Genomic DNA, 144,179 nt, shown 5'->3' on the forward strand with positions numbered 1-144,179 from the left:
TACTTTGGTCTCAGATTATTGTTTAATAAATAGCCAAAGTGAATCAAAGTTTTTAGACTATGTGATATGTGTGAAATGAAGAGGATTCGAAGAGTTATGACAGTTACAAAGAAAGTGAAGATGTTTTTTTTTCTGTTTGCATCATTGCATTTTATTTACTATTTAAGAATAGTTTTCCTTTCTTTAATTGATGGCCTTTTGCTTCTTAAAAGTAAAGATTCAACATGGAGACATTTAGACAACCATTCTGAAGTACAGAGTCAGTATTTTTTGTATAACACATTGAGTCAAGCTCCAAAGGTTGACCTCACCAACAGTTTAAAATATTATTATTTTATTTAACATTTATATTGTGGTAGTGCCTAGAAACCAGTCAGGTGTGGGGCTCATTGTGCTAGATACTGTACAAGCACAGAGAAAAATTAGTCAGTATTTTAAAATAATAATTATAACCTAGTCATTTTGTTCTACAATGCAAGCTTGTGCATAAGCTTTGAAATCAGACCTTAAAATGAAATATTTTTTGTCTCTGTACATTGTATACTTTCAAGCTTTGTTATAAACTTTGCTAACAGCTGGCACCCACAAGGCATTTTGTTCAATAGGCAATCTGTACTTCCAAGATTAGATCCTAACCGGTGTATATCATCTTAGCTCCACTGGGTGAAATCCAATGAACACACTGTCACAATTCATATTGACTTCAACAGAGGCAGAATTTCCCCTATTGACCTTAATGAAGCTACACTTATATACAGCAGCCAAGGATCTGGCCTATAGTGGTTCCCCAGTTCTGTATATTGCTATTATGCTCTTCTATAGGGTATATTTCACAGACTAAGGGAACCTTTTATTGTGTTCTAGTCCTGGTTCTGATATTGACACTGCTGTCTGGAGCATGTCATTTAATTTCTCTGCCTCAGTTTCCATTCCTATAAAATGGAAATAGTTTTTACCTATCTCACAGGCAAGTTGAGATAATTATTTAGTCAATAATGGTGAACTGCTTTGAAAATGAAATTGCTATTTAAGTGCTAAGCATTATTACTTCAATATTTAGACAGCTCATAAGAATAGTTTACATTGTACTAGGGGCATCATTTAAATGGTGGCAATTTTCTTGTACACTGATATTGCTAGATGCCTTATATATATCATAAAAATAGATCTGATAGCACAGAAAACTTGACTCTTACAGGTGATAAATATCCAGTCTTTAATAGTGACCATGGGTAAAATGATTTTAACATATTAGTTGAATATTTATTAAAAATGTTGTGAAATTTGGCAACCAAATTATTCCTGAACATACTCATTAAATTAAAAGCATAGTTTTATGACCCTGATGTGGCAAAGCACTTAAACATGTGAATTGTCCCATTAAACTCAGTATGTCTACTTGGAGGATTAAAGTTAAGCATGTGCTTAAATGCCTTGCTGGTTGGGGTCCAAATTTGGGAGACTGTTTTTTAATTAATTGAATAATATTTTTTTAATTATAAAATTAATCAGATAAATTCTTCAGGAAATATAATTCAAAAGTACCTAAGTGACTGGGAGTTATGCTCCTAAACACTTATGCTCTTTTGATAATCCCACACTGAATGCTCATTACGCAATGATTAGCTGAGGTATTTTAATATTTGGAGAATTATATATGACACAGGATGAAATGCACAAATAACTACTGCACATGTTTTTTTTTTTAAGCAATTCAATTCTGCTTTTATTTTCTGTTTTGACGTTACATTGGCTCATTGGCAATTAAACTGTAAAGAGCTAATAGTTTTTATCTTTTGTAGTAGTTTTTAGTTGTGATTATATACTGTATCTTTTAGAATTTGGTATTTACCATATATAGACAATTTATAGGGAGAATTAAGTGCTAGTAATTCCTAAATATATTTTAGTGTTATTCTGACTGATTATTCTGATTTTATTGGATACAATATCTACTTCTCATAAAAGAGTTTTATAATTTAGATTTCACACTTCATATCATTTCCTTAAACAAACTTTAAGCATTCCATCAGAACTTTGGGTTGCCAATATTTAATACAGGGTTTTTTGGAAACTACATGCTTCCAAATAATTTTTCAGAAGTACTGCAAAAAATGGTGCCTTTTATATATGTTGCAGTATAATTTTCCATTTATAGCATAGTGCTGATTTTGATCATTTTAATTCTTTTTCTTCCCAGATCAATTTTTTAACTCTTTATAGACTATAACAGATATTTTCCATAATGTATAAATGTCAGTTTTACATAATGTAGCAATCTTTTCTAATACATTCAGAAACCAACTCAAACAATATTTTTGGTTTGTTTTGGAAATATTTCATCATGCAAATATGCTGTATCCATTTTTTTGCATGTTTATTTGCTGTGATTATCATATACCGTGTGTTTTATACTTGAATCTGTTTCATTACCACAGCGCCCAATCTAGCAACCCTCACTCATGGTGAAATTCATCCCTTTGCTGAGGGCCAGCATAAGGCAAATGCAACATTTAAGACTAGTCCTTAAAGTAGAGTTCAAATGGGATTTAAGTAGTGTATGCTAGCCCTCTGCACAGGAGTAGGGTGACCAGATGTCCTGATTTTATAGGGACAGTCCCAATTTTGGGGGCTTTTTCTTATATAGGCACCTATTTCCTCCCACCCCTGTCCCGATTTTTTACGCTTGCTATCTGGTCACCCTACACAGGAGTGAATTTCACCCACATGTAGTCCTTACTCACACATGTAGTTCCATCCAAGTCAGTGGGCCAAATTCTGCTCCTTTTGCGCAAATTATCTCAGTACTTTTACTGAAATTCTCAAATCAAAAAATGACTTCAACAAACTGCTTATGTAAAAGCAAGTGGGTTTTGACTCATTGACTTCAACAGGACCAAGCAAGGATTACTCATGCACTTAAGGATTTAGAAGACTGGGCACATACTTTGGGAAAGTTCAGTACACGGAACAGTACATAGACTGGGACTTAGGAGTGCAATGGAATTTAAACATATTCTTTTGTGAAATAACCATGTGGAACAAGTTACACTATTAAGCCAGCGAGACGTATTACAAATACTAGCAACTATGTATAGTTTGGCTGGCATTCATCAGAAAGGCAATTGTTATTTTTATTTTTTATAACAAACTTGAATTTAGTTTCATCTCTTTTTTCCGTTGTTGTCATGTTATTTAAATCAAGAGACTTTCTGCTTGAGAGTGTTGAACTCATTAAACCAAACAATTCAAATGCTAAACACCTGCTGCAAGTGAAGCTTTTGTACACAGAGACTAGAAAAACAATAGTACAGACACACAGGCATGCATCTGAATGCAAGTGATTCTTGATTGCTAAAAGGTGCACTGTGTTTTCTCTCCATATTTGAGAAATGACCTATCATTAAGCTGTTTGATTTTGAAGTGGCTTTAAACAAGTGGAGACACTTGTATTCATTTTATGCTTTCAAAAATCACATTTTTTTCTACTCTAATAATTAGTGTAAACACCTCAAATGATTACTTTGTGGGCAATGGTTTTCTTGTTGTGAAAACTGTATTGAACTCTTGCTGTTTTTTATACAATCAAATTCTATATCTTCCTTTGTTTAAAGTTTCTGTAAGGATTTATTAAAGGCATATTCAGTTGTTGTGCTGTGAAATGTTGTATCTACGGTCCTGATTCTGGTCTCAGACTATTTTCCCCCCATAGGATAATCGCCATTGACTTTAATGGAATCAGTCCTGATTTATGCTGGAGTAAAGGACTTCAGAACCAGACCCTAGATATTTGCAACACCATAATTTCTGATTTGAATAAGATGTTTTCAGTGCATTGTAACACAGCATTTGTCTACGGTTTTTATTGTTACTTCTTGTATCCCAGTTTCTTTATTTTTAAAATTGGTTTTAAATAAAGTTCTTAGAAATAGACTTTGGATTTGTATGTCTCAGACAGTTTTTTAGCTGTGCAAACAATTTAATGACAATCGCCTTACATTTATTCAGTTCCTTTCATTCAAATCATGAGTATTTGTCAACATTTACATTATAGTAAAGCAAAAAGCCCCAGGCAGGATCAGGGCCCTGCTGTGGTAGTCGTTATACAAACACATATGAAGATTCCCCCTGAAGCCCAAAAGCCCACTCCAGCCCCTCACTCCATAGGGCATTGCATGCACTATAGCACAGTTGAAAACTCTTTTACTTTTCTTGGAATCTCCTACTGCTTCATTTAGAAATGACATCTGATCTCTGTTTAAATTCATCCACCTTGCTCTGACCATGTTCAGCCCTTCTTCAAGTCTCTCCACTGGCTTCCTCACATCCTCTGCTTCAAATTCTAGCTCCCCGTCCTTGACTTCAAAGTCAACTGCAAAAATTAACTCTCACCTACCTCTTAGTTCTTGTCTCTTTTCACTGCCTCCATTAACATTTGACACAAAATGGTGGGTGGAAAAATTGAGGCCATGTTAAAAAACAGCCCAACGAGTCTCCTGTGATTTTGGATTAGCTTAATTCCTTGGCTGGGTTTCACTTTCCACATATACTTATAGCATCAGAATCATGGGGGAACCAGAGGATAAAGAGCGCTTGTAAGGAGGTAGAACCCCTTTCATCTCCAGGGCACTGGTTCAAATCACCAGTTGATGTTTGGTGGCCTGATTAAATTTGACCTGATTTGCAAAGGTTTTGAGCACCAGCAGCTCCCAACAACTCTGGTGCTTATTACCATTGAAATCAGGCCAAATTGTTCTTAGTACTGTCTACATCATACAAATATCAACATCTTAAAACTATACCATTCAGAAAGCAGTAATTGGCCCCTGTGGCAGTCTCAGGAGATGGACCAAGAAATGAAGATGCTTGGAGTTTGAACTACCTTCTCAACCTAAAAGGTAGTCATTGTGATGGTGTAACATGCTAGCTTTGTGTTTATGAGTACACCACAAAGAGACTAAGGTACCTACTACTGCTATGAGGTAAAGAAGTTTATTGGCTCATGTGGTATAGAGTCCTGTGTGTCGGCCTACCGCCCCCACCCTACAGATATAGGTGAGTGTCAGAGATGGAGGTTTATAAAGTAATTGGGGCCTATATTTATCAAAAAGTGACTAGTGAGTTTGGGAGTCTCAATTTTTGAGGCCCAAACTGAGATGCCTTAATGGCAATGGGGCCTGATTTTCAGAGGGCTGGTGCTTAGCAATTTCTCAGAAGTCATAGAATCATAGAATATCAGGGTTGGAAGGGACCTCAGGAGGTCATCTAGTCCAACCCCCTGCTCAAAGCAGGACCAATCCCCAATTAAATCATCCCAGCCAGGTCAGTTCCCTTTAAAAAATAATAGACTCATAGAAATGTAGGGCTGGAAGGAACTTTGAGAGGCCATCTAGTCCATCCCCCTGTAAACCTAGGCCATCCTTGAGAGGTGTTTGTCCAACCTGTTCTTAAAAGCCTCCAATGACTGGGATTCCGCAACCTCCCTTAGAAGCCTATTCTGGAGTTTAAATATCATTATAGTTGGAAAGTTTTTCCTAATATCTAACCTAAATCTCCCTTCCTGCAGATTAAGCCCATTACTTCTTATCCTACCTTCAATAGACACAGAGAACAATCAATCATCATCTTCTTTATAACAGTCCTTAACATATTTAAAGGCAGTTATCAGGTCCCCGCTCAGTCTTCTTTTCTCAAGACTAAGCATGCCCAGTGTTTTTAATCTTTCCCCATAGATCAAGTTTTCTAACCCTTTTATCATTTTTGTTGCTCCCCTCTGGCCCCTCTCCAATTTGTCGACATCTTTCTTAAATTGTGGTGTTTAGATGTTGCTTGTAATTATTAGAATTGGGAGCACTGGCTGTTGGGAGTCTGAAAGGACAGGAAACAGGAAGGAGGCGGGAGGAGTTGAAGAGGCTGAGGGAGAGCTACTGAGGTTGCAACAGCAACTTGGTAAAGAGGTTTCCACTTTAAAAAATAAAGTCCTGTTGAAGTTTGTTAGTACCTTGCCTGGCTACTACAACATAAATGTCTCAAGTGAGGTACCCAAAAGTGGAGGTACCCATAATCACTAGTTATTTTTTTAAATTATGCCTGATTGTTTTGTCTGTAATACATGGATTCTTTACAGAAGATTTAAGGCACCTTGGCAGAAAGATGTGCCTTGGAAGCCTGCACTACCACTGTTTGTGCTGTACCTGTTCTACAGATAGAGGACATGTCAGACTCCAGGTCCCTTTCATAAGCACTAAAATCCATGAATGAGTCTTTTGAGAGCCAATAGCAAAATCATGTCTCAAAATGATATTGCCCATACTTGTTACAAAACACAGAGGTCAGATAGATGCAGATGTGAAAGAGGTTTACTTACCTATACATTAATATCTGCTGTATTTTATCTTCTTAACCAACCCTATATGAAGAAGGAATATTTTCTATTGATTATCCATCTTTTGGAATGAATCAGTACTTTTTCTCAGCACACATCTGCTTTCCAGTGGCATTGGAGACACCACAAAATCAATTATGTTCTCTAATCTTGAATGCTATGTTAAGCATCTTCACAAACATGACTAATGACCACTGATCTCTTATTTCAGTCCATCTGGGATATTATATTTTATACTGCTTATGACTTCCTTTTCCTGCAGTATTTGTATTTTCTGATTTGTGATTTGATACCTGTGAAGCTGCCTCTCACATCAAAGCTGGACTCATGGTTTCACTTACCAATTTTCTTCTCTATTTGAAATAAATGCATATTTTAAAAAGGCACCACACAAATATACAATTTATTAGTACAATGGACTGCGTCACTGGCTGAACAAGAGACAAGGCCAGCTTCTGTGCTATTTTTCTCAGAATGCACATCCCGGGAGTGGAGGGGCACAGGGCGGTGAGTAAACAAAAGGTGGCTGTAAGCCATTTTTTGTGCCTGGCAGATTCTAGTCTTCCATATTATACAGTGCTCTGGAAACTGATGTAGACTCCAGTGTAAATTTCAGCAATCCTAGGGGCTATTTTAAGATATTGCAGCCTCTTCATGTCTGTCAGTGGGCTGCTATGTAGTTCAGAATAGCCTGAGCACAGAGAACTTTGGCCATGACCCCTCCTACCATTAATCATTCCTCTGATGTGATCTCATGCTGCAGGATGTGGTGGTGGCAGTGTGGCAAAAGTCATCTATGCCACCACGGTGTGGGAGTTATTCCCTGGAGATTGTTTCTGGCCGTTTATGTCTCCAGAACAGTGTGGCCTTAGCAGAGTAGAGTCTAACCTACAGAATATGGATGTTGGCAGCCAAATTTCTACCAATTTTCAGGGATATTTTTCATGTTCTTTGGAACAACATATTGAGCTTAATTCTGCTCTCATTTATGCTGGCATGAAAAAGGAGTAATATCATTGAAGCCAATGGAGTTACACTAGTGTAAAATTAGTATGAGAGGAGAATCGGGTTGACTCACTTCTGAGTTATGACCCTTTCTGCACTGCAGCCCCTAACGCACTTAGAAGCTGGAAACTGACGTTTGTTTATTGTAGATCTTTGTTTTCCTCTGTTGCTTATGTGCATACTGAATGTTATTGTTGGGTTGGACATGAGTGTCCCTGGTGACTATAGGGTTGCTCAGGAATGTTTGACTACATATACTGGTTTGTAAGGGTTGAACGTGGCCAGAGCTGCACAGGTTGCTCAAGAGTGCTGGTCTGCTCATGTTGTTTTTCCTTTTTATCCAAGGGCCAGACATGTGAATTGGACTATGAACACACAGCTCTAGTATTGTAGGCTCACAAGTGTTGATCTGATGATACTGATATTTTTTTAAAGTGAACTGGAACAGTAACGAAAATAAAATAAAATAAATTTAAGACTTATAGGGACTTTACAAACAGGTAATATAAGACACCACAAAAAGTTAATAAAATATTGGGCCAGTCAACCTTGACAGTGACTTTTGCAATCTGAATTCAATCTGCCCATTTTGCTTTGAGCACACAACGGTATTAGTTTCCACCCCTCACAATGGCCTGTTGGCAAAATGAACTGCTATGAATTACAATCTATATTTCAATACTTTCACACACTGCAGAGTCATCCTGGGGGTGAGGGCTGGGGGTGGGGGGCAGGGTAAAGAAATAGCAGGGTAGTAGTGGACCCAAAGGAAATCATAAAAGTCCTGTTCAATGTGAGGAACTTCTTTTGAAGTCAATGGGAATTCTGGGCATGGAGCAGCTGCAGAATCAGGCTCTTTATCAGACTTCAGATAGGCATCTCAGATATATATACAATAGCAATTATAGTCATTGTTTGCAAATGAAGACAGAGCTATTTCCAACCTGAGAGTCATAGTACTTAGCTACCCACATAATAGGTGGAAACAAACGTAAAGGCCATTTTTATTATAAACTTTATTAGTTCATTATACATTTTAAAATACAAACACAAATGGCAGGCTGAACAAATTGATCTTTTTTAAATGGGGAGGGCTTGTCCATGAGCCCCACCTTGAAAAATGAAAACAAAACAAATATTTAGGCACCTAAATAAGTGGCCTGATTTTCTGGTGAGCTGAGCTTCCACAATTCCAGCTGGTACTCATCTGTGGCTGCCCAGCACCTTTCAAAATCAAAATTAGGTCCAAAATTAGGTGCCCCAAAACAGAGGCTTCCCAAATTAGAGATCCCTTTTGAAAACTGGCCCTTGATGCCTTCATATTTTTGATACAATGGGCCTGAACTAACACTGCATTACTCCAATTTAATGAATTAAAATCAGACGACTTAAACTGATGTTAGATTAGTGTAAAACTGGAGCAATGCAGTCATGAATTAGACCTTATATTTCTAGTTCTACTGATTGAATAGATTGATTTGCAAAAGGAATATTGGTAACACTGTGCTTCCTTTTGGACCAGAGTCTAGATCATTTTTTACACAGGGTAGTGCCTTACTCTTCAAATGTTTTCTTTAAAGTCAATGGGGATATTTATGAAGTAATGTACTATTCTATTTGAGGAAGGCTATCTGAATATGATCCTATGTGTTTGTATAGTGCCCAACACAATGGGGCACTAATCATGATTAGGAAAACTGGATGCTACCACAATACACATAATAAACATCGATTTGTGAGCTACAGTAAACTGAAATAATCTAATAATTAAAATTAATAAAATAAAACACCATTAGGAGCTCTAATATTAAATTCTGTTGCCACCATCATTAACTATCTTTGGTTTGTGATTTCTTCATTTAATCCTAGCTGAACCTTAATCATTAGCTCAAATCTACTCAAATAACCTCCGAAGAAAAGATTTTTTCACTGGAGTTGCTATCTTCATGGATGTTTTTCTGCGCAATGGTTTCATAGGTTGTTTTTTCACAGGCAGAACCTTCTTTGGGGTTTGCAGCCCTCTAGCAAGATCAACATGCTCATTGCAGAAGTACTTGATATTTGCCTCTGAAAGACGTATGAGCATGCCCTCAGATAGGTCCATACACTGAGCATGGACCCAATGGCCATCTCCATTGGAACAGTAGATCATAGCTGGCTTGTTGAGTTCAGTCGAATAGAAAGGGACCCAAGTGTTGATGTCAATGTCACAGTTGGCAGAGCAGGTGATCCAGTAGCCTGTTTCTGATTCATCTTCTTCATCATCTTCATTATAGGTGTCAATATCATCATCATCAAAACTATTGGCTTCGGCACTAAAACAGAACTCCTCTGAATCTTCAAATGGAGTGGAGTCCCCTGGGTCTTCTGTAGATGTCTGACTGCAAGTTTGTGCAGCCTCCTCCTCCTCATCTCTTGCTCCTCCACATCTCAAAATGTAAAAGTAGTTTGCATCTGAAATTAGCTGCTTGTTGTCTCCCGGTATACCAAGCAATATGGCCCCATTACCCATATCACTACCAAACCATATCTTGCAGTGTTTAATATCTGGTGTCCACTCTGGGGTCTCCCTTTCCACAATCTCTATGTTGTTATCTTCTAAAGTGATTGTATTACAAAACATCCTCTTCTGGTTGTCACACTGGTAGCCCCCAACCATGACAAACTCTTTATCGCCAGTCTGAGTCACAAGAGCACTGGAGACAGAGATCCCCCCAGGCAAGATGGTGCAGCTCACAGATGGGCTGCCTAGTGGCAGGTCAATTTTTAGTCTGTATAAGTTGGGGGGTCTGATGTTATTTTCAAGAGAATGACCCCCTAGGATGTAGATGGTATCATTTCTGGCAATGGAGACATGGAAAGAAAGTCCATCCTGAAGCTCTGGAAGGATGTATGAGGTACAGCATCCAAACTCAAAATCAACCAAAAACACATGGGGCATACAGTCTACTACACTATTCCATTTTTCTGTGGTTCTTTGTCCAAGAGGGATATATGACCTTCCCCCAAATATAACACTCATGCTTTTACCTCGGCTATGAACTGTATTAATGGTATGACCATATCTGGCTTCAGGAACATCCCCAACTAACTCTTTCTCAGTGCATTTAAAGGTGATTTTCTTGCTAGGCTTGCATACTATACCCATAACATAAATCTTATCAGATAGTTCATTGTTTGGCGTTTTCCCACCATGGATGACATACTGGCATTTCTCAGACTCTGTTCTGCCCCTGACAGCGCAGACAGCAGGGTAACGGAGAGGGGGAAGATAGCAGGAATCCTTAGAGAAAAATGCAGGCTTCAATTTGAGCTCATTTTTTTTTAAGTCAAGGAGAAAAACTCCAGTGGGGCAAGATCTCTTTGGCCAGCCTTTCTGTCCAAAAAAGAAAACTTGCCCATCAAAATTCAGCAGAGAAAAGCCTGGCTGAATCAAGGATGAATTATTAATGGCTGATATCATTTGCAGGGACATTATGTCTGGTGATTGCATCATGGTACCGTCAATATCTGAAAAAAAAAAAAGATATAGAAAACCACATCAGGCACACTTTAAACAATGTCAAGGTGATCAGCTCGGTACCTGACTGATTGTAATCTTGGACAAACCATGTCAATTCTGTACCTCAGGATCCCCACCTATAAAATGGAGTAATGATATTTACTCAGCTTTGTAAAATGCTTTGAGATCTACAAATGAAAAGCGCAATATAAGAGCTATTAAAATCTAAATAAGGAATTATGCCAGAACTGGGTGAATATTGTAAAAAATTAACCCCTCTGAATATTTGACTGCATTTGTGACCCTTTTCTGTGAACTTACTAGGTAACAAGTATAACAGAGGGAATGGGGAGAGAATGTTCACTGAAAGGGTGAATATTGCAGAATGTTCGTGAAAGGCAAATTCTGAATTAGTAATCATGACTATCTGAACCAGAAACAGTTCTCAGAGTCATGCCCAGTCGGAGAACAGAAACATACCATGTGACTTACGTGTTCAATTAAAAGTTTGCATTTTGAATATCAACCCTACTTATAGGTGAGCTATAGACCAAGAATTAGTCACAGAAATTATTTGGCGCAATATTTTGAAAAACAAATTAAGCTGAGTAAATCACAATCTACAGAAATCTCCCCTCTCCACCTGAATCATCTGCAAATCAATTTGTTATGAATTTATTTGCTAGACTCTAACTAGGGTTGCCACCTGTCCAGATTGTCCCAGGATCATCCTTTTTTTAACATAGCAGCCCTTGGAAATCTGAAAGAGTGCTCAGTACATACTCCCAACTGTCCAGTTTTGTGGGCTCAGGATCATCCCAGGTGTCCTGTTTTTTTTGTACCTAGTGCTAACTACCACGTCATGGTTCACTGCATCAGCTTCTCCAGGATGTAGTTTCAAATTATTCTATAATTCAACAAGACTGAGCATAAACAAAATATTTCCTTAAAATGTATTCACAGGCTGAATTTGGTGCTTGGATAATAACTCTGGATTGGACTCTATAACTTTTGCATATGTTAAGTAACATTTACTCCATTGATTGGCACTACTCACTTGAGCAAATACCACTTGTGTGGGTAAAGGTGGGAGAACCAGGCCCGCCCTGGGCTGTTAGTTTGATCTTTAAATGGACACCATCTCTACTAAGTAACTAATCTCAGCCTGTTGGTTGGTTGGTTGCTGAGGTCAGGTTTTGTTGTATTTAATTACTGCTGATACTTCAAATGTTAATAAAGAATATTTCCCCTATTTGTTCACATTCCCAACCCCAATAGACCTATAGCAGAACCATTCTGTACCTACGCTGGCTACCAGCCGGGATTGCTTTTGAAGAGACACTTGGAGTCACAGCCCTTCTGGGAACTGTAGTTCTTTCTCTCTCGTTAGCTTCAATCTCCCAATAGGAACTGCCCGGCGGAGGGAACTACATTTCCCAGCAGCTGCGTGAGCCGGAGGACGGTGCCGCTTTGCCGTGGCCTCCGCAGAGTGGGTTTCAGGTAGGGGGTTGTCAGAGCCGGGGTGTGAAGGGTTCAGCTGCAGGCTCGTGAGGTGAGAGCAGAGGTCTGGTGAAAGCCGTGAGATGGGAGAGGAGGGAGGCTGCAGACCGATCTGGGCTCGGGAGACGCGCTAGGGCATGGGGGTGGCTAGACGGGGCGGGGGGGATCCCTCCCGGTGTTTGTCAACATCATGTCAGGGGCAGGGGCGGCTGCTCGACCGCCTCCCAGCTTCAGATCGCAGCGTGCATTGTCCCGGAGGCAGGGCAGTCCTGTCTGCTTTGGGCTCTGTTTCTGGCTCGGATGCTGACCTGGGACTGGGGGCAAGTGGCTGGGCTGCCTTTGTGCCTTAGTTTCCCCAGGGTAGCGTTCGCGAAGACATCACACTGCAGGCTGCACCCCTGGACAGGCGGAGGGTGTATCTCCTCTCCATTTCTCTCCCTGAAACTCCTAGTACACTCCGGGTGCCACAGAGACTGGTTTATTTTCCTTGCCCTATTTTGCACAGTGCACGTGGCAGAGCACAAAGGGGGCAGAGCACAAAGATCCTCCATATAGTTTGGTTCAGCAGTTCTCAACCAGTGTCCCGGGCCCCCTGGGGGGCCACGAGCAGGTTGAGGGGGTCTGCCAGCCAGGGCTGGTGTGAGATTCACTGGGGCCCAGGGCAGAAAGCCAAAGTCCTGCCACCTGCGGCTTAAGCCAAAGCCTGAGCAGCTTAGCTTCACGGGGCCCCAGGCAACTGCCCTGCTTGTTACCCCCCTAACGCTGACGCTGGTTTTTATATGCAGAAAAATAGTTGTTGTAGCTGTGGAGTTTTTATAGCATGTGGGGCGAGGGGGGGGGGGGGGGCTCAGAAAGAAAAAGTTTGGGAAGCCCTGGTCTGGGTTACAAAAACTTAAACACCAGTATGCTGATGGGAAAATCCAGTTTTGTAGGTTTTTCCTTTTTCACCCTAGTCATATTGTTTAGAACAGGGATCAGCAACCTTTGGCATGCTGTGTGTCAGGGAAATCCGCTGGCGGGCTGGGATGGTTTGTCTACCTGCAGCATCCACAGGTTTGGCCGATCGCAGCTCCAGGCCAATGGGGGCCGCAGGAAGCGGCACGGGTCCAGGGATGTGCTGGTCACCGCTTCCCGCAGCCCCCATTGGTTTGGAACAGCGAACTGCGGCCAGTGGAAACTGCGATCAGCCGAACCTGCAGATGCTGCAGGTAAACAAACTGTTCCGGCCCAACAGCAGATTTCCCTGATGGGCCGCTTGCCAAAGGTTGCCAATTTATTGTGAATTCTCAAATTTCTCAATGTTCAAATGGATTTTCACTGAAAAATATTACAGTACATCAGGTCTTTTGTGTGTATGGAGAACAGAGTCATTTTTGGACTGCCTGGACTTAAATGTTTCCTTACTCGCAGACTCCAGATTATTGAATAGGGGGCTGTGAATTGTAATCCGCAAGCAAGCATTTTATTTACTCTGCCACAGGTATCTTTCTGATGCCTGGATGGGCCAATATCATGTTTACGCCAAACTCAGTCCATATTCTAAATCAGGGATCGGCAGCCCCAGGCCAATGAGGGCCGCAGGAAACGGCACTGGTCAAGGGATGTGCAGCCCCCATTGGTCTGGAACAGCGAACCGCTGCCAGTGGCAGCTGCGATTGGCCGAACCTGTGGATGCTGCAGGTAAAACTGTCCCGGCCCACCAGCAGATTTCCCTGATGGGCCGCTTGCCAAAGGTTGCCGATCCCTGGTTTAGAATATGGACTGAGCTTGGCGTAAACATGATAGTGGCTCATCCAGGCATCAGAAAGATACTTGTTGCAGAGTAAATAAAATGCTTGCTTGTGGATTACAATTCACAACCCCCTATTAAATAATCTGGAGTCTGCGAGTGAGGAAACATTTAAGTCCAGGCAGTCCAAAAATGACTCTATTCTCCATACACACAAAAGACCTGATGTACTGTAATATTTTTCAGTGAAAATCCATTTGAACATTGAGAAATTTGAGAAATCACAATAAAAATACGGTAAAATTTATTTAAATGTGTGGGCCAAATTCATGTTAGACTTAATGTCACCATGTGGGTGTTATGAAGGTCCTAGAGGAGGAGGTCATAGTAGTTCAGGGAGGAATTTGACCCACAGTATCAAACTGCCTGTGTTCAGTAGCTAATCACCTTCTGTTTGGTTTGAAAATCCCAAGTTGTTTTTTGTTGGTTTTCATATTGTGCTCAATTTCTTTGTTGTTAGTATTTGTTATTTGCTTTTGTCATTCACTACCTGCTTCTTTGAGACAGGTTCTAATGGAATGTTTTGCATTTGCTTTCTTTATTCTAAATCCTCACTTTAAAATAATGTGTAAATTTACAAAGCATGTTGGAAAATAACACTGAAGGGTCCATTCTTCCATTCACCTCTGGGGATCAGAGAAATTAGAGATGGAAAAGATTGACTAATTTATTTGCAGCATCCTTTTGTCATAACAGGATTGTGCCATTCAATCATCGAATCATACAAATGTAGGGCTAAAAGGGACCTCTAGAAATCATCAAGGCCTGACCCCTGAGCTGAAGCAGGATTAAGTATATGTAGACCATCCCTGACAGGTGTTCATGTAACCTGTTCATAAAAACTGCCAGTGATGGGAATTCCACAAACTCCCTTGGAAGACGATTCCAGAGCTTAGCTACCCTTGTAGATAGAAAGTTTTTCTTAATATCTAACCTAAATCTCCCTTGCTGCAGATTAAGCCCATTACTTCTTATCCTACTTCAGTGGACATGGAGAACACAGGTTGATTGATTGAGGTGATGGCAGGCACAAACCTTGATAGAAACAGCTTGTTGGTTACAAGTTTTTTTGTTAAATAAACCCACTTAATTTTCCTTTCCCCTTGTCATCTCCCAACAGCAATTACTAGCTTGAATTCCAGAGATCTCACATCCCTCATGTCCAACATTAGACACCTGCATTCTGCATAAGTGAGCGGTTCAATGAGTAAAGGAGAGAAAGGTTTCGTATAAGAAGAGAGGGTGGTGGTTCAGGAGTGTTCCATGGATATGTTCCACGGGTAGGGGGCAAGATGGAAGATGATTGTGGGGGGAAATGGACAAATGAGCATTTGTCCTGGCACCATTGGTGGAGCAGAAGATGGGTGTAAGTAAAGCTACGATTTTTTCATGGAGGTCACAGAAGTCATGGAATCCGTTACTTCCAGCGACCTCCGTGAATTCAGCCTTGTCAGCCAGAAGCTGCAGAGTCCCCATGCCCCTGTGGCCGCGGGTGCCGGGGCTCCACGGAGTTCCCAGCTGCTACAGGCAGCAGGGTCACAGCTCCTGGCTGCAGCGGGCAATGGGGAGACCCTGCAGCTCCATGTGGCTATGGGTACTGAGGGCCCCGCAGAGTTCCCAGCTGCCATGGGCAGCGGGGCCGCAGCCCCTAGCTGCCGTGGATGTGGGGCCACAGCTCCTGGACTCTGTGTGCAGCGAGGGACCCTGGAGCTCCCAGCCAACACAGGCAGTGGGCCACAGCTCCTAGCCGCAGTGGGGCCGCCGCAGCTTCTGGCCGCCGCAGGGTGTGGGGGTTCCCCAGCTCTGAGCCGTCATGGTGCTCAGGGTCCTTCAGAGCTCCCAGCCTCCACAGGTGGCGTGGGTACCCTGGAGCTCCGAGGTGGGAAACTCTGGAGCTCCGAGCCCCCATAGGCGGTATGGGCACCCAGAGCTTGGAGCAGCCCCCACAGCTGCCCAACCCTTGCAGGTGGTGTGGGACCCCACAGCTGGGCTCCCTATTTTGTCAGGGTTATTTTTAGTAAAAGTCAGGGACAAGTCATGGGCTTCTGTGAATTTTTCTTTATTGCCCGTGACCTGTCTGTGACTTTTACGAAAAATATCCGTGACAAAATCTTATCTGCCCTTGTCTCTTATAGTTAAGGCTAAGTGGGGTGGGGGCAGAGTTATGTAGGCAGTGTTGCCAAATCTTGTGATTTTACTGTGATTGTTATGCTATCTAGTATTTTTATTAAACCCCAGCTTCAGGTCACGTGGTTTGATGAGAATCTCAGTTTTCATTTTAAAAGAAAAAGTAAGTTTGTAGCCCTCATAGTCGGAAGAAAATCGTGAGGGCGTGATCTGTGTGCACGCTAAAGGCTCAAAAGCCAGAAGAAAAATAAAAAGAACCTTGAATATATTACTTTTTAAAATCTTATGATTTTTTCGGGCTTGAGTCATGATTTTGGAATGCTTGGGACTGGCAATACTGTGTAAAGTGTAGAAAGTGGTAATAAGAAGCTTGAATTTGATGTGGTTGAGAAGGGAGAATACGTGGAGGGATTCAAACAGGAGTCTGTCTACATGAGGATAAAGAATAAAGGTGCTTTTTAAAACTGAGTTGGCTGAAATGATTTGAAACATCCTGTCGTGCCTAGTGGATACAGATCTGCATCTTTAAAATCATGTTGTGGGGGTTGTATTAGAACCTAGGGTGAGCCTGTGTTACCAACATGTCCAGCAAAAATGTCTTTGTTTTTTCAGAAATATCCACTGAAAAGCTTGGGATGTATAGTTTTCAGATAACTGTTTTTTTTCCTTAACTGTCTCCTCTTTGATTATAAATGCTGTTTGATTGGTCACCTAAGTCACATGATAATGTTTCTGCTCTCCAATTGGATGACTGAAGCAATTTAAACAGGAGAATAATGAATAATAAGCATTGCTATTTAGTATAAATTTTCAAATATATAATTATTTGGGCTAAAATTCAAAAAAAGTTTAGTACTCATAGCTGTTTTCACCAATACCTGGTAGCTGTCTGGATACTAAGTTGCAAATAATGAATGATATGACCCCATGAATCTAGTGAACCAAGTCAGCTTCTAGTCACAAACAGATTTGCAAAGCACTTTATATGCTGTTTGAACAGCTTTGATTAGCATGTTAGCCTGCTGACTCTCTAGAGTCTTAATTGGTAAATGCTCCCTCTGCTGTTTTCTCGAATTCTCCCCTCACTCTGCAATCACTGGCATCTTGGCAGGAACACAGGTGCTTAGTGCAGGGATTAAAAACTACTTCACAAGATTACATCTATTTTCCTCTCTGATGGTTTTGCCATTGCAGCATTTTGTTCAAAAAGATGAACCTAGGGCCTTCTGAAGGACCTCGGTCTAACCCCACAGCACACACCCAAGACTTGTAGGCTGAGAAGCAAATGTAACTCCTCAATTCTTTAGGATCAGATTCCTATCTGGACCCCCCAGACAGCTCTAGTCTAAACCAACCAACTACTGAGGCATGTAGATAACATTTCTCAAAGCTTTCTCTAACTTTGGCACCCAGAGTTTGTTTGGGTAAAACAATAAACGTATTAGACCTACCTGGCTGATGGAGGGTTTTTGCTTCCTCCTGAAACCTTTTGTTTGTAACGGGGATTCGAAAGCTCAGCACTTGTGGAATCTTCTGTGACTGCACAAAGAGGGGCTGTGGCATGGACAAGCAGGCAGGCAGAAGGTATGTATGCTTAGCTTGCAGATGTGCTCCTTAGTACTCCTCTAATGTGGCTAACTGTCTGTGACCGTTTTTTTTTTCTTCAGATGGTGCAAAAAGAAATCCATCTTGCACCTTTAGAAGTTTAACCTGTTCATGCCTAGCCAGCTCAGAGTGACAGTAGACATCTGTTATTTAGATTGTAAATTCATTGGGGGCAAATGCTGTTTTTTATTTGATATTTGTACAGTGACCAATCCAACGGGGTCTGATTTTTGTTGCAGCTTTTGGATACTACTATGTTATAAAGTCACTGCTAAATTCAAAGACAACGTTTGGAATTCTAATATCTACAAACTTAAACAATCCTCAACACTTTGATTGGAATAATTTTTTTCCCCTTGGAATTCTCAGGCTATAAATAGATTATGACATTGAAACTGAGTAAAAGAAGTAGTAAGTGCGCGCAACCCAGTAAGTGAAGGCTTAAACTCTGTTTCAAAGCCCTCTGAAGTCAATAGAAACTTTTCCATTGACTTCAAAGGACTCTGAATCAGGCTCTACAAGAATATTAGTACTCTGCACACTTCTGTGGCACTTTTAATCAGAGTTCCTTAGAATCCTTTTCACACAAACCGTAATTAAGCCTCCTTACTCCCCTGAGAATAGATCCCTTTTACAGATGGAGCAACTGGGGCTCTGAGAGGGTAAGTGACTTGCCTATATGATCACTCAGCAACTCAGTGTTCGCAGGAACAGTGTTCACAGCTGCCTCACCAGCTCCCTTCTGTGGTTGGCAAGGGATCATTTCAGCTACCACTGAAATACAGCAGCCTCTGAAGGTGGGACACGGCAGCTGTTTTACATCACAGAGCAACTCCACACAACAGTTAAGAACAATCTGGTATCCAATTAGGGTGACCAGATGTCCTGATTTTATAGAGACAGTCCCGATATTCAGGGCTTTGTCTTATATAGGTGCCTATTACTCCCCTCCCACTGTCCCGATTTTTCACACTTGCTGTCTGGTCACCCTATGTCCAATTGAAAGTGCAGTGGGAATTTAAATGGAAAGAGACTGAATTGGAATTTGGCCAGGACATCAGGGTGAATACACTTTTGTAAAAAGTGCCAGGAACCTTTAATGACTATAATGCAGACATAAGGGTGGCTTTATGTCTCACCTGATATATGGCACCTCCAGCAGCACAGTGTCCTGTAACATCCATGTTGATACATTGCTTCAGTGCTGACACTCGGAGGCCATCACATTAGTAAAGATGGACTTGAACCACAATGTTGAGATCCAGAATCGAACTTCCCCAAAATTCTGGGCTGTTCAGATCAGGTTCATTTCTATTCCAGTAGCACCTAGATGAGATTTGTCAGTTTTCCATCCAAGTATTGACCCAGCCTGACCCTCTTTAGTTTGTCTGATCAGAGGAAAAGTTGGTCTGACTGCAGAAGTGGTGCACAGATGTCAAAAGAAAATGTCAATTTTTTTCTAGTGCCTCGCCTCATATTTTAGATTCATTTTACTCTCCTTGTGTCAGTTAGTGTGTCTTGTCCTTAGAAAATGCTTGTCTTTCTGACATGATTAATTTGGCTCAGAGGAAAGGGAGGTTAAACTTTGCCTGCAACAGAATGCTAATTAGAAGAACTGCCTTACTGGATGAGAACAATGGTCTTTTTAGTCCAGTTGCCTTTCTCCACCAGTGATCAGCTCCTTCAGAGGAAGGGGGATGAAATCCTGCAATAGGTAGTTTTAGAGTCACCTGTCCACAAGGGAAATCAGAAGAATCCTGTACACATTTATGTGTGCTCAGTACACTCAGATTCCTAACATGAAAATGTTGGATTCTCCTCCTGAATTTGTTTGGCAGTTAAAGGCATAGCACCATACAAAAACTGTATCCATTTAATAGACCCATTCCTTTAAAAATAGTATTTTAATAAAATGAATTTAGATAGCAGGTCTTTCCCTGGTTACTTGATATCCTGGACATATTGTTTCAATTGGTTTATTTCTTCTACGGGAATTCCTTTGAAATATGTCTCTTACATTTAATACATGATCCTTCATTCCAAATGATTCCAAATTGCTTTACAAATTTCAAAAAACATCTGCCAATGACATGCAGTCACCTGTGAGGTGGAACTCATCAGTTGGCTAACCGTGCACTGCAGTAATATACAGCAGTTTGCTATGGAGAGTGAAGAATGTCTCTTATTCAATTGTCAGAGGGCTGTAGAGCTGACACTGGCTCTGGTGAAAAGTAACATGGTGTCCTGAATGACCTCAGAATAGTGCCCTTTAACACTATACCTTACTGGGCATCAGAGCTCTCCCTTGGGTATGGCAAATTGGGGTGACCACTCCGAGCCCCGGGCTTTGGGGGGCCCGGCGGGCCGCCAGTGCAACTGGCCATCGCCGGGCATGGTCGGTCCTGGAAGTGACGGATTCATCACTTTTGCTCCAGGCCCTGTACCTGCCTAGGGATGGCCCTGCTAGGCATTCAGCACTGACATGGGTTATGTCTAGACTGCCTACAGCAGCGAGTCTCAGAGACAGACTCGTGCTCCTGGCACCGGCGCTATGGCACTAAAAATAGCAGTGTAGACTTTCGGGCTCAGGCTCTGAAGCCCAGGGAGGGGGGTTGACCAAGCTCCAGGCCAAGATTCAGTGTCTGCACAGCTATTTTTAGCTCTGTAGTGGGAGCCCCATCAACTCACGTCTATTGACCCGAGCTCTGAACTCGCTGCTGTACTGTTGCTCACTGTATAGATGTACCCAATCTGAAAGAGTGCCCAACTGCATTCCCAACATTACCTTTTGAAGCAAATGAGGTTTCTTTGGAGGCCTCCCATACCAGAGCTGATGAAACCCACCAGTGCTTAGTCTCTGAGATCTGAAAAGGTCACACCTCATGGGACTGTGACTGCTGGTTTTAGAAAAAACAAGTTTGCTGCACAAGAAATTTACCCTTGTAGCCAGCCCAATTCTTTTCTTTCCCTAAATAATCTTTTAAGTAGGCAGCACTGTTAAAGCCATTTGGAATGCACAACAACTAATTAGGCACTGAACTCAGGCAAATATTTCCACAATCAAATGAGAGCAATATGGTTGCTTGCAGTTAAAGATCTTAGATAGCAGGGCATCTGCAAAGATGAGATTTAGGGCCAAGTATTATTAAAGCACAAGCAAATCCCAGTCAAGTAAATGGGTGCTGTACACATGTGCATCTAAAGACCTGCTCCTGCTCCCACTAAAGTCAGTGAGAAGCTTCCAGTGACTTCAGTGGGATCAGGCCCCTAGCTCTTGAAAATAGTTTGAACTGAAACAAGAAACATCCAAGAATCATTTGAAAGTTTTTCTCCTTCATAACTGAAACATCCATGCTTTGAGTTCGTTCATATAGTTCAGTTGATCTGCACCTGCTCATAACCAGAGGCTTGCTTAGGGTCTTCTTTAAAGTTCATTCCAGGAGCTGCTGTCTAGTTGCAGGTGGCTGGGGGTGGGGGGAGGAGGTAGGTAGGGCAGGATTGTAACACAAGGAGGGGCGGGAGTTTTTCTGTACAACTGTAGTGTTGCAATCCAACCAATATGTGAAACTGCTATAGAGGAATGTAGTTTTTAAAAAGTTGTTGCTCCTGTCTTGAGAAAGTTAGGGATCCCTAAGCATGACCCCTCTTATATCTCTTTTATTCTCTGTTCTCTTGAGGTACCATGCTGTAGTGACTATTATGATATATGGAATCAATTTAAGCTCTTCTTCAACAGGAAGAAAAAAGCTACAACTACAGACAAACAGGCTTCCATTCAGCTTGAGTTCCAGCTTTGTCTCTGTTGTTTACCAGGGACCACACCCTGTTTGGAACTATACAGCACATAGGACCATCTAGTGGCTGAATGATTTACTGTGAGTAAACATATTACAGCGACTGCCATTCTGGCCAAGGTGGATGGACCACAGCTTTCCGAGGAGTTTGTCACTGAGGTTCTTGAGCTGTCCAGTAGGCAGGGATAGGACTGTGAAATGCAGGGTACTTATGACCCATCTGTCAATTGCACCATGTTATGAAGCACACTTGCTTAATTTAGACTAACATTTACTTCTTCCCTACAGAGACCTGATGCTAACTCATTGTTTATTTCAATAATAATAATATTGTAGCAAATCCATAGCCACCTAAGACTTCATGGTGACCTCCATGCTGATCACCATTGTGACAGTGCGGACAGAACTCAGACACTCTTGCTTCAGAAGCATAGGCTAAATGAGAAATGTCTGTATGTGTTAACAGTATAGGGTCCATGAGGCACACTTCAGCTGTCCTGATTCTATGCAACAGAGGACAGTGGTACATTATCCTCATTAAGGAGGTCATAGCAATATCTATATCCAACTATCTATCTAATAATCTATGGGATTTCTATGGTATTCATGTCAAAGGGGTAAATTGTGACATTACAGTCTGCCCTGTGTAAGGGACAGCATATCGTTGCACAGCCACTAGAGGAGCCTGGGAGGGACAGTGTTACTCAGGGAGGTACGATCTCCCTTCTGGTCATACTGCTGCTCTGGGGAGGGAGTAAACGGCATTAGGTCTATACCTGCTACAGAGTATGTTTCCCAATTTGCCAGCGTAGCTATGTAGCCAAGGCTTCATCTATACCCCACCATGTCCCGCCCAACTGCATGAGGAATGGAGGTAACAGACTTTCCTGGCCTGATTCCCCTCCTACGCTGCTGCATGCCTTGCTTTCCTTTAGCCCCTATGGTGCCACCCTAGCCAGGCCACAATTCAGCCCAAAGGAAGTTCCTTGCATGGAAGTTTTGCTGGTGCAAGAGCAAAGTTAGTAAGTTTTACTGATGAAAGGTGCTATAGAAATGTATGTGGCTTATCACTGTCATCTAGGCTGGAAGAGAACAGATTTTGGTTTTATAATCTGGGTATCTCCAGGAGCTTTGGAAAACAATGATTGAGTCCGATACAGGTAGTGGAGTGACTGTGTAGGGGAATGGATCAGGCACTATACAGTGAAAACAGAGCATCAGACATTAAACTAATACAGTTGTGGAGCCTGAGACATTCAGATTTAGATGATAAACTCTTCAGGACAGTGACTCTGTCTTCCTGTATCTCACCATGCATCTAAATAGTGCTCTATAAATAACTATACTAATTAATTACTTGTTTTGATTGAGAATGATTGTTGATAGATCCAAATTCCCAGCATTGGAATGTGACTTTTCCTGTTGTATGAAAATCAAAGAGACTATACCACATAATGCAGTGGTGGAATATTTATTTCTGAACGGTAGAATTATGTAGGATTTTTCTATGTGTGGTTGGGCACTGCTGCTTTTTCAGTTTACAAATTTGTAAGTTCATTTTGCTTTCACTGGTTTAAAAAATATAATGGCTTTAAAAATCATAATGAAGTACTCAAAAATGCTGTATAAAACAAGAAATCCATGTTTCATAGCTACTACATTTTTCATTGTTTAGTAGAATTAATAACTGTGTAATTGAAATCATGCTAATACTCAGCCAACTTGCTTCTGGGATTCACTGCAGACATTTCTGGTCTGGTTTATACAGCTGAGAGGAAGACTACATTTTGGGAAATAAAATTGATTCTGCACAATCTGCTGATGATCAGCAAGTCTTAATGAATGATAGCTTGAAGTGACCTCATTACTGTAACTTGGATGGATGAGCAGGAAAGGAATGCAAATTTTTCTAAAAGAAAAAAATTGGTTTCTGCTTCATCATTTTCAGAAATTCTTATTCTGTTACTATTCATAAGAATGTAAAAACAACCATACTGGGTCAGATCAATGGCCCACCTAGCCCAGTATCCTGTCTTCTGACAGTAGCCAGTGTAGATACTTCAAAGGGAATGAACAGAACAGGGCAATTATCAAGTGACCCATCCCCTGTCATCCAGTCCCAGCTTCTGGCAGTTGGAAGTTTAGGGACACCAGAGCATGGGGTTGCATCCTTGATCACCTTGGCTAATAGCCATTGAGGGACCTATTCTCCATGAAATTACCTAATTATTTTTTGAACCCAGTTATACTTTCCCTACAGAGCTTCTAACAAGTGGAAAGAATTCAGGAGTCGTTGACATCTGCTTCCCCCAAGGAGCAACTTCATAACTCCTTTGATGTATTGGAGGGACCGCCTCTGCGGAGAAAAAGGATGATATCAGTCACCATGGTCCATTCAGGCCTTGTTCTCATTATTAAGACTGTCAGCAACAGCAACATTCCACTAGGAATTGGACTAATTCTCCAACATATTTTACATAGGCAGCCAAACAGCTGTCATGCAACAGTGCCTTTTGGCTGATACCAACCTGAGCTAGATTTGAACTGGTGACCTAGCAGTCAAAGTTCCCCCAAGCCAAGGGCTCATCAGGCTGGTGTGATTCAGGCACATTCATGTCATAGCTAACAATACACAAGGGAGTGATGTAGCCAGCATCATGTCCAACTGCCCTAGCCCAATAGATCAGGTATCTGTTTTACAGCTGGGTGAACTGGTGGTGGCCTTTCACTGTGAGATTGAGCAAGACTCACTCATGTCTCTCAGGACTGTCATTGAGCATCTTACCGCTCAGCCATCCTCCTTTGGAAGGCTCTGTATGCCCCTATTCTTCCTTCAGTGTGATTCTCTCCTCTGCAACACAAAAAATTGACTTCAATCCCTGCCAACTTTCTGGTTCTGTGTTGTCTCTTTTCCTCTAGATTGGGTGGAGGTACCACAGCGTAACAAATCCTTAAAAAGTTGCATCCCGAGAAATATGGCACATCAAATGTAGAAATCCTGAAGGATTCTCAAGCATCAGGAGATCCAGAATGTTAAGCTAAGGGAAACTCAGTTGCTTTGTTGATATGAGTTCAGCTCGGTGCCTCTTGTATATTGTGAATTGTATGAATGCACTAGCCTTTCGCTTTTGGAGAGAAGGGTTCAGATATGGGTTAGCTCAAAAATGAAAATGAGAGTTTGCTGGTCAGCCTGGTTTCCCTTGTTTGCACCACAAAACTTCTGCACAGGGCTGACACAGTCTGAAACAACTGATGGTCTTTATTTAAGAGAGACACGGGACTGGTGTAGAAGGGATGCAGCAGGAAGCCACAATGGAGTAAAAATATGCCAGTATGAGAATGTAGGTAGATAGTGTTGGGACAGTTTTCCTAACACATTTCCAGTCATGTACAACTTGTCAATTTCAAGAATGGTAATAGTCCAAGTCTCAACCCTTATTATCCAGACCCATGCAACGTAGAACCCCAAACTTCTCCAGAGTGACTAGAATTAGAATGAACAGATCATTTGGGTGTAGAATCCACATGCAAAGCTATCTGTATATTTCATGATCTGGAAAACTGGAGGTTTTTTATGATTGATAGAACCTTATGCTTCTATAAAGAATCCACCTGATTCTTCCTAGTCACCAACTCCTAATGTTACTAGGCCTGCAGTAGACCCCTGGAAATTTAGGGAAAGTTTGTATCCAGATTGAAACACTACATCTTGGGCCTAATCTTTAGTTCAGGGATCAGCAACCTTTGGCCCACGGCCCACCAGGGTAAGCTCCCTGGTGGGCCGGGCCAGTTTGTTTACCTGCCGTGTCTGCACGTTCGGCTGATCGCAGCTCCCACTGGCCGCGGTTTGCTGCTCCAGGCCGAAAGGGGCTTTGGGAAGTGGCGGCCAGCACATCCCTTGGCCCGCGCTGCTTCCCGCAGCCCCCATTGGGGATTGGGAAGTCACTGATGAACACAGCTGGTGTCTTAGTTTGGTAAAGAGTTACAGTGACTGGGCAACAAAATGGCAGATGAAATTTAATAATGATAAATGCAAAGTAATGCAAATTGGAAAGCGTAATCCCAACTATACATATAAAATGATGGGGTCTAAATTAGCTGTTACCACTCAAGAAAGAGATCTTGGAGTCAATGTGGATAGTTCTCTGAAAATATCCACTCAGTGTGCAGCAGTAGTCAAAAAAGCGAACAGAATGCTGGGAATAATTAAGAAAGGGATAGCTAATAGGACAGAAAATATCATGTTGCCTCTATATAAATCCATGGTACACTCACATCCTGAATACTGTGTGCAGATGTGGTCCTCCCATCTCAAAAAGGATATATTGGAATTGGAAAAGGTTCAGAAAAGGGCAACAAAAATGATGAGGGGTATGGAATGGCTTCCGTATGAGGAGAGATTAATAAGACTGGGACTTTTCAGCTCGGAAAGAGACGGCTATGGGGTGATATGATTGAGGTCTATAAAATCATGACTGGTGTAGATAAGGAAGTGTTGTTTACTACTTCTCATAACACAAGAACAAGCGGTCACCAAATGAAATGAATAGGCAGCAGGTTTAAAACAAATAAAAGGAAGTATTTCTTCACACAACGCACAGTAATCCTGTGGAACTCTTTGTCAGAGGATGTTGTGAAGGCCAAGACCATAACAGGGTTCAAAAAAGAACTAGATAAAGTCATGGAGGATAGGTTCATCAATGGCTATTAGTCAGGATGGGCAGGAATGGTGTCCCTAGCCTCTGTTTGCCAGAAGCTGGGAATGAGCGACAGGGGATGGATCACTTGATGATTACCTGTTCTGTTCATTCCCTCTGGGGCACCGGGCACTGTCCACTGTCAGAAGACGGAATACTGACCTAGATGGACCTTTGGTCTGACCCAGTAGGGCCATTCTTATGCTCTTACCTTATGTTCAAAAGTTGGGAACCACTGGTCTAAGATACTAGCATATAATAGAGCAAAGGGTCATTAGGAGAAATTGGCTGTATTCCCAGCTTTACCACTCGCTCACTGGCAAATCACTTTAACTCACTGTTTGTAAAAGGGGGATAATATTTCTTGGCACCTACCACCCAGGAGGGTTGTGAGTTGAATTCATTCATGTTTGAAAAGCACGTAGAGATCCTTAGCTAGAAGGTGCTGCAGAAGGGCAAAGCATTGTCATTCGTATTTAGATCTTAGATTAACAAATGAGGTTCTTTCATAAGTTCTTACAAGTTTTAGCCTTTTGCACAGTGATATTTACTTAGAGTAGTGACTCTAATAACTGAAGAGTGATGAAAAAAATAAAAAAAAAGCATTGCTTCCCCTTGAAAACCACTAGAATTTGCATAAACCACGTTGTCCGTCTGGTAAATGATTGTCTGCTCTGTCAGTGCCTAGAGTGGTTAATATTAGCTTGTTTTTAGTGAAACTTAAAGTTCTGTGTTTTGGGCTCTATGTGTTTCGGTTTATTTTAAACTTCAGAACAATCACCTCCTGTGACAATCAACAGCACGACAGAGTTAGATTTCACGGTTATTTTGATGCTGTGGTTTGGATGTTCTGGGTTTGCTTTAACTGCAAATCCAACATAAAGGGATAAATAAACGTAGCCCCATTGAGATGAACGGTAGTATTGCCATTGACGTCAGTGGAGCAGGTTTTCACCTCTAAAGTTATTTCTTAACGCCCCTGAAAATTAACAACCGCATTTCCAAAAGGCAAGAAGGCATGGGCAGCGTGAAAAAAATTGTGCATAATTGCACGCTTAATATGCATACACATCTATAAAAATTGTGTATACAAACTGGGTAGTTACACATGCACAGCTAGGCTCCCACATGGCCACTTGAGTGTGGGTCTGCCGTAAAATGTAGAAATTACTGTATGCATGTGTGCACGCTAGCCTGGATTCCCTCCTTTAGGTAATCGGGTCCCATATGTACTGAATTTCCATAATAATAATACATAGCACTGTACAACATTAACTTCAATGTAGTTGAAATGCAACTGTCTCAGGGGCTGTCACTTTCCCTATGCTCTATTGAAAGAGTCAAGATCAGTTGGAATGCTGCAGCTGTCTAGCCAGAGTGTTAAATTCCTGGAGACGGGCAGAGCATTGTCCATGGAGGTCCCTTGGCATTTATTCTTTGCCTTCCACAATGTGTCCCTTCTGCTGATTGGGGCCTTTGTGTTCTACCTCAATACAAATAAATAATAATGTAATATCACATTCTTCCAAAGCTTGGTTTAGTGGCTTTGAGAATATAGTACAAGATGCACCTATGAAATGAGCTGGTGGATTCAGTCCAAGTTCCCTGTGTACACATGTCCCTATCATTAAAATCCAGCACCACAACTAGTGCTAAGTGGCACCCTCTCAGCAAAGAAGGTAAGGGTTGGACAGGCAGTATGACTGAACTACTTAGACATAGTCCCTCCTGAACAGGATGGAAGCACTTTGGTAGGACGTTCTGGGAGATACAAGCACTGTTGCGCTTCCCATGTAGTACCTGTTCTATGGATAGACACTTTCTTTCTCCCAGGATTCAGATAGGCCACTACTTGTCATCTAAATGTGCCTGAAATAACTATGGCTCTAATCCTACAAAAGCCTTTCCCTGTGCCTCCCAGGAACCCCAGTGAAGGAATCACGGCCTACAGAAGGAGAGAAAAAGCTGATTCTCTGAATTCCAGTGCTTACCTGCTCTATGCTAACTAGAGAAACTCCCTCTGAAGTTAAAAGACCCTCTGATTTGTTTTCTGCCTGCAGAATAAAAAAGGCTTTGTTATTATATATAGTTCTCCCTTTTTTCATTGCAGAAGAATCCGCTTAGAACAGGTATGCCTGTTTGACTGTCATGGTTGTGGATGATGGAAAAGCAACCGTCAAACAACAGTATCCTCCAGCGGTTTATTAATAGCCAGGAGCAGACATATGAAGAATTTCTCAGCATGTTCACTTATCTTTGGAAAGGTATGTCAGCTTCTAGAGTTTCCCATAACAAATTATATTGAGAAAGGAAGAGAGAGTGTAAGCATAAAGAGAAGCAGTGTTATCTAGTGGATAGGGTGCTCTACTGGGTTCTTGCCTGGGTTTTGCCACTGGTTCTGCCACTGACCTACGGTGTGACCTTGGGCAAGTCACTTCAACTCTCTGTGCCTTAGTTTTGTTAGTGCCACCTTTTGTTTGCCGTATCTATTTAGATTATAACCTCTTGGGGGCAGGGACTGTCTCTCTCTCTGTATGTACAGTGCCTAGCACGATGAGGTCTCAGTCTCGGTTGTGTTTTTAAGATACAGTGCCGGTGGAATTCACAACCATACTGCTACCCACAACTTTACGTCACTTGCTTTATAGGCTGTTGGTTTTGACATAATGCTAGATGTGTATTGTAAAAAGTTCTGAATCTTTGTTGGGCATGCAGTTCCGTGAGTTTAGGAAGGTAGAAGATTGCAGGCTGCTTGGAAGAGTGCAGGCTAGACTTTCCAACCCTGGGTGACATCAGTGGAAGGTGTGTGCGTTCAGCACCTCTGAAATCAGATCATTGTTATATAGGTCCCCTAATATGGATTTATTTCAGAGTAGCAGCCGTGTTAATCTGTATCCGCAAAAAGAAAAGGAGGACTTGTGGCACCTTAGAGACTAACAAATTTATTTGAGCATAAGCTTTCGTGAGCTACAGCTCACTTATGCTCAGGTGCCACAAGTCCTCCTTTTCTTAATATGGATTTAGTTTTCCCATGTTTGAAAATTTTGACCACAAAGTATAGTGCATTTCACTGAATTCAATTGCCGGTTGGTTTGACTTTCTGATTGATTTGATCAACCCCTCAGGAACAATGTTAATAAAAATAGCAAAACTTTGTTCCTTTATTTTGATCAATTTTGACCACATTAGTCAGATTTTATTGGGTGATTCAATACCTGTCTTGAGTTTATCACTAATAAGGAGGGGACCAAAAATTTGAATGCACGAAAGATAAAGAACCCAAGGAAGATACACAATAATAAAAGATGCCTTGTGACTCATGGTTAGGACTATGATTTTGGCATGGAAATTATTCAAATTCGTGCTTTCCATGGCCACTGTAAAGTTTGTGAAATCTTGGAAATGGCTGCTAAAAACACATTTGGCTGGGTCCCCAAACCAAATGGTGTTTCGAACTGCTGCACAGCGGCGCAGGTTCAGCCTGTCTGCCACTCCATCTCCATGTAGGAGGGGTGGAGGTGGGGGTGGGGCCAAACCTGAGTGGTGCCGTGACCCAGTAAGACAAGTCACAATGCCTGGTGCGGGGAGCTGGGCCCAGCCCTTCGGTACAAGAGCTGCTGCTGCAGGGTGAATGTGTGATGGGCTCTCTCTCCAATCCCTTACCCTCTGGGTCTCACCTTTCACTATCTGCACTGTATTCCTGTGTATGCTGTAGAAAAAAACTATATTGTTTGGTGACCTTTCTGGGACTTACTGTTTTTTTTCCTCCCTCCTCTCTGCTGTGAAATTTACTAAAAATTTCCTTACTCATGGTTGTGTTATTCAGACACTCTGATTGGCTTATTAATGCTGATTACATGTGTTCTGCAATCTGTGTTATGCACTGAGCTGGTCATATGGATAACTTAGATGGACAATTGATAAGGAAGGATTTGATTATGGTGAAGGAAGACTAGTGAATGAAAAGCTAAAGTGTTTCTTCAGACATTCATGCTTTCTGAATGAAGTAAGCATAGCTGGTGGAGCTGAAACAGTCTTCGAGATCCAAACACCCACAAACTCTAGCAAAGTTCAGATCTGGATTCAAACTCTATAGCTCAGGCTCGTCACTGGTAAAAACTGCACCCCTGGGTTCTTTAAATTAGCCTTACAAAATGAGTATGTCAATTTAATATTCCCCAATTACATTGCTCTTGGCCACAGCTTTCTATTAAGAGTGATATTTTCATCTTATTCCAGAAGCAGAGTATTTTCCAATTACACCATGCGGCATGCTCCATTGATTGGCACTCAGAACCCTGCTCTGTCCTTGTCTGTCAGGCAGAACTGAGTGTCATTCACAGGCACGAGAGCAGAAAAATCAGTCGGGAAGTGGAAACAGTCTCAGCAGTGCTTCCATGCCAGCCTTCCCACTCCCAGAAGACTAGCGAGAAGGTGAGACACTGGCGGTATCAGATAAGAGGGTTAATACTAGGGTCTGGTCTGAAACAAACTTCTTTATGTACAGCTGTTACACTGGGGAGAGCTCAGATCCAAGACTCAGGGTGCATATCGCTTGCAGAAAGCCACAGCATGTACTTCATTCACCTTGGTTCTCAACACAGCATCTGGCTCTAAATGTGTGTATAAAACGTATCTGAAGTTCTAGCTGAAATAAATGATTGTACCAGCCCAGGAAACTGCATTTCTAAACAAAATAACTTGGGTTGCTCCCCCCCCACCCCTTTCAGAATACCCAGAGGCACCGGTTCACATTATAAACTAATGACCTGCAAAAATTCCACTTAAAGCACAAAGCCTTAAGAGCTGGAACAGTGCAAAAATGCATTTTAAACTATTTGACTCCTATTTTCTTTCTTTGGAAATCAAAATCGTGAAAAAGAGCCATTTGGATTTAATGAAAAGGGCAACTGGGGTAGCTCAAGGTATATCTGACAATGAAGCTCAGAGCTTTTCGCTTCTAGGTCAGCACCAGTTCAAGTCCCTTGTTCGGCCAGATGTAAAAATAAAAGACTGCTGATGTTTTGCACATTTATTTGTATGATTAAATTTGCATGCACTGTAAACGTGATTATACTTTTGCAAACCAGGCATGTACATGTGAAAATTCCTAGTTTGTGTCTGCAGTCTCAGTAATTTCACATATACATTTTTAGACCTCTAAGTATCTATTTACATACTCAAATATGCCCTTGTGTGTGCAAATTGAGATACTTAGGTATACACACATTCTTAAAATGTGGACTATGGACATCTTTTTAAAAACAATTTTTCTTGCAAGTGGTCCCCATTTAATGGCTCTTTGGTGGTCAGACTGCTGGGAAATTAGGGGAACAAATCACAGAGAGTTACTTGGGTCCCATTGGTATCTCAGGGTGTCTGTGTGTTTAGATACTTACTCATGCTGATTCTTGTTCATGTGCATGGGGTCAAACTGCCTTCCTGATTTGGGGTCAGGAGAAAATTTTTCCTAGAGGTTTTTTATTTTATCACTCAAGCATCCTGTAAGGCTCTGTCTGCCTATTATTAATACATTATTTTGTCCTTATTTGCTAAGCATCAGTAGCTCCAACAAAACACTGAAAAATGGATAATCTCTGTCCCTGGGAACTCATGATCTAAACAGACAGGCAAGACAAAATACACTGGGAGATCCAGAGGAAGGGGCCTTTCGGCAAGTATGTCACCCAGGAGTTTCCCATTGTATGCATGTAGGGGTCATCTCTTGGTTTTGTATTCCAAAACCTGTTTCTTGGAATTGTAGAAAGCGGAGTATTAATGGACCTTGGTACTTCCTATTTTCTATGGCTATGATAAAGGCTATGATCCCAATAAAAGGAAACTAATATTTTATAATACTGTCTATATATATATCTGAATGTGTGATGTTACCCTCTATTGGCTGCTCTACAGGAAGGGTAGAGGATCTATTACTACTCCTAGTTAAGGAAATTCTCCTTTAGCTCAAGTGGTCCAGGTCTATAGTTTTGGAGTGGAAGGCTAAGATTCTTGGCCTGTTTCCACAGTTTTGTGTGATTTATGTAGTGGTAACTCTGTCTGTTGTAAGTAGCCCATGGAGCCATGGTAACTTGCTTGGGGAAAAAGCCAGGTGTTTAGTACAAGAAATTAAAAATTTTTAATTTTGGGATTCCTAAGCAGAGCTAGCTTGAATCGATATTACTACATGCATACTACTGGTGGCAGTGTGAGGGTTCAAGAAACCAAGTGTCATACCTCACTTCTACCAGATCAGATAACAACAGCAGATGGTTAAATGTCATTTAAAAAAGAGTGAACTCAGCATTTTAAAGGTCAGCATTCCTACAAAAGATGACCTAGATTTTTTTAATATATCATCTTTTAAAAAATTGAGAATACATGGCAGCACTCCATGCTTAATTGGTAGAGATTGTAATCATTTTTATTGACCCCTATAGTGGGTAGACACTTGAAGGCTAAATTGCAGTTCCAGTAAGTCCTATGGTTTTCCTGTGAATTACTGTCCCAGGTATCTCCTTCATCCTAAAGATAGCATTAACAAGGGGCATGTAACGTTTAGGGCATTGATGGACCTTCAGACAGGCAATATAGTCTAGTGGTTAGTTTGTTTCTGGTAAAAAGAAACTCCTGTGTTTTCCTTGAAGGGCTCTCAGAAGCTTCAGCATGGGCAGAATACAACTGCCTGCTTATATAATGGGATTTGAGTAAATCCATAATAAAGGCAGTGGAAAGCAACATTCTTTTATAGATAATATTTCTTTTAACGTATTTGTTTATATTTTTCCGAGTTTCATTGTAACCTGTTGTGCTCATGCTAGTATATGCATTTCTTTTGATTCGTTTGCACTTAAATTTTTAATATATAATTGATGAAATAGAAATAAAAAACTAACATTTATTTCCAGGCTGTAACAGCTATGTGGATACAATGGGCTGTAATAGATTCATATTGCATATTGGACCTTTCTATCTTAAGTTTCAGTGCAGAGCAAATATTAACAACAATACTCTGATAGTGCAATTGGACCCATTTGGATGGACTTTCGTGGCTTGGCGAAATCCCCTTGATGTCAGTGGAGCTCTGCGTGGGTACAGAGATCCAGTTGCAGGATCAGGGCCTGAGTTAGAAGCATGCGAAAAGCGGGTTTACAATAGAACTGGTGACACAGCTGTATTTAGGTTGGAAGATGAGTGATATTTTCAATACTGACCATTCGATAGAGCTGATTTATGCCCCACATCTCTTTCAATTTGAGCAAAAAAAGTCACATATTTTAACTGCCTTTTCCAGCTTTAAAAACATGTTTTGAAATCTGCTGGTACAAAATAATAAGACAGCATCTGCTTGTTTTTCTAACTTCAGAGTGGAATGGGAAGTTCACTAGAGCAGAAAATATCTTCTTCCTCCCTTCCACAGAAACACGGAGAAAAATTAGAAATGGTCCAAGCTGCAAAATTTGCATCTGGATTTTAAATCACTCTTCTGAAAATGTGGAGGTGTTTTGATCCAGCATCTGGATTAGCCTGTTATATATAGAGAGGCTGTCAGTAGTTAAATTCTGATCTGAATTTGAATTTGAGGATGTTTGGATACTGTGTTTAAGTTTAGTCCATTATAAGAACAAGGAGTCCTTGTGACACCTTAGAGACTAACAAATTTATTTGGGCATAAGCTTTCGTGGGTTAGAACCCACTTCACCAGATGCATGGAGTGAAAATACAGGAGCAGGTATAAATACATGAAAGGATGGGGTTGCTTTACCAAGTGTGAGGTCAGTCTAATGAGATAAATCAATTAACAGCAGGATACCAAGGGAGGAAAAATAACTTTTGAAGTGGTAAAAGAGTGGCGCATTACAGACAGTTGACAGGAAGGTGTGAGTAACAGAAGGGAGAAATTAGTATTGGGGAAATTAGGTTTAGGTTTTGTAATGACCCAACCACTCCCAGTCTTTATTCAGGCCTAATCTGATGGTGTCCAGTTTGCAAATTAATTCCAGTTCTGAAGCTTCACATTGGAGTCTGTTATTGAAGTTTTTTGTTGAAGAATTGCCACTTTTAGGTCTGTAATCGAGTGACCAAAGAGATTGAAGTGTTCTCCGACTGGTTTTTGAATGTTACAATTCCTGATGTCAGATTTGTGTCCATTTATTCTTTTTCATAGAGACTGTCCGGTTTGGCCAATGTACATGGCAGAGGGGCATTGCTAGCATATGATGGCATATATCACATTGGTAGATGTGCAGGTGAATGAGCCCTTGACGGTGTGGCTGATGTGGTTAGGTCCTATGATGGTGTGCCTTGAATAGCTATGTGGACAGAGTTGGCACCGGGGTGTGTAGCAGGGTTTGGTTCCTGGGTTGGTGTTTGTGTTGTGTGGTGTGTAGTTGCTGGTGAGTATTTGCTTCAGGTTGGGAAACTGTCTGTAAGCGAGGACTGGCCTGTCTCCCAAGATCTGTGAGAGTGAGGGATCATCCTTCAGGATAGGTTGTAGATCCTTGATGATGCACTGGCAAGGTTTTAGTTGGGGGCTGTAGGTGACGGCTAGTGGCATTCTGTTAGTTTCTTTGATGGGCCTGTCTTGTAGTAGGTGACTTCTTGGTACCCTTCTGGCTCTGTCAGTCTGTTTCTTCACTTCACCAGGTGGGTATTGCAGTTTTAAGAACGCCTGATAGAGATTCTGTAGGTGTTTGTCTCTGTCTGAGGGATCAGGGAAACTGCGGTTGTATCTTAGAGCTTGGCTGTAGACAATGGATTGTGTGATGTGGTCTCGATGAAAGCTGGAGGCAAGTAGGTAAGAATAGTGGTCAGTAGGTTTCCAATATAGAGTGGTGTTTATGTGACCATCGCTTATTAGCAGTGTAGTGTCTAGGAAGTGGACCTCTTTTGTGGACTGGTCCAGGCTGAGGTTGATGGTAGGGTGGAAATCGTTGAAATCTTGGTAGAATTCCTCAAGGGCCTCCTTCCCATGGGTCCAGATGATGAAGATGTTATCAGTGTAGTGCAAGTAGAGTAGGGGTGTAAGGGGATGAGAACTGAGGAAGCGTTGTTCATGTATTTATACCTGCTCCTGTATTTTCACTCCATGCATCTGATGAAGTGGGTTCTAACCCACGAAAGCTTATGTCCAGATAAATTTGTTAGTCTCTAAGGTGTCACAAGGACTCATCGTTATTTTTGCTGGTACAAACTAACACGGCTACCACTCTGAAACCTGATACTTCAGTCCATTATAGTTATTATATGTTCTATAATTCACATTCCAAGTATAGGGGTTTAATTTGGATCTTTGATTTTTGATCAGATGCATTAAGAAAACTAAGTCCTTTTTGTGTGCTAATAGAATGACACCCCCAATGCTGTCTGCAGTGCTGTTGTAGCCTTGTTGGTCCCAGGGTATTAGAGAGTCAAGGTGGGTGAGGTAGTATCTTTTACTGGACCAACTTCAGTTGGTGAGAGAGACGTTTGTCTCTCTTCTCACCAACAGAAGTTGGTCCAATAAAACATATTACCTCACCCACCTTGACCCTCAACACTGTTGTTTTGATACTTTTGCACCCAGCAGCAGGCTGGCTAGCAGAGGAAGTTGGAAACTGACCGGCCACTTTTGTGCTTCCAGGTGGCATTTAAGAGGCATTTTCTGTGCTGTTGTGATCAGGTTACTTTAATTCCCCAGTGGATGTTGAGTGGTGTAGTTAGTTCACACTCCATTTAGCAATATCTGTCTGCTTCCTTTTTTTCGTTAACCGCGTTTAAAAAAAACAACAAGTTTAAACTTCAGCATAAGTGGCTATGAAGGTCCTTTACACATGTGAGTTTAACAGCATGAAGCATGGCTGAAAATAACACAAGGGACAGCAATAAATTTACTTTAATTTAAAAAATGGAACAATAGGATGCCATTAACCCCAAGAGAAATTTGTAGTAGGCTTCGTGTGAGTGGTTTTGCCAATAAAAGCAACTAGGCAGTTCAATAAAACTAATTAAATTAATCTGTCATCCCCAGGGAATTTAAGCAGGGCATGAAATAGGGAAACAGCCTCAATTCAGAGCTTTTTATTGATGAGTTTTGCTGGATCATTGGAAAATAATTGGTGGGGAGAAAAAAAGGCTTGCAGTTTTCTATTGATCATAAATTCACTGCCCAAACTCTACGTAATCTCTTTCATCATGGTGTAAAAGCAAATATCATACAGAGTCCTGAAGTTAAAAAACAGCTATGTGGATACAATGGGCTGTAATAGATTCATATTGCAACAATAATAGCTTATCTGTCCTCTGACTGATTTTCATCCTTAGATCTAAAAATATTTACCAAGGGAAGGTAAATAGCATTATCTCCATTTTACAGACAGGGAAACTGAGACCAAGAGTAGGAAAGTTATTAGCCTAAGTTTGCAAAGTGGGTCGGGGCAGATTTAGTGTGGTAGCTGCTAATGGCCATTGAATGACACTGCCTCTCAAAAGTGCATGTCAGCAATTGTTTCTTGCTGTTGTGTGGGATTTCTACATATTATAATCAAACAGTTTTTAAAAAAAGTTATTATTTTGTTTTAAATTGTAAAAGATAAAACATTGCTAGCTTGGTTGCATAACTGACTTTTTTCTATTTCCAGAAAGAAAGTTTTAGAGCAGATTAAGTCATTTCTGGTTTGGATATTTTGCTATAAATCTTTCTACTGTTTTATACATTGTATGGTTGTGTAGTATGCCTATTTATGAAATAGTAATACATAGTATGTAACAATAGATTGGTCTGCCAGAGCACTCTTCCACCAATGATACCAAAATGCTTTGTACATGTCAATTAGCTAAGCCTCATAACAACCAGGTGAGATAGGGAAATATTATCATTCCCTTTTACACATGGGCAAATAGAAGCACAGGGTAAACAAAATTTCCCAAAGTCATATTGTGGATCTGTGGGAAAACCAGGAGCATAATCCCAGTCTTGTGCAGTAGACACTAGACACACTGGCCAAGATTTCCCAAACTAAATCAAGGTGTCTCAAATTGGGCACCTCAGAATTGATGAACTCCAGATCACTAATCACTTTTGAAAATCTTGTCTGTTTCTTCTTTTTATCCAGTTCCCTGCTTGTCTCATATTTTCTATGATAGTAATTGGTATGGGAGAAAGAAATTGTGTGGAACTATTAGTGTCAGGTGATTGGGCCATTTAAATTTCATCCAATTTCGACAATACATGCAATGCTTAATGAAAACAGCTGAGATATCTACCAGTTTATTGAATTCCACCTTTATGAGATCTACATACAACTTTTCAAGCCAGTCTCTGTTCTTATTTGAATATTGTTAGCGTATCACTCAACCGTTCTACTGTCTCTCTTTCCTTGGCAGTTCCCAGTGTATATACATGTTTAGCAGCTAGGAATTGTGCTGGGGAAGCAAAGAAGGATTCTAACTTCTCAAGTAGAGCTTAAAAGCTTGTGGTAGGCTTTGTTATAAAACAGAAAAGTTAATTTAATGAATGCCTTTAGGAACCAAAGACAAATACACCAGGCTTCCTGCAGTCAAGGTGAAAGTAAAGATCTAAACTGTGGCTCTGTCAGTCAAGTTTAAGAGAAGAAGTGGTAATTACCCTTAGGTGTCCTTCATCTTCTTCTGAGAGCCTTTTTCTTGATGCTCCCTGACAGATTTGTGCCCAGTTTTCCCTAAAGAAAGTTTTCCCCCTCTTACTGTGTTTTTTTTGGAGGGAATTAATTATTTCCCCACAGCTGGCCCACCTGCGGTCAGGTCAAGCAATGGTAAGATCACCCTGTAGACAGAGGGAGCAAGCTAATTTCTCCCAGCCAACTTCTGGAGAGAGTCTATATCCCAACCACATGTGCATATAAACTCTCAAGTCCAATGCAAATTGTACAATATATACCTTTAAGAAGTTGCTCCTGGGTTTTTCCACATAGTCAAGTCACCATTCACTTGATTTTTTTAGCCAGAGTTACGTATATGATCTACTGTTTTAACCCTGCCTGGGCCAGATCCTCAGCTGATGTAAGTTGATGTAGCTCCATTAATAGAGGAGCTACACCGATTTACATCAGCTGAGGTTCTGACGTAATATTTTTGTCTTGGATGTTTTGAACCTTTACAGAATTGTTTTTGGCCATTGTTGTGGCACAGACGTTTGTTTCTGTGTTGGAAAAGGTAGGATCTTGCCCATTCAGGAAGCTGAAATGGTCAGGTGAACATGTGCCTTGTGATTCAACTGAGTGGATGCATATTCAAATATGGAAAGTTTTTAGCAACATCACTGTTGAACCGTGGAAGAAAAATATATTTTTTTAAAAAATGGTCAGATGAGCAAAAAAGTGGCACAAACAGGAAATGTTTCCTCTACAAAGTCCAAACACTGACAACATGCAAAGCAAAGCATAGACAAGGAATTATTTTTTAGATATTGTATTTAGGTTACATAAGGAAAAAGGAGAAACATTGATACGGTAAGAGAATAGTTAGGCATCTGCAAATTTAGAGCTGCATTTGTTACACGGAAGTAGTGTGGTACACTAAAATAAGGTAGGTATGTCAGTAGTGGTTGAATTGTACCTGCCAGCAGCAATTAATTTGTTATTGCAGGACGATAAACAAACAAGACAAAGAACCTCAAAAGGAAAGGACTAAACATAAAGCACTTGGACAGAACAGTCAACGTCTAATACTTAGGATTTGATTCTTTATTCATACCAGTGACATTCAGATGTAATTCCAACACAATCAATTGGCCAGATTCATGGAGCACTGATTTACACAAGCTACGGGTCTGGGACAGTGGAGTCACACCAGAATAAAACTGGCATAAGTGAAAGGAGAATCAGACCCTTATCGGTTGCAGTAGAACTTTCAATGAAAATCTGTAGCTAAGTAATCTTTGCTGTTTGCCTATGATCTAGTCTGGGTAAGACCAAAGGAGTATGAGGGAGAGGTCTAGAAGGGCCTGATTCGCCTCTCATTTACACCAGTATAAATTGGGAATAACTCCATTGAAGTCAGCAGAGGTACACTGTCTTAAAACTGGTATCAATGAGAGGCAAATCAGCCCCATAAATGTCCTTGTTATGGAAGGAGGAGATATAATATATGATACAGAGGGGACTAGTCAGGAAAGATCCCAGAAAAGATTCCCTACAGTATTATATTGATTGTTGGCTCTAGTCTTGTTTTAAAATATTTCAAGCTATAGGGCTTTTGTCATTCTTCTTTGGCTACTATTTAATTTAATAGATTTCACTGTCAGGAAATTATCAGATAATCCTGATACCACTCTTCTCTGACTTTGTGATAACTGATTTCACTATTCTTTGAAATAGGTGGGTGACCAGTGGACATCTCTAGGAGAAGCCAGTCCAAATGGGATGACAATTATTTTAAACAATACAAAGGTTGGATAGATGGGCAGAGAGAGCACATCAAGTTGGATACACTTCTCTGATACTAATGTGTTTATAAAGCCTGGCACCTACTTCTCAGAGATATCTGATTATAATTTATGTACCTCACATACTTTAAGGCCAGAAGGGATCATCATGATCATCTAGTCAGACTCCTAACCATTGCAGGCCACAGTACCTCACCCACTCACACGCCTGAATTAGACCCATAACATCTGGCTGAGTTACTCAAGTCCTCAAATCTTGATTTAAAGACTTCAAGTTAGAGAGAATCCACCTTTTACTCTGGGTTAGACTAGCAAGTGACCTGTGCCTCACGCTGCAGAGGAAGGCAAAATTCCCAGGATCTCTGCCTATCTGACCTGGGGGAAGTTACACCCCAACCCCAAATATGGCCATATGTGGACAAGACCCAACAGCCAGACACTTGGGAAAGAATTCTCTGTAGTAGCTCAGAACTCTCCGCATCTAGTGTCCCAGCTCTGGCTGTTGGAGATATTTGCTAGTAGCAGTTGTAGATGGGCCATATGCTATTGTAGGGAATCTCATTATTCCCTCCCCCCTATAGACTTATCAAGACTTCCTTAGAGGTTCATATTTTGCTTTCCCACTCACCCATTCCTGTTTGTTGTTTCATTGCTTTAAGATATTGGCAGTGGAAATTATGAAAAGTAAAACCGAGTTTGGAAGACTTTTTGCAAGTCAAATACATGAATCTTTGCATTATTTCAGGCGTCCTGCTTTGCTACTTTTTATTGTTTTATTTTGGGCCTTTGAGACATGTTATAAATGCCAGTGTGGTATATTTGGGTCTTGGAAGGTAGAGAAATATGGCTGTGAATAATGAGTCAATTATTGCTTATCCAGGGGGAAGGCAAACTGATCCTCCCACTGGCTGGAATGTGGTCCCTCCTTCTTCCCCCATCTCCTTCACAAGGAAGGACAAACAAATGGCTGGCTTTCAGACCACTGACAAAAGAATTTAGCCAAAATATGTCTACAAAATGTAGTTTCTTTAGGTTTAGTCCAGTTTATGATGGAATGTTTTTAAATTACTTATTTATAATCTCTACTGCAACTGCTTCAGGGGAGGCCCGTTACTGAGATGAATGTGGTAAGGAAGCTATGGACTGCTCTAGCTAGTATGTACAAATCAAGAGTAAATCTCACTAGCCCAGGGGGACTTGTGCCCTAGGCTACCACCATAATGTTAAAATCAATCCCCAATTTATATGGTTTAGCCTCATTACAGACATAATAGCATATCTTGTATTTTGTTTGCAGCATGCATTTTCAGCTGCCCTGGGTTGCTTGGATTTTTTTCTTCCCTGTGACTTTTGCTTCCTTTCCAGTCGTGAATCTAGCATCACATTGGTTCTGTGAACATTTCATCAAATGAAATGGAATGGAAGGGCCTTGGCAACAAAAACGTATCTGACAGTACTTCACATGACCCGAGTGCCTGACCTTTGGTTTGGGGAAAGGGACAGTGCTACTGGTTGGTTATTTGGAGTTGGGAATACTACCTGTGGAGATGAAAGGCCTGTATCTGTTGAAATTACACTTGATTGCTTATTTGTTCATTTGATCTGAATAGATTGTCCTTTTGAAATCAAGGGAATAACTGTGCCCCCAGAAAATATATAATCAACATAGTATAATGAGCTTCTGTGTATGTTTTGTGGATTGGAACTGCTCTTCTATGTATCATAGGCCCTATAAGGCTAATGAAGACATTCCTTTAGCTGAGGTTTTAGAGCTGAAGACTGAGTTCTATCTTCATTGCTTCCATGAAGTTCTGAGAGGCTATGCTCTACAGTATAGTAATAATACCTAGCTCTCATACAGTGCTTTTAGTCAGCACATCTCAAAGTGCTTTGCAAATGGAGGTCAGTATTATTATCCCCATTTTACAGATGGGGAAACAGAGGCACAGAATGATGAAGTGACTTGCCCAGCGTCACCTAGGAGGCCAGTGACAGAGCCAGGAATAGAATCCAGGTCTCCTGAGTTGCAGCACAGTGCTCTATGCACTAGGCCACATTGCAGTTTCATACGTTGATATGGATTTGTACCAGGAGGATCATAGAATGTCAGCCTTACATAGCATGGGCTTAATCCTTCTTCCATTGAAGTCACTGAGATTCTTCTTCATTGACTTCACTGAGAATTGGATTGGACCCCTACTTTTCCAGTGTTACATTTGTTGCATTTCTGAAACAAGATACTGGTTGTCCTGGGGGCCCGATAAGAGTGATCAGCTGGAAGTTTGCCTGGTATCAAAATAAATTAAGATACCATTCCTGCAGAATAATGAAACATTAAGAAACCTTTGGAAAAACTTTTGTTTCATGTGTATTAAAATTGTGACCTAGAAATGCCCAAAGAAAGCTCTCTTTGGTCGAGCCTTCTTGTTCCATGAAACACTCAGTTAGATTTTGTAAAACATATGTCTTACACTTCTTGCAAAGCAAGAAATATTAGGGGTGAGATGAAAGAGTGGCACAAAGCTCTGATGAAAAATAGAAATGAAAATGAGATGAGACAGACATTTATGTATCAAATTTATGTTGCCAAATGCATAGACTTGGGAAGCATCTGGCTAACTAAGTAATCAGAGCTTCAGGCCAAACTATTCTGGGGCTCACCAACATCCTTTTGTGACTCGATAGCTCTCAAAAGGAGTTTTTCTCTTTCAGTCCTTAAAGCAGCCTGCTTTAACTTTTGATCTTTTTTTTTAAAAAAAGTAAAGCTTTTCCAATTACTCAGCTTTCTGTTTCTGTTATTTTGGGGAAAAGAAGGATGCCTTCAGATAGAAACCAACCATCTCATTTGTAGGATATTTAGGAGAGGTCTTCTAGTGAGATACAAAGTTGTTTCATTGGCTTGAAAAAAGGGATGGTCGTGAGGGGAATAAGTGGCGAATGCCCTTGTGTCATTTTTATTTTGTCTTTTAAAAAAGAAGCCGGTGGAGTTGTAAAAAAGCAGTGCGAAGTCCAGTGTCCAAGCGGGATATATAGGCAGTAGGAAACACTCAGAGAATCTTGAGCCATACATTAGCGGAGAGAGAAACCTTTCTGTTATTTTACTCTGACGTGTAAAGTGCAGCTTATTTCATTAATTCCTAGTAATATTGGCCTACTACTGCAGCCTTTACTTATATGAGTGAGGACTGCAGGGCTGTGGCCATGGTATTGTCACGATTTGTATACAGTAATGACTGGAGCACAGAGGTGCCCCTGGGGATTAATAATTAACTGGGAGAGTTGATTTCTGAGTATACTAACCCTGAGGCCATCATTAAGTTCTTGGAAAATGCTCCATCCACACTGCACATTGAGTGGTGTTACAATGCATGAGTGATTGTAAATGCATGAGACATGTATGTAATCGTGCCTTAGAAATGCATTGCAGATTGCTTCTTGTTGTTATTAGAAAATGTAATTTTCAAATTAAAAATAAGGCAGATAGACTTGTGCATTTATTATGCATTATGAGCGTAGCTGTGCTCTTGGCATGAAGTGAGACATCCATTTGTGCCTGTTGTTCTAAAGCCATTTAATAATTTACAGTGTAATTTTTTTTATAGAAAAAAGCAAAGTCACACTTTACTATTTTCCTCTTGGCAGCCTCCAAAATATTTTTGTAGTGCTGCAGGAAGAAAACCCTCCTATTGTTCAATGCACGGTCAGTCGTCAATAAGCCGGTTATTAAACAGGTCCTGAACTCTCAGGAATGCCTACACTGAGCTAGCATTGCTGAAATCTGGTTAGGTGACACTGCTAGCTAAGTTCTATCTCAGCAGGTGCACCACAGATACAGGTGTTGGGATTTTCAGAAGCACTCACACTTGTCCTAGCTCTGCTCCTGTTGCAATTGAGGAAATTTTCAAAGGTGCAAAGGGCCATTAGGTGTCACCCATCTACTAATGAAAGTCAAATGAGTCATTTGTGTCTTTGAAAATCTTCACCATTAGTGGTAAGACTTCACTGGGGGCAGAGTGAGGCTAGTGCTGTGTACTTTTGAAAATCCCACCTAGAAGTCAGAGTAGCCATACTATTCTAATCTAACTTTCAGTGCCAGAGAAGTCCTCCAAGAGAACCAGCTTCATTTGAATACATCCCCTTAATCTTTGCACGCAGGAACAAGACCAGTACTAGCATCCTGCTGACGGTTGTCTACTAAAGAGCAAATGTTTCCTAGTGTAATTTCCCCCATCCAGTGGGGTTTCAGGAATGCTTTGGAAAACCAAACCAGGAATGTGCCAGTACAGAGGGTGATCTGCACTCTGCCCTGTAAACTATCTTGGAGGGATCCCAATAAGCACTCACACATGGCTCAAATGAGAGGATTCTTTACTAGGGCTGCCAAGAAGGAAAGGATGCAAATAAACTAGGTACAATAGCTTAGTTGCATACAGACAAGGGTGAACATAGTAATTCCCAAGTTAGCCTTTAGGTAGGTGTCCAGTACAGGGTAGAGTGCTAACCTTGTCCCATGGGGTTCCTCAAGCGTAATACCTGTGGTGTCTCTTCTAGTCTGTTCCTTTATGAGAGGGCTTATAGATTGCTGTGGCCAGATCTCAGTCCCTGAGATGTGTCACTGGGGCCCCTCCACATTGTCCTCCTGTTATCCAGTTATAACATTTGCCTCCTGCCTCCTTCCTGCCAGCTGTTGCACTGTGTGTGACAATAGGCTACAAGCCCAGAATCTCTTGTCTGTATGTCCTAGGACCGAGACAGGCAGAGCTAACAGAAACATTGTCCATAAAGGTGCTTGAGTTCCGCAATTCTGTTGTCCTGGGAGACTTCAAAAACCCACAGTAGCAATGACTCTGATGAAGAAACCTCAGAGCTGTATTTCTTCTCTAGCCACAGTGGGATTCTCCCAAATGGTCTCCATATCCACATACATAAGGGTAGAAGCTTGACCTGGCCTTCATTCTATAGGAGGAGATAGGAGGTACAAGAACTACTCCTATCTTGTATGGCAAGAAGATGCTCCCACAGTATAGGGATATGAAGGAGGAGAGGGAAGTTACTTAGTACATTGGGTGGGATATGGCCTTCTGGGTGCAGGGAGCAGCATGAGAAATGGCCAGTGGGATTTTGTGTAAGCAGCTTCCACACTTGTGCATGTATATGCGTTAGATTATTGAAAGTAGACATATAATTGCTGGAGTGTGTACTGGTGTTGAGGAGCAGAAGTCACATTCTGGTCTGAGTTATACTGGTGTAAATCTGATGTAACTCTGTTGCATTCCATGTAGTTACTCCAGATTTGACTGGTATCAGAGAAGATTCTGGTTCTGTCTGCACTGGTGTTTACTTGCCAAGTGAGGGCATGTGCACAAGTGTGTGCCATTTTGCACAGCATATACATGGTGGCCAACCCCTGAACAAGTACCCCAAAGTGTTTAAATGAAGAGCAAAGTAGCAACCTTCATTAGGAACTGGGCTTTTGTCTTTCTGTTTTTCATTCATTGTGCTATTTTATCTAGTTTTCTGAACAACATATGAGACTGCACAACAGTAGTGAGTACTTGAAGAACAAGGGTAAAGGGGAGTTACTGTGTTTTACATATACAAAATGTTTATTCAATTTTATGAAAAAGACCACACAATACATGTCATAACACACATGCATGTATCTTAAGCTCCAATTATGAATGGAAAATGATATTGAATAGACAAAGGAAGGAGTTATAGTAATAATGCTTGTTCCAACAAGATACAATGTGCATTTGTTATGCATCTTTCTTTTTTCTTGGAGGGTGTATTATGTTTTCTAATGCACTATGATTTCTCCCTGCAGAAGAGGTGAAAATGAAAAGCCAAGTATCTGAAATGGATTCCATAGAAAATACATTTTCGATGCTTGAGTTGTCAAACCAAAATAAACAGAATGTCTCTCCTGTAAGAAACAAAGAGCCATCAGTGTCTCTCTCATCACAGACTCTGGATGAAGACCAGGTAATGAGACTGGCATCAGTCCACAGAGGCAAACATTAAATTAAAGAGAAGATAGGCAAAAAATATTCATGCATAGAGAGGAAGAGGCTCTCCTCTGGCTCTGAAGGCCCTCAGAGAGTGAAGCAGAGGAGATGCACTGGCTGAGTGGTAGTGACTGAAAGCAATATCTGATCTGAAGCAGATTCTGTAGAATCCTATGTCAGGTGTGATGCCCTTAGAGGCACTTGAGGGGAACACACCAGCCATTTGCTCTATCTGTAGAGCAGCTGTAGTATACCGGGGTGTCCAGGCTCCTGCAGGGACCACAGTCCTGTGCGAATGAAACTCAGATAGGAGTTTTAAAAGAATCACAGTCTTTCAGGCCCTTGCATAATACTACTGATAACAGAAGCTTTGTGCTGTTTCTCTCATCAAGAATATGGTTCCATCTTTGGATAAACTGCCTTTTGGTCTCTTGTCTTAGCCACTTGGGAACTGGCTTTGTGCCTTGTAAAGTGCGATGAGACCTCCATGATCTCTTAGTTAATAGAACATCCTAATATTTATCTTTGTTGCTATAGAACAAAAGTTTCAGGCATGATTACACGTTTTTGTCACATTAGTAGTTTAAGAAACAAATCCAGTAATAACTGGATGCACTGGAAACATTGCTACAGTAATAGCACAGAGCATTCGTAATGCAATGAATTGGCTGCTGTAACCTTTACACCTGCCTTCAGGAAAAGAACAGAGAGAGAGACTCCCATTGAAAACATTGCTTCTGTTCTAAACACTGCTGTTGTCCTTATTTTGATTGCTTATTGTGTTTCTCCATTGGACCTAGTTCGGATATATTTAAGATGACAGGTTCCCTATCCTCTGTTCAGAAGCCATTTCATTCACTCTTTTTTTTAATTCTACATACATTTTAAAGGACCTGAACATGCAGTCTTTTTGCAAGTGTAAATCAGTGGGAGCTTTGAATGTGATCTGTATTCTTGCTTCATTTTAATGCACGTAAATATCTCTGCAGATAATGATGGGTAAAGGCTGGAAAGTTGGCTGCTCTAACCAAGGTGACCTCAGTCTGGCAAGAAAGGTGAAGGTAAGATTTGCTTCAGTGCTTTTCAAGGTAGGAATTATAAGCAGAACACATGTAATCTCTGTTTAATGCACTGACTTACAAATTATTTTACTTGGGGTGGGGAAAGTGTCTGGAAATGCAGTGTTTGCTTCCACGATCATTCTGAGGGAAGGAAGAACTCTAGCAGCACCATCTAACCAGTTTTTTTCTGTTAACAAGTTTATATGTTTAATATAAGAGTGTGCTCTTTGTAAGGGCTTAAATTGTAAGGGGCTGGTTGGAGGGATTGGTCTTGAACTGGATGAGATGATTAAACCTTTTGCATCTCTAATTTCTCTGTGGTTCTGTGCTGTAAGCTCAGTGCAGTATGGGACAACTCTCCAACTCAGCAATGCTACTTCAAAGGAGCATAGTACGACTGTGCTCCAGTGTTTGCTCTGGTTTCCAGTTCATTTCCAGGTGTAATTCAAGATGCTCATTTTGACCTACAAATCCCATTCTGGATTGTGTCTCTTCCCTTCTTTTAACCTGAGACTTGAGGTCAGTTGAGATGCTCTATCTGACAATCCCTGAATACGTTTGTCTGCGAGTTGGGGGAAAGGCATTCCCAGTGGATGGTTTCTACTGTGAAAGTTACTCCCGACTTTGCTCCTACTGAGCTCAATTCATTGACCTTCATCCCATGTTGCCAGGGCAATCCATTTTTCCAGGCTTTTTCTAAGGAGCTTGGTTGAGTGGAATGGGAGGGGAAGGTCTTTGTTTTTTAGCATGAGGTTGAGTCATTTTGAGTTTTTTTTGTAATGTGTATGTAGAGACTAGACTGTTCATATGTTCAGAGTTGCAGATAGGCACATTGTTTATTAGCATAGTTTTCTACATCTCCCATCTAAGAAAAGCAAGTTCCAAGCCCAAGGAGGAAAAGTTTCCTGTCATGTCTCTTGTATATATTATATATTTAATCAGTGAACTCATTTTATCATTTATAGGTGCTTAGGAGGGAATTCTATTTTGAATGCTTAAGAAGGTTTCAAATGGGGCAGAGGACTTTTTCTGGCCCTCTACACCCCTCAGCACAGAGGGTGAACTTAATGAGTGAAATTTTTTCAGATTTGAATATTTATAAAGTTGTGCCTGACCCTTATGTGGGCAACACTGTAGGGTGGGGAGAATCTTTGTGCCCCCTCCCACTATGCACCCATTGAGAATTTGAATGATAAAGCAATATTCTTACAAAGCACTTTAAATATGCCTAAGACATTTTAAAATGGCCATTGTTAAGGCTAAAAAAATAATTTAAAAAGTCCTGATTTAAGTCGGAAAAAAATTAATGTAAGTTGTTTCTTTGCTTTTTTCACTTCAGCCAGTTTGAATACTGAAACTGTAATGGTCAGTTTCTCTTTTCTTTAGAGTCAGTTTCACTTTCTGGGTCTCATGCAGTAGATTTCCAAGACTGCAGAGTAACATTTGGCTCTTACTCCATTTACAGAGAAAAATGGTTTTACATTCTTGTAAGTTATGAAAACATTGTTGTTCAAATTAGGCATACTAGAATTTATGAAACATATTTTTCTCCTCCCGAAAACCTAACGTTGATACTAAACTATTTGTTAGTGTTTCTTTAACTACTTTTAAAAATACAGAAAGGATACCAAACATTTCTTTCTTCCTTTCAAATAATATTTTAATAAACTTTCAAACTCCTGTAAAAGCTACAGAGGAGAATGGAGAAACTGATGTTGACAGTCATAATTTTTGCTTTGCTCCAAGTTGCAGTGAGAACAATGGAAAGAATAGACTTCATTTTATTTGTTCAATCTTTTGGTTTTGGGTCTTTTCACAGGTGGGCAATTACTTGGATTTGGAAGATTTTGACACAGATGATGAATTTGGTCAAGGGACATATAGTGGTATGTTTCTTTTCCTTCGCTCTGTGATTGCTCTCTGTCCCTAGTTTCTCCATAATGTCTGGAAGAACCTGTTCTATTCCCTGTTCTAGGCATGAAACCTCTGAAGGATTTCCCTTGCTTTCCCGTGCGCCTGAATGTATGAATTTTCCTTCCTCTTTAGATTCTGAATCAGGCTGTGGTTAGGAAGAAATAACTCACGCCTTCACTCTGGAAGAAAATATTGAAGTCATTTCTTTATCCAAGGTTGTGAGGAGTTCAGTACAAGTGTAACCCCTTGGGGTTAGAAAGCATGGCCCCTTTAAATCTTTTTCCTAACTGGGGAGAGGGAGCAGTGAGAGAAAGGAGGGAAACTCCAGGTGGGGCTCTAGAGCTTGAGAGAGGGAGAAGGGCTGCAGCAAGCAGGCCCTCGCAAAGTGAAGAGAGAGAACCTGCCTGAAGCCCGGGAAGGACAGGGCGGCCGATTGGGGACACCCCAGGACAGGAGCCAGGAGGAGCACTGTGCCGGGGGGAATCGCTTGAGAAGGACAGGCCAGAGCTGGACCCAGTATCACTGCTGCCCAGAGCTGCATGGGGCTGTGAATACTGGGGCTTGTGACTCTGCATTGGGAATAAGGAGGGAGGCTGCTAGTTACTTAAGTGGGGAGGTGGTCGTGCTTTGTGGCTTTGCAGAGAGTGGCAGAAGAGGGGTTTGTTGGGGAAAGTTCACTGGTGCCAAAGATGACCAGGAACACCAAAGACTCAGCACTGGACTGGAACTTTGCTCAGGACTCCTGAACTTTGTATGCATACATATAGCACAGTCTGAGAGGGCAGACACTGAGCAACCACTGGGCCTGTGGGGTCTTGGTTTGGATGCAACCCTGTTCTACTGTTCCCCCTACATATTCCCTTGTTGTTTTTCTCCTCTCATCCCTCTGTAAATAAATATTTCCCTTTGTTATATCCCTTGTACTTTTCCGGTGTGTGTGTGTGTGTGCACTCTGGGGGATTTGGAACAGGTGCCCCTGGGGTGGAAGGGATTTTTCCTGCTGCATTCCTGCGCACGCCTTCTCTTGGCCAGAGCTGCCTGCAGAGCAGACTCCATCTTGGCCACGAGGTTGTTAAAGTTACACAAGTAACAGCCTAAGATTTATTATTCTGCCTACTGATGAATGGTATTTTTTGATAACTGTTCCTGAATTTTTGTCCACACTTATTTTGTCCAGAAATCATTTTGATTTTTGCAAAATTTCTCAACAAGGCTACCAAGAGATGCAGAATCCTGAAGTTCTGTATGTTTTTACTATGGAAAAACAATTTCACTCAAATGTGGACCCACATTCACTATAAATATTTCATTATAGTGTTAACATTTCACAAAGTTGGACCCATGTTGAATTTGTAGGGACATGCCCCACAAGATTGCAAATATTTCATTGCAGATATTTCATACACCTATAGTAATTTTAGCCCCCTTCCCCCCAAAAAAAATCCTACAGGCTCAATTATGCTAGCGTCTGTCCTAGATACTTGTGTGTCCCCCACCACCCACCATTACCACTGTGCTTCAGAGCACCTTACACAGTCTTTAACATATTTATCCTCACAACACACCTGTGAGATAGGAAAGTGAGGCACAGATAGACTATGCAGCAATTAAACACCCATGGCTGGCCCAGGTCAGCTGACTCAGGCTCACAGGGCTATAAAATTGCTGTGTATAGCTGTTATGGTTTGGGCTGGAACCTGGGTTCTGGGGCCACAAGAGGGGGGAGGGTCCCAGAGCCCAGGCTCCATCCCAAGCCGAACATCAAAAATTGTTTAGCCCTGCAGCCTGAGCCCTGTGAGCCAGTCTGTCCAATGGCACTTTTATTCCACCGTAGGGGTACCTTACGTGTCTTGCCTAAGATCACACAAAGAATCTATGGCAGAGTATGGAATTGAATGGAGGGTTTTGAATCCACAGTGAGTGCTCTAACTGCTTGACTATCTTTCACTTCTCTGTGTGTACAGAGCTTCCATTGAAGCCAGAGGGCCTGCAGGATTGGGCCGTCAGTCAGGAGAATATGAGGTCTGGCTTTAATTCGCAGAAGAAAGCAAATAAAGAGTTAATGTTTCTTCCTTCACCCCTGGCATTTCAGAACACAGGCTCTGATATTGCACTCCTACATTAGGTCCGGATGGCAAAGGTTTCTATTCAATGTGATGGTCCTTAGTTCCCTCATTTTTCCCTTTATAGATTTCTAGGACTCAAGTCTGAATACTCTCTCAAATTCTAAGTATATCTGTTAAAGAATTAAGGGTTCCATGACTGCAGTGAGTTTACTCTCTAGGCTGCCTTTTGACTGGAAACCTGAATTCAGATCTGGTTTATATCACTAGTGAAATGAATTAAGTCAACTTAATCTAGTCCATAGTGAACACCTGTATCTATTTCAGAACAGGTGACAAGGTGATAGCTCTGAAATAATTGGCAGTAGGGCTGTAGATTAATCGCAGTTAACTCATGCGATTAACTCAAAAAAATTAATCGCACTGTTAAACAATAGAATACCAATTGAAATTTATTAAATATTTTGGGATGTTTTTCTACATTTTCAAATATATTGATTTCAATTACAATACGGAATACAAAGTGTACAGTGCTAACTTTATATTATTTTTTATTACAAATATTTGCATTATAAATATGATAAACAAAAGAAATAGTATTTTTCAATTCACCTCACACAAGTACTGTAGTGCAATCTTTTTATTGTGAAAGTGTAACTTACAAATGTAGATTTTTTTGTTACGTAACTGCACTCAAAAACAAAACAATGTAAAAATTTAGAGCCTACAAGTCCACTCAGTCCTACTTCTTGTTCAGCCAGTCGCTAAGATAAACATGTTTATTTACATTTACGGGAGATACTGCTGCCTGCTTCTTATTTACAATGTCATCTGAAAGTGAGAACAGGTATTTGCATGGCAATTTTATAGCTAGCATTGCAAGGTATTTACATGCCAGATATGCTAAACATTCGTATGCCCCTTCATGCTTCGGCCACCATTCCAGAGGACATGCTTCCATGCTGATGATGCTCATTAAAAAAGTAATGCGTGAATTAAATTTGTGACTGAACTCCTTGGGGGAGAATTGCATGTCTCCTGTTCTGTTTTACCCACATTCTGCCATATATTTCATGTTATAGCAGTCTTGTATGATGACCCAGCACATGTTCGTTTTAAAAACACTTTCACTGCAGAATTGACAAAACATAAAAGAAGGTACCAATGTGAGATTTCTAAAAATGCTACTGCAGTCGAACCAAGATTTAAGAATCTGAAGTGCCGTCCAAAATCTGAGAGGGATTGGGTGAGGAGCATGCCTTCAGAAGTCTTAAAAGAGCAACACTCAGATGTGGAAACTACAGAACTCAAACCACCAAAAAAGAAAATCAACCTTCTGCTGGTGGCATCTGACTCAGGTGATGAAAATGACCATGTGTCGGTCTGCTCTGCTTCAGATCGTTATCGAGCAGAACCCATCATCAGCATGGACACGTCCTCTGGAATGGTGGTTGAAGCATGAAGGGATATATGAATCTTTAGTGCATCTGGCATGTAAATACCTTGCGACGCTGGCTACAACAGTGTTATGTGAATACCTCTTCTCACTTTCAGGTGATATTGTAAACAAGAAGTGGGCAGCTTTATCTCCTGCAAATTTTAACCAAACTTGTTTGTCTGAGCGATTGAATGAAGTAGGAATGGGTGGACTTGTATGCTCCAAAGTTTTACATTGTTTTATTTTTTAATGCAGTTATTTTTTTGTACATAATTCTACATTTGTAAGTTCAACTTTCATGATAATGAGATTGTACTACAGTACTTGTATTAGGTGAATTGAAAAATACTGGTTTTTTTTACAGTGCAAATATTTGTAATAAAAATAAATATAAAGTGAGCACTGTACACTTTGTATTCTGTGTTGTAATCAAAATCAATACATTTGAAAATGTAGAAAACATCCAAAAATATTTAAATAAATGGTATTCCATTATTGCTTAACAGTGCAATTAATCACACGATTAATTGGCATTTCTCACTCATGGCAGATCCAGCACTAGAATAGCACAGATGATGGTCAGGAGTGAAGAGCACTGGCAAAGGTGTATAATAGCTTGCACTGCAGCTTCCCACACTTGCCTAGCTGTATCATGCACTATCAGTCATTTTTGTGAGCATTAATATTAATCACATACATTTAAAAACACAGAGTTAAACAGATTGCATTTAAAGAGGTTGAAAACTACAAAAATGATCATCTGCTTGCCCTGCCTAAAAATAGATTTATGGTAGGAATACAAACCATGTTGGGTTAATTTGGCAACTGCTGCTTTTAAGGGTGATTATAAAATAATGGTACCGTTCTACCTTCATTACTGCAGATTTATCACTGGGCTAACAGTTATCCTTTTATGTGACACTTGATTTGGTTTGCAGTAGCTGCTCTCCTCAGCTTGTCCCATGAGAAAACCTTCATTGCACAATACCCTTTAATGCAGGAGTAATCCTTATCAACACTCAACAATCTACAGTGTACATAACTGCACATAGCAATGCTCTGACTGCTAGACCTCACTGACTGGTTTGTATCTTGTATGGTAAAACCATCATAATAAGCCTAATGAGAATGAAGGTATTGTCCCCTCTACTGTAGAATACACACCTGTAAATAGTGTAAATCTTAAAAAAATTGTTAATCAACACAAGACAGTGCAAAAAGCATAATTGATCGCAGGTGTTAAAATGTCCCAGTTCAACCAATACTTTTTTTGGGTTTATCCTGGAAGAAATCACACTCTTTTTCTTTCCTTTTTTAAATTCTGAGTTCAACTAACCTGTCCTTCCAGGGCCAGATGTAGCTGCTGCTTATGAACAAAAGAATTCATAGAAATACAATGGCCTCTATAAATCAGCTGGCCAATGTATAAAAAAATTATAGTTAGTTTAGTTAGACAGCAGTCTTGCAACTGAAAGCCTGGAACTAGTGCTTTGAATTGTGGGAATTTGACATAACTCTGGTTAGCCATGCAAATCTCATTCCCCAAACCATAGCTTTAACCCACAGTGTACAGACAGCACATGCATGGTGGGCCATTTAATCTCTCTCTTTCTCACTAAATTTAATCTCTGACTGTAAATAGCTTAAAGCAACAATACAAAGGATCAGGAATTCTCATGGGACATTGAGAAATACCTGGTTTCCATACTGTGGCAGCATAATTCATTTTACATCTAACCTTTTTCAGGAGTGTTGACAAATCATTTTCTGCACTGCTCCAAGAATGGCTCAGTTATTGGGTCTTCTCTCAGTAAAATGTAAAATTAAAAAAAAATCCTGTACGCATAACATCGATAAAAATCTTAAGGACACAAGTAAATATAAATGCAAAATGATTCTGAGTGCTGTATGAGCGGAACAGCATCAGAAATAATACCACTTAGCACTTATATTGCACTTTTCAGCTGTAGATCTCAAATGCTTAATCATTATCCCCATATTACTGATGGGGAAATAGAAGCACAAAGAGGGGCTTAAGTGATTTGTCCAAAGTCACTAGGAGAACCCTCCCGACTTCTAGTTTTAGGGCCTTTTCATGGACCACACCCTCTCCCAGTTTAGCTTAAGCTTTCTATATATAACCTCCTGATTTTTAGGGGTTCATAACTTCATGGTAAAAATGCCCTCCAAATACGAGCTCACTGGAACTTGGCATTCTGTAAAAGACAGTCACTGTCACTTCCAAAACTTCTTTTAAAGGTGATGTGCAAGAGAACTAAAGTAAAATGGTGCGTACACACAGAGACATATTCAAATAATTCCAAGAGATAATAAAAGAGCTATCTGGCTATTGATAGATAAGATTTGGGTTTAAAGAGATTTTATTGCATGATGTGATTCCCCCTCCCCAGGGCTCACCGTCTTTTAAAATCTCTATGGAAAATTAGTGACCAGAAAAAACAGATTTCCTTGTAATAAGTGAATCAGGGCACATATATGGAAATATTATTTTTTTATTGCTAAGGGCCACTCCCAGGTTATGATGCATGAGCTAACACTGCTTCAAATAATTCTTGGCAGTGCAGATTATAATGGCTCTGAAGCCTCATTTCAATTTACTGGGGAGAATGTTCCACGTACTGGGATGGGGAATCTAGTGTGTGACTCATCTAGAGCCTGATCTTACCCCATTGAAGTAAATGGGAATTTTATCATTGACTTAATTGAGAGCAAGACCAGGCCTTAAATACAATGATACCAGTATCAGAGGCCTGTCAATGGGCTACTTGTGTGAATAAAGGTTTGCAATATTGGGCCTTAGGACCGGCAGCGAAGAATAATACAGTATCCTGTTGAAACTGCAGGGTAAATACTGGAATGCAGAAGGGAGTAATTTTCTAAGGCCCCAATTCAGCACATCCCCATTCAGCAAATTACCTAAGGCCTGGTCTACACTGGGGGTGGGGGAATTGGTCTAAGTTACGCAACTTCAGCTACGTGAATAACGTAGCTGAAGTCGACATACTTAGATCTACCTACCGTGGTGTCTTCGCTGTGGTAAGTCAACAGCTGATGCTCCCCCATCGACTCCGCCTGTGCCTCTTGCTCTTTGGAGTACCGTTAACGGAAGAGCGCTCGGCGGTCAATTTATTGCATCTAGACTAGATGTGATAAATCAACCCCCGCTGGATCGATTGCTGCCTGTCGATCCAGCGGGTAATGTAGACAAGCCCTAAGTTTGTGCTTAAGTAAGGAATTTGCTGAATAGGGATGTATGTAAGCATTTACAGAATGGGGCCTAAAGGTCTAATTGCAATACACTCATATTGAGTGGCATCTTCCTCCGCAAATAGTCCCATTGGAATCAATGTAATGGAAGAGTAACAAACTATTCCACATGGGTAAAGGTATCACAACCTAGCACTGAGCTGGTTTAGGACCACAGGACATATAAACCTGATTTTCAAAGGTGCTGAGTACCCACAACTCCAGCTGAAGACAATGAGGGCAGTAGGTGCTTAGTACCTCTGAAAAATCAGGCCAGATATCATCAGTTAACAACCACTTTAAGTTTTTCTGTGGGTGAAACGGATCATTACCCATTATTTTACAGAATCCATGCTTCCTTGTTTCCATTTTGAACTGATATTTACATGCAATAAAACAGCTTGGGGAACCAGATTCAGAGTAAGTACTGTGAGGTTTTTTTAATACATGGGGGAAAAAAATCCACGAATAGCTTGTTGTTCCCAGCCGCTGCAGTTTTAGCACCGCTTCAAGACTGTTTCACATGATGCAGCTCTCTAGGGCTGACAGCCCGACACTTGAGAATCAGAGGAGGTAGAAAGCTTAAAAGCTCAGTTTCCCTATTTATTTACCAAACCTCCTGACACCCCTTAGCAAAATATTTTTGTCAGGTGAGTTCTGAAAGTGGTAACCTACTTGGGCCCATCTATAGTTAAACATGGCGGGCTATAATGAAGATAAACAGTCAAGACTTTGAATTTCTTCACACTTGTGAGTTCAAACCAGATCCATAACATTAGCTTTTGTTTTTTTTAAGTTTAATTAAAATGTCAATGCTACATAACTACCTAAGAAACTGGCTCATTTAACAGTGTTCACTGATTTAGCAACCACTTGCTGCTGATCCATCATAACACCGAAGACTAAAGATAAGAGAATTGTTCAGTTTCCGAATCTGCCCTGCTGTGCTGTGTTGTATGTTACTAGAATCCCAGCATTTCACAACCACATCATCCAGGAAGGTGATTCTCCACAGTATTAAGCAAGGTGCATTCCAAATCCTTGCTTTTCTGATATCAGTACCTCCTCAGTTACCTCTATCTATATGATGTCATTGGCAGCGTCCAAGGCAGTCCTGTTGCTAATTAATCACCTCCAGTGACAATGTAATTAGTAGCTTAATTAGGATCATGATCTTCCACTAGTGCTGTAGCATTGGGCTAAGCCAGCTGTGAGGTACTGGCTAGATCTTACAGAATCCTACAGTTCCTGTGGAACCTCCCACTAGGAAGGAAGGCTGTCAAGACTCCCTAATTTTTCTCTCTGAAGGAGTTTCTTGATTAAACATTACCAAAAAAAGCAGCATTTACTGATTAGGCTCTCATTTGCTGTTGCACAGCCAGGGTACAGAGAAAATGCTCATTTCTGACATGTCTACTGGCAAACAAAGGTTGTTTACCACATTCTTATGGTGATAATTGAAAGAAATCTGAAACATTGTTTGCATTACTAACAAGCTTTAAAAAATTAGGACTGACATCCTGAGTATGACAAAGCACTTCTTGCTGAAAGCAAAAATAAATTTCCTTCTGTTGTCCTAATTTGTAAGTGTTGTCTTTTGGAGATTTTGCCAGATGGTTTCATTATGGGGGTTTCCCTCCCCTTCTCTCTCCATAAATTGGTCTATTGGGAATAAACAGTGGTATATTTGTTCTTTATACAGAAATGATCAACGATATACATCAGGAGGGAATGCTCAGGCCTGCCTCCTGCAATAAGTACATTGAGCAAGTGAATTTGAAACAAGTTGGGGGAGATCCCACCATATTTAGATGTTGGCCCACTTCTTCCTTCTGTAGCAAAGGAACAGTTTTGATCCCTATGAGTCATAAACGAATGGGTGTGTTTCTAGTGAGGTCCTGCAGGGATTGGTTCTTGGTCCTACACTATTTAAGTTTTTTTAATGACCTTTAATGAATAAGAAAATATAAAATCATCTCTGATAAAGTTTGCAGATAACACAAAAATATAGCTAAATGTAAATGTATACATCTAGGAACAAAGAATGTAGGCCACTCTTACAGGACGGGTGTGGAGGGATTGTATCTTGAGAAGCAGTGACTCTAAAAAAGATTTTGCCACCAGGCCCCCCAATCAGCTGCACATGAGCTCCCAGTGTGGTGCTGTGGTCAAAAGGGCTCATGCAATCCTTGGATCCTAGGAATCCTAGGAAGCTGAAGCAGGAGTTGAGAGGTTATTTTACCTCTGTATTTGGCACTAAAGGTTACTAGTCCCACTGTTTTTCCTGCTGAATACTATGTCCAGTTCTGGTGTCCACAATTCAAGGATGTTGCTAAATTGGAGAGATTTCAGAGAAGAGTCATGAGAATGATTAAAGAATTAGAAAACAAGTCTTATAGTAATAGATTCAAGGAGCTTAGTCTATTTAGCTTAACAAAGAGAAGGTCAAAGGTTGACTTGATTACAGTCTATAAGTACCTATTTTCACGGTTCAGGACAACTTTAACTATATCTCCCCTCTATGATCCAGCAAGGGCACCAACTTTTAGATTTCCAGCTCACAGGTATCACGTCTCTTGGGTGGAGGCCATGTCTGTCTCCCTCCTGACTAGGGTTTTTCTAGGCTGCATGGTTCCCCGCCTACACTGTGAATTCCCTGCCTAGACAGACCAGTGCTGCACTTTGTTTTATCTTCAGAGGCCACACAACCCTATATAATCAAACACAGTTATTCTTAATATAAAAGCATTGCAGAGAAAACATTAAAAACAATAAAAGTACCTACATGTATGCTAATAAGCTTACCTGAGATCATCCCCAACTCCAGGGATGGGCAACCTTTAGCCTGCGGCCCGCGCTGCTTCCCGCAGCCCCCATTAGCCTTGTACAGTGAACTGTGGCCAATGGGAGCTGCGATCGGCTGAACCTGCAGACACTGCAGGTAAACAAACTGTCCCAGCCCGCCGGCAAGTTTCCCTGACGGGCCACGTGCCAAAGGTTGCTGATCCCTCCCAACTCCAATAAGAGCTCTGGCAGATGTTAGTCCTCCCTACCCTTCCCTAAGGATTGCTCCCCTCTCCCGGAGAGAAGGTTCTGTCTGTTTGCTGGATCAGGACGAAGACCCTGACACAGTGTAAACTCAGGTTGTTTATCCAAAAGTCCTTTCTTTGTCTGTTGGTCTCTGGAGAATCCAATTTGATCGAATATACGTGAGCCACTCCAGGTGGTGGTACCTCTCTGCAGGTGTTACAACATGAATAAATTGACCAGTCCCACATCCCACCACTGTTCTTAATTCCTGAAGGACTGTGGTCACCCTCCATCATGGAATTATATACAATCCCTGGCTCAGAATGATACATAAACATAATATAGTAAGATCTCCCAAAGATCCCACAGGAAATTGCCATATCTATTACACCTACATGGGGAACAAACATTTAATAACTGGCTCTTCAATGTAGCAGACAGAGATAAAACATGATCCAGTGGCTCAAAGTTGAAGGTAGATAAATTCAGACTGGGAATAAAGCATGCTTTTTTTAACAGTGACAGTAATTAACCACTGAAACAATTTACTAAGGGTCGTAGTGGCTTCTCCATTACTGACCATTTTAAAGTCCAGGTTGGATCATTTCCTAAATGATATGCTCTGGGAAGTTCCATAGCCTGTGTGGTGCAGGAGGGTAGACTAGATTATCACAGTGGACCCTTCTGGCCTTGGAATTGATGAATAATGGAAGGAGCTTCCTCTGCAGCATGGGGCAAGGGTCACTTGCAGATTTAAACTAATGTAAATGGTGGAGTCTCTGTAACTTGAAATCTTTGAATCATGATTTGAGGAATTGGGGGGAGGGATAGCTCAGTGGTTTGAGCATTGGCCTGCTAAACCCAGGGTTGTGAGTTCAATCCTTGAGGGGGCCATTTAGGGATCTGGGGCAAAAATTGGGGATTGGTCCTGCTTTGAGCAGGGGGTTGGACTAGATGACCTCCTGAGGTCCCTTCCAACCCTGATATTCTATGATTCTATGAATTCAGTAACTCAGCCAGAGGTTAGAAGTCTGTTATAGCGATGGGTGGGTGAGGTTCTGTGGCCTGCAATGTGCAGGAGGTCAAACTAGATCATCATGATGGTTTTGTGGCCTTAAAGTCTATGAGTGGTTGAACATGTCAAGGCTTAGCACACACCTATTAGCAACCTTATCCAGGTTCTTTCTGCCTTTCAAAAGGCTTTTTCAATCTAATTGACCTAGAAGATGCTTAAATATTATGGAAATGAGAGCCAATACAAACCCCTAAGATACAAAGATTTATGGAACAAACTACAAAGAAATAAGGCTGAAAGGTAAAAACTTTTATTCCTGGACTTTCATCTTCTGGCTCATGATTTGAATCTAATTTGAGATCCCAAGGGAGATGAGCTTCAACTCTTTAATAAAGAAGAGTCCCTTTTACAAAGCCACTGTGTATAATCCTGCTGACTTTGACACAATAAACAATCTTCAGATGAAGCTAGGCCTCCCTGGGACATCCATCACCTAAACGGGACAATGGGACTACATAAATTCATCTCCTGAATTTAAACTGGGAAGTGAAGAGGTGTGACTGGAGCATTGCACCTCCCAGGTGCCCCCCCAAACCCACAAGTCACCCCAGGGGGGAGAAGAAGTCTTTGTCTCCAGGATCCACTGAGACAGGCTCCATCCTATCCAGTTTACAGATGGGGAAACTGAAGTGAAGTGATTTGCCAAAGGTCACCCAGCGGGTCAGAGCTGGGGATGGAATCCACGTTCTCGGGCTCCCAGGCCACTGACTTCTGCACTGGCCCTTGCCTCCTCTTTTGAATAGAGGGGCATCCAGACCCAAACTTCCTGAGAGTTTGGGGGTCTCCACGATATATGGTTTTGATTTAACTTATTTGAGAAATTGGGGCCAGCCATCAAGTTCAAATCCAATTTGACTTCCCCAAAGTATAGGCATTTTTTTGATCTGGCTTTTGGTTCAGGACTGCATCTGCTCTAAGGATAAGTACCTGTATTATATTTTGTAGAACAAGAAAAGTATAACACAAGTGCTACCGAGCTTCTGAGCTCTGCAAGGTTTTAGAGTATGATTTTGCTAAATTATACATTGAGTGGAAGGATTGAGTCAAGTGTTTTGTATTCAGCAGGGTCATTAGTGCTTCCAGGAGAGGTGGAACAGACAGCGACTTACTATACACCTTTCTTTGATCAGCCTACTAATCTGGAGTTCGGGACCTTGCCAATTACACAACCGTCAATCAGCAAAACACAAGAGGTATGAGATCAGATTTATTCAAACATAGTTTTCTTTTTCCAGAGTGAATTTTAATGCTATTTCCATACAGGAACAGAGGGCTGTAGAGGGAGCTTTGTGGAACTGACTTGAAGGGAGTTAGCAATTCATTTTTAAATATATTTAAAAAAATTAACAAGTTAAAGTAATTATGCTCTTTGATGGAACAGCTCCTGATTAGTGATGCACACTGCTGCTGTATAATAAATGAGCCGGTGAAATATATCACTTTTTTGCTTACCTGTAATTTTAGCCAGTACATTTTTTATAATTGGTAAAGCTCACAGGCTATTCAAACAAACCTTTGCAGCTCCTGACCTTTTAACAAAACATTAGGTTACATAGAATGAGGGACCAGTTAATTTCCTGATGCTTTGGCAGTATTACACTACACTTAAACTCTTGCTGGGGTGAGTGCAGAAATCCATGTCCCAAATTGCAGCTAGCAAACAGTTCCTTTAATGCCACATTAAAAACAACAAAACAAAACAAAAAAGAATCCCTCCCTAGAACATATCTTGACCACAGAGTTGGAGTTTATCTTTTGGAAATTATTGTCATTGAGATGCAATTCAGTATTAGCACAGGCTACCAGGTGAAGTGAAAAGGACCGCACCATGACATGTCAGCAATCACCAACAATCAATATGTTTTAATTTAAATTGCCCCTTCCTCTCAGAATTTCAGCCCCACTCACATCAGAAATGTAGGTCTAGAATGCGTGCAGGCTTATTTCAAGTCTTTAAACCTCCTGACAAATCAGCCAGTGTGAACATTAACTTTAGAATAAGGAATTTTTCTGTTGCAGAGGTGGTGTGGTGGTGGTGTTGTTGGTTTTTTGTTTTGTTTTGGGTTTTTTTGGTTAATCATTATAATAGACGTTGAAATGTAAGGTTGCTTCTGGCTAAAATGAGGCAGCTTTGCTAGTGTCATTTGGTTATTGATGTCCTGTGAGGCTTAAATCAAGATGGTAAAGATGTGTGACCAATGAAGGATTGATGCTACTGCATTGCATATGCAGTTTTGCCTGCTGAGCTCAAATGTATTTTATTCTTTGAAATCAACCCTAGAAAATATACTGTTAAGACCAATTCTGCATTGGAAGGGAGATGGACTAGATGCTCTAATAGGTCTTTTCCAGTTCTAACCCATATGGTTCGGTGATTAAAATAAAAGTCTCTGAATGACCGATAACATGGTAGTTAACCTCCATCTTTATACCTTTAGAAATATACATTTTTACACAAAAATACTATGACATATTGAAATGCATAGCCCAGGATATTAATGTATGGGGATATAAAGAAGAAGGGGGTTGCAAAAATCTCAAGTGTTAATAAATGAATGCACATGACAATAGAAGGTACAACTTATGAGAGGTAGATGGAAAATCCCATTCGCTGCAGCATTTATTTCTATTAGAGGAACAGTTTGGTCATACAGTAGAACCTCAGAGTTATGAACACCAGAGTTACAAACTGACCAGTCAACCACACACCTCATTCGGAACCGGAAGTACACAATCAGGCAGCAGCAGAGACAACTCCCCCCCCCAAACTGATACAGTACAGTATTGTGTTAAAAGTAAACTATTAAAAAAAAAGGGAAAGCAGCATTTTTATTCTGCATAGTAAAGTTTCAAAGCTGTTTTAAGACAATGTTCAGTTGTAAACTTTGAAAGAACCATAACGTTTTGTTCAGAGTTAGAACACCTCCATTCCCAAGGTGTTCTAACTCTGAGGTTCTACTGTACATAAAATAAACTGAGTGTTATAGGGGACAATGGAAGGATGTGAAGGTGTGCCAACATGCTCAATGCTTTACCAGACACAAAATGAAGCTAGTTCCTACCTTAAATTATACATGTGTTTATGTCCATCCACTTAGACAATATAGTTACAGCCTAATTTTCATAGTTGCTGAGCTCCCACAATTCCACTTGAAGTCAATGGGTGCTGCAAGTGCTCAGTACCTTGATAAACAAGTCCTAAGCTCTTCAGGGCAGGGAACCTGCCATGGGATGTGGGAGAAAATTATTTCCAGAGGCTCGAAAGAGTACAATCATTTCCATCCCTTCTTTCAACCCAAACATGTCCCGGCCCATCAAACTGGCTGTTGGAGGAGGGCAATAAAATATGGCTATCTATGCTGTGTTACTAGGATTCGGCTTTTCCATTCCCCACCCCCAAACCACTAGCATGCTACAGGATGCTGACATGAGTCCATGTCCCTGACATTCCGTGTGAGGGACTTGGGAAAATGTGTAGTTTTCATCAAATGGCCACAGTTAATGTGTTTAACTGAGGGGAAATTACATGCAAATGTGCCTAGTTGTTAAAGAGACTCTCATCTTCCTGAAAATTATCCCTCTCTTAAATGCAATGAGAACAAGGATGAGTGACCCAGTATCTTGTTCATTTTGGCTAGCAACGTGACTTCCGCTTTCTTCAATGGTTTTAGGCATGTGCGCATCCCCTTAGAGTAAAAGTACCATGTGCTGTATGAACGCTGTCATAAACTGAAGCTTGTGACAGTGTCACTGAAGGATTTGAGTCCATTACCCGAAAATACTTGTATCCCTAGCCCAGACAGTCATCCCTTTCTCAACTCCTACTCATGCCTTTCTTTCAACCCGCCATCCTTTTTCTCCACCCTGTGTATTCATTTCTGCTTGCCCAATCCCCTCCTTCCTTGCTCTCTTCCCCCTACGTGCTCTCTAGATGAGCATAAACTTTCCATCCAATGATACATTTATGCTTCCTTCCCTCATCACCTATCTCTGTCCAGTTAAAGTATTTACATAGTGCCACTCACTGTCATTATTATTATTATTATTTGTATTACGGTAGTACCTGCAAGATAAAATCCTGGCCCCAGTGAAGTCAGTGGCAAAACTCCCATTGATTTCTATAGGGTCACAATTTTACTTATAGTCTCTTACCAAGATCAGGTCCCATTGTGTTAAGTGCTGTACATACCCATAGTAAGAGCAAGGGCTTGCCTCAAAGAACCTCCAGTCTGAAGACAAGACAGACAAAGGGTGAGAGAAGAAAATGCCGTATGTCTATGCTGCAAAAAACCCCTGCGGCACCAAGTCTCAGCCCGGGTCAACTGACTCAAGCTTGCGTGGCTCATGCTACAGTGCTAAAAATAGCAGTGCAAACGTTCCCGCTTGAGCTGGAGCTTGGCTTCTGAAATCCACCCCTCTCTCTGGGTTTCAGAGCCCAGGCTCCAGACTGAGTGGGAATATCTACACTGCTATGTTTAGCCCCATAGTGTGAGCCACATAAGCCCAGATCTGTTAAGATGGGCTCTGAGATCGCTGCCATGGGTTTGGTTTTTTTGCAGTGTAGACGTACCTATCGGTTAAGTAACTTGTCCAGTGTCACACAGGAAATCTGTGGCAAAAGTGTGAATTGAAACTAAGTTTTGTGTTGCTCACCTCAGTGCCTTAACCGCCAGACAATCTTTCCTTTCTCAAAGTGTCTTAGCTCATCATAATCTGAGTGTGTACTCTGCCTACACATGTTTTTTCTACCTTTTCCACATGGGTATTGAGCTGATCAGTTTTCCCTTGAACATACAATACATTCAGCAGTGTTTGTCTGTGGGGACAACCCTTTACATAATTTAAACAAGAGAACTGTAGATTGCCCTGAGTTATGCAAAAATAGAGGTTAGAAAGAACAGAATCAAGGCTTTTAGTTCAATGTATCTGCACAGAAATTAAATAAAAAGAAACTGAATTGCCAACTATTAATAGACTTTTGAAACTCTCAATTTAGGGTGTTTTATTTACAACATTACTTCGCAAAGTGGCCTCCAGCAAAATGCTCCAGTTATTAATCTGAACATTACATTCCTTCCTCTTTAATTTGGATTTGTGGTAGCTGTGAACGAAAACGATTCTTCCTTCAGAGGTGTGTCTGTTCGAGTAAATCACATGGGCAATCTTAAGAAAACTGGCAGTTCTCTAACAGAGCACAAATTCTATTCCCAGAGAGCTTCCAGAAAAGATTTCAATTAAATGTTAAATTAGACATACGCATATTTCTCTCGGCTCCTTAGGCAAAAATAACAAGATAATAACTTGATTCACTGTTGTTTTTGTTCAACTGTGAGGGATTCAGTGTTCCGTAGCAGAATTTCTTCCTTTTGAAATAAATCAGAATTTCAGTTTGTAATCTAAAGGCCTTTGGACTGATTTCCTTCATACAAGGCTGAAATGAACTAATACTTGGGAGAAGATAAAAACCAAACCAAACCCACTGCTTTCAATGCTTGCCTGAGAGATGAAGCACACAAATAGACATACAGCTGAATTAGACTTTTTGAAACTTGCAATGAGGAGATAACAGAGTGAAGTCTGGTGTGTTCTACTCTTACATCCAATTTCATTTGGAATTACATGTACATTTTTCTTTTTTACAAACACTTTTCCATTACACATCTGCATGTTCATGAAATGGTTTAGTTAAATGCAAATCATGACAAGGTCATAGTGGCTGAATATGTTTTCTCAATACTCTAATAGCGTTGGTGCAGAGGTGACAGATTTGATTTTGTAGAATTGCTACAAAGGTTCACTGCAATCTGAAGTTTTCTTAATTTAATTACTTGTAATCATGGTATCAGCCGCTATGGCAGCTACAGCAAATGGAAAACACTTTGAGATTAAATAATACTTTATGGGGTTTGGTTTTGGATTTTTCTCTTAACTGAACACTTAGAAAATTAAGATGGATCACTGTTAGATCTCAAGGGCCTCCTCCACGGCATGGTATTTTAACAGGCTTCTCCTGGGAGAATTCATGGAATGGGTACTGAGTGGGTTGAGGGACTAGAACTTTAGTTTTGGTGGGTCAAGAGAGCTTGTTTGTGGATATTGACTCAGCTGAACTTTATTTGAATGTTATTTATAAAAAAACATGGGTATACCATTCTGCACCTAAGGTTTGACCCAAAGCACACTTAAATCAATAGAAAGAGTTTCAGGAAGTAGACAGGTACAACTGATGAATGGAAATTAAACAAATAAAGACATATAACTACCATTCGTGCAGTCTGTTCATATCTAGAGTCAGTAGTTTTAGCTTCTGCAGAGAACAAGCTTTTTGGCGGCAACACTAATTCTTGCAGCGGAGCCACAGTTACTGACCTGCTGCAGATCTGAAATCGGATCCTGCAGACCCTTACTCATGTGAGTATTCCTTACTGAAGTCAGTGGGATGACTCACGTGCAGTATCAGACTCTTATTTCCTAACTCTAAGTCTGTTCAGCACCAGAAGGTTGATGAAATTTAAGCCATTTGCATAGAACAGAAATATAGAAATTGAACTTCTGAAAGTGCATCCAAAAAGAGAAGGGAAAGCATTCTAATTCTTCCAAAGAGACTTACATCTAAGTTTAATGCTAGTCAGACTCATTGAGACCTGGAAGATTCTACTCCCACATATTTAATGTTGTGCATTTCCTTTGTTTTTTTTCCTGCAGATTTTGCAAACTGGAGGGTAAATATTTTTGATTGTAAGCCATCCCCTCCACCAAAACAAAACAAAAGAAAAAAACAGTCATGCTTCAAGATAATGAGGGGACACACATTGCTGCATTGTTAGCTCTGCACGATCAAAAAAACCTCATTAAAATCATCATGATTGCTTCTTAGCCTTGTGACTAAAATCAAGTGTAGAGTATGGTCAGTGTAATATCTACTGTATGATCAAAACCTACTCTTGCAGGAGGTGACTCTGGTGATCTTACAGATCTTTTCTATATCTAACTCTAATGTCTATGATGTATTATGTGAGATTAATTGTGGCAATATGACCTCTTGCATAATCTCAGCAGAAATCCCATGGGATAATGTGACTCCTAAGTTGAGTAGCTAATGAACACAAGTGTGAATTTTAAATATGGGCTGGAGTGATTTCCTCTTCTTTTGAGGAAGTCTCTCTTTTCCAGGATTAACCCAAAAGTAATGGAGTGATCCTATGCTCTCAATCCTACATCACTGATGGATGTTTGTGAGTCTCAAAATAAACTTTAGAGACTCCTAAATATTGTTGAACTATGACTCAATTACATTTTGACGCACTACTTTGTCATTGTTCTATGATCTAAATGTCACTTTCCCTTGATGCACAAGCCTGTTCCATTGTACAGTCCTGATTTGAAATTCCGGTTAGCTCCATTAGAACCCTTCAATAGGTCTTGATTGAATTCTGCTGGACTCTGGATTTCAGGTAAATTACAAGTTTGCATTGCATCTAGGAGTCCAGTAGACCTGTTACTGTATTTCAAAACTTTGTTGCCAACTAGAATTAATAGGAAGCAGGAGTATTCTGAACAGGAATTTCCAGTAGATGGCAATTCCTAATAAGACCTTGAGGATTTTATAGCTTTCACCTGTAGGCAAGAAACAAAAAAAAAGCTGAGATTGGAATACATGCTATGACATGGAATTCTTAGCACAGTTTTCTCACACCAGCTTCCATGCCTGCTTTCACTTCTGCAGCTTGAAAAGCTGCTCATCCTGCAAAGACATTGATGTAAGATCTTTAAATGCCACAATAATCAAAATCAATTTTCATCCCAGAAGGCAGAAAACAGATTCAAAAGGTCATCAATTTAGGTGGTCCTGAAAACTTCAAGGGAATATGGGGGGGGGAGAGGTGGGGAGAACACTTCTGCACCAGGATTCTGTACCGTAAGAGATCTAAAGTAAAGGCTAGACATTTCCTTCCATAGACTACAATTTAATGAACTTGTTTGAGGAGAAATAGGTGGATTATAATAGAAAACCTATGTGTGCCTGCTTCAAGTTACATTTTACTACTTCTGCCAAGGTCATTGTTGAGACCAGAGTTTCTGTCATGAAAGTGCCAGTGACAAAAGTTAATAATAGTATCACAGGAATTAGAAATAGGAAAGATCTATGACAGTGGGGTCATCTGGTCCACCCTCCTGCCAGTACAAAATTGTTCTCCAGTGCGTTGTCTGGTCTTATTTAAACTGACTCAAGAGATGGGGCAGTCCTCATTGGAGAATAGTGGACAGTATAACAGCTCATGCTCAGGAAATTGTTCCTGATATTTTACTCACATTTTCCCATTAATTTTGTCGCATTGCCCCTCGTTACACCGTCTGGCCTCCCCTCCCTTGAACAATCCAAGGTTTTACTAATTGATGAAAAAATCTCAACCCCAGTGTGTAAATAGTAAGATGTTGAGAATCTGGCACAAAGCTGCATGTTACACAAACTCAAGTGGAAAACAGAGCAAAACAAGCCTAGGCGGAGATTTTCGAAGGTGCTCAGGAGATTAATGCACACATCTTTTCTCTGTTTTGCACTCAAGTGGGTGTAACATGCTGATTTTTGTGAATTCTGAAGTGTCCCATCACATGCAAAGCATTTGGGGCTCAATCTTGCAAAATGATCTTATCCAGCACAGCACCTAAGCATGTGCTTAACTTTAAACATGCTTAATGTCAAGCATGTGGTTAATCCCACTGAAGTCAATGAGGCTATTCATGTGCTTAAACGCTTTGCTGGCGTGGGGCTGGAGTTTTCAGCACTTTGTAGCATAGATTTCTTGCTGCCAAGAAAAAACATCTTCCTAATAATGAATTGTCTATGATTATTGAAGCCCCATAGGGTGTGTCTACACTGTGTACTGAAGCTGGGCTCTGACTCAGGTTGGAGCCCAAGCCCCACTTCTGTCCACACATAAATCAGTCTGATTTGGGTCAGCAAGCACTCAGGTCCTGAGTCCTAGGGCCCTGCTAGTTGGGTGGATCAGAGCCTGAGTCCCACCGTGACTTGGGTCCAAGCCCTGTCATTTAGCAGTGTGGATGCAGCTTGAACCACAGACTCGAGTCAGAAGGTCTGTGTAGCACAGTATGGACATATTAGCATAACTGTGAGACCCAGGTCCAGCAACTGTAAACCCAGGTTTACAAAGCAGTGTGGACACTCAAGCATGGGGTTGGAAACAACAAGCCCATAAACCTAGGTCCAGCACACCCAGGTTTAGAGTGCAATGTAGACCTACCCATAGAAATATTATGCTAAATTGGGCAAAGCACAGGGACCAGTCCTGTACTGTTGGAGAACAGGGAGGATGTAAAAGATGTGCTAACAAGATGTTCCCATCTGTAATTTCTAGGATTAATTTATCTAATGTCTTATTGAAAACATTTTATGCTATGGTCCCTCTGCTTGTCCTTATTAATATGCAGCCTTTAAAATATTATGATTTATTTACTTATCCTATTTATAAATTGTGCCAACTAAAGTCTTTTCAAAACACATTTATAATTTAAAATATTCAGTGCAACATATGTCAGCTGAGCCAATATTGACTAATTCTGCAATACTGTACTTCCCATCAACCAAAATAACCCACTGCACACCTCTGCAAGCAACTTCTTTGGTTAAAGGAAACAGGCCTTGCAGTGTTTTAATAACTGAAAATTGATTATGCTTCTTTGCTCTTTATAGGCATTCCCATTGCTACAAAATGTAGTATCAGTTGAGTAAACAGCACATAAAACTAGCCAAAATCTTAAAGTTGTGGGACCTATCCTTGCAACTTAACATATAGCTCTACATATTTTTTCCATATCCTCACAACCCTGCTGGTACAAGTGGTGGAAATGTAATAGTTGTATGCAAGGGAGGTTTTTTGATTCCTTGCCTTCAGCAAAAATTAGTTAATGATATTCGTTCCAATACAGTATGGTACAAATGGGGCACATTAAATGGCTTAAATTAGGTCAAATTGAATAATTGAATTTATTCTTTTACTTAAAAACAGCTTAATCAGCTGAGAGTGCTGGAGTCTAAAAATAGTTTAATTAAATATTAACCAGGTGTTTATGTTTTGAGCTTCTTTATCGTTACTTGCTGCTGTTTTATTTATATTTCTATATTTTTCCCTGTTGCAGCTATGTGGGGATGAAGTTCAGCTGTTCTCCCTTGATGAAGAATTTGACTATGACAGTGTGGCATTGACCCCCAAGTTCTCTGAGGCTGAGATGAAGGCCATTATAAACTTGTCTGTACAGAAAAAAGTAAGGCTTGGCCTCAAGTCACCAGGATGTGAAGACTGAAGCTGACGTACCTTGCTGGGCATTCTGTTATTCAGCTGGAAAAATATTTTAAGGGGAAAATCCAGCTCCTTCTTCTGCCATCATAGAGGGCTCTTTTGCAATAGAGCCAGTGTGAGCCTGTCATAGAACCTGTGGGATGTTCATATACCCTGTGCAGCATGGGGCTGAAGCAGCCTCTACGTAGTATTATTATTCATTATTTGTATTACTGTAGTGCTTAGGAGCCCTAATCATAGATCAGGACCCCATTGTACTAGGTGCTGTTCAAACACAGAACAAACAGATGGTCCTTGCTCCAAAGAGCCTACAGTCTAAGCATAGCAGCTTCACAGCCTGGAGGGTAGATTCCTCTGTCTCTGCCCCCTTTACATATCCCTAGAACCACTTTCCTAGGTACTCATACTGGATGCTCTGATCTGGATTTGTTCCTATATGCATACAATTCCTACATAGATCAGTGGGTTTTGAAAGACTTAAGCCCTGGTTCTCAGCCCCAGTTCCACTTGCTTTGTTGTTCTCTGGCAGCACAAAGCAACAGCAATGGTGCCTTAAAAGGCAGCTAGGAATTCCTGTGGTGAAGAAAAATCCTTGAGTAGCATATAATGCTCATAGTGCTAGAATAATGACTCCTTAGCGGGTCAGTATAAGCTGGTGTAAATTAGAGCAGCTCTATGGCTGCTCCAACTACATTTTGTGCTGGCTTCAGCTCCCAACCAGCCCAGTGCTGTCTCAGAGCCGTTTTTGCCTGGCTCCCTCAGGAGTGTAAACACGAGCTTGTGGCAACTGAGCATTCAGCCTTTAGTCTCTTTTTCTAGCATTATAAAGTGTAAAGATACAGAACTGTAGACCAATGATCCAACCCAGGAAGAATTTTGAGACCTTCTGTGTGATTTCAGTTCTTCAGACTAGTAATATTCCTATTTTTTCAGTGTTTTTTCCTAACCTGAGTTTGAATTAAGTGTGTATAATTCCTGAAAAATCACAGTAATGTCTCTTTTTTTTGGTCACAAAAAAGTCTTCAGGGCAGGAGAAGCAGAAAAGCAGTGATTTCACCCATTACCTAACTTGACGAATAAAATTTAGTCTGTAAATATGGAAATTTCATACATTTATATAGGAAATGGTCCCAAGGTTTTTCATCATATGATATACATTCAGCATCACTGAAATGCAGCAGCCTGTGGGGTGGAGAGTGAAAGTGCATACAACATGCTGCATAGCATGTGAGGGAAGGAGAACATGTGGCCAAAGGCCCTGGGGAAAATGCTTGCTCTTACATGGAGAGTCATGAGATATGTAGGACTCAATCCTTCTTGCTTTCCTTCAGCCATTGGGGCCATTTGCATGAGCAAAAGTACCAACACCTGGTCCATAATGGGTCAGGTACATCCTGGCATAACTCCATTAACTTTAGTTTGTGGACCAACAATTCATCTTTGGCATAATACCATTACCTTTGCGATATAAGATTACAGCGATGGGTGTGGTAAGAATGCCTGGGTAGATAGCTTTGGGTTTGAACAACATGCTGTTTAAACACTTTGAATGAAATCCATAAGGCTGGATGGCTGCTCCAAAGCCAACAGTTTCCATGAGTCAAAAAATGGCATCCTCGTTCCAAAGGAAATGATTTGTTTCAATTATATGGCAAATTATAAACAGGCACCACTGACAGCAGGATATTTTTTGTTTTGATTGATTAGACGACATCATTTGAGGTAGGGTTAATAAACAGGGGAAAGGAAGAAGAGAGTGCTCGGATACTATGCATATATGCAGTTGTATAAAACCCTAAGATAGGCTAGGTAGAGAAGGTAAAAGGGATTGACCCAACGTGGTGGGAGAACATGAGAACATTTTAAAAAACTATCTTTAAAGCTATGCTAAAGTTGTGGTAAAAACGGACTGAAAACACTCCTTAATTCATTTTGTTTCACCAGGTACAGAGCCCTGTGTATAAAATGGGAGCGGGGGGAGCCATGGCTAGATTTCAGCTGGATGAGAAGGGGGACCTGGAAGGGCATTGTTATAGAAAAGGTTGAGATCCAGTGTATTAAGACATCCAGGCCTCCCTTGAAAAACATTAACTATGGCTCACTGCATCCCTGTGATGTAAGTTCAGTGAAGCTGAATGACCTCAGTAGGCAACTCTCTGTTTAAGAGACCACTGTAAAACATCCCCATAGTCTCCAGACTTTGTTCAACCCCCAGCTGAAGAACCAACACTATTAGGAAACAGTTTTGCAGGTCCATGGGGTGATTTGTTTAGGCTGGGTTTCATTGCATTCGTTGCCCTATTTTCCAGAAGGGTAAACTCAGGCACAGTGAAGTTAAGGGTCAATTCTATTTCCATTGAGGTCAGTGACAAAACTTGGTCAAAGTTGCATAATGACTCAGCGGCAAAGAGTCCTGTGGCACCTTATAGACTAACAGACGTATTAGAGCATGAGCTTTCGTGGGTGAATACCCACTTCGTCGGATGCATGTAGTGGAAATTTCCAGAGGCAGGTATACATTTTCTGGAAATTTCCACTACATTCATCTGACAAAGTGGGTATTCACCCACGAAAGCTCACGCTCCAATACATCTGTTAGTCTATAAGGTGCCACAGGACTCTTAGTCTGGATCTGTAAAAGCAGCAAACATGGCTACCCCTCTGAAGCTTGACATAATGACTCAGTAGCCAAATCTAGCCCTGGTAAATGTAAGCACATCTACTATTGACCCCATTAACAGTTGTGTCTTCTATACTAGGGATGAAGTTAACGACTCCCTTCCCTTTCTTTCAGATAGATACACTTCTCTTACCTACTGCTTAGGTAGGTATGTTCTATACACTGTCATTCAGACTGATCATTACATGGTTCAGTTTGGGATAAAGAAATACACCTCTTTGGTTAATGCTGAACAATTGTTAAACTCTGGTGCAACATTCATCTTGTGCAGAGAGGTGGGATACTTCACTTAGGCCTCTCGTGAATTCTCCTTTTTCCCTTTGCTTATAGAGAGAAATATCATAATGGAGAACAGGCACAGTAAGTTAGACTTGCTGGTCAGTTCATTTTATTGACCTGCTTAGATGTGACTCAGTTGTTAATGTACCATTTCATTGCTTATCTGCTGCTGGGAAACCATATTTCCTATCCTGTAATTATTCATCAAGTCTTTCTTCAGTTGATATTGATACATATATAGATATATATCTGGTATTGTTTAATTGTCGGCATTATAAGACTTTGGGGCCTGACTGATAGATTCCTTCCTCCCCACCCAGTATTTAGAATTTGGCCTGGGGGGAGAAGGGGAGAGAATGACCTAACGCGTGCGCACACACACACACACACACACACACACACACACACATTTTTATTTGCAGCCAATTGTACTAAATTAATTTTCCTCTCCTCCAAAATCAGTTCTCCTGTACATGGCAAAAATCCACACAAGAAACAGTTCAAGGTTCCCCCTTGAGGATTTTTTCTCTGGATTGTTCCTTGAGGGTGGGGTATGCCCCCCTCCCAAAATGACCAGGATTTTGAAATGCAAATCTCACAGATCTTGGAGGATTCATCAGAATGCAGAAACTATAGGGGGAAAATGTAGAAAACGGAGCTTAAATCGTTCATTTGTTAGTTTCAACACGAAGTCCTCTTGCACTCCTTCTCTAACTGCAGACACTTCAGAACAAAGAAATCTAATGCATTTTCAAATCATGTTTAGAGCAGTTATTTTCCCAAGTCAAGTTAGTGTTAATTATAATATAGATTAATACTTTTTTAAGAGGATAACTTGCTTGCAAGTGGTGCTAACACACACACACAAATAATTCCCATTTCTTTTAAAGTCTTTTAATCTAACCTATCTATATGAGGATTGGGAAAACCTAGGGCAACATTGGGCCTTATGTACACTTTGGAATTTTTTTTAGAAGTCCCTACATTACTCAGAAATAGTGACAGGTTGTTGAAGAGGTTCAGATTTGGGCTCAGAGCCAAACCTTTGTGGTATAGAAATCAACATGGAACCAAATTCCATGTATGGCACAAATCCAACAACCCCATGTATTGCACAGTTTGACTAACCACTGTCAAAATATCCACTTGGCTTGTAGGATGAAAAATGCCCACTATGGTTTTTACCACTCAATTTTAGTAGTACTCAGTGATAGCCTGATTTTTACTTTGGCCCAGATTCTGCAGTCCAACTGAGGGCAGGAAAGGCCAAGCAGAGCATGGTACCTGTTCAATTTCACTTCACCAGGGGCCTGCAGCCTCTTCAGACTGCACCATGAAGGATCCTAAACGCTGGTTCAGTTGCGTGCAGGTATGCACATCTGCTGGTCAAAACTCCCTGCGTAAAGAATTGTGGTGGAGCAGCTGTGGGTGCTACTGCAGCCCTGAAGCTGTCGTATTGGATGCAGAGTGGCAACTGAAAAGGCTGGGGCAAAGATTCATTTGCTCTGATCCCAGCAGACCTCATCAGCACATAGTTCATTTACTGAGGCTGAGTGCTGACGAGAGGACTTGAAAATGTTGGCTTCACAAACCGCAAAAATTCAGCTCACAATAGTTCAAGTGACACATGAAAGATGAGGAAACCCTTGATAATGATTCTTGACAGCCTCACGAGATGAGTTCCCTGCACCACAGAGATGAGCACTTGTGATAAGTAAGGGCATTCCCACCGCTATGAACTTTCTTGTGGTGAACTGGCAGTTAGCACAGGTGGGCGTGAGGTGCCACATGTACCATGGGGGTTCTCTTGAAGGGAATGTATCCTTTTCACGGATTGGTTGGTTGCTTTGGCCAATCCCTGACATCTGAAATTCTGCCAGGTGTTAAATGTCTGCCTGTCCTTTCTGAAAACAAAAAGGTCGTTTTCTCTTAAAGGGCTTTAATTAAGTTCTAAACTCTTCAAATGATTATGAGTTTGGTAAAGCCGTTTGAGGAGACATCTTGAGGTGACATCTTGTTGGCAAGAGTATTGTACAGCCATATCACATGTTTATGATACTGTCAGATACTAAGGAAGCAAAGTGGAGATATTTTAGCTTTACCACTTGTTTATGAAATGTTTGCAAGAAGAAAAGCAAGGGTTAAGATGTACTGTCATTCTTATAGTCAAGCTAATTTATCTGCAATCACATGGACTCGCAGCTAAATGGAACTCAATTGTAATAAATTATGAGAATGCATAATGGTTGTCTTATTTACAGAATCTCTGAAAAAGACAATGGCAATGAAAATTCCCCAGAGCAATCAATTGTGATCTTACACAGGCTATTGGATATCTTCTTCAGAACAACTATTCACATAATCATGTTTCAAAATAGCAAGTAGGATGGATGTAAACCAAACCCGGGTCTGGTTTCAAGCTGAGCTGCAGGGGCTAACCCTACTCACTATATTAAGGGCCAAATCACACTCCTAGGTCTGAACACCCCAAACTTTGGGGAAGTTCAAACTTGGACCTGTATCCAAATGTTTCTTAGTGCTGTTTCTAAGGGCCCATCTGTACTACAAAAATAATGGTGTAAGGGGACCTGCCTGTGTAAAAAAGTCCCATGGAATTTAATAATAATGAAAACAATTGGGTTCTATAGAAATGTAATAGTGTTCTATAGATATGGTTGTGAAAACATAGAAATTACATGGAAAATTAACTAGCGAATCATATCCATGCTATAGAATTTTTATAGGATGATTCAACTTATAGAAAAGATAATTTTATATAATGGTGAAAAACCTATGGGAAGTTTATGATTTTGTCATGAAGATGATTACAACACATCTGTCCTTTGACCCCATTACAATAAGGTTAAAATCTGTAGGCAGGACTTAATTGTGTTTCATAACCATGCTAAAGTCCAAGGCTTTTTCTTGATTGCATGCAATGGTTACAACAGGGTAAGATCCCATCAGCACAACATTCTCTTTGAACTATAAAAAGAAAAGGAGTACTTGTGGCACCTTAGAGACTAACCAATTTATTTGAGCATAAGCTTTCATGAGCTACAGCTCACTTCATCGGATGCATACTGTGGAAACTGCAGAAGACATTATATACACAGAGACCATGAAACAATACCTCCTCCCACCGCACTCTCCTGCTGGTAATAGCTTATCCAAAGTGACCACTCTCCTTACAATGTGTATGAAAATCAAGGTGGGCCATTTCCAGCACAAATCCAGGTTTTCTCACCCCCGCCCCCCCTCCAAAAACCACACACACAAACTCACTCTCCTGCTGGTAATAGCTTATCCAAAGTGACCACTCTCCTTACAATGTGTATGAAAATCAAGGTGGGCCATTTCCAGCACAAATCCAGGTTTTCTCACCCCCCCCGCCCCCATACACACACAAACTCACTCTCCTGCTGGTAATAGCTCATCCAAAGTGACCACTCTCCCTACAATGTGCATGATAATCAAGATGGGCCATTTCCAGCACAAATCCAGGTTTTCTCACCCCCCCATCACAAATCTTGGGAGACAGGCTAGTCCTTGCCTACAGACAGCCCCCCAACCTGAAGCAAATACTCACCAACAACCACATACCATACAACAGAACCACTAACCCAGGAACCTATCCTTGCAACAAAGCCCGTTGCCAATTGTGCCCACATATCTATTCAGGGAACACCATCACAGGGCCTAATCACATCAGCCACACTATCAGAGGCTCGTTCACCTGCACATCCACCAATGTGATATACGCCATCATGTGTCAGCAATGCCCCTCTGCCATGTACATTGGTCAAACTGGACAGTCTCTACGTAAAAGAATAAATGGACACAAATCAGATGTCAAGAATTATAACATTCATAAACCAGTCGGAGAACACTTCAATCTCTCTGGTCACGCAATTACAGACATGAAGGTCGCTATCTTACAACAAAAAAACTTCAAATCCAGACTCCAGCGAGAAACTGCTGAATTGGAATTCATTTGCAAATTGGATACTATTAATTTAGGCTTAAATAGAGACTGGGAGTGGCTAAGTCATTATGCAAGGTAGCCTATTTCCCCTTGTTTTTTCCTACCCCTCCCTCCCCTCAGACGTTCTGGTTAAACTTGGATTTATGCTGGAAATGGCCCACCTTGATTATCATACACATTGTAAGGAGAGTGGTCAGTTTGGATGAGATATTACCAGCAGGAGAGTGACTTTGTGTGTGGGGGAGGAGGGGTGTGAGAAAACCTGGATTTGTGCTGGAAATGGCCCAACTTCATTATCATACACATTGTAAGGAGAGTGATCACTTTAGATAAGCTATTACCAGCAGGAGAGTGCGGTGGGAGGAGGTATTGTTTCATGGTCTCTGTGTATATAATGTCTTCTGCAGTTTCCACAGTATGCATCCGATGAAGTGAGCTGTAGCTCACGAAAGCTTATGCTCAAATAAATTGGTTAGTCTCTAAGGTGCCACAAGTACTCCTTTTCTTTAAAAGATGGAAGCTGAGATGCATTTTTTTGGTTGGTGTCAGATTTACAACCAGCTTACCTAAACATGATAAGACAATACATTTGTCGGATGAGCTACTTTCCTGCTGGATACATTTTTACAGTAAAAGAAGATGGAAGGCTAGTGTCTGTCCCAGGCACCATCGATGCTGCGTTAGTACTTTTATGCATAAGCTTAATATTCACAAAGCTTTCAAAAACAAAGATTCAGGAAAGTACAAATTATGGTCAGACTGCTTATTGAATGAAAATTTAATGCAGGATTGTCCTTTGTTTAAGTCAGATGCTTAGACTTAGTTTCCCATCTCACCGAAAGTTCTGTTAACTAGTCTAGTTCAAAATCCAGGCTGTCAAAACACTGGCAGCTAGCACTGGCTGAATAGTATTCACTGAATCAAAAATTTTACCAATTTAAAGACTTCTTGTTTTGTTTATGTAACACTTGCAAACAGTTCCTGAATTCTGCAGATGTCTCACTCATAAGCTTTCATCAGATAGACTGGACGAATAATTTCCTGCCTTGGGCTTGTTTAAGGACTGGAGGCAGAAAGATTTACTTTTCCTGTTTGCTGTTTGTGGCATGTGATTTGTCACATGGCATATTTTTCACTCTCTGAGTCATTGGATGACTGAAATGCTTTAATCAGGAGAATATGAATGAGGGATAGTGGATAACAAGCGGATAATAATGGAAATGAGATGCAAATAGTGAATAATGCATCTCGGGTGTAAATTTGTGGAAATTTTGCTGTCACTAACACCACTGTGAATACTTACAATGATATGAATATTCACAAACAAGGCCTAATCCTACAAGATGTCGAATACCCTCAACTTCCATTGTCTTTAATGAGAGCGCCTTGTAGAATGGGGCCCATAATGAAGGACCCCCATAAATAGCTGCAAATTGAATTGCTTGCTGATATATTCAGTCATCTGTTTTTTCATTACTCATGCAGCTGTATTGACACCCAGGACTCTGATACTGATATTTTAAAGGATCAAAAACTGGACATCAAACTTCTACAAGTCACATTTGCAACTCAGTCAGTATTGTGCTTTGCAACCCATCCCATATGCTCCCTTCTCCTAAGCCACAGCAACAAGGTAGATATCTACCAGGCCATTACTTTTTCATTAGTAGATGTTTGGCATAGTCCAACAAGGATCAGATCAAATGGCCACATAAACTGAATAATTTCAGGTGGTTTGAACAGAAGTAATGGATGAAATTAAGCAAAGTTAAATTTATAATGAACATCAAAAACATTTCCTGAATTAAACAGAGATCTGTGTTGATGCTGGAAGTCTCCCAAGGGAAGTAATAGAAGCTGACTTGCTGGTGTTATTAAAGCTAGCCTGGATAAAACACTGGAATATACTATAGAGATTAATGCTTTACTCTAGCCAGAAAATGGACTGAATAACCTGACACCGCTTTTCCATCTCTAATTTACAATACTATGAGAGTCTGAATGGTTTTAAATATGAGATTTTATTTGTTTAGATTTTCATCACCAGGAGATTTCAATTCAAGTGGTGGGCTCAGTTTGGAGATTTTCATTTTTTTTTCTGCTCACAAACCCAAAGGAATTGTTTGCTAGCTGCTGATTTGTACATAGATTGGACATTCTGTGACATAAAACATTGCCCCCACTACACCAAAAAAGACATCACACTGTTGAGCTATTTGAATAATCTATTTGAATGATCAGTAATTTGAACAGACCTGGTATGTTACAATAACCACCTAAGACACGAGGGAAGGCTTCATTTTTACAACTACTGTAGTGCTTAATTTACAGGTGGGCCTGAATTAAAATGTTAGATCAGACCCACTCAGAATTTTTGGAAAGCTCACATCTGGAACTGGATCCAGACATGAACTTCATGGCTCAGGCACATAGCATGGATCTGAATAGGAGTACTGGATCCGAACTCAACTGACCTTTGTGATTCAGCTTTGTCTTGAATTTAATTAATGATTAGCCTGACTTTGGGACACCTCAAACTAGACTTGCTCCAGAATTCATAAATTACTGGTGTGAATCAGCTTTAGATTTAGAAATTAGCTTCTTTTGTTGTTTATTTCAGCATCCACTTGTCAGTGAAGCTATCATAGGTATATATTGGACACCTATCACCACAGGCTCACAGTGTCAGGAGATGGCATCACTACCTTTTCCAGAAATGGATTCAGCAAGAAATAATTTCCAAGGGAAACAATAAACATGTCTCTTAGTTGGACGTCCTTTCCCTCCCGTGCGTTCCTTTTTCACCAAGTTAAAGGTGGACTGTAAATTAAGAAAATGAAAATCTAATTAAAACTGGTTCAGCCCATTTTCTGCTGAATGGTTGATGCCAACCAGGCTGTGGTGATGGTAATGATAATGGGAGATCAGTACAGAAATAAATTCAATTAACCTTTTAAAAATTATTTCCCTAATCCCTTATGAAATCCTCCTGCCCTTCCTGCTTCACTGAAGGTGCCCCAGAACCAGCACATGAAATCAAAGAAGTCTAATTTCAATCCATGGTATTTATGATCTCATATAATGAAACATTCTGGAATATCTTAAGTGATGTACCAAGAGAATTTCACCGAGGGAAAAGACTTTTTAAAAGGTGAATCTGATTTCCGTGCTAACTATACACCTCTATCTCCACCCCCTAAAAAGAAAAGCATGGTTAGAAAGTGCCCACCATTGCTATGGTAATGGGCATATCCCAAATACTTTAGCCAGCTCATTCAGCATATGCACCTACTTTTAGCTCAGTTTTCAATTTTGCTTTGCAGATCACCTTTCCTAACCTTTTGTTCCTACATGGAATTTACATAACCCACAAGCACAGAGGAAACAAAAAACTGTGGGTCTTTCAAACCATCACCATCTTATTAGCACTCTGAAAGACGTTTGCTGAAGAATTCAGTAAAAGGGGGGTGCTGATTGCTACCTCATGTTAAGGTTTCTCTGTTTTAAATATTAAGTGTTGAGTGCACTCGAGATTTCAGTGGCCTCTGAGTCACATTTTTTTATGATGGCTGATGCAATCTGTCACAAGATGGGAAGAAAAAAGTAGACTGACGGTCTAATTTGAAGTAACCTCTAAGTTACTCTGAGTGGGAGCTCAAGAGGACTGATTACACGTAAAAGCACCACAACTTTTATAAAGCTTCATTTGAATGCCACAGGAAAAAATATGTTAGAAATTTAATTAACTTTCTGCATGAAAAAATGCCTTATATGGTGGCTAAGCTCACCTTACATAGTTTCTTGATTATGCTTGGAAGCAAATTGCCTTGATTATACCTTTGTCAGGAAGGGAAGTCTGTTAATTAATTTGATACATGCTATCGTGGTGCTAAATTGTATCATGGAATGATTAAATTAGCCTTCACCGATATTTGTCTCCTGTAGAAAATAAATATTGCTCACTCAGTCAGTCTCACTTTTTGCTGAGTTTGCACATCTAGCTGTTGATTACCATGTATGTTAAAACAAAAATGATTACTGTGTTATATTCAGAAAGGTAGAAGTAGTAAACAAATTGCCTACATAGTTGAAATAAGATTGAAACAAATCTCCCTGGTTCAGAGAACCTCTGAATTTTAGAGAAGTTTGGATTTGAACTTCACAGCTGGCTTGCACGTGCTGAACCAGAACCTCAGATTCAAACACACGGGAGTTTTGGAAACGTTCAGGTTTGGATTTAAATTCTTATTTTGCCTGGTCAGTGGCTGAACATGGTTCAAGTGAGAAGTAAAATTGGTTTCTAAATTTGTCCTATCACTACATAAGAAAAAAATCCCCCAAATAATTGCACAATTATTATTTTTATAATAGGCTTAATACTATTATTATTTTATTAGTTTCTGGTGGCATACACAATATTGTAGGTACTTTCCAAACACAACAGAAAGTATGGTCCCCAACCCACCGTGTTAATAATTTGAAAGATTTACATACTGTCAATTCCTTGTGCTCAAAACGTGACTTACATGTAGAGACAATGCCAAGAGTAAAATGCAGTATTTACAAAAATATGTCCTTGTATTATTAATATCATAGCAGATTATTAAAACAAAAAGAATGTAAAGAATCTCCTTTACTTATCTCCACTGTTTGTTTGTTTTCACACTTTGTTCAGTTAGGGCAGTAAAACTAGACTGGTCAGTTTCACTTTCTGGTTCTTATGAATTGGTGCTATAATCATCTGCACAATCTCAAAGTGCAGCTGTGGGGGCTTTCCTGCTGTATTGTGGGATTAAATATTCTGAGAACCAACTAGTGGGATTAAATGTTTGGAGAGGCAGATTCCGCACAAGAACATTTCTCGGTTTTATGAAATTGTCCACAGAAGTCAAAGTTAGGAGAACTCAATATCTCAGCCAGTCTAATATCCCAGAGCAGGCACCTTTTGTATAATCTAGCTGGAAAAATAAAATACTTCACAGTTAGGGAACAATACTCTGACTGTAGCCCACTATTATCAACCATTTCTGCTTTCTTAGAGATGAGCAAACCAGATGAGAGTTGAAAGGGAAGCTAATATTCATAGCTAGGGAAAAATCCTGCAGAGAGAAAGGTTTCTTACAGCATGCTCTCAAGGTGAATCTTTGGCAGGAATGAACTCTAGAGCTGAAGAACCGTGACTGCAAAGGCCTTACCTATAGTCCCTAACACAGTCACACAGGGCCAAATTCATTCCTGCGGTAACTCAAATGTAATCTCAATAGAGTTACACTAGAGATGAATTTGGGTTAGAGTTTCAGCAACTATATTATAGGCAGTGTCCTTTTATTTGTTTGTTTGTTTTGGGAATTACGGATGTAGTATATTTTGGTTTATGAGTTTCCCACCCAGCTCAGGGATCATTAATTAATAACTCAAATTGTGTCCTGAGAATAGAGGAAACCAGAAAGATAATATGAAGTGTTATTCTAGTGTTGTTGAACTTCCATAAGAGGTTAAAGAATGATGGACAGGCTTTCAGGGAAGGTTGATTAAGAGAGGGTTGCACAATGGCTACTAACTGGGAAGCTATTGTCTGTGGAGGAAGAAAGATTAAATGAATGACAGCAAAAATGTGAGTTTGAGTGTGGAAAACTTGATTACAAAATTAATATTGGGCTCCTTTGATTGGCATCATTTCGCAGTCCTAGGACACTATTTTGATAGTTCTGTGCCCTGATTTCCTGCTTCGAAGTTCAAAATAAACATCTAAGTTGTAATGGAAAAAATACATCCTTTGGAAGCACTGAGTTTTTTTAAACTACATAAGATGGAAAACAGGAAAATAACATTGGCATCTCAAAAAAAAAATCTCATTTGAAAACTCAGGGTGGCAATGTTGCACCATTTCTGACTATACAGTAGTTCAGAGTACTTACACAACCAATATTAATTTACTAAGCAATAAATAGGGAGATGCAGTAGAGTACAGATGCTTTAACCAGGGAACATTATACTTGTGCTTGGTAGCACAGACTATGTTTTCTATTAAAATATAGAGTATGGTATGGGAAAAATACATTTTTGTCTTTTTATAACACTTGTATAATTCAAATGCATAATAAACACAGATACAGCTTGAATTCCGCAGTAATAACATACCCAGTTTTGCAAAAAAGATCTGACTAATTATTTTTATTCCATCAAACCAACAGTACCTGCCTGAGAGGCACATTTAATGTAATAAAACAAACCACCCACCAAGCACACAACGAAACCAGTAGCCGCATCGCACCAATGTTACAAGGCAGAGTACTTTTACCTCTCAGAAGAAAGATTTACTGCTCTGATGTGCTTACCATGAACACTCTCTCTTTCTCTCTCTCTCTCTCTGTCAGAAAGCTCTCTCTTCTAAATATAAACTTCCCTCTTAACTTGAATACCCAAAAAAGTCTTTGAAAAAATGGTGCCACTGCAAAATGTTTCACACAGCTCAACAGGAAAAGCTTCAAGAGGGAGGTTAGCATGAGTTTGCTGGTCCAATTGCCAGCACATAAGTGTCCATGTCACTAAACCTACCACCCTTGGTATTATAATTGACCATCCTTGTTTGACAAACTCAGAATAGCAGCCAAAGAGTTGATGGGCCATGGATCTTCACTACACTCTCAGCCCTGCAGGAGGTTCCTCTAAAGCCAAAGCCAGAGGAGAAAGTAAGCTGGTACGGGTTGGTACGGCATACCGGTAAGAAAGTGGCCATCAGTATGGGCTGGTATTGGCTGGTACACGCTGCTGTGACAGCGCTTTAAGCACCATACCAGGAGGGCTGCTGATTGGGGGGTAGGAGGGGAAAGGGGAAGCTGCCCCAGGTCCTGGCGATTTAAAAGGGTCTGGGGCTCCTGGCAGCGGCCAGAGCCCTGGGCCCTTTAAGTCGCCGCTGGAGCCCCGTGTGGCGCAGGCCAGGCAGCACTGAAGGGCTGACTGGGGGAGTCTGGCTCCAGCCCCACCCCTTCTGCCTGAGGCCCTGCCCCTTCTGGGGGGCCCAGAGCCACCCCCCACCGTGCCCAGCATGGGAGAAGCTCGCACTGCCATGGCCAGTGCTGTATAGAGGATTTCAGTTTCCAGGACTGTCAATCTAACACCTTTCATGATGTCCTGCTGTTATTGTACCTCTGACTTTACACCTGTGCCTGTCCCTTGTTTGGTTATCTCCCATATTAGCTGACCTCTATGTCTTTGTGGCCCCTCCCCTCTCGCAAAGAGGAGGCCATTGCTTTTCCTGTGGCTCCATGCCCTGCTTAGATGTCAAATAAACTGATATCTTCCACCACCACTAAATTAACGTTTTAAGGGGGCGTTTTTTAAGGCTGGGTAGGCTCTAGGGGAGAGCCCACCAGCCTTGGGTTACTGCAATAGCCCTTCACCTCTATAGAAGTGAATTCAAATCCTGAATTCAGGGATGACTTACACCAGGGATGACTTTGGACCAATTGGTTTATAAAAATAATGTAAAAGGTGAAGACTTGCAGTCCTAGAACTCTTAAATTCTCTCTTTATCTACAGAACAAGCAAAGCATTAGCAGTAACAGGGCAATGTTCCTCATTTATCACTGCCTCAAATTTTAGATGGAGAGGCCACTTTGCTAATCAGGAGTTCAGTATCTATAGTCATTGGTCTCAGTTCTGAAAAAGAAAACTAGAAATATATCTCTGAATTTACCAACTCCAAAAAATATTCTTCATGCAGGAAACTTAAAATGTCATGTAGATTGGTGTAGATACCAATCTATGTAACCTGAGTTTTAGGATTCTTTATTTCTGACATCAATAACTTTGAACAAGAGAAGTGAGAAGCCAAATTTGTGTGGCATGGTGGTAACTTTGGGACTAAAATGAGTAACATTCCCTGAAATGAACTGTACTTGAGAGGTATGACTAGAAGAAATTGGACAGAGACCATCACATTCATTTCACAGGTTTCAGAGTAGCAGCCGTGTTAGTCTGTATTCGCAAAAAGAAAAGGAGTATTTGTGGCACCTTAGAGACTAACCAACTTATTTGAGCATAAGCTTTCATGAGCTACAGCTCACTTCATCGGATCACTAAAGCTTATGCTCAAATAAATTGGTTAGTCTCTAAGGTGCCACAAGCACTCCTTTTCTTTTCACATAGGCCCACAAATAGCCTTCAGATGGCGCTATTTACCAGGGTTGATTGATAGTGGTTACTACCTTTGTACCCGGCCCAACTGTTTTCTTGTTCTTTGAAACTTACCTTCTCAGCTCTTTTCAAAAAACAAATACCTCTTACAGTCCCTTAATCAAAGGTATTTTTTCTTTTATTTCCCCTATTCACCCTCTTCCAAATTCCCATCTGCGTTACATCTCCTTAAATACTACCTTTCAATTGCACGATACTGTGCAATTTTCAACATCTATCGCCTCTCAGACTGTTCTTTTGGTCTTGTGAGGATTACAAATGAGCAGGATTTTCATTATGTGCTGTTGACCCTCGTCTGGACAGGCGCGAGGCAAGGAAATATACAACTTCTGTATTTCCAAACAATTTGACTTACATGCTTCCTCTTCTTTTTTCTTTTCTTTTTTTTTTTAAATAAAGTACACTTGAATTGAAAATAAGATGGAACACGCTTATCTCCATTATTAAGAAAATAATTATCCTTTTGTAAAAATTACTATCTGTGATCTACAGCATAGATATGAGGCCTAATATTTTTATCTTTAAAAGCGACATTAAGATTCATTCCTTACTACTTCCACTTCTTCTTCTCCTCCTCCTCCTTTTTTAAAAAAAGGCTTTGGACTGTCTTTCTCCCCCCCAAAAAGGAATTGGTAAAAGATAGTAGTTCTGTAGTCTCAAACAAGCACTAAGAAAAGTAGCTTTGATATTGATTAAGAAAACGAATTGTGCCCTTAGGGCTTTATATTAATGGCATGATGATCCTCTGCAGTGGTCTCTGCCCATCTTGCTTAAAGGACAGTGTGAGTAATGTTAGACAACAAGTCCCCAGAATCCCTTGCAAGGATTTCTTAGCATGCAGATTTATTTCCACTGTGTAGCTGGAAATACTAAAGGATGTAAAATATACTGTAGAGAAATACAGTAGTTACAGATAGCCTGGCTTTGAGGGCTGGTTCTGTAAAAGCAGTGCCTGAGGGATAGACAAATACTGAGATTGTTGAGTCTGGTCCTGACCATTATTTCACATCTGAGGTAGCCTCCCTTCCCACAGTGGTACTGTTTTACTTGGATGTTGTTTGAAAAAACAGTCTTTGTTTTGTGTGATTTTTCTTTTTGAGACTATTACCCAGAAAAGAGTGTGAAGCTTACTAGAGTCTTCTGGATCTATCATCTTGTTTTTATGGAAGCAAAGACTACTAAGCCTGCACAGGGATGCATTGCTTGGGTTTGAGAACTTGATTTTCCAGGGAGTCACACAAATGGTTTTTGAAGCTTAGGGCCAAATTCCTTCTCAGCAGATAGAGGGGATGAAAACCTAGTAAATTCCCAGTTGTGGGGCAAAGAAATAGAGTCATCTACCTCTGCACCAACATAATCCCCTTTGCTTCCATACATTAAGCGGATCCAGACTAGGAAGGGATGGGGGAAGGAGGGAAAGAGCTGGTGGAGATATGATGGTGCCATATGGATTATCCTTCTCCTCATTCCCCCCACCCTCAATGTCCTGAAACCACTAGGCCATCCACTTTGAAGTTAATACCAGCTGAGGCTGTATTAACTTTTGTGCTCCTCCATTCTGTACTAAGAGGGTTCTGGAGGCAGCTATCTGCATTGGAAGCCCTGTCAGCATGGCTCCATTGGAACCATGCTCAGAGGGAGCGGAAGAAGGCTGGAATTGGATGTGTGGACAGTCCTGGCCTCCCATAGACCTGCACATTTGGGGTGGTTAGATTCCCACCTCCATCCCCCCATTCTGCAAGGGGAAAGCATCCTTTCCTGATACAATGATCAGATGGAAATTCAGTGAGGGGAACCTCATGGTATTTCCTGAGTCCTATATCGGGACAGGAGAACAAAGAACATAATGATGAACGGGTTAATAAGTGATAACTGATGCATTGCACCACTGGAACAATTCTCATCAGTTGATCAGTGTCCTGCTTTCAGGACACCGTTTCCTTGTCACTTTTGGTTAGCCCTTCTCCTCACCCCCCAAGATGGAAAAAGCCATCTCATGTCATCAGGTGGTTTCAGAAGCAGCAGGTGGGAGGTATAGGGGTATAACTGGGAAAACAAAGGGATCCTTTGCTTGAATTAGATGTCATGGCCCCATTTGAAGCAATGTTAGGAGTAAATCCACCACCTCCCTAAAGAAGGTTCTACTGCAGCAAGCTCTGCCACCTGTACTATGTTAGCCTGGCCTTTCCAGAAGATATAATACGAAAAAGAGGCATGTGAAGATGACAATGCTGCTAACCCTGGAGCACATCTGCACCTAGAAGTGAGCCCGGGCATGTGCTACATCACAATGACACCAGAGTCCAGTGCTGGCATCAGTGCTGTCATATCATAAGAACTGTACTCTCTGCCTTTCCCTCATATATCTTGGGTTGTTTAATTCTGTGGACAGATTTCAACACTAGGTAAAATGCCTATGTTTCCTTTCACCCTTTTGACCAAATGCCTGAAAGTTTTAACTATTTGTCCAAGTGAAAGGGAGATTTTTGATTTGTTTGACGGAGCAAGTGCAACAGAAATACACTACAGGTTACAGCCCTGTCCCGCTCCTTTCATGTGTTATGTGGCATCTTAACAGAGAACATTCTGGGATATGCCCCTCCCAGGATGGAATGCCTGTTATTTTTGTTTCTATGAAGGATGCATGGTGGTATTGCTATCAAGGATTTTTTTGCTGTTCTAGACATTTGTAGGAGAGAAATGGAAAGAAAAAACTATCCTCAATGCCCAACTTTTGTTTAATTTAAATGTTATCCCTTGAGACGAATGAGGATGTTTGAAAAAAAAATTAACAAAATGTCACTACACTGGTTTTAACTTTTATGCTGCCTGGATTTCAGGGATAAAGGCACTAATGCTGCTAGTAAACTTTGGCCGAGAAATACTCTGTCCCTTTCAGTTTCTAACACATCATTACATAAGGAGTATTTCTGTATAGCCTACAGCAGCAAGAGTTCACATTTATTTATTGCCCCTCACTTATATCACATGAAGTCTTCAGATGCTTTACGATTAACTAGTGTAATTGGCTTCTAAAAATCAAAGAATTCATATGGGAAAAGCCCTGTAATAAAATAAAGCCTGGATTTTATCCAGCTATAGGGTAGGAAAAGGAAGAAATAGGCCTCTAATACCATGAATAAAGGTAATCAGTGACAAAAAATGGCACCCCAAGTTGTTAAACCAGGAGACAGAGGGGTCTAATATCACTACACAGTATGGAGAATGTAAGTAAACATAGAATGATTAAGTCATCAAAGAAATCCAGGAACTGGGCTTGATAGGGTAGTGTTGTCAAAATAAGCAATAAGACTGCTGTATTCAGGAGGCACGAAATTACTCTTATGAGTCATTTTTGACTCAGCCTTTTGCTGCTCAGGACTTAAGCTTAGTGATAACAGTCCATTCCACTTTGGAAATTTGTCTTTCTCATAAATCCACCTCACAGTTGGCTGCACTGCTGCGTGGCTGGCAGTCTTTGTTCAGAAAAAGTCCAAGAGCAGTCACCATAGGTAGGGACTGTGCAACATTGCCAAACTTGAGCCTGAAATTGTACAGGCAGGTGCTGCATGCTGTGCCTTTGCTCTAACCACTACTATGAGTCACTATCATTAATTAATAGTAAAATTCAAGATACAAACATGGTTAATCAGTCACTCTCTACACCAGAATTAATCATATGTCCCAGAACCATTCAAATACAAGGGAGCTTGACAGCTGCAGAATTTTGCATGAGTTGTATTCATGCAAAGTGTTTTCATGGGAATCCAGCATGGTGGAAAATACCAGCATCAGCATCCACCCAGACAACAGTATAAGTGCAGTAGATAAGCTGTTAAATGTTAATGGCTTAGTCATTTAAACATCTTCTCTGAAACAGCTAAAATTCCTAGAATCACAGCTTCAGAACCTTCCAAAGCAGATAAATAGAGTGCAGTTTACTCTGGGTGGTATTTTGGGGGAGGGGGGGTGGGAGGGACAGGGAAGGGTGAGTCCTTAAAAATAGTACTCCGTCTGCTCTGCTTGGATATTTAAGATACTGCGGCAGTTTTTGTAAGACTAGAGGTTTTCCCTAGTGTCCTAACTAGAAGTCTTCCCCTGCCACTTTTCAACTACTATGCAGTGTACCTTTCCCCAGCCACTGTAGAAGTGGGTAGATTTTCTAACTGCTTAGTAACAAAAGGCCTTAAAATTAGTCCTGGCCTTCAGGAATGCAAAGTCTTTTAAATGTTTTTTTTAGAGGAACTCAATGTTATTCAATGAAATTCACCCTACAGAAGAGAAGGAGTTGTAAGGTTTTTGGAATGTATTCAGAACAGGAGTCAAGTAAGTGTGATTTTGTTGGGGGGGAGCACAGATCCTTCTCTGCTTAGAGTATAGGGCAGTGGTGGGCAACTTGTGGCCGGTGGGCCACACGTGGCTCATCACGGTAATCCAGTATTTACATTGACCATCCGCAGGCATGGCTGCCTGCAGCTCCCAGTGGCCGCAGTTTGCCGTTCCCAGCCAATAGGAGCTGCGGGAAGTGGCGCGGGCGGTCAATTTAAACACTGTCTCGTGGCCCGCCAGCAGATTACCCTGACAGGCCGCAGGTTGCCCGCCACTGGTATAGGGCATATCTACATTGCAGTTGTGAGTGTGTTCCTCAGTGTAGGTAGATAGACACATGCTAGCTCTGTTTGAGCTAGCATGCTGAAAATAGCAGTGTAGCCATGGGTAGCATAGATAGCAAGTTGGGCTAGCTGCCTGAGTGCAAACCTGTTTGGGCTAGCCTGAGCAGACACCCATGCTACCCCAGCTGTGCTGCTATTTTTAGCACACTAGCTCAAGCAGAGATAGTATATGTCCATCTACCACTCTGGGAAACATGCCCCCAGCTGCATTGTAGATGTATCCATAGGGAGAGCATGCACTCCTCTTTCATGGTGTGCTGGTGAGAGCTCCCCCTCCTGCTTCAATCCATTCTACCCAGTAATATGGAGTGATGGACTTTGGTGAACTCCAGCCAGTTGGGTTTTTTTTACTACTGAACTGCATTTTAGAGATGGGAAACAAATAATAATATGGCAGGGTCTGAAGAAACATGACGATGTTCTCTTGTTAATAAAAGAAAATTGAATAGAGGAAGGGATAAGACAGAGGAGATTAAATAATTCCTTACCTCACAGCGCACTGACATTTTCCCATCCTGATTAGAATTCTAGACCACATCTAAGAATTGTGCTCGTAAATGTGTATATTAAAATTCAAAACTACTTGCTGAACTTTAAATTATTTTTCCCTAATGCTCATTAGATTGAAAATTGAAAAAAAAAATCTGCATTGCTTCTTTATTTGTGAATAAAGCTGCCTTCAGCTGGCTTTATTTTGTGAGTTGCTAATAGCCAAAGTCTTGCTTTACCTATATTTAGAATGGCTAGACTTACAGAGTGATACATAACATATTATGAATTTAATAATAATTTGTGAATAGGTGTATAATATGCAAAAATGTCACAGAGTTTGCAGAGATTAATGCAGGAGCCAAGTGCAAATATATTAACTTAACCAACTATCTGGAAAGCAAGCTTAATGAAAACTGGAAATGAATGCAACTGGGGGAGAAAAAAACATTGACAGAATATTTTATGTAGAATATATAACCTAACATGGGGACGTGTATGACGTAAGGGCTCATCTGTGACCTCAAGTATGCAGACATGTATCATGAGCAGGAAAGGACATATGGTCCGGGATGAGCCAACTGCATCTGACTCTGACAAACACAACTCTAATGCTGGAGGTTTGGAGCAAGGTCTTTTAAAATGTTGTGCCATGGCAACATGACATCACACCTCCAGTTACTGATGGACTGTTGTGCAACATTGTCAAGCAAATACCCATGTCTCATGCCACCAGCTCCCATTCTACAATGCAGGTAAATTTAGAAGGCTGGGCCACATCTGAATGTCTCCAGATCTGAACAGCTCTGGTAAATTACTTCATATTGAAAGAGCTGCTCATCTTCTCATGCAGACGGGTGCAGATTGCACATCTGAGCTCAGAATTGAAGCCAATCCCAACATCTTCAGGTGTCTGGGGTACCCTCTAATACATGCGTAACACCGAAAGTTCCCAGTCCGCGGCAGGCAGAATTGAACCTGGGACCTCTGGAGCTTAGTGCATGAGCCTCTACTGCATGAGCTAAAAGCCACATGGCTCTTAGATAAAGCTGTAGAGCAGACTCATTAATCTCTGTGTAAGTGGTCTCAGTGCCACTAGATGGGACAGAGCACCACACCCAGGAGGTGTGTGTGGATTACACATGGATGTTATTTGCATGACACTTTTCTTTACACTGATGGAATTTGCCATGCAAAAATTCCTAAACTATTTTGTAGATATCAGAAAGATGGTTTGTGTGGGCTATTTTGTGCCTATACTTGGCATGGAATGACACACTGCGATTGTAACCTTTTCTGGTAATAGGAGATAGTGATGCTTAGGCTTAATCAAGACTACAGCTACCGGGGAACGCTACCATCAAGGGAAAAAGTCCTGACTCAATATCCCTCATATTTTTTCTATGGTGTGAGGCCAGTTAACCTAATTTTCTCCAATACTTTTTGATTTCAGGTATTATAGATGGGTTGTGCTACAGGAGAGACCAGACTACACTTCAGTGTCTTACCACAACAAAAGACCCAGTGCTCTCCTTTCTATATGATAGTATAGGAAAGAAGGGGGACTGGAGGATGGGGGTGATGATGCTGGCTGATGCTCTCCTCTTCAAAGGGGAGGAGAAGCTGAGGAGCAGCACTCTATTTGGCATGGTTTTCTAAAGCTCATAGTAAATTGCCCTGAATGACAATATTGGTCAGAAATGTTTTAACTCCCACATTTCAGTATTAACTGCCTATGAAGATGGCCTAATGTAGCCTGGCACAGGAGCTAGCCATGTTGTCAGAGGGAAAGGAATTTCCTGAGGATCCCTGGCCTAAGTGCCACCCCCACATAGAGGAATAATGCAGCAGAGAAACCATGCCAAGGTTCTCACATTGATATATTTAGCTAAATAACTGTAATGATCCTGTTTTCTGCTGATGGCTCCATTACATTTATGGGATCCTGCTGTGTATAGAACCGGCTGCCATTTTGTGAGGTAGAACAGATGCAGCATGTTACAGAGAGACACACACTGCTTCATTATGAAGACTTTTTATTTTTTCTTTTTTTGCTGTTTACAATAATCTAAAATAAATCACCCAGACGTGATTACCTTTTGGGACATGGAAAAACATAACACATACACTCTTGCTAGACTAACTCTTCTCCTTCTAATGGGGTTCATGTTCCTCAGAAATCATAATGTTTCCCCACATGACATTTTGTCTCTGTTTACAATTTTATTTGCGATTTTCCATTTAAGGAAAAATCTCATCCTGCTCCATTTACATATATCTTGCATTTTTTTATAATATTTTTTTCTAAGATCCTTTATGTAGGCAGACCACCACCAATTTGCCATAATAATATTAAGGTATTGTTAACTCAAATATGCACATCACTAAGTAAACACTCCACACAGTAATTGACCATATGTTTTAAAAAAAACACAGTTTTAAACTTTGGTATGTGTGATTTCTTAAAATGATACTGAAGAAATCAAATACTATCTATTTAATTAACAATTTTGTATGGAACATAAAACAGAACTGTTGATAGTAAAAGCTATGTTCTAAATAAGCAGCCAATGTGTGGCTGTAGATGTAAGGGCATACTGTAGAGTTAAATCTATATGGGTTATAGTAAGCATGCCTGCTTTTAGAAAAGTTGTTAATTATTATTTAGTATTTGCCAAGCAAAAAAAAATGTAATTGGTTTATTTTTTAATCAGCTCTTCTATTTTGGGCCACTGTTTTCTCCAATAGTTCTAATAAGAGAATGAAGCCATTCCATTTTGTTTAATTCTTTTATTCTTGACTACCACATTTCTATAGTACAGGGATTGGCAACCTTTGGCACGTGGCCTGTCAGGGAAATCCGCTGGTGGGCCGGGCCAGTTTGTTTACCTGCAGTGTCCGCAGGTTCGGCTGATCACAGCTCCCACTGGCCACGGTTCGCCGTTCCAGGCCAGTGGAGGCTGAGGGAAGCAGCATGGGCTGAGGGATGTGCTGGCCACCACTTCCCGCAGCCCCCATTGGCCTGGAACGGCGAAGTGCGGCCAGCGGGAGCTGCGATCAGCCAAACCTGCAGATGCTGCATGCAAACAAACCGTCCCGGCCCGCCAGTGGATTTCCCTGACGGGCCGCGTGCCAAAGGTTGTTGATCCCCGCTATAGTAGGTATTAGTTATTTGAAGCCCAGCAGCAAGATTGTCCCTTTGCTTCCAGCGATGACTAAAGGGTGGTGAGTACTACTTTAGAAGCAACATATGGAAAGAACTGTGCCTCCCCTGCTGTCCCCTTGCTCCAAGGGGATAGTAAAATACTACTGGTACGGACCACCAGTATATTCCTATTCCATCATGTACTGGCTCAGTTGCACTGGCTGGTGTGTTGGAGGTGCAGAGCCCAGGTTCTGCATATTCCCCACTCACCTGCTCAGAGAAAAGTGGGTACACAGTGCCCACTTACCTCTGCACACCTGGATCCAAGGTCTGACTCCCTCTTATGCATGCAGCAAGGCCCACATACTGGCCTGTAGCTATGAAATACATGGATTGGCTTCCCCAAACCATCAGGTTCCTTCCAGCATTTTGCTGTGAATTCCATGTCTATTTTCTTTTGTAAGACTGTTGTGCGACAATATCTAATGAAAATTTTCTACTGATTCACTCCATGATGGATCATAGTGCTATGCATTATATTCTTCCAATACCCCAGAGAGATTTGTTGGTTCATTTCCTTCCACCAACCTACCTGCACAATATCAATATGGCCTTATAGTTCTGTAGAGAAATGTGAAAACAATGTACCTATTTTTATTTTTCACTAGAGACCTTATTATCTTCTAATTTCTGCACATAGTTCTCTACTGAGGATAAATCTGATATAAACTGACTCCAGGTCTTATGATTTTGTAAATAATGGGTATGGTTCTGATTTTACCCCAGAAAATGTCCATTGACTTCAGTGGAGTTACTCCTGATTTACATGGGCTGGATTCTGTCACCATTTATCACTGGTTTTAATGGGAGAGATTGCCATTTACACTAAACCCCCTTAGTACTCCCCATGCAACATAATTGAGTCCTGCAATAAAACCCCTTTATGCTGCCAGACTGGTGTAAAGGGACCTTAGTGTAAATGAGAATCTAGTTCAATATATCTACTTATTGAGTGAGGTACTACAAAATGAATTTGATCCAAAGTCCATTGGAATCGATGACAGTCTTTCCATTAATGTCAATAGGCTAAGGATCAGCCCCTATTTAAGTGTGGCAGGGTCCGAGTCTTGTATATTCTAATCATTCTGTGTCCATTTTTCCCTTACATCTCTGGTGAAATTAAATATCAATCATATGGGACATTATAAGAAAATGCTAGTGCTTTTGATCACCTTTTACATTTTCTGCACACTGGAAATCCACAAATTATTTCCTGAGATTTTGTGTTTGTTTCTGATTTAGTTGATCAATACATACCTGTTTCAATGTTATTAATTGTGTCTCTTCTTTTCCAATCTGGTAACCATTTTGATCTCATCATCTTTGATTGAGTCTACCATAAATTTGAAGTGAGATACACAATAGCATAATCATACATTTGACCCAGATACTCTTCCATAATTTCTGGTTCATATGAATCTTTCTATGTGCTTATCAATTAATTCTGTCTCTGAAGTATTGTTAGTAGAAAATATTGGAAGAAACCCAGTATTCCTAGTCGCTTTGATTATGTCTATTAGATCTAGTAAAGATAAGGGCAGATGATCCCATCTATTTAAATAATCTTTTATTCCTTGGAATAATTTACTGTAATGTTCTTTAAATGAATCATTGAGAGCTAGCTTTATTTATGCTTCCTATGTATTTCAGTCACCTTCGGTTCTACTTAACTATACCCATAATTCCAGTATTATCTGTTTACCTGTTGTTTAGCTTCATAGCTGCTGTTCTCTTGTCATTTATCTTATAGCCAGAAATTGAGTCATGTTCCTTTATTGTTCTGAATAGTTCTGGAATTGATTTTGAAGGGTTTCAAATAGACTATAAATCATCATCCCCATAAAAGGGAATTTTTATGTAAGACTTTTCCTCTTATTATCCCTTTTATTTTTTTTTCTCTCTAATATTTGTCACAGTTAAGGGCAACTGCACCTGTCTTCCCTCTCCATAATCCAGCAAGAACACCCATTGCAGGTTCCCGCCTCCTCAGTCATCACCTCTCTGGGATAGAGACCCAAATCTTTCTCCCTCCTGAATGGGGATTTTCCAGGCTGCAGAGTTCTCTGCCTACACTGTGTTATTCCCAAGTCAGACTGCCTAAACAGGACAGCATATGCTCTTTGCTCTGTCTCCAGAGGCTATAAACAGCACACAGTTATGAGTTACCACACAGCTCTTTCTAAGCAAGCACATTTATTCTTAAAATGAAAGCATTACAGAGAAAATAGATCAAAAACAACTAAAGAATCTACACACATGCTAATAAGCTTACCAGAGATTGCACCCCCAGCTCCAGCAGAGACTCTGACAGGAGCAGTCCTTCAAACCCCATAAAGGGTTATTTTCTGTGGTTACAAATTCATAACAGCCTCCGCTCGGAACAAGCACATCCATTTGGTTAGTCTTTCCTTTAAACAGCGTAGGCCTTTGATCTTCAGATTCCTGGAACAGGTAATCAGTAGACAATGGTCCCCTCCTCAGGGCATAGCTTCAAAAGACTGGGTTTTTGCTTTTGGAAGTGAGAATTTACATCCACATCCTCCTAGAGCAGTGTTTCCCAAACTTGGGACACCGCTTGTTCAGGGAAAGGCCCTGATGGGCCGGGCTGGTTTGTTTACCTGCTGCGTCCGCAGGTTCGTCCATTGCAGGCCAATGGGGGCTGCGGGAAGCGGCGCGGGCTGAGGGACGTACCGGCTGCCGCTTCCAGCAGCCCCCATTGGGCCCGGCCTGCCAGCGGCTTTTCCTGAACAAGCGGTGTCCCAAGTTTGGGAAACACTGTCCGAGAGAGTTCCCACGCAAACACTGTTTGTCCAAAAGTCCATTGATGTCTAGCCCTTGTTCAATATAGTCAAATAGCAAAAAAAGGAAAAAAAAAAAAAAGGAAAAAGCTGGTATGTACTCCTGCAGGATGGTGCTCAGAATAAATGAAGGCACTGCAGGCAGCCTGTTCCCCTCCTGCACTCCTAACATCCTTCCTTCTGCTGCAGGTAGATCTTAGTTCCAAAGAGAAAAACTGTGGTTGGAGATAAGGGAGGCTGTGTCAGTGGATGATAATGGAGGTGAGTAGGGAAGTAGAAAAGAAAATGGGTGCCCTTTCCCGTCCCCCATGCTCTTCCACTTTCAGAATGAAAAACTGGGACACCTGAGAAAAATCCTCAGCTCGGAGTCTCTCCTGGTGATGGAACTAATGTGGTTCTGCTACGCAAATGGGTGGATGGGGATACATAGGTACACAATCGTATGGTATGGGGTTCCCTGTGCAGTAGGGCACTGGTGCGGGTGAGCCCACATCTGCCACTAGTTCAGTCCTCCACCTTCTGGAAAGGGCAAATAGAAAGTAGGCTGAAGAAGACTGCATAGAGGAGGGCTCTGTTGATTTCAACGGGAATTCCACATGCAGAGCAATTACAGGATCAGGCACAGCTGAAAGGGTGAAATAGATTTCACTGTTTTATTTAGCTCTTCACTTCATTATATTTCCCCCTCAAATATGTTTAATGTAAAAAGAAAAAAAAAAGAGAGAGAGAGTCAGTTAAATATAAGAATAAGAAAGAAAGCAAACCTTGTTCCAAGCAGATGTCAGGCCAGCTGGTGTTCTTACGTGTTTTACAGTATATTACAGTCTAGTGTACTTTACTGTTAGAGCACAAAAGAAGTCTTTATGTGATGTCCATTAAATACTGTGATTTTTTTCTCAGTGTATCACAGTTACAGAAACACCCTCACTAAATAACTATGTTCAGTGACTTTCAACATTTCTCATTTCATACGTGTAGTGTGATGGTCTAATTGGTGCACTGGGTGGATGTATAAATCATGAACAGAAATGGAAATCACTAAAATTATGTATTTACACAGCCTACAAGTTAGACATTTCTTACTTTCTCTCTCTCTTATCTCTCTCTTTGCCCTCTCTCTCTGATATGTCTGGCTCAACCCTAGCCTAAATTTATGATGGATCTCTCTAGATTCAGATCTGATTACTGCTTCACTGATCCATCTCTAATATGAACTTTTGTTGGACATTATTGGGTGACCTTTGAATATCCATATATGTTGTACCAATAAAATAAAAACCAGCAGGATCTTATTAAAGGGAAAAAGGCAAAATACCACATTTATTGTGAATACAGAAAGAATCATAGTAAGCAGTTAGTTATAGTTATAACATTCCATTCAATCTCAAATTTATTCTCACATTCATTCATTCATACAAACATACACACACACACACACACACACACAGGTTCTGCAAGGTTGTTATCATAGTTACCAGCCTTAGAGTTGCTCATGCCAAGTCACTGGCCAGGTGGCCTGGACATGAGGAGGGAGCAGGGCCTTGTCAGATGCTCATCTGATGCTCCTGGAAGTTGGTTTGCAGAATCAGACCCCAAAGTTCTCACTTTTTAGAGTCTATTTTTATAGGAATTTCTTCCTATGCCAGTCTATGGGAATTGCTTCATCATGCTGTTGCTGAATCAATCAGCAGATAGCACATTCCTGACGGCTCCAAGATGTTATCTTGTTCTTTGGTTCTCCCATCCTTGAGGCTGTTGGGTGGATTCCAGTCTGCCCTCCGGGGGGTCCTCTGGTTATTTCCACTTGACGCCTTCTTCAGCCGATGGACACTGGATTCTTAGGCTGGCACCTCCCTGATCATTCAGTTATTATCCACACCAAGCATCCATCCACATACATCCTCTATCTCTATTTTAATCACAATTGTTAATACAACAAAAGGGCGGGGAGTCTCTGGGTGCTGTTTCTGTTGTTAGAGTATTGCTTTGAGTCTCTCTCTCTGTGAATTGCTTTGAGAACAGACTCTGTCTTAGAATGTACTAACACAATTAGCAGCTTGCAAGTTTCACCCATAGAGGGAGAGAAACAGTACCAAAAACCAAGAGACCTCTTCATTAGTAATACCCTGGAATTTAAACTCTGGGGAATCAAACTCATTTGTGATTTTAATACAGAACTTCTTTAATATGATCCAACATAATCCCCCTTTTGACACTAAGATTTATAATCGTCAGTGTCACTTTCTATGTAGCCTATTCAAGAGAAAGTACTGTGAGGCAATTTGAGTTTGTGATTCCAATTCATGCCACATACATGATCCTAGTGATGTATCTTTACTACAAGGTTCTGGGGCAACAGGCAAGGTGAGGCACACGCACTTTTGAGGAGTCCATTCGGTACAACCTCTAGTGTCCAATAGCTTCCCTCCCTCCCCAGCTCACTGGCTCAAGGTCCAGGGTAGCCAAAAGGATCCCATGTGTAATATGGGGAGTGGGTTAACCTTCAATACCTTTGCCTCCAGGGACTGTTGGTGTGCAATTTTGACAACAATTTCTCCCATTAACAAGTCTGGTTTACAATACTGGAAACATATTGCATCCATTCCTATTGATAAGTGTCAAACAATGATCTCTTTCTTTTTTAACAAATGCATCAAACCCTTAATATTTCCCAATATGACCCAGAACATTTTGTGTTCCAAAGTAGCTAGTGCAGGTATCTGCATTTCAGTGCATCCCATAGCTATGGCTGTGTAGTTTCCTATTTCTAATATTTTTTTTTTCTTATGGATAAGCCATGTGGTAGGGCCTTCCGAGAAGCTCGAGCTCGGAAACTGGAAAAATACGCCCCACTGGCCGACACCCTGAGAGCGAAGGGCTACGAGGTGCAGCTGGACGCCCTATTGTCGGAGCCCTGGGTGCTTGGGACCCCTGCAACGAGCGTGTGCTGCGGACCTGCGGGATCGGTAGACGCTACGCACGACTCATGCGGCGCCTCATGGTCTCGGACACCATCCGATGGTCCAGGGACATCTATATCGAGCACATCACCGGCCACCGACAGTACCAGGAGGAGTGAGCCGGTACGACACTGTGCACACACTGTGGGAAAGAGACTGAGAGGCCTTCCCCATCGGACCGTATGAACTGGAACCGTAAACCCGCTGAACATTAAACCCTACCAAATGAGGGTAGACCCATCCCCACCCCCGTATTCACTCACTATACCCGGCATACCGAACGTAGCTGTTGTGTGGATAACTTACCCCATATCCCGATGTCTGTACTCTGACCGGTTAAACTTTTCCCCCAGTCGGGGAATTTGCAGATTATTATGTGATCCTTGCTCCACCAGCTCCTAAATCGCATTTTGCACCCCTTGATAATCTGTACTTGCCCCCTGACGACCAGAAACTCCTATGCTTGAACTCTGTACCGTTCTTTATTTCAACATTATCTCAAATAAAATTATTAAGCCATTACTAAAGATTCCATTGGCCTTTTAGGTTACCCAGACCAATTTGGACCAAGTCTACATTGGCATGTACTTGTTTTTGTATCAGGCTGTCCTGTAGCTGGGACAGAAAGCTTAATTTATTTTTAAGTTCCTGCAGGTCTTCAGTATTTTTTATTTAAACACACTACAGTGCTAGCAACAACACAAAACACAAGACAAAACATAGAACACAGAACACAATTTCTATTGTGACAGTAGATTCATGGTATTGGGTTGCTTTTCAGCTGGCAGCTTTTCCTGATTTTCTGAAAGACAAAAAGAACATGTTTCTACCCCTTTTGGGGTGGCAGATTATTGCTTAAAATATTTCTTTTACAAATACCCTTGCTGATTGCAGGCAAAACAGAGAAATTGCCCCCATATTTTCCTGTTTTTGTTCTATAGGCAGGCCAGGTTTCAAAGGCTTTTATCTTTTAAGGGTTATGGGGAAATTATCCCACTGTTTAGTCATTAAATCCCTGAGTTTTCCTTCTTATACAGCAGACCAAGTTTATAATGTTTTTCCTGCTGTGTTAAGCTTTAAGTTTTATTTACAGGTAATAACTGAGAAGCATCATTACCATACGACCTTAAAGGATTTTTCCAAAAATCATACACACTATACGTTGTTACAGGGATACTTATTATCATTAAATTTATTAAAATTATCTTGTTATCCCATGCCTTTTATTTAGACAATTTGTTTGCTGACCAGGTATGTCCTTTATCTGCAGCTCCTTTGTGCTGCTAGTTCTTTCCTTCCTTTATCATTTAGGTCATTTGCATTTTCACAGAAACTTCCTGCTTTTGGATTTAAAGCCATCAGCAGCTCAGAGACTCTATCTTAAAAGGGACACAATCAACTTTCACCAGAGTTTTGATTACTTTTAACTTCTGCTTCCAAAACACACAGCAATCTGAAAAAGAAAACCCAACCTATTGTGGCTCCCTTTGGAGCCCTAATAGCATTTTAATTAAGTAGCATGGTATGTTTGCATTTCTTTTGCCCCTTCTACAATATATCCTGCACATGTTCTGGGGCAAATGCACATTCCTTCCATAGTTTAACTTCTATAACATTATCCAGATCCATTTTTACATAAGGTGTCACTATTTCTTTTTTTGCTTACAGAGTTTTCATGTACCTTTATCAAAGTGACAGTCTGATTACTCAGAGCCATTTTAAGACTCAGTGTTTCTAACATTGCTTCTTTTTGTTTTGTGCACCTCACCCCTGCTGTTGCTTCAGAGAGGCACTGTCTTTTTTAATTTTTTTTTTACTACAACTCTCATCTGCTATTTTGTTACAAAAACAAAAACAAAAAACAAACAAAAAGAATCCAAAAAAATTATTTTTTTTTATATTCTCCTGATTTTGACTGCCCTGCTGCAGCCACAACTTAAAAACATTTTAAATTTTGTAAAGCATTGAGTTACCTTTTAAGGGTTAAATGCCAAATCCCAAAGCCAAACAACACTAATTACCTGTGTCTAGCAAAAAGGTCTGTCAGTTTTGCAACTTTGAATTAAAGAGTCAAATGGATTTTTAGTGGCATTAACAAAAACAAAACTAACTGGTCCTTAGAACTTTACATATTTACACACACACACAGACAGATACATACACGTTTTCTTTTCCTTAACATCCCTTCCACACTGCTCTGTTTTTTACATCTTACATTCCCTTTATACATTTGAGGCAGTTAAGTTCCAATAGAACCCTCTTATGTTCTTTTATCAAATTTGACTAAATTGTCCAGTCAAATGATTTTAATCAGATAGCTTATTTTTGCCTGGCTAATTTACAGACATTCCTTTGGAAAAGGGCCCATTTTTCTTTCAAAATGGCTGCAAAGAAACCAAGAATGCTCTTTCTCTAACACTTTTCCTTTTTAACATTTTCGGTTAAAAGTTGTTTGGGTGAAATACAAAGTTTAACTGCTTAATTCCCTCCAGCCTCTGCAGAGTTTAACTTTTTTTTTTTTTTACTCTCTTTTCTCTTTGTAATTATGCCTGGGGGTGCCGTACATAGGACCTTCTCCCCCTTTACCTGCCTCCCTCCAGCCTCTGCAGAGTTAACTTTTTCACTCTTTTTGTATTCCTGGAGTGCCTCTTTCACTATTTTCAGCTGGCTTTGGATATTTGTAGCCAGGACCTTCCAATTGTCTGCTCCCTTTTCCATTTGTGCCTTTTCCTCTTTACATGAAGACAAGCGGAGGGAAGAAGCCTTACATGCCTCCCACAACAACCAAATTGCTGCTGCATCTCTTTTGGCAGCACTAGAAGGTTTGTATATGAGAATATACTGAGCCAATCTATCCTCTAAGTCCGAAATAGTGCAGACATCAGCTAGGGCTTGTTTAGTCCAAGGACTGTGCCCAAATTTTTGAAGGATTTGTTTAAAAGGTGTAATTTCTTTAACAAAAGGTGAGGTTGGAGTTCCTTCTGACTCCATTCCTCCCTCTAGTACTGGCTTACCCTGTTTTCTTTTAAACATCTTAACATGGATATTTCAATCTCTTTGTCACTGCTGGTATTACTTAGCAAGTGACACAGCCTAGATTCTGAAATCATAGCTTAATCTATGCGTTTTTCCCCTGCTACCTTCCCGGAGGCCAGCAGGTCCCCTGCTACCCTCCCAGAGGCCAGCAGGTCCAGTTAACCTATTTCTCCCTGCTACCTTCTCGGAGGCCAGCAGGTCTGGTTAACCTGTTTCTCCCTGCTACCTTCTCGGAGGCCAGCAGGTCCCCTGCTACCTTCTCGGAGGCCAGCAGGTCTGGTTTAATCTGTTTTCCCTACTACCTTCTCGGAGGCCAGCAGGTCCCCTGCTACCTTCTCGGAGGCCAGCAGGTCTGGTTTAATCTGTTTTTCCTGCTACCTTCTCGGAGGCCAGCAGGTCTGGTTTAATCTGTTTTCCCTACTACCTTCTCGGAGGCCAGCAGGTCTCCTGCTACCTTCTCGGAGGCCAGCAGGTCTGGTTTAATCTGTTTTTCCTGCTACCTTCTCGGAGGCCAGCAGGTCCCCTGCTACCTTCCCGGAGGCCAGCAGGTCTGGTTAACCTAATAGAAATGCCTAGCTCACTAGAGCTGGCGGTGTGCACACCAATATTTACAATAACTGAGGTTTTCTACCAATATTCCCCCTTTCGCAATTCTCCACCAAAATGTTGTACCAATAAAATAAAAACCAGCAGGATCTTATTAAAGGGAAAAAGGCAAAATACCACATTTATTGTGAATACAGAAAGAATCATAGTAAGCAGTTAGTTATAGTTATAACATTCCATTCAATCTCAAATTTATTCTCATTCATTCATACAAACATACACACACACACACACACACACACAGGTTCTGCAAGGTTGTTATCATAGTTACCAGCCTTAGAGTTGCTCATGCCAAGTCACTGGCCAGGTGGCCTGGACATGAGGAGGGAGCAGGGCCTTGTCAGATGCTCATCTGATGCTCCTGGAAGTTGGTTTGCAGAATCAGACCCCAAAGTTCTCACTTTTTAGAGTCTATTTTTATAGGAATTTCTTCCTATGCCAGTCTATGGGAATTGCTTCATCATGCTGTTGCTGAATCAATCAGCAGATAGCACATTCCTGACGGCTCCAAGATGTTATCTTGTTCTTTGGTTCTCCCATCCTTGAGGCTGTTGGGTGGATTCCAGTCTGCCCACCGGGGGTGGTCCTCTGGTTATTTCCACTTGACGCCTTCTTCAGCCGATGGACACTGGATTCTTAGGCTGGCACCTCCCTGATCATTCAGTTATTATCCACACCAAGCATCCATCCACATACATCCTCTATCTCTATTTTAATCACAATTGTTAATACAACAAAAGGGCGGGGAGTCTCTGGGTGCTGTTTCTGTTGTTAGAGTATTGCTTTGAGTCTCTCTCTCTGTGAACTGCTTTGAGAACAGACTCTGTCTTAGAATGTACTAACACAATTAGCAGCTTGCAAGTTTCACACATAGAGGGAGAGAAACAGTACCAAAAACCAAGAGACCTCTTCATTAGTAATACCCTGGAATTTAAACTCTGGGGAATCAAACTCATTTGTGATTTTAATACAGAACTTCTTTAATATGATCCAACATATACAGCCCTTGTAATCTTGCCAGAATTCTCAGAAAGGAAGCCCTCAATTGTATTTGTAATACAAGTTGTATTTGTAATACAAGTTGCAGTGGGGGAGGTTTAGGTTGGATATTAGGAAAAACTTTTTCACTAAGAGGGTGGTGAAACACTGGAATGCGTTACCTAGGGAGGTGGTAGAATCTCCTTCCTTAGAGGTTTTTAAGGTCAGGCTTGACAAAGCCCTGGCTGGGATGATTTAACTGGGAATTGGTCCTGCTTCGAGTGGGGGGTTGGACTAGATGACCTTCTGGGGTCCCTTCCAACCCTGATATTCTATGATTCTATGATTCTATGGTTAAGTGTGTATGATTATGGCCTCCCCTACTGGCTGGTCAATGTATAGAGGATAACAGTTTAATATTGCTACCAGTTAATGGATTTTTTCCTTTAGCTCAAGTGGTAGAGGCCTACACTGAAAGCTGCATGTTCAGTACCCCACTTACAATCCATAGTAAGTGTCATTTCATGTGGGAAATGAATATGAAGTTGGAGTTTACCATTTGGAATTGGAAAAACAATTATAGACCACATACAGTCTTATTTATTACTCACAGTTGGATAGAAGCTCAGGATTTTATTTTTTGGAAACAGTTTATTTCTCAAATTATACAGCAAATATAACAGACTATTACCGAAGATACTGGTGTTTAGAAACCACACTAGCTTTCTGTCAGTACTTTTGGGAATGTATTAAAATCTAGACAATTTGGGTAAAAATATAGAAGGATCTGTCAACCATGATTCAAGTCATTACACCACTCCATCCATCTCTAATGGCCCAGAATGGAGGATCACGCTTTCAAAAATGGAAGCTCAGAAGGCTTGTGTTTTGGATGAAATGGGTACCTAAGATATTTAGATGGTCTGGACAGCTGAAATGGAATCCACTTTCATCACAGGGGGTTACACTGGGAGTGGACTGGTCATGGGCATGCTGGTACTTAGGTGGGGAGATACTGAAGATTCGGAGGGAGGGCATGGTGAATGGAAGGTGCTTGTGGAGGGGGTCATGCTGATGCAGCAAGAAGGTGGTGTTGCTGGGTGGTAATATTGATGAAAGAGGATGGGTGGAGACTAGTAGTTGCTTCCTCTCCTCCACTCCATTCTTACCACACTCAGCTCCAAGGAAGCACGCTTTAAAATATGGGGATGAGCTGACTGAGCACTGAAAGCAATAGAGACTGGAGTCAGTGAAGTGACTCCAGAGATATATTTGGCCCTAAGACATGAAATCATTTCCAGCCATGTTTGTAACATAACTGTACAGTTACAAACCCCATCACAACTGTGATCAGAAGGTACCTTAGGCTCTGGTAACATGGCTGTTCTTTATAAGAGAAAAATTCATTTCTATGTAGGTATGGAGAATGTGAGAGAGATCTCTATTTTTGATAAATATTATATGTGACTCAGTTTACTTGCTAGATACTATTATTCTGAAAAAATGGAATTGAATTAAAAAGGGCTGTTAGGAAGAGCAAACAGGAAAGAAAACAACAGTCAGAGTTAGGCTAGAAGAGCAATGGGAACAATATCTGAGACATTAATTGGGAAGGTGCCCTTACCAGGCATCAGCCAAAGAGATGCGTAGTCTTTTATTCATCCTCCTCATAGCATACTACCTGGAGATTTCAAATGAGTTGTTTAGGTCAGCTTGAAATTTTCACATGGCTATACATACAAGGCTAAATGCCCTTTCTGTAGCTTTCACATCAATATACCCTGCTGAGTTAATGTTTTGGATTCATTCATAGGCTCTCAAGGGCACATGTAGACACATAAGAACCTAACAGGCAGTGAAGTAGTGAATCTGAAAAGATGAGATGCAGTGAACATTAGACCGTAAATGTGCTTCATTTTTAGTTTCCTGGATAATCACAGCTTGGAACAGAGCTGTTGAAATATTTTAAAATGTTCTGTAGATTGAAAGCACAGCTCGTGAAGCATAGACAATCGTATTTAAAGAAGTTGGCTGAGATCTGCCATATTTTGTAGCAAACCAATGATGGCATGTTACAAATAGAACCCTTTATGCTACCTTAAGAGAAGGAGAGCAATGCAAAGATAACACACTGGGTTTCTGCTTAAGGTTTCTTTAAAAAGGTAAATTTGGTATTGGATTATTACTGTGTGTAAGTTATATGCAAAACAAGCTGCAGAACATGGGACTGTTTCCATTGTTCACCCTTGCGAAAAACAAGAGCATACAAGCAACACACTGGGGCTGCGTGTGGCACCAGCAGGATTCATTCATCCAGGACATTCATTTCGAGAGGCCATGCATTTTTATTTCCAATCTGATGAACTAACTCTCCATAATGCAAATGGAACTGAGCATGTTAGGGAATGCAATAGTATTTTAGCATACAGTAAGCAGATCCATATTAATAACAGACTCATAGCCCAAGGCAGATTTACTCTGTTTAATTTTGTTTGTTGCAAAGGAGAGGTTAAATCTAGATACATTATTAAGCAGATAAAGCAAATTGTTATACAGTGTTTACAGGAGCAACATCAATTCCTAGGAGCTCCGTCATACTGCATAAGCAAATCACATTTATATGAAACAGCTCTGTGAACTGCCTTGTTAACATCTAGGGCCAGATCCGTGATCCTCCATCTGGCTACTTTGCACTGCTCAGGCAATGCAAAGAAGCCAAAAGGGACCACTAGATCATTTAGTCTGACTCCTGTATATCACAGGCCACCAACACCACGAAACACCTGCACTCTAAACCAAGTAACAGAAATGAGACCAACCTACAGGAGACTAGACTATTATATGCCACAGTCTGCTAATAGCAGAGACTGAGGTGCACCAGTGTCTGAAGCCCCGCAATAGCAGGGAACTGATTGAATGAGATATACAAAGATAATCCTGGCAACAGGTCTATGCTCACAAGCTACAAAGAAAGGAGGAAAAAAACCCCAAGGTCACTGCCAATCTGACCTGATGGAAAATTCTTTCCTGACCCCATATAAGGAGATTAGCTAGACCCTGAGCATGTGAGCAAGATCCAGCCAGTCAAGCGGCTCATGAAGCGCCTGGAGATCCCTCTGAAAGAGATGGCTTAATACAGCGCTACACTACCTGCTTCCGACCTGACATAGGAGGCATATTAGGAGAGGTGAAAAGGGGCATTCTGAGCAGATGAAATGATTACAGCCCAATTTGCTGCCCAGAGCTTGTCGGAATTTTTCTTCCCCATGAAAAACTTTCAAAGAAAAAACATTTTTCTTAGATTTTTTTGGATGGCTTTGTTGAAAAAAAAATCAACCCTTTCCCCAAATTTTATAATTTTCTGCCATAATTTTTCAGTTTTTTATGGTTTTTTTTGGTCGAGAAAAATCTGAAAACTTTTCTTTGAAAATGGACATTTCCCACAGAAATGTCCATTAAGACAAAAGAGCCATTTTCTGTTGGAAAAACTTTGTGACAGAACATTTTCAATGAACTAAATTAGAGCAGTTATACCACAGTTCAAATTGGCCTCTAGCCAGCTCCAGAAGGGGATGGTGTGGTAGTGGTAGAAAGATGATGTCAACTCACCTTTTTCTTCCTTCTTCAAGTGTTGCATGGAACATAGCTCAGCTGGACTTAGCTCTGCTCAAGCTAGTGCTTATAAATATCAGAGTGCCTCCGGGTTAGCCGCTTGAGTATGTACCCAGGGGGTTGGGCAGTCCTGCAACCCTCCACATAGCCCTTCTCTCCCTGGGGCCAGGGATACAGTCTACAGAGCCCCTTTCATCATAAGCCAGCAATGGAAGTTGGTGAGAGAACTCCCACAGTCTCTGTTGCTCTTACGGCCTCATGCCAAAACAGTTTAGCCTCCTGTCCTGACAGGGGCCTGTTTTCCCCTCCCAGGAAGTGTTTCTGTAGTGGTGGGTTGGGGGGAACCCGGGCCCACCCTCTACTCTGGGTTTCGGCCCAGGGACCCTAATGGTAGCAGCTGTTGGCAGCCAACCTTTTACTGCCAGAGTTGCTACATTTCCCTGGGCCACTTCCCCACAGCTCTCCTGCTTCTCCCTTCTTCATCCTTACCTTAGGGCTCCCTTACCAGTGACTTGAGGGTGTCTTCATTAACCAGCCCTTCAGCCACACTTCCGCTCCTCTCTGCCAGACTGGAGTGATCCCTTTTATATGATCAGAGGGGCTTTAATTAGAGTCAGGTGGTCACATTAGCTTAATGGCCTCACCTGACTCTTTGCAGGTTAATTGGAGTCAGGTGTTCTCATTAGCCTGGAGCAGCCCCTGCTCTGGTCAGTCAGGGAACAGAAAACTGTTAATCCAGTGGCCAGTATATCTGCCTTCTGCTACTCTGCTGTACCCAACTGGCCTGGGTCCATCACAATATACATAGTAAAAATACCCCAACACCACGATGAAAAAAGTCAAAGGGTGGTGGTACATGGGGGTTGCAGTCAGATGGCATGTGACCAGGATTCATCACCGAATTTGGTCCTCTGGTTGGATTTTCTCTGGCCTAGGTACTGATGGGGACCGTGATGTGAATACTGATCCATTGCCCCCCAGTCATTAATCACTCTCTCCTCACTGACCCAAGCAACTGTGTGACCAATCTCTTTAAATGGGGTTTTTCTAATGACCTGCAATGCAGCTGTGGTCAACTTCAGACTATGTTGCATATCATCGTTGAGTGCCCACTGACTTATTCTAACAACAGGGCTACTGGTTCTCTGCCTGGCTGATGATGACTCCATTAAATGGCTGGGCACATTGCGCATACGCTGATGATGACTATGAAAAATAGCCGGGCCGCTTTGGCAAAACCTTTAGACTATATCATTTAAACTATTAAAGCAGAATTTAATTTCCGTTTATCCATGCTGTTGAGTGTAGAGTTCTGATCCTGGAATCTTCCAGGTAGGACCCTGCTTATTATAGGCTCAGTCCTGTTCGGTACAGAATATGGAGTGTCCTTAGTTCCCATTCACTTTCAGATCAAACTATAAGTATTACCTCTGTTACTCAGTGTGCATGCTAATACCATCTGTGAGACATCCCTATAAGCTGCTTAGAATACACAGTGCTGACTCCTGGCATCCTCTCCTAGATGGGAAGTACTGTGCTCTGATTTGTAGTAGCAGAGCCAGACAACTGATCAATCAGTTGCCAGTATTACCAACTCTCATGATTTTATCACAAATCTTGTGATGATTAAAGAAGTTTTTTAAAGCCCAACTCCTGGAGTCATGTGATTACATGAGAAACCCAGCTTTCATTTTCTTTTAAAAAATTAATGTTCTAATCCAAAGAAAAACCCTAGAGAGGCTCCAAAACCTAAATGAAGTAAATGTATTTATTTATATATTAACAAGTCATGATTTTAATGTCATTTTCATGCTTTTGGAGGGCCCTGACTCATGATTTTGTAATTATTTGAGTTGGCAACACTGCAGTTCTTACTAACCCACAGAACACTCGGATGTCCAGTTATCCCATATGTCAGTCTTTGCACCATTTGTCTGATGCTGCCTTCCACTCCAGAGCTCTGCTGTTCTCCCAACTGACCCCTCTGTTTCAGATTCCTGCTGAAAAAGTTCACCCTAACTACCACATTAGCAAGATCTCCCTCTCCAAGAGGACTACTCATCCTTCCATCAAACCTCCCGCCTCCACCTCTCATACATCCTCTCCATCACTTGATAGCTGCTCTTCCACTTGTGTTTTTTATAATCTGATTGTCTTACCTTATATATTAGAACCATCATTTGGCTGGATCTGTAATAAGGCTTGCTGTAGTCTGTTCTTCCATTTCTTTAACTGTTTGTTTACCTATCTTCTCCTTATCTACCCCTATTTTAGGGGCCTGGTTCTCATCTTTCTCACACTAGTATAAATCCACTGAAGTCAGTGGAGTTTCATCAGTGTAAACCATCATAACTGAGATGAGACTTAGGCCTCAGATATTTAAAAGATGCACAGTCTTTGGTATGTAGTGTCCTTTCTTTCACTTTTTCCACCAGTGTGTGGCCTCAGCAGTTCCTAGCTTCTCTAAGAATATTTTATTCCAGCTGGCAGCTTCCTCCAATAGCTGCTTTCTTTGAAGACCATCTTCTATGTCAAATGGGTATCATATATGCCTGTGGAATATGGCTACCACTTCTGTCTTCTTCCATTCTGGAACACGAACCTTTCTTCTTTACTCCTACCTGTGGTTTGGCTGACAGAACCTTTAGAAATCCATGCCTACTTTGGCCTGACTATCCCCCACCTGATCCAGTGCATATGCTTTCCTCACTCTCTGGCTTCTTCACTGAAACCCTTTATATAGGATGTAACATACTAGATGAACGTTGCTGAGCTGATCAGAAAGGAACAGGATGATAACAAATCGCTCAGCTTCACGATAATATTTACTTAACACATTTCCTTTCCAAGTAACATTTGTGTCTTCACATTAATTCTTAACTTTGCTCCTTTCCTTTCCAAAGGAAATGTAATAATATTGGTTGCACAGTTCAGAAAATTAAACTCCTTGGGAGTATTTCTTTAAAATAGCTCAGATAGCTTGGAAGAAATCAATGTTATGTTCCTTCACCCAAAGTATATTGTATTAGGCCAGTTTTTTACAGTCAGCTTGAGACCTGGTGGTGGTTTCTGGGGAATGTGGAGAATTGATGGCCTGCTACATACCTTCTAGAATGCTTCTGACACTTCATAGAAGCACCTGGGGTCTGATTTTTTCAGAAGTGCTGAGCACCACAGCTCCTGTTGAAAAGCTGTAGGAGCTCAGTACTTCTGAAAAGCAGGTTCAAGGTGTCAGATGAGTTCCCAAAAAATGAAGCATCCCAAATTAATGGGCATTTTTGAAAACGTTGGCCTAAATTTTCCAGAGTGACTAATGACTTTGGGTGCCTCCCTTTTTGCGTTCCCTTAAAAAATTCTGGCTTTCAGAGGGTTGATGATCAATATTTTGTGAAAACAGCCTGTTTCAGGTGTCTCAAAATGTGTACCAAATAACTGAAATACCCAAAATGTCTAGTCACTTTGGGAAATGTAGGCTTTTTGGCCTGACCTGCAATTGTCACAGCACTCTCTTGACACACCGTATAACAAAATTATAGCGTTATTATATTTTTGGTATTTGTCTTTCTTGCTATCAGTCAGTTTAATCAGATGCTAAGCATGAAATAATTTTCTTTGCTTCTGCCTCATTTTATGACATTTCTGTTATAGCAAGTAGTTTACAGTAGTGTCACTGGTCTGTATAGCTGCTACACGTAGCCTACATTATTTATGTATTGTGTCTCATTCGTTAATGTAAGGCCTTTTGAACTTATCATGGCTTGATTTCTCAATGAGACTAATGATAATCCAAACATGGTACTGAGATTTTAAGGGGAAAAAAATTGAGAGTAGGAAATACTTGGAAGTTCCACCAAACCTTCTGGTTGCCATAAACGGAGAATTTAATTTCCAGTCTTTAGGGAAAAATTTCAAGGAGCAAATCCCACAATACAGTACTATTCACTTGACGGTGTGTTTTTCAAAAGCTATAAAAGACCAACGTCTAAGAGAGAGATGGGGGAATGTGAGGAAATGGGAAGGAGTTGGCAGCATTAAATTAAATGTCAGAAAAGAGCAATATTAACTGCACTGCAGCAGACTCATTCAGGAGCTGTATTTCATGGCCTTAAAACCAGAAATGTGCAGTATAGGGGAAAAATAAGAATGGATGGCAACTTAACACAAGTATGTCAGCATCACATAGGCATGTAGCAAGCTTCATGAAAGATCTGTTTATTTTTGCATGGACTGTTTTACAGGGAGAGAAAAAAAGTCTGTGTAGAGGCCGAAATATAAAGGGCCTAGTTTTGTAACAACGTCAGATGAGTAGCCCTCCATCACACACTAACCTCACTGACTTCCATGAGCATATTCCCTGAATATAGATTGCAGGACTGGACCCAAAACATTTAAATCCACAATTATTAATTAACATGTGGGGTTTATTTCGCAGAGGGGCAGAAAGCAGAAGTTGAAACATATAAAAGTGATTTCTTCCTTTCCCCTCTAGACTTCATGTACTGGCTTGGCAAGAGCAAAGACCAGCCATTTGTAACATACAAAGAATGATTTTATGAGGCCAACAACATTCAGAAAGTAACTGAGAAGGGAGAGGGGAAAAATTGCATTGCTTTAAGATGTTAAGCTATTTGATGAGATTGACTTTTTGGCTATTCTAGTCAGACACTGGATCTGTGCTAGATTCTGCACAAGAAATTCCAGTAATTAATCCATAGAGACACCTCTGCAACTAATCAAATTTAATATAGGACATTTCTTGGCACAAGTAACATTTTATCATTGCTTAAGACTTGTATAAATTGGCATTATAGACCCGCTAGTTTGATTGTAGCCAACACCTGTACTGAACATGTGAACTCTGACTTGTCAATAAACCTGTCTCAATCTTTCCTATTAAGAGAAGGAAAGAAGAGTATGTAATGAGGAACTGGGAAGCTCTGAAGCCTTGTCCCCAGCTCTTAGAAATAGGGCTATTTAAGAATCTATTCTACACTTCTTGCATTAAAAAATGTTCAACCAAATTATTTTAGTGCCAGCTCTTAGCATTAAGAAGAGTGAGCAAAGGTGATTCAAAATGTGACTGCTATGGGGACATAGAGATGAGATGACTGGAGGTCTCGTCTTGCAGTGCCAACCCCTCTAATCACAGGAATTGTATCTCAACACACATCTGAACCAAATGGCTATTCTGTGCTCATCACTGAAGGGGAAGATGAAAAATCTCTAAGATTACCATCAATGTGTCTTTGGGGAAAATTCTTACTTCTCCAAGTTGGGTGATCAATTTATCCTCCAATTTATGAGTAAAAACCTCTGGGGTTAAGTGTCTAATAGTAGTAAGGGTAGTGAAAAACCTTTGGCATCTAAGAAAATGTCATATTTTTTCCTTTTGAATTCCAGCAATGGGGACTCTGTGGATAACTCCTGGAACAGGTGTACTGCAGCATGAATGTAATGTTGTAGTCAGAGTGATCAGACCGGTGGTATATATCTTGGGCAGTGCCAAGTGATGCACTGCAACTTGATGGTGGTGAGACATCACAGGTAGTGTTCTATCCTGTAGAGGTTTGAATGAGGGGTGGGAGAGAGCCATGCTGAAACACCAATGAGGCTGTTAACCATGCTGCTTTGCTCTTCACAATCCAATACATTTATATAAATTAAGAGAGCAGGTACTACAGGATTATTATTATTATTATTATAGCTGGGAGAGGCTCCAGCCAAGACGAGATTGAGGCCTCATTGTGCTGGGCACTGTGTAAACACATAGTAAAATACAGTTCTTGCCCCAAAGAGTTTACAGTCTAAATAGAAAAGACAGAGTGTGAGAAAGGAAGTCTTATTATCCCATTTTACAGAGCGGGAAATGAGGCACAGAGAGATCAAGTCACCTAGGGAATCTAGGGCAGAGCTGATAATTGATCCCATTTTTCCTGAGACACAGTTTAGAACATTAACCCCAGGACCATCCTTATCCTCTCTTGGATGGTAGGCTGCAAGGCCATTGTGCCTAGAATAAGCCATTGGGTAATGAATATTGTCCTGTGAGAAATACAGCTTTCTTAGGATATGTCTACACTGGAATGCATACCTGAGTACTGGATTGTGTCCATGTTTGTGCATGCTCCCCATACCTCAGAATCCACATATGCTGTGCTGGACACAGGTATAATGCTGTGTATCTGAATCCGCATTGCCACTCCAGTATGTGGGGTTACTGCTATCATTTCAGAGGTTGTATCGCAGGGTCCTTTTTGACACAGGAAGATACTCTAGGAACTGCTTTATCATATGTTTTTGGTACCTTTCCCTGCCTTCACACATGTGCCAATGGCACTTCTGGATCACATAGTCCTTCACTTGTTTCCCTGAAAAACTATGTAGAACTCATGGATCAACTGGTTGATGACGTTCTGCCTCTGCTCCCTCATTGCGGGAAAAATCTTTATGCAGTGTAGGAAAGTGCCCTGGTAGATGCCAGATGCCTTTTCAGAAGCAATTTCTGACTCATCAAAGATGTCAGGCCTTGAGGTCAATGAAAATTCAGTAGTGTTATAGATGACCAATATATTGATTGCTGCTATTGCCACAATATGCTTTTCAGTTCACTGTTGCTTCATGGTGTAGTGGAATCATAGTCTTACAAAGCAGGGATGACCAGTAGTGGCTGCAGAACGTCTGCATGAGGACACAGACCTTCATGGAGTCATGTGAGGAGCTGTGTAAGGAGCTCAAATCAACTCTCCGACACTGGAATCCTGAATCAGTTCAGAAGCTGGTTGCTAAATCAACTCTCCGACACTGGAATCCTGAATCAGTTCAGAAGCAGGTTGCTATTGCCTATGGAATAGACCCCAGACCAGCTATATGGTCATTGCAAACAGCTTTGGGGTTGGAAATTTCACTGTTGGGGTCATGGTTATGCAGATTTGTGAGGTAATTAGCATTGTGGTTTACTCACAGGAGTTGCGATAAGAAACGTTCCAGAAATAATAGCTGGTTTTCAGAGGCTGCGATTGCCAAACTGTGCCAGAGCCATCAAAAACCTCATATCTCAACAGTTTGCCCACTACAAGAAGCGAGTGAGTATGTGATCCAAAATGGCTACTATTCATCATTCTGCAAGGCATAGTGGACATGGAGGCTGTTAAGGTTCCTTCCCCACTCTGAACTCTAGTGTCCAGATGTGGGGACCTGCCTGAAAGACCCCCTAAGCTTATTCTTACCAGTTTAGGTTAAAAACTTCCCCAAGGTACAAAGTTTGCCTTGTCCTTGAACCCTAGGCTGCCACCACCAAGCGTTTTAAACAAAGAACAGGAAAAGAGCCCACTTGGAGACGTCTTCCCCCAAAATATCCCATCAAGCCCTACACCCCCTTTCCTGGGGAAGGCTTGATAAGAATCCTCACCAAATTGTACAGGTGAACACAGACCCAAACCCTTGGATCTTAAGAACAATGAAAAAGCAATCAGGTTCTTAAAAGAAGAATTTTAATTAAAGAAAAGGTAAAAGAATCACCTCTGTAAAATCAGGATGGTAAATACTTACAGGGTAATCAGATTCAAAACATAGAGGATCCCTCTAGGCAAAATCTTAAGTTACAAAAAGACACAAAACCAGGAATATACATTCCATCCAGCACAGTTTATTTTACCAGCCATTAAACAAAAGGAAATCTAACGCATTTCTAGCTAGATTACTTACTAACTTAACAGGAGTTGTAAGGCTGCATTCCTGATCTGTTCCCGGCAAAAGCATCACACAGACAGACCAACCCTTTGTTCCCTCCCCCCTCCAGCTTTGAAAGTATCTTGTCCTCTTATTGGTCATTTTGGGTCAGGTGCCAGCAAGGTTATCTTAGCTTCTTAACCCTTTACAGGTGAAAGGGTTTTGCCTCTAGCCAGGAGGGATTTTATAGCACTGTATAGAGAAAGGTGGTTACCCTTCCCTTTATCTTTATGGCAGAGGCAGACTATAAATACTAATGTGGGGGATGCTAGAAAGGTTCATGATGCCAGGATACTGAGGAGATCAGGATTTTACTTGATGCAGGAAGAAGGGACTTTATTCTCCATAATGGAGATTGGTCTGTATGGTGTATCTGAGTCTGTATGGTGTATCAATTGAGGGAACCTGCATACCAGCTCCTTGCCTTGGGTCATGAAACCATACCCTGATGTAAATGGCCCAGGAAAAAGGGAACTTAATTTCAAGCTAAGTAACTGCAGAATGGTTGTGAAATGCACATTTGGTAGGCTCAAGGCTCATTGGCACTGCTTACAGATCCATCTGGATGCTAGAGTGGTTCATATGATCATCGGTTGCTGTGCTGCACAGTATCTGAGAGGGTAAGGAAGAGTATTTTCATCCTAAGTGGGCTGAGGCCACATTCAGTATGCAAACTCTGTACTGGCAGCCAGAATCCATACACATACATATTGGTCCTGGGTCCCAGAGGGAAAGGGAAATTAAGGACACTATATGTGCACACATCCTGGCACAGCAGGGAGGTAGAGGATGACATTTGCCTTGTACCTGTGGCAAAGGACACCTTCCCATCTTTCTGTGAAGCCGCTTTACATCAGGGAACATACCTATGTTCTTATGGGGTTATATATCTTTTTAAGGGTTTTGTTTCCACTTTATGTGCTGTTGCTGAATTTTGTTATCCACTCCTGCATGTTACATTGCAAACATTTACAAATACAATTATTACAGGGCACCTACATTGTGTTAAGAGTACGGGTCTGGGTTTCTGCTGTTGAGGATGTTGGCTGTGTTGTTATGCACTCACTGTTCAATATATTTGTTCTTCTCACTATTGATGCCTGAAAGTAAGCCAGTTCCTCACTTGTGGTTCATTGTAAAAAACAAATGGTGTAGGTCTGAAGATGGCGACTGTTTCATCCATATGACTTTTTTGTTTTGTTTCTCCTCTTCCTAACTGCATGTACAGCTGTATAAGGAGCCTCACTTAACCCAGTTCACACAGTGGCTTCTGCTTGGAAAAATGAAGGACCCATTTGCACTTCTTTTTGTGAAATACTGGGTTTCCAAATGCTTTAATCAATAAAACATTTCACTGATAAATGCAAACCCTAATTTCAGCCTTTCGAGCTGTTGAAGCTGTTGAAGGTGTGGGATTTTCCTAGTGATGGAGACAAATGCTGTCATTGTGTGCCTGAATAACTTTTCAATGCCTCAAGTGCTTGCCACACTTCACATCTCTTTTAAAATCCCTGCTATTTGTGAGTATTTAAACTTTCCTAAGGTGGTGTTGATTGCTGTTGGTGGCAGGGGCAGATATAGTCTCCAGATTCCATGGGTGTGGGGACAGAGAGGGCCCAGGCCTGTGGGATTTCTGCTCTCCCTGTGTGGGGAGGGAGAAGGGTGGTGGTGTGGGCTCTGGCCTGCATGCAGCCAGGTGGCCACTTCTGGTCCCACTTCTCAATGAACTCCAGTCCCTTTGCTGGTGGAAGCGGTATCCCCAACCTTGCTCCTATATCTGGGCTCTTGATCAGATGGGTTGCCTCGGGCCTGGCACAATGACATTAAGTGGCAGTTACAGAGAAAAGGTAGGTGAGGCAATATCTTTTATTGGATCAACTTCTGTTGGTGAGAGAGACAAGCTTTTGAGCTACACAGAGCTCTTCTTCAAGTCTGGGAAACTAACTCAAAGTGTCACTGCTAAATACAAGGTTTGAACAGATTGTTTCGTGTAAATAGTTGACAGTGAGGCCTGGGCCTTGCTGGGGTCAGGGAGTTGCTCCCTGTACTATCAATGACAGACACTAAACCTGAGTGATGCTACCACCTCATGCACCAGGTTGTGAGGGCACTCATTCAAATTGCTGGCCCAGCCTCCATGAAGAGGGGCAGCCAAGCCAAATTTGAGTGAGTGGTGTTGCAACCCTGAATGCCAAGTTGCAGTGCCACTCGGATTTGACCTGACCTGGCCTGATTTCTGTGGGTGCAAATGCACCCAGGACCCCAGCTAATGCCACCTCAATGGAGAAATATGGCCATTGTGTTAATTTATGGATTAAGAATGGTCACCAGTGCTAAGTACAATTCACAGTTGTTATATACCCTGGCCTTAATCCAAGGTCTGCTTAAGGTTTGAGGGAAGGTGGTGATTTCAGTATAGGGTACTGACAGATGCTGTGTAATTGCAAGTATGGCTTTTTCTCTCTCTTTTTGAATTTCAACATGTTCGATAAAGTCATTAAGAAAGACATGAAGCCACCCTTAGTACCTATGTATAAGACATCTGCTGTGGTGAGAATTAGTAGAGGCTTTTTATAGCAGAGAAAACATACACTCCACGTTCCCCATTCCTCCTGTGTATCCCTAGGACTTCAGATATTTGTGAACCTAGAGGGAAGACTCAAAATTTACACTGTAATGGCACCAAAACATTACACATGATACCATTACATTACTCACAAGACTTAGGGCTCATTCACGAACTGAAAACAACCCCCCCACCCCCCATCTTAAGTTTGCCACATCCAGGAAGGAGGAGACACACAATTAAATAAATTATAAAATTTATTGAAACTCTGAGATAGAAGGCATATTTTCTAGAGAAATGTGAAAAAAACAATTAAGGCAAGATATACAACTAATAAACTATTGAAACTGTTTCAAAAGTGAAATTTTCTTTGAAATATTTTAAATGACATATTTTGAAAGTACTACAATATCTTTTTTAAAATGTAGCGATGACAACCGAGAGGACCGCCTACTCTTCAATGGCTGCACTCTGTCAGACACCAGCCCTTTTAGCCACTGCATTCCATTCCTAATTTAAATGGAATTAATTTGCAAACAGGATATGATTAAATTAGGCTTGAATAAAGACTGGGAGTGGATGGGTCATTACACAAAGTAAAAACTATTTCCCCATACTAATTTCTCCCCCCCCCCACACACACTGTTACTCACACCTTCTTGTCAACTGTTTGAAATGGGCCATCCTGATTATCACTACAAAAGGTATTTTTCTCCTGCTGTTAATAGCCCACCTTAATTAGTTGGTCTCATTACAGTTGGTATGGCAACACCCATTTTTTCATGTTCTCTGTGTATATATATATATCTTCCTACTGTATGCATCTGATGAAGTGGGTTTTAGCCCACGAAAGGTTATGCCCAAATAAATTTGTTAGTCTCTAAGGTGCCTCCATGAAATTTGCCTTTACCGGTTAAAGTTTCTGCCACTCTGGCCAGAATCATGGAGGGTGCTGTGGAAGGATTCCATCAATCTATGCCAGAGACATGTTTCTGCTAATGGTCACTCTATAGATTGCTGAATGGAGTATGTTGGTCAACTCTGAAGGTGGTTCAAGCAGATCTGCATTGCTGGTGAACCTCAAGAATGAGGTTTCTGCTGCAAGATAAAGTTGCTGAGATATGCTTACAGGAGGCGGAGGGAATCAGAATGGAAATCAACTACATTCTGACCTAGAATATGAAGATTTCATGCAGAGGTAGCTCTGAACCACAACCTGCCCCTCCATCCCAGCTGCAGCAAAACATCCTGCCCCTATGCCGACATGAGAATGGTGAAATGGACAGGGAATGAGAGACATAGAATACATCTTTATTCATTTTCCTGAAAATCCAGGTCAGCACTAGGAGTCTTTGTCTCAACCAGAAAGGGACACTAAATTGCTTTTTTTCTGATTACCTGACTGGACACTTATCCCCCACTGCACCACCTGGCTTAAGCAGCATGACTCCTTGTGGGGAGAGTGCAGACAGAAGGGACACAGCTCAGCACCGCAAGCCTTCACCTCAGACAACAGGAAAAGGAAACCACACTGGTTTTGCTATGACCATTGGACAAGACACTTGTCTCCCTTACTCAGCCCAGCTTATGTGGGGAGAGGGAAAAGAGCAGTGACAGACACTTTAACTATGCAAACTTCACAGGGACAGGAAGAAAGCAATGTTGTAACTACCCTTTCCTGAGAGAACTGTAAATTCTCTTGATAAGTGTTCCCGCTTCCACAAGAATGACCTTTTTAGCCACTCTCCGCCCCCACCCTCTAGGTTGTGTGGCCCTAGAACCATCACTGCCTGACAGGGGACGGAGAAATAGACAGACATGGGGGCAGACTGATTTTTAGTTTGCAAACTTTTAAAAAAATTGCATAAGAATCCCACGCACAGACTTTGTAACTGTAGTTTCTCAAAAATCAATAAAATCATTGATTTGTAACCCAGGGTATGTCTAGGTAGAACCACCTACCCCCAAAAACCAACCAAACAAAAAACTCCCACAGCAGTGATTCTCAGACTTGGATCTATTGATCTGGGCTTTCCCGATGGTACTAAAAGTAGATGTGTAGACATTCTGGCTGGGGTCTGAAACCCAGGGAGATGATGGGTTTCAGAACACCAGCTCCAGCCTGAGCCAGAATATCTACACTGCTATTTTTCAAGCTGTAACATGAGTCTGTAGACCCAGGCTCTGAGACTTGCTGCCATGCTTTTTGTTTGTTTGCTTTGCCATATAGATGTACCCTCTGTCTCAGGTGACGGCCATTTTGGGGTAGAACAGAGCAGGGGCTAAGAAAGTTGGAGGAGTTTGGTGTGGGTATGGGGCATCACAGTGGAGTGGCTTCAGGTAGCACTGATAAAGCACTGGATAAAGCTGCAGAATAACCCCCTCCTCACCCTCCAGGTTTTTTGGGGGGGCCTCCACAGTCCCTGCTGCCTCCTCAGTCTGGCCCTCATCACTGTCTTGTCAGACAATGAGACTGGCTGAGCTGAGGAGGGAATCATGAGCCACGTTTTAGGCTCAATACTGGGGGCCTTGACAGCACCTGTTCAAACTCCTTAGGGAAGGGGCTTCTACAGTGAGCACCCCTGGAACTGTCTGAGTCCTTGGCCTTCCTGAACAGGAAACTCAAGTGTTGTGCAATGCATTGAATGCGAGTCTACCCTAGCCTCCATGAAATTTGCCTTTACAGGTTAAAGTGTCTGCCACTCTGGCCAGAATCATGGAGGGTGCTGCACTCCACTCAGACAGCGACTAGTACCTCAGGTATTCTCGGCAGGCCAAGCAGCTGCTTGTGGAGCTGGATCCATTGTCACCTGTAGCGATCTGTAAAGAATGCAGTGGAAAGCTATTCTGATGTGGTCTGTGCAGCATGCTACTACCTGCAATACAGGGGTGTCGGAATGGTGGGGCGGGGGCCATGATCCTATCACTTTTTACTGGTGTAAGGGCAAACGATGAGGGGGATGGAGCGGAGAGGAGCACGTGGGGGGTGGGGTCTCGGGGGAAGATGTGGTGTGTGGACGTGGCCTCATGGAAGGGGCGGCATGGGGGTGGGTCTTGGGAGGGATGGGCAGTGTGAGGGTGGGGACTCGGGGAAAAAGGGGTGGCATGAGGGGTGGGGCCATGGTTCAGGTGTTTGTGGCTCCCCCATTTTTGATTATTTGAATGTCCATGTTTCACAGCCATAATTTAACAGAGACCAAATTTAAGTTTTTCAGGGTTGGAATTAAGTCTTCAGAATTATGTCCTTTCTCACCAGATGTTTATTCTTTCAGAACGTTTTCTTCTCTTGTTATTCTGGTGCTGGCTTCAGTATCTGATCTTCCATCTTCTGTAATGATGCTTCCTAAGCAACAATAATTTCTCACTTGCTGTATGGCTGTGTCATTCATTGGAATCTAGCATGTTTTCCCAGCATCATCGCATACCACCATAGTTTTTGTCTGTTCCACATTCAGCGCTAGACCATATTCATATATAATCTCTACTAACTTCATTAGACTTTATTCTGAATCTGCCAACAGCACTGGCATCTGCATAGCAAATGTTATTCACCCATTTTTCATTTATCTTAATACCTTCTTCTCTTTCTTTGATTAATTTAATCAAACACTTGCTATAAATGTTGAATGAAGTTGGTGACATTATACAACCTTGTCTCACTCCTGTCTTGATCTCTATTAGATTTTCATTTTCAACTCCCATTATAATCACCTGCTGATTCCAATATAATTGTTTTATTACTCAGAGTTCATATCCATCAATCCCTATAGATCTTAATATATTGAGCAATTTGTAGTGGTAGATTCTGTCAAATCCTTTTTGGAAGTCAATAAAACACAACTGTACTACTTTCCCCATTTCAGGCACCTTAGACTTAGTGAAGGTCAGGAAGAAAAGAGTTTAGGGCATTGTGGGAATGGGTGTGGAGGACTACTGACACTCAGTGTCATGACTCTGTGGGTCTTGAACCTGAGGGTTCCAAGTTAACTGATGTCATCCTGCTCTCACCCAGCAGCTCGCTATCAAGCAACCAAGGGTGGAGAGACCATGAAACCTGAAGCTACATCAGGGAGGCTTCCCTTGGGCCTGGACTAGAGGAACACTGCGGCCTCTGATTGGTCAGGGCTTCCTGTTTAAACCCAAAGAGAGGCACAGTCACTACCTAGCTGCTGCTCAGGTCCCTTGGCAGATGCTTCGGACTCTGACATGCTGAATTTCCAATATCCTGACCTTGACCTAACTTTTGGTAACCCAAAAAGAACTTGTCCCCATCTGGATTAGTTTGAATACTGCCTGATTACTGGTAACATGAACATGACTCTGCTGAATGAAGTCGCTCATCACTAGACCCAGCTGCCTACATCCTGATCCTGACAACTTGTTTGGACTGCATCCACAAGAGATGGGCCCAGCAAAAGAATGAGAATGGAGCCAATTGGTCAACCTCAGCTTCAAGAAGAACCGGGCTTGCCTGAGTGGGCCACCTGTCTCCAGGCAGACAATCAACCACTACAGGCTTGAGTTGCACAATTGACCACTGAGACTGTTGCAAAAGCAGGTAAGCCAACTCTGCAATGAGAATACAATGCTGTGGGCATGACCTGAGCAGAGTACCTCGAAACTCCTGCTGGAACAATTTGATTTTAATCTGCAGTTGTTCCAGGATTTTATGAATCAGTGCTGCCTCCAGTTCTCACTCTGTCACCAGGCCTATGCCTCTAGAACAGCACAAAGTACACCTGAATCTAGTTTACTGTCTGGGGAAGCTTTGGATTGGGCCTTTCCCCTTGCTGAAGGGCCACAGACAAGTGCTGATAAACTGGGACACTTTTCTTCAGGAAATACTGTCAGTTAATGATAACCCTCATTGTGCTCACTTGGCAGAAAGAACTTTAAAGAAGCTTCAGCAGGGACAGGCATCATTGCGTCTCACGCAGTGCACTTCCACGGCTTGTCATGGACACTGAATGGAGTGAGGCAGTGCAGTGATACCAGTTCCAATGGGGTCTGTGGGAGGAAAGCTAAGGATAAGTTAGCCTGGGTAGAGAATCCTGCAGGCCAGAATGCTTTTATCAACCTTGCTATCCAAACTGGGGACTGATTGTGAAAATGAAGAGAGGAAAAAATGGGGTCCCCGCAACAACCCTGTCCAGGTCTATTGATGGATGACCAGCCTATTATGAACCAAAGCAGATCAACCTAGCTCACCGGCAGCGTGTCCTCGAACAAGAGGAATGGTACTGAAAAGATCATCTATGGTTCTATTTTAGCAGTATCTTTAGTATAAATTAGTGACACGCCTTGTAACAGAAGCCACTGGACTTGGTGGAGACTGATTATAGTCATGTGACAGGGGTAGTCACCTCTTCCACCTTGACCCATATCCTATAACTGGAGCCAGCAAACAAAGTCCAGCCTTTTCCCGTCACTCCTGTGTGTTAGACCCCTACTACAGGTCTGAAGCAAAACCTCAGATTCAAATATCACTTTCTCCATCCATGAACTTCGGTGAGAATTTAACTGAAGATCTAGACTTTGCTTCGTGGGCCCACCTGCAACAAAATTAAAACAAAAGACCCAGTTACTGTAGTCTCTACCTAATTATTTCAAACCTGGTCCACTCAAGATGGATATATATGGAACATACACCACAATTGAAGTTATAAACTTACTTGGATTAAGCGAGCAGAGTAATTGGATGATGATCATTCTCTTAACTGAGCTGAATGATTCATATGGTCTAATATGGATTAATATATATGTAAATCATCTTGGTTCAATTACAACTTCTGCTTGACAGTCTGTCTTTACAAGGCAGAAACATATTTTTTGTTATTATAAGGATTTTGTATAATATGAGATTTTATCACTCCTGTCCTAGAAACCTGATACAAAAAGCCAGAGGCCTACTCTTTTTAATTCATCAAAGTTGTGATAATCACATATATACCACTCCAAGCCTGTTATTTTGCCCAGTTGTTTGATCAGGATCGTTATATGGAGACAGGAAACAACAAGAGATCAATCAACAAAACAAATTCATTCTTTGGTTTCTTGTGACAGGATAGTTGTTTGGTCACTATGAGCATTTTCTAGTTATTCACGCCATCTGGTGAGTCATCTAAGTCACATGATATTCGTTTTATTCCCTGATTGGATGACAAACTTTATAAACAGGAGTCCTTTCTTTTTGTTCACAAATTACCCTTGAATATCTGTAGTTGTTCAGTAAAACCACTGTGTGAATAATAAAACATTATATTCAAAGTGGCTGAGAGAGCATTTCTAATGCAAATAATCTGATGAATATTTTATACACACTAGTACTTGTGATATTAATATCCACAAACATTCTTGCATATAAAAACTTGCTTACCTGAATGCTCATGGATAGATGAAGAAAGAGGTCATGAATATCACTAAAGTGGGTGTTATTCACAAAAATTGTTACAGATCCTTTTTTTCTTCTGTCTACCCAGCTCTCTTTCTTATGGGGAACAATTGCTGTGCTCCTAGCTAATGTTCTGGGAGGAAACAAACAACAATATTATAAGGAATAGTCAATATTATATATAATATATATTATAATATGCAAAGCGAACCTGCACAGCATCTTCAAAAGACATGCGTGTGAACTTAAATTCATAACTCTGCTAGACACCAAAAAACATGGGCTCGGGCCTGGTCTACACTACAGAGTTAGGTTGACATAAGGCTGCTTACATTGACCTAATTATGTAAGCGTCTACACTACAATGTAGCTCCCACCGATGTAACTCACCCCCTACACGACATAATAACTCCACCTCCATGAGAGGTGTAGCACTTAGGTTGATGCCATGTCAGCGTAGACACTTCATTGCTTACGTTGACTGTTTCCGCCTTTCAAAAGCTGTCCCACAATATACCACACTGACAGTTAAATTGGTGCAAGTGCCCTTGGTGAGGATGCGCACTGCCAACACAAGGAGTGTGTGGACATGCAAAAGCAATTTAATTACTGCTGTGGCTGTACGTCCACGTAACATAGGTCAACTTAATTTTGTAGCATAGACTTGCCCTTAGAGTAGTTTTATAAATCACTACAACAATTTGTAACAAACCCTACTCCTACTAACTCTCCATTGACTTATGACTGCAGAGGTATTACGTGTCCATTTCATCTTAAGTCGTCTCCTACAACATGCATTAACTATTTATGCTTAGCAACCTGTTCCAACTTGTATTTATCTGTGAAACTCTGGTTACCTTCTCCAGACCTGAAGAAGAGCTCTGCGTTAGCTAGAATTTTCTCCCTTCCACCAACAGAAGTTGATCCAATAACAGATATTACCTCACCCACCTTGTCTCTCAATATTAGATACACATAGCAACAATAAAGTCTATTTTCAACCATGAGTGGTAGATTTATAGAGAAACTTTTTTTCATGTACATTTTTAGTGACTTGTAAAGTACAAAACATTTGCTGGCTAGTATAAGTTGAGATGATTTGGCTGAGCCCAGCATCCTTTTAACTCCACCATTGTTAGTTCTGCCCTTATCAGAATGTATTACCAATAGTCAAATAAAGCTGAAGCATTATACAAAATATAATAATGCAATCTTTGCATTAATAATGCCATTTTCAGTTGTTGAGTAGGACAAAATCACTCTTTACAAGTCCCATCTGCAGTTGCTATACACAAAGATACCAGCTGCCATAAATAAAACATGCAAAAGCAGACCCTGAATGACAGCCTAACTCTATGATACATAGCTCATGGCTTGTCAGCCACCTGTGGCCCTCAACATGTTACTGCAGCCTCTTGATGATCCCCCCCGCTGCACTGGCCACCAGTTACTGAAGACCTGAAGCTTTCATTTAAAAGAATATTAAGCTTCCAGCTCTTATGGCTAACCACAAGGGACAGCCATCGACACAGAAATGTGTTTGAGTTTTCCAAGGGTACGTCTCCATTAGCAACTAGACATGTGTCCTTGAGTAGGTTTGTCTCATAACCCCCCACACTTAGATCCCTGAAGCACACATCACAAGGTGTACAGAGGGTAAGGAAGCTAGCATGCCTGGGTGGTTAAGTACATATGTTAGCTTGTATCCATGCTGGTTTGCAGTGCAAACAAGGATAAGGGGTGTCTAGCAGGTCTCAGGTGTATGGACTGGGATGTAGGTGGCCAGCTTGAGTGGTTAGCAACCTAGTTCAAAAGAGTCATGTTCAGGTTATTGGGAATCAGGCAGGAGCCAGTAAAACTAATCCAAATGGGATTGGGTGCTATCGGACCACTAGACGCAAAAATGATTAAAGGTCTGGAAAACATGACCTATGAGGGAAGATTGAAAAAAACTGGGTTTGTTTAGTCTGGAAAAGAGAAGACTGAGAGGGGACATGATAACAGTTTTCAAATACATAAAAGGCTGTTACAAGAAGGAAGGAGAAAAATTGTTCTTAACCTCTGAGGTTAGGACAAGAAGCAGTGGGCTTAAATTGCAGCAAGGGAGGTTTAGATTGGACATTAGGAAAAACTTCCTAACTGTCAGGGTGGTTAAGCACTGGAATAAATTGCCTAAGAGGTTGTGGAATCTCCTTGGAGACTTTTAAGAGCAGGTTAGACAAACACCTGCCAGGGATGGTCTAGATAATACTTAGTCCTGCCATGAATGCAGGGGACTGGACTAGATGACCTCTCAAGGTCCCTTCCAGTCCTACAATTCTATGAAGTCAGGTCAAGGTCAGGATACTGGAATCAGACAGGAGCCAGTCAGACTAAACCGTCTGGGGTCAGGCACTGTTTGGGTCACCAGGATTCAGGCCAAAGTCAGGATACCAAGGCAGCTCAGAGTCTGTAGTGCCAGCCAGGCAAGGGGTCCAAGCAGCAGTCAGGTAGTGCCAGTTGTGCGGACAACTTCCTGTGCCTCTCTTTGGGTTTAAATAGGTCCTTGTGTTCCTCCATACAGGGACCAAAGGGAGCTTCCCTGATGTAGCTTCAGGTTTTATGGCTTCTCCACCCAGCTGGTTGGTAGTGAGTCACTGGGTGAGAGCAGGGAAGCATTAGACAATGGGGAACCCAGATCTGAGACCCGTGGGGTCATGACCATATTCACTCCCCTTGGGGTGTCTTTGGAGCAGTGCCAGACCAGGTTTCCCAGGGTGCTTTTGTGGAACACCTTCAGCAGAGCAGGGCTGTGAATGTTTTTATAAGCTCCCATGTATGCTTTTATGGGCCATATCCTTCCCAGTCTATTAGGTACCAGAATTTGCCTTGCCTAATTTTGGAATCTAGTATGGATGATGTACTCTTCAAGGTTTCACACACGTACTGGTGGAGGAGGTGATTGATCACAAATGAGGGTAGGGGTTTCTGTGTATGGTTTTAATAATGAAACTGGAAAATAGGATGGATTCTGAGGGATTGAGGCAGGTGTAGCTCAAAAGGTGACTAGGTTGATCTGTCATTAGATTTGATAGGGACACAGCAATGGGTGGTCCAGCTTGTGGGAAGGTTTATCTGTACAAAGATGTTCTGATGAGAGCCACACCTTATTGACACCCACCAAATAAGGGGAAACCTGGTTGATGCTGCTGCTCTGCATGCTTTTGATAGCTACCGTTACAAGGCCTATCTCTAATTTATTTTAAAGAAAATGCTAAATTACAGTCTTGGCATTGGAAATTTAATTTTCCTGACACACATTCTTTTCCCAGGCGTGGATGTGCCCAAGTTAAAGGAGTGAAGGTGTTTGGAGAAACAGAGAACACTAACTACTAGAGCGATGTGCCTGACAGTTCCTACATCCCCCAAACCCCTTCTGGGAGTACCATGCCACTTTCCATGATATAGGATACTGGCATTTCAGAGTAAAAAAATCACCCTGATCAATCTTTACTAATCTGCTGCTCTAGATGCAATATGAAAAATGCATAGCAATAAGGAAGGAGCTTTCCTTTCTTTTTATTCTCTCTCTGGAGTCAAGTTAAAATGGAATACAGTCATTAAAAGGTTATCTAGTGTAACAACCTAGCCAGTAAAAGGCACAAGCAGAAGGCTATATTCCTCTGTGAGTTGTTTTATGAAGTATCTCATGGCTGACAATCAGTGAACTAAATCCTTCGACAAGAAGAGATTTACAAGGACTTGTCTACAGAGACAAAGTGTTTCTACAGACTGCAGGCAGCTCTGGGACCAGGGATTAGTAGAACTGCACATAAATACAGCTTACAGCTATAGAATGCCACAACTGGGAGCGTTCTGTGGGATGCTATGTGTAAATACGCCTATGGAAATGGGCTTTAAATACTGATCATGGAATATATAGGTTTTTAATAGCTCTACAGGCCTTTCGATTGGACTTCTAAATGGTGTTTTTCTTAATTAACTCACAGTATTTAATTTATGCTCCCAGAGTTTGGAAATCAGGCATCTCTTGGGTATGAGCCTTTTGCAGCGGCCACCCTTTTACAAAGTGTCTTACTTGGGAAATTCCAAGTCACCATATGGCTTTTTGGATATGGCTGATCATTGTCCTGTGCACTGCTATATGGCTAACTTTCTGTGTTTTTATGAATGGTGAGCATTAGAACATGAATAAAGCTCTTAAATATTACACGCTGTTTAATATTTAACATTCAAACAATACTTAATTAAGCAATAAGGCTCAGCAGGTAGTCCGTTTCTGAATGGTTATTGCATGCCTTGGATGGTACTATACAGGAAAAGCAGGAAGTCTGATTACCTTTACTGAGCACCTCAGATGTGCAGTAATCAACTGCCACAGAAATTCACTGCCTGAAGAGTACATTATTATCAGTGAACTGAAGGGAAACCGTGCACTGGCTGGGTATTACTTCCATGCACAAAACAGCACTTACAGAATATTAAATATCTCAGTTGCAAACAGACAGATCTAAAGCTGTTGCATGATGCTGAGTCTAAAAAGGGTTCAGCTGGGCCAGTAATTGGAAGGGAGCCCCCTGCCTCTGAACATTTAATTGCTACAGGAAGTGGTGTAGGTGACTCTGTAGAGATTCTCTGAGAATTTAAGTGCTCAGTCATCATAGAAGCCGATGTGTGGTGTTGCTGAAGATATCCTACTGTATTTCCGAGCAAATGTCACAAGGAATCCCTGAGTGCTAATGATCATTACAGATCACATGACATTTTTCTAAGAATAGGGATGTTAACCCCTAGGCCTGAACAAAATCTAACTTGGCAATTACTTTCCACCCAGGCGAATCCCTGATTCAGCAAAGTATGAAAATATGTGCTTAATTTTACTTGAAGTCAATGGGACTTATTCACATGCTTAATTTTAAGCACAGGCTAAGTGCTTTGCAGAATTAGGGCCTAAATTCTCCCTCTCTAGTTTCAGTTGGATATACCATTCTTCACTTCTTGCTCTGTCTAAACTGTAATGTAGTCTGGTTGTCACTGTTAAATAATTAGCAAATCCACCTCAGATCACGTGGTTGTAATTCAGTGATGGGTGAAATGATTGCTCCTTTTATGTATTTTTACCGTGCTCAAGTATATTATTATGCTACACTGATGCTCTGCACACTAGTCCACCATCCTGGGAATGAAGCAATAATTCTAATCCCCTGAGAAGCTCCAAACACTTAACATTTCTTTTAAAATCAATTGGCTGGAGAAATGTTTCCTTTTTCTTCAGTCAAAGGGATATTTTCCCTCAACATTACCCTGAGGTGGTCAAGATTCGTCCATGGGCCATTGCTGGGTTTCCTATATGTAAAAATGGCAAAATCTGAAGCCCATTATCTCACAGCCCTGCATGGCTAGAAGTGGGAGCATTATTCAGTTTGAACGGGAAGACTCCCAGCTCCTCTGGCCCTTGCTTCTAGCCCTGGAAGAGCCTGAAATAACAGATTTAAAGTCATGGCACTGCTATGCATAGAAAGCTATTTGGTTATTTTAAAAGGATTTTAGAAGGATCCAATTTAGATCACTTTGAATCTCCTCCCCCCCAAAAAACCCCCCCAAAAAACCCAAAAAGCCCACCATACTCTAGGAATTATTTTGGAGAAGTTCTGTGGCCTGTGCTATACAGGAGGTCAGACCAGATGATGACAATGGTCCCTTCTGGCCTTAGAATTTATGACTTCTGCTGAGCCCTCTGAAGTTGGACCCAAAGGGTATATTTACACTGCAATTAAACGCCCACAGCTGGCCTGTGTCAGCGGACTTGGGCTTGTGGGGCTAAGGCTACAGGACTGTTTAATTGTGGTGTAGACATTTGTGCTCAAGCTGAAGCCTGAGCTCTGGGACCCTCCCACCTCATGGATGATGGTTTTATTGCAACTCATTTGGGTTACAGCCATCTCAGACAAATACCAATAAACCCTTCATACCATAGCACACTATAATGTTTTCCCTATATAGCAGATAGATAGGTTTATACAGAGCTTTGGGATCCTTCAGAATGGAAGGCATTTCATTAAGGTAAGGTATTATTATTTAATCATATCTTTAATACATTTCTTGTTCAATAAGTTGATGCTATTAATAATACCCATTTTTTCACATGATCCATGCTTCCTAGCAATAAAACATCAACTTGTTTATTTATGTAAGTGGTGTGAAATAGACAGAAAGCAAAGACAGTAACTTGGGATCAGAGAAATGCTACTTAAAAATGTCTCTCAATAATATTGCTATTTTTAAACTTCTGCCTTTGGCAACCTTTCCTCCCTCAACATGATTACTGATGAAGATGCTATTATTATTGTGTGTGTGAGGGGGATATAAGACATTCTTTAAAAGATTTAATTTAAAAGAAATAAAGACAGTGAGTATTTTCATTCCCCAAAGTACAGTGAAGGCACATCATAGAAAGAAAGCAACAAAATTCCAGGGACCAAGCTTCCAATGCATGGGGGAAAAAATAAATAAAAATAAACAAAGTTTCTTCTTTGCTCTTTGTACTATTTGTTTCTCATTTTATTGTGAGGAGAAACATGTGTCCCGGAGCTGGGACAGTTAGCTATTCTGACAGTCAAGACTGATTATAAAAATAGAAAAATCACAATGGACAACTTGAAATCCATCTTAGTACAGAAAGTGCTGCACCACAGGCTTGCTGTGTGTATAGAGGAGTTTTTCTTTCACTTCTCAAATACCTGTAATTATTTTGTTATTTTAAGACGAACACTTATTGAATAACAATTCCAATTAAAAATGAAAACATACATTCTGAGATGCATGCACTTGTGCTCCAGGTAACTGGTAGAAATAGTACTCTTTGGCTGTTGCTAAAATGTCTGTATACTGTAAGGTGGCTTTTCAGTTTGAGCCTTCTTGAATCTTTTGTGCTGAAAGTTTCCAGCCTGTAGTTCTGGAGTACATCAGGCCTTGTCTATACTGGCAAGTTTCTGCATAGTAAAGCAGCTTTCTACATTGTAACTGCCGAGGTGTACACACTGCCAAGACACTTAGTGCGCAGAAATGCTCAGTTGCAGTGCTATAAAAACACCCACCCCAACGAGAGGTGTATAGTTTTCTGCGCTGGGGGTACAGTGCCGCAGTGCCAGTGTAGACACCCTGATCAATCACAGTGCTGCGATTGGCCTCTGGGAGGTATCCCACAATGCCTGTTCTCGCCTCTCTGGTCCTTGATTTGAACTCTACTGCTCTGCCCTCATGTGACCAACCATGAGCCCCACCCCTTAATTTCCTTGGGAATTTTGAAAGTCCCCTTCCTGTTTTCTCAGTGATGCATGCAGTGGCCTCAGCGCATCTTTCCAGGTGACCCTGCCTGCTCCATGCACCAGGCGATCCCCCGCTTGGAGCAATGCCGAGCTGCTGGACCACATCAGCATTTCGGGAGAGGAAGCTGTCCAGTCCCAGCTGTGCTCCAGCCATAGGAATTATGATACCTATGGACAGATTTCTTGATGTATGACAGAAAGGCCATGTCAAGGTTCCTTCCCCACTCTGAACTCTAGGGTACAGATGTGGGGCCCTGCATGAAAACCTCCTAAGCTTATCTTTACCAGCTTAGGTTAAAACTTCCCCAAGGTACAAACTATTTTACCCTTTGCCCTTGGACTTCCACTGCCACCACCAAACATTTATCTGGGTTTATTTATTAGGAAAGCGTTGTTTGGAAACTTCTTTCCCCCCAAAATCCTCCAAACCCTTGCACCCCACTTCCTGGAGAAGGTTTGGTAAAAATCCTCACCAATTTGCATAGGTGAACACAGACCCAAACCCTTGGATCTTAAGAAAAATGAAAAAGTATTCAGTTTCTGAAAAGAAGGATTTTAATAGAAGTAAAAAGTAAAAAAGAATCACCTCTGTAAAATCAGGATGGTAAATACCTTACAGGGTAATTAGATTAAAAACATAGAGAATCCCTCTGGGCAAAACCTTAGGTTACAAAAAGACACACAGACAGGAATATCCATTCCATTCAGCACAGCTTAATTTCTCAGTCATTTAAAGAAATCATAATCTAATGCATATCTATCTAGATTACTTACTAAATTCTAAGACTCCGTTCCTGTTCTGTCCCCGGCAAAAGCATCACACAGACAGACTCTTTGTCTCTCCCTCCCTCCAGCTTTTTAAAGTATCTTGTCTCCTCATTGGTCATTTTGGTCAGGTGCCAGCGAGGTTATCCTAGCTTCTTAACCCTTTACAGGTGAAAGGATTTTTCCTCTGGCCAGGAGGGATCTTAAAGGTGTTTACCCTTTCCTTTATATTTATGACAGGCCATGACCGGGACACACTGCAGTGCAGGGTCAAAGTGAAGGAACTGCGGAACGCCTACCACAAGGTGTGGGAGGCAAACCCCCACTCTGGTGCTGCGCCCACAAGCTGCTGGTTCTACAAAGAGCTGGATGTGATATTCGGTGGTGACCCCACCTCCACTGCAACGGCCACTGTGGATACTTGGGTGGCACACATACCAGTTGAGAGTGGACCGAGCCAGGAGGAGGAAATCTTGGATGAGGATGTGGAGGGGGAGGGGGACCCAGAGGCAGAGGATGACTTGGAGGTCAGAGATGCATGCAGCCAGGAGCTCTTTTCTACCCCGGAGGAGGCTAGCCAGTCATAGCTGTTGGAGCTTGGTGAAGCGCAAACAGGAGAGGAGGTCCCTGGTAAGTGGCTTTGATATTGGGAATCGCTGAAGCGAGTTGTTGGGGGCAGGAGGGTTGCAGAAAGAAGGCTTGTGTCTGTATGATGCGTGTACCACTACATGCCTAGTCTGAGTGGCGGAACAGGGTGTTGATTGACTCCCTCACTTCACGGGAATCTGCCTCAGAGATCTCCACAAAACTCTCATGGAGACACTGGGGAATTCACTACTGCAGGTTCTTTGACAGAACTGCTTTGTTTCTTGTCCCATTACAGGTAACTTTCCCATGCAACTCTGCCATCACGGGGTGGGCAGGGGGAGGGGGAGAACCATAGCTGCACACATGTGAGCCACATAAGGGCCAGGGCAGAAGCCGCAGTCTTGAAGAAGACCCTCCCTTGATTCCCTGCTCACCCTCAGCAATGAGATATCTTCCATAATGAACACAGCCTGTAGAACACGTGTGGACAGGAATGATTATAAGGCCACCTCGCTACTGCGCTGGCTCTTGCCAAGACCCACAAGCTCAGTGGACAGTATGGTCCTGGAACACTCATTTCCCCTGCCCCTGTGTTACTCACCATTTTGGGGGTCTTGTGGCTCATGTGTACTTCCCTGGGGGTCAGCCAGTCACTGACAAGTATGTGAATAGTGGCTGTGTTTTAAATCAGTGGTCTGTGTGTTGCAAAACAATACTGCTTCTGTAAAATGTTGCATTTTGGCTTCACAGATATGACCTTGGAAGCCCAGCCTCCCTCTTTGTTATTGCTGGCTGAACGGCTATGCAGAATTAGAAAACAACCATGAAGAAATAAAGAGGACTTTTTGCGTGAGGTCATGATGCACTCTGCAGCCGAAAAACAGGAACTGAAGGAGTGGCGGGACAGCGAGAAGAGGGACTGAAAGGAGAATGCGGCACGCCAGAATGAAGCCATGGACCGGCTCTTAAACATTATGGCGCGCCAAGCGGACACATTCGAGGCACTACAACCACTGCAAAATGAGCAGCTCCGCACCCGCCCTCCCCTGCAGCAGCTGTCACAAAACTCTTTCCCATGCGCCCCCCAGACCCCACCAACACACTTTTATCAACCTCCTGGCTCCAGTCTGTACTCGCTGCATTCCATTCCTGCCCCGTCACAGTCCAGCCTTGCGGACTCCCAGTACCCACTGCACTCAACACCCGTCCCTCTTCAGTTTAGCCCCCTGCTGAAGTACAGTACCCGCTGCACTGTACTCCAAAGGAGTTGGTTGGATAGGATACCTGCACATACATAAATCTTTAACCATCCCAGGACCCCACCTCCTCCTGGGACCCTCCCTTCTCCCGTCCCCGACAGTGCTGATGTATTTTTTTGTTTGTCTCTCTCCTCCGGTTGTTGTTTTTTAATGAAATAATTGTTTTGGTTCAAAAGCAATCTTTATTCCATGAATTGAAAGCAAACAGAGCTCTGCAAAGCAACAGGCGATTTTCTTAAACCTTCATAGTGCGTCGTGTGCACCAATCACAATAATCTCCTAGCATTACAAGCAATGAAATCCTGAGCATACCAATAAATATTAGTGGCTTTCAGCTTCAAATTGCTGCCTCAAGGCATCCCTGATCCTTTTGGCTCCACACTGCACCCCTCTAATAGACCTGGTCTCTGGCTGATCAAATTCAGCCTCCAGGCACTGAGCCTCAGTAGTCCAGCCCTGAGTGAAGCTTTCACCCTTCCCTTCACAAATATTATGGAGCGTACAGCACATGGCTATAAGCACAGGAATATTGTCATTGGCCAGGTCCAGCCTCCCATATCGGTAGTGCCAGCGGGCCAGTAAACGACCAAAAGCACACTCAACAGTCATTCTGCACTTGCTCAGCCTGTTGTTGAACCGCTCCTTGCTGCTGTCAAGGTGCCCCGTGTCTGGCTTCATAAGCCATGGCATTAAGGGGTAGGCAGAGTGTCCCAGGATCACAATGGGCATTTTGACTTCCCCGATGGTGATCTTCTGGTCTGGGAAGAAAGTCCCTGCTTGCAGCTTCCTGAACAGGCCAGTGTTCCGAAAGATGCATGCGTCATTCACCTTTCTGGACCAGCCGGTGTTAATGTCCATGAAATGCCCACAGTGATCCAAAACCATTGAGAAATACCCTTTCCGATTAATGTACTTGGTGGATAGGTGATCTGGTGCCAGAATTGGTATATTCATGCCATCTATCACCCCTCCGCAGTTAGGGAAGCCCATTTGTGCAAAGCCATCCACAATGTCACGCACATTGCCCAGAGTCACAGTCTTTCGGAGCAGGATGTGATTAATGGCCCTGCACACATCCGTCAACATGAGTCCAGTGGTTGACTTTCTGAACTGGTTCTGAACTCGTTAGCAACCAGTCGGAAGCAGTCTGGAGTAGCCAGTAGCAGTGCAATCGCCACGTGCTTCTCCAGCGACAGGGCAGCTCTCATTCTCAAGTTCTTGCATTGTAGGGCTGGGGCGAGCTCGTTACAAACTCCCAGGAATGTGGCTTTCCTCATCCGAAAGTTCTGCAGCCACTGCTCGTCATCCCAGACGTGCATGACAATGTGATCCCACCACTCAGTGCTTGATTCCTGAGCCCAGAAGCAGCGTTCCACTGTAGTCAGCAGCTTCATGAATGCCATCAGCCATCTCGTGTTGTAGCTACTATGTGTGGCAAGATCAAACTGCTCTTGCCTTTGTAGTTTAAGGACTAACTCCTCTGCCACTTGTGACGTGTTAGTGAGAGCAAGCAGGATATTGGTCAACAGTGCGGGATCCATTCCTGCAGACCAAAGAGGCAGAGCAGAGCACCCAGTACACAAACAGTTGAAAGATGGTGCCAAATGCAGATGGAAGCAATGCATCATGGGGCATTGGGATAGGACCCGGGATGCCCCATGACCCCTCTCTACCTTCCCACAACTCTTAGCGGCAGAAGAGGAAGAGATGCTCTGTGGGATGGCTGCCCAGAGTGCACCGCTCCAAATACCGATGCAAGTGCCTCAAGTGTGAACGTGCCATTGCACAGGCAGCTGACAGTGTGACCACACAACAGCAGTTTCCCTTCAGCACTCTCTGAGTGGCACTGTAACTGCCAGCACTGTAACTCTGCCAGTGTAGACGTACCCTTAGAGAGAAGCTTAATTCCCTTTTTCTGAAGTGAGTTAGACATTGAAGAGCTAAAGTCTTACTGAAAGTCAATGGGACTTAAGCATTTAGGAGCCTAAGTCACTTTTAATATGGGATGTGACCTCCTAAGTCACTTACAGGTTTTTGAGAATTTTACCTTTTTTTAGAACCATGGAGAGTCTAAAAATTAATTTCTGATATGTTGCCTTCAAAGGACAACAGTGGTAGCAGGACCCTGTCTAATTGAGAACAGCAGAAGGTCTATGTCTGGGTGATATGAAGGGATGGAATTCTAAAATGAAACATAGCTGACAAAGAGGACTTGAAGGAAGAGACTCTTCTCTGTTTCATCAGCACTAAATAATGGCTCAAGCAAGCAGAGTTATAAGAAAAAGAGCTTCATTAAACATGCTGCATGTGGAGGTACTGATGTTTACCCATTAGCAACCAGCCCATTGCTTGCATTTCTGAGCCTCTGATCCTTCACCAGTGTAAGTCCATCCTTAAGTCTGATCTTTGCTCCAGTTCCTCTCATCATGACATATTGAGGGGAGGACTTGGTGGCTCAAAGGATTGGGAATAAGCTACAGAGATAGTTAGTTAACATGGTTCAAAATGCAGTCCATTGGTTCAAATGAAACAGGTCCATAAGAGCTAAAATTCATTACTACCTAGTCATATGATTTAGCATTTGTGGGTCAGTTTCCAGTGGACAGGAGAAAACCATTACAATAGGGAAGTCTCAGCAGTGAGGCTAAGGAATAAAGAAGCAAAGGACTATCATTTTACTCTTTGGGTACAGTGGCAATATTAAGTATAAGAAGTTATATAGACTAGACTAAAATAGACACTACAGAACTTAATTCCAATTTCATTGAGCCAGTGGTAACAACATGTGGGGAGCCAGAACTTGTCTGGCTACCATATTAAAGAATAAATGAAAATACCCAAAGCCAATCATTCCCTGAAAGATCTTACACATGTCAAAAAGCACCACACCAAATGCGGTTTTCTTCAGGAAGAAAGGTTTTTAGGTTCTTTTTAAATCAATGATCTAATTGAAAAGTCACTCCATACAATATCTTGAAAATTGACTCCATTGTAGTATATACTTAAACTTGTAACGTGTTTCCCTCTCATATCTAACCCGCTGTTCACAAAGCATTGAAATCCCCATCCCTTCAACTTTTCCTTATTCTTTATATGAAATTATCATTAGATCCCAGATAGGACTGCAGATAAAAACCCTTGGACTCTGCGTCAAGGCCGCTTACTGACTACAACTTCCAGAGAAGTGAGTGGGAGTCTTTCCACTTCAATACAGAGTTAGATCTGCTCTGATTGACTTATTTAATGACCATAAAAGTACTGCTATAAAATTAAATGTCACGACACTGATGCTGCATGCTTAATAGGCAGTTTCACTGGTCAGCCTGGGAGGAAGTGATGACTGATTCAGGATGGTGAGGACAAAATTGGCACTAGATCATTGTAAACAGATTTGAGAGAAAGATTCCAGGACTAGAACCTCCTTTCTAAAGGAGATGGGAATAGATACTGTGTAGCATCTTCAAAAAAGCTGTAAAAGAATGTTTCTCTCTTCCCTTCTCATCGGTTTATGTGTATTTGAGCTGACTGAGAAATGGGGGGAAATGTTCTGATGTAATATCTGTAAGTAAGGAAAAGGAGTCAGCATCATGTGACCAGCCAGCTTTCCACTGTCCAACAATGGTCTGCAGAACACAGTTTGGGAACCACTGATTTACTGGAACATGAATAGCTCCAATCTGATGTTTTGAGCAGAGCAGTGCTCTACTAGACAAAAAGCTGTGCAGTAGATGAGTTCCTTTCTTGTGTACCTAACCAGATCCAGAGGAGGGACAGGAGAAGATCAGTCTTGGAGCATTAACACTTGGGCTGCCCTAACTATAGCGGTTAGTCCTGCTGTTGGGGACCTGCTGTGTCAGCCTAGCTTTGGGGGATTGTACTAGTCTTAGGACAAGCCACAGGCTTCCCTTTAGTTAGAGAAACAACTTTTAAGCTAGATCTCCCTTGGCAAAGGCATTGGCTTAAATTACAGAGAAGGGGAGGGATATTCATAAATTCAAACTAGTTTTATGAGTCCTGTGAACCCAAGATATCATTGGAATGGTTTGCAAACCCGTGAAGTCTGCCTATCCCTTATTATAGTTATATATTTATTTACTGACTTTCTCTCTCCAGTTTTAGGCCACTGCTCCTTATCCTACCCTCTTGTGATAACGATAGTAATCCCCTTCCTTAATTTATATGATCTTCTTGGAAATATTTATAGACCTTGGTCATGTTCCCTCTGAGTCTTCCTTTTTTATAGCACATATTAATTTTGTTTTCTCTTTCTCTTACCCTCCTAGCTCTTAGCCTATAATCTTTCTATAGTATCCTCTTGTTGCCCGTCTTTGTATTTTCTCTGGTTTTCAATATCATTTTTTAAAGTTGGAGGTTAGAACTGCATATAACGTCCCAGGCATATGTGAATATATATGTGCCATCTGCTGCCCTCTTTTTCTTGATTGCACAAAGAGCAGGGAAGAGGCATGCTTTCATTGCTTGTTGTGCTGGATCCAGATTGGAAACTGGACATTGTATAAGAAGTTATTCTATGAACATTTGTATAGAAAATAAAAGGAAAGGATTTGGTGGCCTCAGTCCAGTTCCGGAGAAGGGTCCTTATCTCAAAGACCACAAATCCAACTGGGACTAATTGACACCCCGTCACCGTGCCTCCATGGGTCATAGCTGAGAATGCCAAATTCAGGACAGACTGCTGAGAATTAGGGCAGACTTGCCCCAAATTGATGGCTATTCTATCATTAGGCTATACAAAGCCAGTAACAAAAGTAAACTTCTGTCTCACCACATTGGTTAACAAGAAGCCAAAAATGCAGTTTCTTTAGTCATTCCAGCCCTTATCTAAGCACCCAGACACAAGACCAGCAGTTTGCCGCTCCAGGCCAATGGGGGCTGCGGGAAGCGGCGGCCAGCACATCCCTCGGCCTGTGCTGCTTCCTGCAGCTCCCATTGGCTGAGAACAGCAAACCGCAGCCACTGGGAGCTGTGATCGACCGAACTGTGGACGCAGCAAACTGTAAATAAACTGGCCTGGCCCACCAGGGGCTTTCCCTGAACAAATGGCACCCCATCACTGCACTAGACTTTATGATGAGTGACCAATGAAAACCAATTATAGGCCAAATATAGGGTCTTTCTAATCCCAAGAGATCAGCCACTTAGCCAGGTCAATATATAACCCAGATCTTACCCAATAATCATGCTGATGCCAATACTTTAGTAAATAAAAACTAAAGGTTGAATAATAAAAGAAAAGAAGAACAGAGTTAATAATGGTTAATAGATTATATACATACAAATAATTGCAAAGTTCTTATACCAGGTTTGTAGCAGTGATGGAATAGATTGCTGTCTTGCAAAGTCTCTGTGGTAACTTTCAAAAGATTGGAAAGTCCTCAGTCTATAGTTCAAAATGCTCCTTTTAGTTGTAAATCCATAGTCCAGAGAATCAGGGCAGGAAAGAGGCAAAATAGAGATATCTCAGGATTGTTGTTGTTGTTGTTTTTTTTTTTTTTAAATATCCTCTGCCATGTGCCTGGACATATATTGTCTCAAACAAAGCTCACAGCCCCATTTGTGGAAAGTTACTGGCTCAGGATGGATTCCACGGTCACATGAGCATATCACATGTTCTTACATAGCTTGATAACTCACAGGGGGTAGCCATTGCCCATATACCTGCTGAGGCACCTACAAGGAGGCTTATTGGGAGCAATGAGTTTCTTCTATGGCCCACTGTTAGAGTGAAGTGTCCTTAATGGGCCATCAATGCATAGCTGTCTAGCCTTGATGTAAATCTTATCTGGTGGGTATTACCCAGGAATACCACTGGTATAAGATACAAGCTCATGGCCAATATTCATTACTTTAGACACAGAGATGATACATGGATTTAACCTGGATAATCATATTTGATAGATTGTAACTTTTCCATCGACACCTTACATGACATACAATTGCAACAAATCTTGTACAAAGTATAACTGTGGTAATATTAATGATATAAATGGTCATCTTTCCTATACACAGCATCACACCCCCTTGCTGGCAGTCCCAGAAGACAAACAGCAGACAGAATGGATAACAAATACTGAACTATCCTCTCGCCACTGTAAGTAGCAGGGTTGGTTCACAATGGCAGGCCAACATGAGGAAAGATCACGGTGCTGCTGGCTGTGCTTTATCTCCAAGACCTTTCACCAGCATTAAATTAAAGAGGACAAGAAACAGAAGAAAACAATATAATATTTTCATTTTTGGCTTAATATTACAAAAGAGAAAAGAAATATGAAGAAATTAAATAGCTCTTTGAAAAAATCATGCATGACCTCTCATTCAATAGGGCTGATCGCTTTTTTGTAATTGCATCATTTGCTTAGCACAGTCTAGTTCACCAGCCACCAAAAGGAGCAGTGGGAAGTGGTTGTTGGCTTAGGTGTCAAACATGATTGCTTTTCCAGTGTAGGCCGGGTTTATCATGGGAAGAAGAGAGGAATCATGCTTTAGGTGGTGAATGATACTCCCTTGAGAACAAGAGGGATAACCACCCCTGGTTGACTGAAATTATCTCCACCAGGTGAAGGCAAAATGGAACATTTTCTTTGGTGATGTGCTGGCTACAGCACAGCGGGTTTCAGAGCATTGTAAGGTGAAAGCTGTAGGGTCAAATGGATTTCAGCCACAAAGTGGTCTTTGTTTTCTGCATTTCTCCTACCAAACTAAGAGGGGTGGAAATGATGTTGGTTTTTAACTGACACATGTGAGAATGAAGTCAGAAGGAAAGTCATTATTAACAGCTTTATTGGCATCTTTTCAAGGAGTGGCAGCTGTTTGAGACTGCACTCAGAGGATTCCATCTATTTATTCTTTCCTTCAATACCTGTTGTGTCCAACTTTTGTCCTTAACCACTATAATTTAATACCTGAAGTAGCACTTCATGTTTCATGTAGACAAATGTTCAGTACATAGGTAATGTCTTGGTTTAGATTAGAAAAAATTATTAAAATTGCCCTCTGTTTTGGTGATTCATACATCTATTCATTTGTTCCTGTAATAATACCACATCTACCAGCCTCATTAACTATAATAGACCTTTCAGCTCTTGCTGGCTTATAGGGGTCTAAAGTATTACAAAGTAATTCATGTCACTATAATTTAAACATGATGTTGTTGTTATTACAGAGTCTATTTTATAAACTTTTCTCTCCTTACTGAGTATATGTAGAAATGCATAATTGCACATTTCACTTGGCTGCAGTGCTAACAAAAAAATCTGGATTTGTGCTGGAAATGGCCCACCTTGATTATCATGCACATTGTAGGGAGAGTGGTCACTTTGGATGAGCTATTACCAGCAGGATAGTGAGTTTGTGTGTGTGGTTTTTGGGAGGGGGGTGAGGGGGTGAGAGAACCTGGATTTGTGCAGGAAATGGCCCAACTTGATTATCATGCACATTGTGTAAAGAGTTGTCACTTTGGATGGGCTATCACCAGCAGGAGAGTGAATTTGTGTGTGGGGGTGGAGGGTGAGAAAACCTGGATTTGTGCTGGAAATGGCCCAACCTGATGATCACTTTAGATAAGCTATTACCAGCAGGACAGTGGAGTGGGAGGAGTATTGTTTCATATTCTCTGTGTGTATATAAAGTCTGCTGCAGTTTCCACAGTATGCATCCGATGAAGTGAGCTGTAGCTCACGAAAGCTCATGCTCAAATAAATTGGTTAGTCTCTAAGGTGCCACAAGTATTCCTTTTCTTTTTGCGAATACAGACTAACACGGCTGTTACTCTGAAAAAAATCTGGGTACAGCTGATGAATGCTGGGTACCTAGAAGTATCTTCCTTTCTAATACCCATCAAAATGGAAATGCTACAGTATAATGCTAATTGAGTATATTACATGCCTGGCTTTGAAAAAGAATCCAAACTGAGATTATCATGCATGAAAATGCTTAAATCCTCTGGCAGGAACTTCATCAATCAACTCTGTCAATACAATGGAATGACAGAGCATCCTAAATTGTTTGTAGTGTTTTTGTTGCCATGCTTGTCCCAGGAAATTAAAGAGACAAGGTGGGTGAGGTAATATCTTTTATTGGAAGCACTTCCATTGGTGAAAGTTGGTCCAATAAAGGATATTACTCACCCACCTTGTCTCGCAGAGCATCCTAAGGCAGTACTCAGATCCACGCTGAGATCTTGGAATCTTTGTGCCTACACAAAATAAGATTACTTGAGTCATTAATGAATAACAGTCACACGTGAATGTCCCTTTATTCACAGGAATGATGCTTCTGTCAAGCATTAGATCAAGATAAGGCATCACTTTATATTCTGCTTTACACTTACTCATGAGAGAGCAATGAGAGGAATATTTTTGGCTTTTATAATAACAATATTTTTTTGAGTAGTATGATTAGTAATAACATTTTGCAATTATTCACTGCCTTTCATTCAAGAATTTCAGAACCTTTTTTGCAGCATTAATTAATAAAGTCTAAGTATTATTATTATAATTATATTCATTTTGCTGGTGGAGTTCCCATGCTGCTCAAGCCTACACACATGGGTGAGCTGGTTAAATCTCCGTGACTCTCAAGTGTAGGCTCCCACAATGCTTGGAGTTGCTGCAGAGCAGGTCTAAGTTACTTCACTTATGTAGGGCCAGACCCTATGCCAATAGAGGATAGATATCGCATAGCAGTGCCACACATCCTTCCCCTAACCTTTCACCCATGATATGGTCCCTACACTGTAAACAGGTATATAGAGGTGCAGAGCCCAAATCCAGCACAGATAAAAAAGCAAGGAGTTCCCCTTGATAGGGGAAATTCTCTTCCAGTGATCTGTGGCTAGAGTTTAGCCACTTTACATCAGCTGTATGGCATAAAAGGACCAGCTGTCAGAAGAGACTCTGGCCCGATACACTTAGCCCAAACTTATCCACTTCCTTTGTTGATTACTCAGATAACAATAACAAATTATTATTTTAATAACAACTATTTGTTTAGGAATACTTGTGGCACCTTAGAGACTAACAAATTTATTTGAGCATAAGCTTTCGTGAGCTACAGCTCACTACTCTGAAAACTATTTGTTTGTATGGCAATAGCTCTGAGAAGTCTCAGACTGGAGACTATAGCCTCATTGTGATGGGCACTGCACACACATGTCATAAAAAGACAGTACCTGCCCTGAAGAGCTTACAATTGTGACATGAGACAAAAGGTAGAGAAAAACAAACAAGGTGCATTATACACATTTTACAGGTGGGGAAATAGAAACACAGGTTAAATGACTTGCTCGTGGTCACTAAGTGAGTCAGTGACACACCCTGGAATAGAACGCAGGAGTTCTAACTCTCAGTCTTCTTCTCCTGTAGGCATTAGACAGCATACCTGCTTATATTCTAAAATGTACTACAAAGTTTTGTTTTCTCTTTGTGTGTGTTAGTAGTGCCTGCTAATAGCCAGATAATTTTCTTCGTTGCCAAACTTCAAGCGGAATTATCCCAAGGATGTTTTTGGCCCACTGTCTCTTTTATAAATGTAGTATAAAACAGAGAACAAGAGGAAAATATACAGTCCGACTCTAATTGGACAACAACTTGTAATCTGCCAAACCAAACCTGAAATCCTCCTGTAGTTGCAATATTTGTTTATGAGGTCTCACACTCTCTGGGCTAAGTTGGCAATGTTATGAAGATGGAAATCTTCCATTTTTTCACCTCTTTCATGAGATAACATAATATTCCAGAGGACTAGGCTTCAGAACACAGCCTAATTATACTAGTGAGCTAGCTTTCCTCGGCTCTTTCTCTCTGTCTTGTGTTTAAACATGGGAGATAGAGAAGGAAATATTTGCTAAACGTGTGCTATTGCAGATGTGTCAAAATGCTCAAGATAACAGCTGGAGTATTAATAATTTGAAAGGACTAAGCTGACAATCCCTAAAAGATGAATGCAAAAAGAAAAGGAGTACTTGTGGCACCTTAGAGACTAACCAATTTATTTGAGCATAAGCTTTCGTGAGCTTCAGCGCACTTCATCAGATGCATACTGTGGAAATTACAGAA

At 41.3% G+C, this 144,179-nt stretch overlaps 2 protein-coding genes across 12 annotated transcripts; one reads left to right on the forward strand and one right to left on the reverse strand.

The window, feature by feature from the left end:
* Positions 1 to 9,284: 9,284 nt before the first annotated feature.
* RAG2 (recombination activating 2) lies at positions 9,285 to 10,886 on the reverse strand. The gene has a single exon (XM_073350666.1). The coding sequence runs from the start codon at positions 10,884 to 10,886 to the stop codon at positions 9,285 to 9,287; it is 1,602 nt and encodes a 533-aa protein (XP_073206767.1).
* Positions 10,887 to 12,326: 1,440 nt separating this feature from the next.
* IFTAP (intraflagellar transport associated protein) lies at positions 12,327 to 71,073 on the forward strand. 11 transcript variants are annotated; one of them, XM_073348010.1, is made up of 9 exons: positions 12,335 to 12,444; positions 15,302 to 17,892; positions 21,650 to 21,788; positions 28,515 to 28,668; positions 45,631 to 45,788; positions 46,801 to 46,872; positions 48,692 to 48,758; positions 60,722 to 60,852; positions 69,818 to 71,073. In XM_073348010.1, the coding sequence occupies exons 4-9, from the start codon at positions 28,563 to 28,565 to the stop codon at positions 69,980 to 69,982; spliced, it is 699 nt and encodes a 232-aa protein (XP_073204111.1). In that variant the 5' UTR covers positions 12,335 to 12,444; positions 15,302 to 17,892; positions 21,650 to 21,788; positions 28,515 to 28,562; the 3' UTR covers positions 69,983 to 71,073. The 11 variants fall into 11 exon arrangements, with proteins under 11 accessions (XP_073204121.1, XP_073204111.1, XP_073204112.1 ...); XM_073348011.1 differs by having other exon boundaries at positions 17,503 to 17,892; XM_073348014.1 differs by having other exon boundaries at positions 17,827 to 17,892.
* Positions 71,074 to 144,179: the final 73,106 nt, after the last annotated feature.

The sequence above is a fragment of the Lepidochelys kempii genome, chromosome 6 (assembly GCF_965140265.1).
Source record: "Lepidochelys kempii isolate rLepKem1 chromosome 6, rLepKem1.hap2, whole genome shotgun sequence".
In the NCBI taxonomy this organism is placed as follows: Eukaryota; Metazoa; Chordata; order Testudines; family Cheloniidae; genus Lepidochelys; species Lepidochelys kempii.

Excerpts from the sequence above, each read along its gene's own strand:
- RAG2 (XM_073350666.1), bottom strand. The coding sequence starts at position 10,886 with ATGATGCAATCACCAGACATAATGTCCCTGCAAATGATATCAGCCATT.
- IFTAP (XM_073348020.1), top strand. The coding sequence starts at position 28,563 with ATGATGGAAAAGCAACCGTCAAACAACAGTATCCTCCAGCGGTTTATT. Across the intron at positions 45,789-46,800 it reads AGACTCTGGATGAAGACCAG|ATAATGATGGGTAAAGGCTG; the intron begins GTAATGAGACTG and ends ATATCTCTGCAG. Across the intron at positions 60,853-69,817 it reads CAATCAGCAAAACACAAGAG|CTATGTGGGGATGAAGTTCA; the intron begins GTATGAGATCAG and ends TCCCTGTTGCAG.